Here is a 140,186-nt window from a genome sequence, read left to right on the forward strand (position 1 = left end):
ATAAAGGTATGAAACAGAGACTAACAGAAGTAGATTGGAGTTAAATAGAGAAAACATCTACAGAAAAAGGATGTCTGTTTTTAAAAAATGTAGTACTAGAGGCGCAAAACAATTACATCCAAAAAGTAGACAAATCAAAATCTAAAACAAAATTGCCCAAATTGCTTAATAGATCAATTAAAAATATATATTCAGTCAAAAAAGGCCCTTTACAGAGCGTTTAAAAGGGACCAAAAACAAAGTACACAGAAAGAGTACTTGGAACTGCAAACGCAAGTCAAAAAGGAAGTTAGAAAGGCTAAGAGAGAGATAAACATGAACGCTGCTAAGGGGGCTAAAACCAATTCCAAAATGTTTTTCCAATATTACAAGAGCAAGATAACATTCAAAGAGGAGGTTAAATGTCTAGAGATACAAACGGCAAAATCATAGATGAAGAAAAAAAAAAGCAAATATATTGAATGATTACTTTTCCTAAGTTTTTACAAAGGAGGATACGGGCAACATGCTCCTGTGACAAAGTGGTGCGTACAGGTGAGTGCAGTGCAGAGCGGATTAATAACACAGACAATAATTCACAGGTGCAAAGGTGTTTATTAATAATTATAATGTCCAGAGCCTTATGGCAATCACCTGTAAATAATAATAATGATGCACAGCGGCGTGTATCATTTCATTTGTAAAATCCCACAGGTTTGACCTGCAATCAAAATGTCCAGTTTAACACACCAACACAAAACACACACACAGTTCTTAATAATAGTGAATAAGTGCTTGTGGTGAATTACAGTTCCCTGTGAAAATGCAGGGGTGAAAGCGATGTCCGGGTTTATGCTGGCTTTCGCTACAGCTCCGGATCGTGCTACTGGTATTCTATTAAAAACAGACAACAGTTAACAAACACTAAGAGACACAAGACAAAACTCACGGTTCACAATACAGCAGCACAGACTCCTAACACTAACCATTTACCAAGGAACAGATCACTTACACTACGCCCCCTGTTATACCTTCACTCATGACCCCTAGGTTAACGATAGCATCCACTCCTCCAATCCTCGGATGCCAAGCTGTCTTCCATCCGAGTCATTCAGCTTAGGTGCCATAGCTAAGTCCCCTTCCTAAATGATTGACTTCCACCTACCCTAATGAATAAATTGTCATGCCATTTGATTAAGGGTTCCTCTGTTCCTTTTACATAGTGCCCTCACAGGTAAGGAAGGAGATCTAACATCAAGAATCATTTGATCTTTGCCACAGCCCCATATGTCAACCTGTTCCTATCTAGTTTTAAATAACTTTAGCATAACCGAGGCTGAAGAGTTAAAGGGACTAGGAGCTCTTAAAATAAACAAATCCCCTGGGCCGGATGTATCCTCCCAATAGTTCTCAACAGTTTCTTGACACAGGAGTTGTACCGACAGACTGGAGAATTGCAACCGTAATAATGATCTGCAAAAAGGGAAACAAAACAGAACCAGATAACTACAGACAAATAAGCCTGACTTCTATTATATGTAAACTTATGGAAACTACAATAAGAACCAAAATGGAAAATTACCTACATGGTAACAGTATCCTGGGAGACAGTCAGCATGGTTTTAGGAAAGGGAGATCGTGTCTAACTAATCTGCTTGATTTTTTTGAGGATGCAATATCTACAATGGATAATTGCAACGCATATGACATGGTTTATTTTGATTTCCAGAAAGCTTTTGACCAAGTCCTGCATAAAAGATTAATTCTCAAACTGAATGCAGTAGGGATTCAAGGAAATTCATGTACATGGATTAGGGAGTGGTTAACATGTAGAAAATAGAAAGTACTAATTACAGGAGAAACCTCAAAATGGAGCGAGGTAACCAGTGGTGTACCACAGGGATTAATATTAGGTCCTCTGCTCTTCCTAATATACATTAATGACTTAGATTCTGGTATAGTAAGTAAACTTGTTAAATTTGCAGATGACACAAAAATAGGAGGAGTGGGAAATACTGTTGTAGTAGCAAAGGCCATTCAAAATTATTTGGGCAGACACATGGCAAATGACATTTAATAGAGAAAAGTTTAGGTTACTGCACGCAAGCAATAAAAATGTGCATTATAAATATGATATGGGAAATACTGAAATTAAAGAAGAAATCTATGAAAAAGACCTATGAGTTTATGTTGACTAAGAAATGTCTTAGTCTAAGAAATTATTTAAAAGGCATTTCATATGCAGACAGGCTAAAATAATGTAATCTATTCAGTCTTGAACAAAGAAGACTACGCGACGACTTGATTCAAGCATTCAAAATTCTAAAAGGTATTGACAATGTCGACCTAAGGGACTTTTTCGACCTGAAAAAAAAAGCAAGGACCAGGGGTCACAAATGGAGATTAGACAAAGGGGCATTCAGAACAGAAAATGGGAGGCACTTTTTTACACAGAGAATTGTGAGGATCTGGAACCAACTCTGTTGTTGTTGAAGCTGACACCCTGGGATCCTTCAAGAAGCTGCTTGATGAGATTTTGGGATCAATCAGCTACTAACAACCAAAGATGGGCTGTATGGCCACCTCTGGTTTGTAAACTTTCTTAACTTCTTATGTTCTTAAGACTGCTAAAATGGTTACAGTATTCCTTTGAATTTAGGACGTACCATTTAAAACCATGTTTTTCTTATAACAATAGCCCTGCGTAAAGGTGCTTAATACAGGTTTGAATCCATTGCTGGGTAAGATAATTGTGGTGGCTGGTCGCGTTAGACAGGTGGTCACTTAATACAGTTAAATAAAAGCACAAATATCACTGGGAGGAATTTAAAGTGGTCATTTAGATCAGGTGGTCACTAAATAAAGGTGGTCATATGAGCAGGTTTGACTAATATAATCCAGCATTGCAGAAAGAAGTTTGTACTTTCTTTACCAATGATAGAAGCTATGAGTCATTGGAGCTGACAGGTTGTGCATGGTGACATACATAGCTAAGAAGAGAAACATGGATTGTATAATTAAATCTTCTAATTAGCAACAGGACCCAACACAAGAACTGTCACTGATTATATACTACGGTAACTTTCAGTATATCACATACACATTGAGAAAGGAGATGTGTGCTCCAGCCAAGTTTAACAATTTGGCACTAGCGGGATTCAATTCATACTTTCAAACATCATGACACCCTATACTCCAAGTAGAAGTTATTTTTACTAGTTAAGCCACTGAGGACCCCTAGAATAGATCATTTCTTTACAACTTCCATTTTCATTCTTGGCAATTATTTCAAATCTACTTACTCCACCCTTTGGCTGCTCATTCTTGCCATTTGAAGACACTGGCCAGGTTTCCATGCAGCTTAGAAAGGCCTCAGTCTCTCTCCACAGTCAGTATTTATATGATGTAGCAGCGCATACCACACACATTCCACATGCTATAGGAAGTGTGCATTAAAACATTGTATGACTTTAAGGGGTGGGTAAATAGCTTTCTCCTGCTAATAAGCCGTACAAACCAAAAACATGTCCGGAAGTCGTACATTATGCTTATGAGACTTCAGCAGTGAAATCCCGTTTGTGAAGTAACCACTCGCAACTTTCTACTGTAACTGAAGTCTGTGCCAAGCAATCCTAGGCTTTGTTGGCAAGCTTATTTGACCAAATAGGAAGAAAACAAAAAAACAAAAAAATATGTGACAAAGTACTGTTTATATAATATTATAACCACATTCTACTGGCGAGAGCATTGCACTGTTTATTATTTAAATAGACACTCCTGTATTTTAATATTAATTCGGTTGTTTGCATTTGGAACAAGAATTTCTCTGGCTAAAAAGTAAAATAGATTTTTCCATGGAAATTGCCCCAATGAAGACAATGAATAAAATGTAAGTAGTGGCATTCCCATATTTCAGGGCAAGAACTACCTCTTCTCATCAATTATTTTATTTAAAGATTCCATTCAATGTACAGAGGATATTTAGTATTTTCAGCAACAGAGCTTTGCCCTATGTCTGTTCTATCTATCTTTGTCATGGGTTGATACATACCACTCACTTCTAACTATGGTCTAGAATAAGAATAAAACTGTCATACACTTATTTGTTGCATTTATAGAACAGAACCTTGGCACGAACCAATTGTGCAAATAATACATTTTAATTGGTACTGGGAATGTACTGACTTCCTGTATAACTCAGCCTTTTACCATGAACTACTATCATCATTAATTTTTAAAACAATTTATTTAAACAATAGTATGTAAAATTACTTTACATGTAAATAACACAAGTTTGAATACAAATAGAATTAAAAAAAAAAAAAAAAACAATACAATGAACCTAAAAATTTATATGAATCAAAGTTTTATTTACTTGCATCCATGACAGTCAAATGGGTGGAAAATCCTTCCATTGTGCAGAAATATGTACAGTAACTATAGGGCTTCAGTTTAACTACGACTTATATCTTCTTAAATTCTTATGCAGTTACAACCTATTTCTTATGTCTGTATTTCTGAATGTATGTATGATTTTAAAGCATATCTGTACGGTCTATAATATAGATACATTATTCAGATGTGCCTACAACCAGCTATACTGTATTTGCTATAGCCACAAACAAACTGTGACATCTGTCCCTCTGTCTTTTTTTTTTTTTTTTACTGTTTTCTTTCAAACTCGAATTTAACAATACTGCCTGAACCAGTATTGTTAAATACCAGAATGCCATATTACAAAAAATACATCCTGTAGTCATTACTAAAATAACAGCCCTCATTGTATTACATGTATATGAGACTTTTTCTTTCCACCTTTTCTTTATCTCCTCCATCGTTCTTATAATAATGCCTACACTCTCGTTAGAACCTTGCTTTGCCATTGTGGGGAGACCTTTTTAGTGCTTCTAAGAACCTTTTTTATATGGATTCTATATTCTCTATTTGCAGACTTTCTTTTTTGTCATGTAAGCTATGAAACATGTATTGAAACTTGGAGTTTGCAAAATAATACGGTATTATAAACCGCAATTTACAAACTGACTTGATCAGAAGGGTTAAAAAATTAGCTCTTTGCAAAATGTTATTAAATGTTTCTTTGTCCTTGAAAACAATGTCGCCTTCTTGCTGCAGACAAGTCTTCTACATCACCTTGCCTTTTATATAGCCTACTGTCTGACAGCGGCAAATTAACACCTGCTTTTCAGAGTTCTTAAAATAATCAAGCTAATATGAGGCCCACAATTACCGGCAGCTTTAATAAATTAGACAGAATATTTAATAGACCTCATTTGCAAAATCCCCTCACGATTTTAGCGGTTTAATTCAGAAACGCCCCAGAATTACATATGCACCAAGGGCTAAAGCTCACAGAGACATTGCCTCCTCAAATCACGTCTTAATTGCGTGTTTATGCCATTGCGTGTGTTTTAAAAATCCCATCCAAGAATTCAGAACCCTCAGCACCCATTTTACATTGGTAAAACATGCACAATCCTTTTATAGATCTGGGCCTCTGTGTTTAGAGCACTTTACATAAATTGCACATAAAATACATTTTATAAATGTCCTCAGTAGTGGACATGAGGACGCAGTTGAAGGATTTTTTTTTTATGTGAATCAAAGTGTTTTGTAAGAGGCAGGGAACTGACAGCAGAGGAGATTTTAAACAGAATAATAGCTGGCAATTCAGATCTAGATCTGTCTGATCAGGATGATGCTGAAGCACTAAGTGAGGCAGAAGAAGAAGCAGAGAGTTCAAGTGAAGAAGCAGGAGATAATGACAGAGTAGAGCGTCATCCACTGTGCGCCAAAAGTGATACGTTTATTGTGTATGTTTTATTTGCCATTTGTTCTCGGATGTTTTTAATGTAATAATTATTTTAAATTTAAAAATGTGAAATTATGTTTTAAATTGAATTAATAAGTATCCCATAATATTTTAAAGTAAGTCTGAAGTCTCTGAAGCAAAGCAACACATTCATTTCCATGTATATATGGGTTTTAATTACTATATATAATTATAATTAGATTTTCTAATTTATTTTTAAAATTATTTTCCCTGTCACGATAGATTCAAACTTACCACAGCCACTTGATTTCCATGACACCTCCTTATCAAAAGCAGACTGGAGTCCAATTCAATATTTTGGACAGTACATTGATAGTAAAGTGTTTGAGGACATTACAAGTTACTCAAACCAATGTGAAAAGAAGTTCCCGGAAGATCTCTGAGTACATCACAAGCAGAAAAGAAGACATTGCAGTAGATTTGGAATGCCTTGGATATCCGCAGATCACAATGTATTGGGCCAAAGAAACAAGAGTACCAGTAATATATGATGCAGTGTCCAGAGACAGGAAGGCACTGAAAGTTACTAAGGACCTTAATGTGCAAAAGGAAGCAAAGTCAGACCTGTTATGGAAAGTCAGGCCATTTCTAGACAGTGTGCGCCGAGGCTGCCTCCACCAACAAGCAGATGCAAAGCTCTCCATTGATGAACAAATGCTTCCGTTCACAGACCGCTGTGCCTTCAAGCTGTTTGTGCCAAACAAGCCAAACCCAACAGGATTGAAGATATTTGCCCTTGCCTCACCAGTTGGTCTTGTATTAGATTTTGAGGTGTACCAGGGAAAGAATACCTTCATTGACACTGAATTAGGAATTGGAGCATCAGCAGTCCTGCATCTAGCTGAACATGTTCCCAGAGGTGCTCAGCTCTTTTTTGACAGGTACTTTTCTGTCCAGCTTTTGGATGCAGTGTTTGAGAAGGGCTAAGCAGCAAGTGGGACAATAAGGATCCAAAAAGAATGTTGGATGATTGACGACAAAATTCTGAAACAACGCGGAAGAGGAGCAACAGAGATGATGACCAGAAGAACCCCTGAAATTGTTGTCACAAAGTGGTATGACAACAAACCTGTGCTCATGGCCTCCACAGCATATGGAATATTATTTTACACTTTAAAATAAATATAAAGATAAATGTCTGAACACATAGCAGTTTACATTAGAAAAGTCAAAATATGAAGTTATTTCTCATTGTGGCTAATTGTTAAGTTAATCGCCTTTGTTCTGCAATGCGAGTCCCAATGTCCACTACAGTACACATGTAATTAATGTACAATAAAAATAATTAATTTATATATTTTTTCTTGGTTGTATGTTTATTTCACCCCTAAAACAAAGAAACTTTTATTTATTTATTTATTTATTTTTGCTGGGCCTCAAAGTGGCTTATTGCAAAAGTCTGCTTATGTCTCACAAAATGTTTATTTTTAATGTATTAATTTTGGAACATTCTGATATTTTGATAATCTTCACAATGTCCACAGAATACTACTAGTAATAGCATACAGTTTCCAAACTGACTTTTTTAAAATTTCTATTCACACAAACAGACATATGCTCACCCACATACACACCCACACTATATGAGACTCACACTGTTGTTTCAGGAATTGGAAAGTTCATTCGCTTGCATTTTTAATAGTAGTACGCTATTTAAAGTTCTCTTTTTTAAAAGTTTCTGCCTCTATAAAAATAAATTAGAAAAACAGTGGTGTCAAAGTGTTTTTTTTTTTTCACTGTGGTATTTCTTACTTAACCTCTAATATCAATCTACTACAGGTAGCAGGTTAATGATTACACAATGGTGTACCAGATGTATCTGGAGGTTAATAATGATCTAAAGGAGAGACAACTAGGGGCCTGGTTATGGAGTAGAGGTGAAAAGCAACAGTTCCCTCAACTCTAGAAATATATAACAAAGTAAACTTAAATTGGAATATTTGATTTGATTTATTGGCTGTTGTAAGTTCAATTTACTTTGCAATGCCTCTGAAACCACCAGGCAAAAAGCTGATGGCTGCTGACTGCAGGGGTGTTTATTTCTAACATGTATAATATTATATTTTCTCTCCATTGCCTATCGCTGTCTACACTGAAAACTGTGTGGGAACAGGATTTCGGATTCAACCTCACAGATGACGTTTGGAAATCCATTCTTGTCCGTGTGCATTCCTCTTCGGTTTGCGCTCAACATGGGCTCATTCAATTCAAAGTTTTACAATCAGGAGTTCTTTTTAAAGTGCCTTATTGCTCATGGTTCAGTCTTTGCTTTGAAATGCACTACCCAGCAGAGGGAACCTACAGGATCTGCTGAATTTATCCTGAAATTATGTGAATCATGACAATTTAACACAGGCGGAGGCCACTTAACTTGGTGTTTGATTTTGAAGGTGATTGGTTACATCTGAGCTAATTTAAATTGCATTACAAGGGGAGTTGACACTTATCCAACCAAGCTATTTCAGTTTATTTTTAATTAATTTCCTACAAATTTCTAGAATATTTTTTTTCACTTAGAAGTTGTGGGGTAGGATGTGTAGATAAATGAAAAAAAAAAAATAATGTATTTTAATTCCACTCTATAAGGCAACAAAAGGTGAACATTTTGAAAGGGGGTGTAGACTTTCTATAGGCACTGTATATGTATGCAATAAGGCCAGAAAGGCCACCCGTATACGTCGAATATACTGATATCTTGGGGCATCGTGAGGCACAAGACGAATTATTATTATTATTATTATTATTATTATTATTATTATTATTATTATTTTGCTAGCTTCCAGTTAATTTAACAGTCCTTCATCCAAATCGGCATGTCTACTTACTACTTTGGGATGGAATTTTTACAGGTAATTGGTCACTCAGTTTTATTGTTACAGCTGTACATCTATAACTGTAAAAGCAAGATGGTTACTATCTGATACTTTACATTTTGTGAGGCAGCACAGTGATTTTGAATATGTGACAAAACTCCAACTGTCCGTATCCATCCAATATACGGACAGATGGAACCTTGCTCAACCAATCACATTGTTTGTTTCATGTTCCATATAATTCTCTTATAATGGACTCCAAACCATCTATTTTTCAAGATGCAAAATCTTGGGCATTGAAAACTGAAAAACCTATGCATAGCAACAACAGTCAAAAACTAGCTTCATTCAATTTCCATTTTATATGCTACAACTTTAATAACTGACATACAATTACTGCTTGATATGGGTGCTTCAGCAACCTTAAAACCTTCCTCTGTTCTTTCTACAGCTTTGGGCTGTTGTGTTGCAGGGTATTTGAAGCTATTTATACACAGTCATGTTTTTGTTTTAATAGCAGTGCTGCAAGCAGTTGCAGACTAGGCTACCTGCAATGCATTGTGGGTATTGTGTACCTATGTGCTCTTTTGGATTACTCATCACTCAGATGAATGAACTATGTCAACAGTGCTGACAGATCCCAAATCATGCAGTACTGCATAACATGCTATTACTTTGATTATTTTGCTGCTTGATTGATGAAAAGCCATTCAATTTGATAACGATGGTAGTAATATGAGCACAGAAGAGGCACTTAGGCAACAAAGTCACTAAGAAACAGAATGTTCCACTGGGCATTAATCTCTGCAAATGGTTCCCCATTTAGCTTTTCAGCACTGAAAGCCAAGATCATTTAGTAGTCTTTTAGCAGTTTTTTTCTCATGCAGACAGTAAGCAGACTGCTCTACAGTGCATTTATTGAACCACCTATAAGGCATGTGTGGAAAATTGTCTCCGTGATATGTATCAGATTAGTGGCATTAAGAATTTGAGCATTATATGGTATGAGGAATTTATCAATATATGAATATTTTTAACCTCCACATATAGCCATTGACGTTCTTACCTTAAGTAGTCTAAATGCATTACATCATCACTTTGTGCCTTATCTGTCTAATGCGCATGCACAAAATATAGCAAACTTTTATTCTATTATACAATGTTAATCTATAGAAGTTTCTGAAGACTTTTCATTATAACCTTAAGCTTCATGAATCTTTCTGTGGTCTGCAACATATTCAGAAAATTTGCATTGAATTTTCAGTACAGCAAAATGTTGTTAAAACTTCAACTTCAGAATAACAAATATAATTCTGAATAAATTACACATAAACATGTTTTAAACATACTTGATTGACTATGTAGATTAAGCTGCCTAATGTGAAGTCTTATATCTGTGAAGTTGCCTACACATTAAAAAATGTATATTATGTTTAGTTTAATCTCAAGAAAGTTAATGAAGTCAACTTACTTTCAAAGGCTCTGTGCTTATATTATTATTATTATTATTATTATTATTATATTTATTATTATTATTATTATTATTATTATTATTATGTATTTATTTATTAGCAGATACCATCACCCAGGGTGACTTACAGCTGTAAACAAAAAATACATATCAACAATTAGAGTACAATTAAGAGCAAGATACAAAATGCAATGACTTCTGTCCTAATAAGAGCAAATACAAAACACGATTTGATATCGGGGCAGTTCAAGAGGAGATAATAGTGTTGATAGTTACATCAGGGTTAGATAGGAGTGCAAGTGAAATACAAAATACTAAAGATTGGGTTAAGTAGAGGATTAAATACAGTAAAATAGGAAGCAGATAAGTGCAAGTTAAAGTGCATTAAAGGCAGAGTGCTGTATTCTCCAGAAGGGAAGAGATCAGTTTTACAGGTGTTGTCTCAAGAGGTGTCTCTTGAGGAGGCACTTGAAGGTGGTCAGAGACTGGGCAGTCCCGACATCCATAGGAACGTTGTTCCACCAGGGTTACTCTGAGGTTTTTGGCTGAGGAGAAGGGAGATAGTGTGGTAGATTCCAGAGGAATGCAGATAGAGAGATCAGAGGAGGGGGAAGATGAGGAGGGGAAGAAAAGGAGGTCAGATTTTTTGAGTTTGAGTTTATGGTGATGTGAGTGCATCCAGGAGGAGATAGCAGACAGACAGGTAGAGATACAGGAGGGGATGGGGGGGTCAGAGGGCAGAAGGACAGGAAGATCTGTGCATCATCAGCATAGAAATGGTATGCGAAACCATACGGGGCCCAGGGAGAAGGTGTAGAGAGAGAACAGGAGAGGACCCAAGACTGCTCCTTGGGGGACTCCTGTTGAAAGTGGGCGAGGTGTGGAGGTTGAGCCATGCTAGGTTATCTGGAAGGAGGAGAACTGGGCCAGAGAGGTGCCAGAGATTCCCAGGTCAGTGAGAGAGGATAGGAGAATAGTATGATCAACAGTGTCAAAGACAGCAGAAAGATCAAGGAGAATTAGGAGAGAGGAGAGACAGGCAGCAGGGGCAAAGTTTAACGAGTTAGTGAGAGACAGGAGAGCAGTTTCTGAGGAGTGAGCAGAGTGGAAACCACATTGGTTAGACAGGAAAGCAGAGAGCTGACGGTGTACTGCCCGCTCTAGGGTTTTAGAGAGGAAGGGTAGGAGAGAGACAGGACGGTAGTTTTGCAGGGAGGTGGGGTTGAGGCTAGGTTTTTTGAGGAGGGGTTGATAGAGGCTTGTTTGAAGGCAGAGGGAAAGAGGCCAAAGAGGAGAGAGGTGTTGACAAGGGATGAGATGAAGGGGAGTAGAGCAGGAGCAGCAGCTTGAAAGAGATGAATGGGTAGGGGATCCAGGGTGCACGTGGTGGGTTTGTGGCCCTGGAGGAGGGTGGAGAGGCAACAGCCTAAGAGGGGAGAGAAGGAGGAGAAGGAGGGTGAGTTAGTAGGGGAGACAGACGGTATTGTGGTTGGATCAGGAGGGGGTGGAGTGAGGGACAGGAGTTAAAGAGTTTGCAGATATCAGAGATTTTCAAATATTCAAAGGGAAAATGGAATTGAATGAGTAAATGTTCTCTAATGCAGTCTTTAAGAATTCCAAAGGTTGAAAAATAAGGTGTTTCTATCCTTGGACCAGGCAAGAATGAATCATGCTGAGCACATTCTTGGATGCAATTTTCTCAGTTATAATATTTGTATTGCTGATCACACTCTGTTGTTTTTATAGTCAGAATAACAGCATTATTATAATGAAAGTCAGTCAAGTGCGGATGCAAAAAATATTTTTAGAAAAATTAATTAACTGTGCTCAAATCCCAGCAGGAGACGTAATAAGGAAGATATATACTGAAAATGTCTGGTTTGGACCCCAAAACCGCAAAATGCTCCTTTAAATATGTAAGTGAAGATTGATTGAGAACAATTTATGTAATGCATATCAAATATTTATAATAAGTGTTTCTTTCCTTGTAGGTACAGACACTGTGACATTTTCAAAATGTAGTTAAATGTTAATAAGCAGGCTAGATATGCAGTCAGGCTTCAATCGAAAAAATGATTGTGAGCAGCTGTAGACTATCTTGCAGGCTGTTGCTATGGTGGAGCTCAATTGGAAACATACAGTATCAGATAATATAACAATTATTATATACAAGTATATTATTATATTCAAGTTTTATAAAATAAAACCAGTATCCATGTAAAATTTCGGACTTTATATCCTTAATCACTATAAAATAATCACAACACCTGGGTAGTTTTGATGAGGATTTTTTTTTACTTCAGGGGTTCTTATTGTAATACCTCAAATAATGGGTAAAGCTTTCAATTAATTGTCTCTAATTAGTAGTACTTGGAAAACACATTTATATGTTTTTGCACAATGTATAAGTACACAATTTAAAAAAAGAGTCAGGGTTAAGTTTAGATTTAGAGTTAGGGATAGGGTTAGGGTTATATCGTGAATAATGACAATGTTATTCTGCACAGTTATAAGTACATTATAATTGTGCATAATAACATTGTAATTATGTGTAAGTACACATGTGTTTACTAAGTAACTAATATGTAAATACACAGTAATTAAAGACACAATACAAAGTATTACCAAATACTGTTTTATTTTGGGAGTCTGTGCTAAGGTGTTTTCTCTGTACTTAATTCACTTCCATGCAACCTTTTATACAACATATTAGACCCTACTCATTTAAAATGCAAATCATCATAGTCCATCATATCATCACTTTTGTTTATTTCCTTAATTTAATGAGGGGATCAAGCAAATCACATCTGTGAGAAGCACTTATTTTTAATCACTGGGAATAGTGTATTCTCTTCTTTAATAGAAGAGCTGCTGATAAACTGTTTATAACACCCCTCTCATCCAAGAGTCCACTCTTAAAGTGAGAGGCAGATTTGTGACTTGTGTTGATATTAATTGTAATAACGTTAATGGCAGGGTAGTTTTACTTACCGTTGGATTGGTGAACACTTTTGCAATGTACGGAGTAATCTTTTTCTGTAATCTTTTGAAATAATGAGGGTCTTTAACTCTGTATTAACCCAGCTGTATATGAGGTCCAACCTTCACACAAGTTAAGTCATAGTGGTTTCACCTAGATCAGTGGTTCTTAATCTGCGGTCCACGTACCACTGTTGGTCTGCCGGCTCCCTTCACGTGGTCCATGGAAAGGTAGCATAATTACGGAAAGGAAGCAGCATCATTGTTTATAGGTCCCATTGCAACCCCCAAAAATTGAGACCTAAAAAACTCAGCTACAGAAGCAAGAAGAAAATGCATACATGTAGAATATCTCCAAGTTAAAAATATAATTTTGGTGTCTAAAATGTATTCTTTACTAGGGAGTTTTCATGTATTATTCTCACGTGCGCTGAACACAGCAGCTTGTAAATTAAGAAGTAACACACGACAGGGCATGTGCATTGTATTGTATTAACATAGGGCTGTAGTTGGGTTGGAGGTTCGAAGCAAAGCCCTGGAGTATGTCATCCCGCCTATAAAATGGACACAATATATATTATCTAGCCTTCCTCTTTAGAGAAATAATAATTCCTCAAACAAGGTTCTGTTTGTTGTAAACATTAAACTGAGGGTTTTAAACATTTCCATTTGTTGTAATTAATTTAAATGAATGAAGCCTCCGTGCTGGTCTCAATCGCTCCGTAAACACAACTAACATAACCAGCAATGTTAACCGTATTCGTGGCCAAGTCATGTATTTTTGTTGATAATGAAAAGATTCAGAAAAGGAGGCAATGACAAAGTTCACTATCCATTACCACTGCTGACCTGGAGAAGCAAATACAAAAATATCTTTTGGCATTTTTAAATGCTTGATATTTATTAACTGCATGGTAAAAATTCTCAACAGCCAATAAGCGTGCAGCCTTGTGACAAAGTGAATAATAGTGTGCCGGTTCAGGTGATCAAAGAACAGACAGACAATTGCCATCCAGGTGAAAATGGTTTGTTTATTTTTATTCCTTAAGTCCAGTGCCTGACGGCGAAACAAACAGTAAATAATAATGCTGGTAAGTAATACAACGGCTTGCATTACTTACATTTATAATCCCTGGGCTGCTCCCGAAATAATAGCCCCATTATTGTATTCCAATATTAAACACAAAACACATACACAAGTCAGTTTAGTGCATGAATTAGTAATTATGGTACAATAATTTACTTAGTAGTTTACAGTGGTACAAGTGAAGTGCTGTCCCGGGTTTGTGCTGGCCTCTGGCGACAGCTTCGGAACATGTTAGCCATCTAGTGATTACAAACAACAACAGACAGAACAAAACAAATACCCACGATTATTCTCCACACAAATACAGGTCCTTCCAGGTTACTTATTAATAACCACAAACGAAGGAACAGATACATTGCCTTGCCCCCTTTTTATACCGTCACTGATGACCCCTTGGTAAATGATTGCAGCTGCTTTTTACGATCTGTGGCTGCCACATGATTAGCCCTCCAGGTCAATGAATTAGTGTACCGAAGCTCTGTCTCTTTTCTACATGACCGACTTCCTTTTAACCCTCGGAACGAAGTGTCAGTTCACGTAGTCAGAGAATTCTATTCCTGTTACTTACCTTGCAGATCGAGAGGGAGATTTATCACCAAGAATCATTGTCTTTCTGTCACATATCCCACCGCTCAGAGTGGAGCTGAAGGAACACTCAGCTGAATCTACCTTTCCTATTACTCCCCCCTCCCAGGAAAAATAATCCACATTTTGGTGGTCTTTCCCTGCACGATGTACTATGTGGTACATGAAGGGCTGCAGTGCCAGATATCACCAAGTTATCCAGGCATTGCTATCCTTCATTGTGTTTAACCACTTGAGTGGGGCGTGGTCTATGACAAGATCAAATGAACGTCCCAGCAGGTGGTATTGTAAGGAGTAGCCCATTTAATGGTCAAACGCTCCTTTTTCGACTACGGAGTAGTTGCGCTCCCATGGGAGCATATTTTTACTAATACACAGTACAATATCCGTGTCAACCTTTTTGGTACAAGACTGCACCCAAACCCACGTCTGACGCATCGGTGTGGAGGATGAATCTCTTGGTGAAATCTGGTGTGATGAGAGTAGTGGTCTCGCAGAGTCTTTGCTTAACAGTATCCAATGCCCTCTGACACTCTACTGACCATTTCATTAAATTTGGAGCACTCTTTTTGGTGAGTTTGACTAAAGGGTTAACCCAGTAGTGATCTCACCCGAGTCTTGGTTTTGGGGATCGCCGTGCTGTAATCCTAGTCAAATGCTCTCGCTAGGTGGAGCTGTAAATCACCACGTCATCAATATACACTGCTGCATATTCCTGTTCTCTCTCTAGAATTGCAGGTTAAGGGGATCTGCCAGTATCCATTTGTCAGGCCCAGAGTCGACATAAACTTCACCTTTCCCTGTCTGTCTAAAAGTTTTTTGACCCAAGGTATAGGGTATGCATTGAACTTGGCAATAGCGTTTACCTTCCAGAAGTCTACACAGAAGCAATTGGTGCCGTCTTTCTTGGCCATTATGACGATTGGACTGCACCACTCGCTCCTTGAAGGTTCAATCCCCCCAAGTTCGAACATGTCCCATACCTCTTTACGAACGCCACTTCATCGACTTTCTGTGGTCCAGTAAGGTCTCTCTTGTACTGTGACCCCTGGTGGAGAGATAATGTCATATTCAACTAAGTTAGTTCTGCCTGGCAAGTCAGAAAAAACATAACTGAACTCCTCAATAAACTTACGCAGCTCCCTTTGCTGATCTGGAACCAACTGTTCACCCATCAAAATGTTTTTAGTGCTTGGGGTCTTCCTTGCCTGCCAGGGCTTTAACAAATTTACATGATAAATTATACGTTAATTACAGCGATTGGACTGTCTAATTTCATAATTCACATTTCATATAGCCGGAATCACTTCATATGGCCCCTGCCATTTAGCACATAATTTAGATTCTGAGGAGGGAAGCAGCAGCATTACCTTGTCTCCGGGTCTAAAGGTTAAAATTAGTGCATTTTTATTGTAATGCTGCTGTTGTCGGTGCTGAGACAATTTGAGGTTGTCCTGGGCCAAACGACCGACCAAATAAGGTGATCTCTTAGTAGGAGCACATGCTTCACTACATTTTTGGATAAGCCTTTGTGCTCCTCCCACCCCTCTCTCAACAGATTGAGGATGCTGCAAGGCTGTCAGCCGTACAAGAACTCGAAGGGGGAGAACCCTGTCGAACTCTGCAAAAAAAGAGAGCCAAATCACATCTACTCACATGAAATGGAAATTATCATCATTTAGCTTTGACTGTGCTGGTACCTCATATATGTAATTTAACAGATTATTAATTCACATTCTGCTGTAAATATCCATTTAAAAATAAAACAATCTGATTTTTTTCCCCTCTTTGTAAATTTGTTTTAATGAAAAGTAAACTAGAACCGTTCTTTAAAACTCCAATTTTAAAATAACTTTGTTCACAGAAACAGGCCCACCCACACATTAAAACAAGGAAACGTAATTCTATGGTTATTCTTAATATAATAGTGATGATTTGTTTATGTGATTATTTTTCAGTCAGCTATACTGTTTATTGCGTGGTCCACCATAATAATAATAAAAAAAAATCAGGTGGTCCACAAACAAAAAAGTTTGCAACCACTGACCTAGATATTTATTAAAATATAAACAATATGAGCAATTTAAAATAATGTACCATATGAAAACCTATAATAGTGCTTTACATGGGATGTCTTTAATTTAGATGTCATAATCCTCTGTAGTTTTTATTTCAACCCAGTCTCACGAGAGAAATGTTAACAGAGTAATGTTTCTGCATTTCTGCTTTCTGGGGAAAAAAACGTTAGGTCGGTAACGTTTTCACATTCAACCACAGTGCTTCGCGGCAGCTTTTATCGAAATTCTCTTTTTATATTTATTTTCTGTGAACATTAGTTTATATATAATTTTGTTTGCTTTTACACCAATGAAATTGTTACAAAACAATGACTATTATTTAGTCCATTCGTTTTAATTCCGTAATTTAATTTAGTAGTGCTAAAATATACACTGCCTTTTTTCTTTATATATTTACCTGAACCCTCGCACTTTTAAACCAATTAAATTGTTACAAAAACAAATGACTATTCTATAGTCCATTCATTTTAATTTCATACATCTGTTGTAGGCTACTAGTGCTAAAATATACACTGCCTTTTCTCTTTATATATTTACCCGAAACCTCGCTTAATATAATTTTAGGAAATTAAAAGTCAGTAGCATTACCACATTTAAGCTAAGTATTCTGTGTCTATCTGTACAGCTTGAAATTTGAATGTGCCGCCCCTGGTTGCTCTGCGGTGCTCAGCCAATAGGCAGGGATGGGACTTTGAAAAGAATTATGGGAAATGTCGTTTTAAAACCTTGAAATATACCTTTGCTGCTATGACTCGATCCCACATATCCCACAATTCTTTTCAACATTTGCAACAGGGCACGAAGAAAGGTCTACATTGTAATAACTAGGTTCTTGGTTCTTGCTCTTACACGTTAAGTGTAATTGTATTGTTACCTCATGTAATTGCATGGTTATAACACCAGAAACAGACCGTTTATATGTAATTACACACGTATTCCTGCAGAAGTTACCATGTAAGAGTGTGAACCATCAGTAGTTATTACATTGTAATTACATAGTGACTATACTCATGTATTGAAAGCAAACTAGCAAACTAACTTCGAAAATCTAAGAAAAATCATGAAACAGTGAATGTAACCCCAAACACAATACCAAAAGAAGATTGAATAAAAATACGCAAAAAAAAAAGCATGATAAAATGTGAACATTTCTTAATGGTCCACCTGCCCCTGTACATATTTTATATTATATAAGAACATAAGAACATAAGAACATAAGAACATAAGAAAGTTTACAAACGAGAGGAGGCCATTCAGCCCATCTTGCTCGTTTGGTTGTTAGTAGCTTATTGATCCCAAAATCTCATCAAGCAGCTTCTTGAAGGATCCCAGGGTGTCAGCTTCAACAACATTACTGGGGAGTTGATTCCAGACCCTCACAATTCTCTGTGTAAAAAAGTGTCTCCTATTTTCTGTTCTGAATGCCCCTTTTTCTAAACTCCATTTGTGACCCCTGGTCCTTGTTTCTTTTTTCAGGCTGAAAAAGTCCCTTGGGTCGACACTGTCAATACCTTTTAGAATTTTGAATGCTTGAATTTGGTCGCCACGTAGTCTTCTTTGTTCAAGACTGAACAGATTCAATTCTTTTAGCCTGTCTGCATATGACATGCCTTTTAAGCCCGGAATAATTCTGGTCGCTCTTCTTTGCACTCTTTCTAGAGCAGCAATATCTTTTTTATAGTGAGGTGACCAGAACTGAACACAATATTCAAGATGAGGTCTTACTAGTGCATTGTACAGTTTTAACATTACTGCCCAGTTCTGAATCTTGTCTAGATCATTTTGAATGACCTTTGCTGCTGCAACAGTGTTTGCCACTCCTCCTACTTTTGTGTCGTCTGCAAATTTAACAAGTTTGCTTACTATACCAGAATCTAAATCATTAATGTAGATTAGGAATAGCAGAGGACCTAATACTGATCCCTGTGGTACACCGCTGGTTACCACACTCCATTCTGAGGTTTTTCCTCTAATCAGTACTTTCTGTTTTCTACATGTTAACCACTCCCTAATCCATGTACATGTGTTTCCTTGAATCCCAACTGCGTTCAGTTTGAGAATTAATCTTTTGTGCGGGACTTCGTCAAAAGCTTTCTGGAAATCTAAATAAACCATGTCATATGCTTTGCAATTATGTTGCATCCTCAAAAAAATCAAGCAAGTTAGTTAGGCACGATCTCCCTTTCCTAAAACCATGTTGACTGTCTCCCAGGACCCTGTTACCATATAGGTAATTTTCCATTTTGGATCTTATTATAGTTTCCATAAGTTTGCATATAATAGAAGTCAGGCTTACTGGTCTGTAGTTACCTGGTTCAGTTTTGTTTCCCTTTTTGTGGATCGGTATTACGTTTGCAATTTTCCAGTCTGTCGGTACCACCCCTGTGTCAAGAGACTGCTGCATGATCTTGGTTAGCGGTTTGTAAATTACTTCTTTCATTTCTTTGAGTACTACTGGGAGGATCTCATCTGGCCCAGGGGATTTGTTTATTTTAAGAGCTCCTAGTCCCTTTAACACTTCTGCCTCAGTTATGCTAAAGTTATTTAAAACTGGATAGGAACTGGATGACATGTGGGGCATGTTGTCAGTATCTTCCTTTGTAAAAACTTGTGAAAAGTAATCATTTAATATATTTGCTATTTTTTTTTTTTTCATCTACGATTTTGCCATTTGTATCTCTTAAACATTTAATCTCCTCTTTGAATGTTCTCTTGCTGTTGTAATATTGGAAAAACATTTTGGAATTGGTTTTAGCTCCCTTAGCAATGTTTATTTCTATTTCTCTCTTGGCCTTTCTAACTTCCTTTTTGACTTGCGTTTGCAGTTCTGTGTACTCTTTCTGCGTACTTTCTTTTTGGTCCTTTTTTAATGCTCTGTAAAGTGCCTTTTTTCGCTGAATATTTTTTTTAATTGATCTATTAAACCATTTTGGCAATTTAGTTTTACATTTAGATTTGTCTACTTTAGGGATGTAATTGTTTTGCGCCTCTAGTACTACATTTTTGAAGAACAACCATCCTTCTTCTGTGGATGTTTTCTCTATTTTACTCCAATCTACTTCTGTTAGTCTCTGTTTCATACCTTCATAGTTTGCTTTTCTAAAATTGTAAACCTTAGCTTTAGTCTTTACTTTTGGGGATTTAAAAAACACTTCAAATGAGACCATGTTGTGGTCTGAGTTTGCCAGTGGTTCTCTGACCTCTGTTTTAGTTATTCTATCTTCGTTATTTGAAAAGACTAAATCAAGGCATGCCTCCCCTCTAGTGGGTGCCTTCACAAATTGTGTTAGGAAGCAGTCATTTGTCATTTCCACCATTTCTATTTCATCCTTCGTGCTACCCACCGGGTTTTCCCATTTTATTTGGGGGAAGTTGAAATCCCCCATTAGTATGGCTTCTCCTTTGCTACACACATTTCTAATGTCATTGTATAACAGATTATTGTGCTCACCGTCTGAATCTGGCGGTCTATAGCATGCTCCTATTATTATGCCTTTTGAATTTTTGTCTGTTATTCTGACCCATATTGATTCGGTTTTATTTTCTTTGTCCAGGTTTAACACCTGGGCTTCAAGACTGTTTCTTATGTATAGCGCTACCCCTCCTCCTCTTCTGTCCTGCCTGTCTTTCCTATACAGTGTATACCCACAAATATTATATTCGTCCCCATCACTCTCAGATAACCACGTTTCTGTAACACCTATCACATCATAGTTACCTGTTAGTGCAGTAGCTTTAAGTTCTAGAATTTTGTTTCTGATACTTCTAGCATTTAGATAAATACATTTAATGGTTGTCTTACCTGAGTTGTTGTTCTTGTTTTGATGCGGTCTCCCTTCTGTTTTTTTGTTGATTTCTCCCCCCTTCCTTTCTAGTTTAAATGCTTCCGAACCTGCTCGAGGATCTTTTCTCCGAGTAGACTAGTTCCCTTGTTATTTAAATGCAGTCCATCCCGTCTATACAGATAGTCCTCGTTGTAGAATGTGGTCCAATGATCAAGATAGGTGAAGCCTTCCCGTGTGCACCATGTCTTCAGCCATGCGTTTTGATTAATTATTTCCAGCTGTCCATATGGTCCTTTGCAAGGTGCAGGTAGTATACCAGAAAATATAGCAGTTTTGGTTTTCTCTTTTAATTTCCTTCCTAGCTCTCTGAATTTGTTTTGCAGGGATTTTGGTCTGTCTCTTCCAATGTTGTTTGTACCGATGTGGACGACTACTACCGGGTCGTCTCCTGTTCGTTCTAGGAGCCTGTCCACGTTTTCAGTGATGTGCTTGACCGAGGCTCCCGGAAGGCAGCACACTGTTGTAGTAAGGGGGTCCAAACTGCGAATTGAACTTGCTTGTATGTATGTATGTATGTATGTATTGGTGCATGGGGTATGTTACTATTATTATTATTTAAATGTATGTATTTGGGCACTGTTGTTTTACGTCGGCAATGAAGGATTTTTTTCTTTCTATCTTTCTTTTTTAAATTTAGTAGTTTAGTAATTAATTTTACCCTGTTTTTCTCCCAGTTTGAAATGTCCAACTGTATTTAAGCTCAGCTCACCACTACCACCCCTGCGCTGACTCGGGAGCAGTGAAGACGAACACACGCTGTCCTTTGAAGCAGCCGACTGCTTCTTTTCACTCTGCAGGCCCGCCATGCAGCCAACCCAGAGCTACAGCATCTCTGAGACAACGCAGCTCTGCACAGGTTACAGGCAAGCCCGCAGGCGCCCAGTCAGTCTACAGGGGTCGCTGGTGCATGGTGGGCTGACCTAAGCCCTCCAACCCTGTGCGCCGGTGAGCCAATTGTGCACCGTCCCCTGGGAGCTCCTGTCCAGGTCGGCAGTGGAAGAGCCTAGACTCAAACCGGCGACGTCCAGGCTATAGGGTACATCCTGCACTCCACGCATAGCGTCTTTACTAGATGCACCACTCAGGAACCCCATTCAGCAGGGAAGGATTGATTGTATTCCCTGCTAAAACAGTTCATGTGCAGTCTGTGCCCGACTATGATTGAATGATTTCACAAGCAATCAAGCCAGAAACAGTTGCATAAGAGGCACAGATTTCTCACACTGGGTTGTTCGTTCAGAGGCTGAAAGTGAAAAACAGCAAAACTAAAAAGAGTAATAACAATTGCTACTCATGTTGGCTTAATACCGGCACGATACTAAGTGTTTGTTCAGTGTGTGTTTTTGTCTGTCTGTTTTGGCCAACGTGCCGTTTTGTTTGTAAAAGTGTTTTCGTTTTGTTCAATCCTTTTATTTATTACTAAAAACACGGAAGCAGCTCTTTCACACCCCAGTCCTGTGTATCTCTCTCCTGGTCTGACGTCACCCACAAGCTATCTTGCTATAGTTCCCATAAACAGAAATTAGCATGTGTTGGCATGCTGCCTTCAACAAATAGTGAACAAAGCTACCCTGACTGTCCCATTTAGAAAAAAAAAGGTTTAGCCTGGCAGTTGGTTGGGTCCACTCACATTTGCTCACATTCTACAAAACAAAGCACAGAAGGGATGCAAATACAACTTTTCATTATTTTCATCCTATATGAAAGTTTACATGCAGTTTTACCATGATTTAGTGCACTGTCAAGTGAACTTTTTCCTCTGTGTAGAGCAGCTGAACTGAATTTATAATAAAACATCCAGAATGTGTATTTTGGCAGGGAAGCTTTTATTTTAGCAAACAATACCTCTATTTCTATCACCCTACCTCTATGGACTGTTCCCGGAGACATAGTGCCTGTATAGTCCATTATTACTTAACATTGGCACATATTTTGGTACAAACAAGTATACCTATGTAGGTAACATACATACAGTATTTTTTTCAGGCTGAAACTGAATATAATTACATACTTTAAAATAAACACCACCTTAATAAACACCACCTTTAAAACACTAGAATGCCTGCAGGCAAATGTCTTATAGATTCTTAGAATGCTTGTCGCTGTTGTATCCCTTTCTGTAACAGCAATGCTGTTCTGCTGTGCCTGCTGATCCCTTAATGACAACAACACAGCACAGAAAATTCATTGGGCACCGGCAAGTTCAATTTTAGAAATATAAAAGATGAAAGATATATAAAGGTTTAATTAACTACACAAGTTGCTTTTTTGAATAATTATTCAATCCTATGTTGCGTACTGAAATGAAGTGGAGTCCCTGGGACCAAACCGTTTTCATAGCCATTTTTACATTTATATGCCTGTCCTATAAGATTCCATTTTGCAATCCAAACGTTTAATTTATATATAATGTAAATTATTGATTGTCATTCATTTCACTATTTAATGCCGTTATTTACAGTAATAACAGGTGGGTTTATGCAGTTTAAAACCCTTATAACACCAACTATTATTGTTACAGAGATTAAACTCTATGAAATTTCTATTTATTATGAGAATATTCCCAGTCGAAGTGCTTCAAGTATGTGTTCAATACATTCACGTAGAAATGTATTTGCCTGTTTTAATCAGTGTATTTTTTTTCCAGAGTAGATAAACACAAGTTAAGATGTTTTCTACAAAAGTGTATGTTGCCAGGTTAAGAGAAATGTAAGCTTGTCCAGGTAATAGGGAATGTCTATCTAGTGCTTGTTACCCAGTGTGACAGGATAGCTAAGTGGTGACGTCAGGCCAGAAGCAGAAAGAATGCAGCACTGCAGGGCAAAAGGAGCGGTGTGTGTCGTTTATTCAAACAACAAAAATAAATATTTAAACAAAAAGACACTGCTTACAGAGCAAAATAAAAGTTTTAAATAGAAACACAAACACAGATGGGCAGATTGCTGTCACTGTTCCTATTCTTTTTGTTTCTTTTAAAATCTCTCTCTCTCTCTCTCTCTCTCTCTCTCTCTCTCTCTCTCTCTCTCTCTACTCCCCTTTCCTCTCTCCCCTCTCACTCTCCTGTACTCTCTCTGAACACCCACCCGAAGTGCAGATTGCTGCAGGTTTATATACAGGTGACCATTAGCAACAAATTAATCACTTAATTAATTTGGGAAATGGCCACCTTCTGAAAAGGTTTTTTTCTGTTTTGTTTTTTTAATTTTTCCTGGTAGAGGTAGAGGTGCCTACCTCGCCTCTGCCAGAACACATTTTAAATAAAAACAAAACAATGCAGCTACGCAGTCATATTTAAATACAATAAATAAATACAAAAACAATAACCACAGCTTTCGCTGTCATTTAAATACATATGCACAAATCATAACACAAAAACAAAATTCGACACAGGGGCGGAGAGGGGGAGACCCCGTTCTAAAAATAAATAAACAAATGAATGTACAGGGCTCCTCGCCCTGTTACACCCAGGTTAAGGGAACATCCAGCTTTTCCAGGACTGGGGAAACATTTCCCTTGTAAAGTAAATGGTTTATCTCTAGTTGAAGGACCATTTTTATTTCTGAAAAAGAACCTGTAATAAACTCAGTCTGAAGAAGATGAAAAGACCTGTAGGTTTCTTTTGTGTTTGTTTAAGTGATCTATTTTATACAAATACTATCTCACTGTGATATAGTACTATCTGGATAAACAAACATCACAAATCTGCTCCAAAACACATTTACCGTAAAAAACAGTTTATAAGTCGCACTGGTTTATAACAGATCACGCTGAGTCCAAGCTATACAGGCACACCTTTAATTGAACAAACTAATTAACTACAGAAAATGTAATGGATAATAACATAACAGAACATGACTGATTGTTTTAAGATGCAAAGTGAAATGCTTTTATTCTAATGCTGTAGCCCCACAATAAATTGTATGAGAAAAAAATACGCCATGGCGGAAAAATAAAAATAAAAAGTGAAAGAACACAGTTGGATAAATCGATGGCAATATCAAAACAAACTACTAGAAACAGGAAGACACCCACCGAACACATCACTACATTCAACCAGGGGGAAAACCCCAGCAAGAATATAAAGGTATTTAAAATGCCAGTGTATTCAGATCAGTGTCTTTGGCAGATGATTTGCTGTCAGTGAATACTTATCTAACCAAGACATTTCAGTTTTTTTTTCATTAACTGTTGCTTCACAGTAAAAATGCACTTGTCTCTTCAAAGTGTTGAGTAAATCAAAGGAAAAAAATCTCATTTAAATGCATCAAGATTTCAGGTTATAACACAACAAACTGAAAACATCCAAGGGAGAGAAATACTTTTTATAGCCACTGTATAATATTCTCTCAAGCTTTTTTTTAGATTGTAAAAGAAATCTGGGATACGCACTTTTTTGTAAAACTTTTTTTTTTAACTGACCTACATCAGGAGTTGGAAATTTTCAGTACTTTGGAGGTTAAAATAAAACCTATGCACTGTTTATTGCAAGGGAAAACTTCAAAAGACATGCCTGTTCTGATTTTAGTTACCTAACTGTAGCTTGTTTAGAACAATGCTGGTCCAACATTAAGCAGTGTTATCTCTGACGAAATTCATACAGCAGTAAGACTGATTTGTACTAGACACCATAAATAAAATTGAACATTATTGTTATTGGGAGCCTCCCCTCTAATGACTCATCCGTTCCTCATATAAATATGAAATACACCATTTTTTTTTTCTATAATGTTGGAGCACCGTGTATTTTCAAGGAAAATTATTAAGAATAACTCAACCATCAATCCGATCTATATTTTAGCGGAATCTGTGTTAGACATGACAAGCCCTGAATTAAATTTAAATGTAAATTCTGCACTAGATTTACGATTGCATATTTAAGATGTAAATTCTGCACTAGATGTAATAAAAGTGCAATGCATTTAATGAATTGGAATTCAAGCCTACCTTTTTTAAACAAAAGCCAACATCGACTTTTGTCCCCCCCACCCCCTGGATCCGTCCATGCTCGTACTGTTGATTTTTTCCTATTTAGTCAAATAAATTTGCCAGGGCTACTTCTAGCGGATCTCAGATAATTAAAGATTACTTGGTACAGCCTTAGTTATAATAGAAAGTTGCTCAAGGTTACGTCACTGCCTGGCCACTGCAACCGAGAACTGAGACACGTTTTTGTTTTGTATAATAAGTTAGAGCAAGGGCGTAGTTGGATTGGCAGGGAGGGGAATCATGGTGGGTTGCAAATGAGCATGAACAGAGCAGAAAGAATCTTTCAGGTTTCAGGTATGATGCTACTACGTACTGCACACAGAGTGACTTTACAATACGATTGGAAAAGCATTAACGGACCCAAGGTGAAAATAAAGTCTGCAAAACTACATATTGAAAAATGATAAAAGAGACCTGCAAATTTGAATCCCAATGATAAGGTAAGAAAATTATTTTAAAGACTAGCAGTGATGTTTTGGGGGCTTTCCTTTCTCCTGAACTTCAAAATTCTATTAAAGTGAATTAAAGGAAATATTAAAGTTTGTTAAATAAAGCAGACACAGACTAATACGATGATATTGTATTGTGGCAAAGTGGTTGGTAGGGGGAACGGGTGTAGCGGTGATGCGGTGCAGGAGTGACAGGCAGACAACGATAATCCAGCGAAAAGTGCTTTATTGCTTTTCCAGGTCTGGTGACCGACAAAGAAAACAATCCCCGGCAATACATAACGATATGTAAAGCTCGGGGATAACAAAAACAGGGCACAGTCTCGAACAAAGATAAACAGACGGTCACCAGTCCTGGGTGAGTGCAGTCGTGAGGGTGGGTGGTGAAAACACGGATATGGTGGTGTGCAGGGGTGCTCCAGACAGTGCTGACCCTTTGCGACAGCTCTGGAGTAGTGCTTTAACTGTCTACAGTGAAACAAACACAGACAGTTAACAAACAAACATAACACGTATCAAAAACACTGTGAGTTCCACTCTCGCTCCTTCTCTCTCCAAGCGTTTTACCCAAACGAAGGAAAAGATCAGCGTTACCCTGGCCCCTATATGTACTCCTGCATGTCATCTAGGTAAAGGGTTGCAGCTGCCTTATTACTTGCAGCTGCCACTCATTTACTTTTCAAGTCAAAACGGTCCTACAACATAGTCTTGCTTCCTTCCAGGCTGACTGACTTCCCGGTCCCGGAAACGAACTGTCAAGCCAGCCCTTCCAGATACTTCTCCTCTCGTTCTTTAGCGCCCTCACAGGTCGGGAGGGAGATTTATCACCAAAACTAATTGTATTTCTGTCACATGTATACATAGAATCAAATTAGCTTGTTTATCCAGCTGATCTGTAATTACTATATAAGGTTAAAGCCAGTTTTTACATGAGTCAATTATTTGAAACAAAGAACTTGCACAGGCTTAAGCTTTCTAATTCACTGTCCCTTATGTGCTTGCAAATCTTTCAGTTTGTCTCTAATTAATCTCTGCATGATTCATTGAAAAATTATTATTTAGCATTCAGTAACCTGAAAGAAAAACTTTCTTTGCAAGAAGTGGGAGAATGTTTTGGAGCTGAATGATAACTAATATTAATGTAAAATGCATTTTGATAAAAAAATAATAATAAACAATATTTGAAGCCTCACTGCAAGTCCCACTTATGTTTATAAGGCTGGATTGGTTTGATGCCTTGACACAGAAAATCAGTTCTATGCCTACTATTTAGCAAGACTGATATCATGTGATGACACAGACTTGCAAACTGATGGCTTCATTTGTAAATTTAATTAATCTGCAATTGAAGTAGTAATACATATCTTGTAGCTAATGTCTAGGGATTTTGATTTTAGTTCATAAAGTGTGTGTTGTGAATAAAAAACAGTTTCTTAGTGTCTTCCTGATTAATGGAATTATGCATGATATTTCTCTTCCTGTAAAGATTCCTGCAGTAATACAAAGACATTTAATATGGTAACCAAATAATAAAAAATGTTTATTTGTAGTTGGTTAGTGTGTTTTCTTTCTAACCAATCTCTGACTGTCAAAAGAAAAGGATCATGGGTTTGAGTTAGGAATTCCCTGATTCTACCAATATTTACCTACCACTGTGCTCTTTTGAGAGGAGAGGTGGTAGATCGAGCCTATGTACACACATATGTTTGCACATATATTTCTGGAGCTAGGATGCTAGGATTCCATTCAAGCTCATACGAATGTATGTTTTGAATGTAAAGTAAGAGGCACACTAAAGGTTGGATTCTTCTGAACAGTTATGGACAGGGATTTGAAGCTCCTGGGTGTCCGCTATTCATTTACTAAATGATTTTTTTTTGTGTGTATCATTCAGATAATATTCCATCCTTGTGCCCCAGTGTAATTTGTTTTTAGAGATTCAAGTATGTTTTGTATGGATGTAACATTTCTAGACTTATTTGTTTCAGAGAAAAAAGCCTGTCAATTTTAAATTGCCTTGTATAGTTTTGATGTTATCATTCTGTTTCATGACTTAAATCCTCTAGCCTTCTCCCAGAAAGGGATCTTGTTGATCCTGGACAAAAAAAGAAAAAACTATTTGCAATAACATTTAAATGTACCTGTTGTAGGAGTCAATTTGCTTTTCTGGCTCGCTGCACATGCGCAACGAAAAGACAAAGAACAGAGAATGGAAAAATACCAGCAATTGACTTGTATTTTACTTGTACAAAGAGTGCAAGAGCAATGGAAGATTACGAAGTGTGGAATGTGTGCAAAACTGTTATAGTTAAATAAAAGATACACAGATGAAGTGCCGGCACTGAGTGATGCAACCCCTGTGGAGAATGTTCTCAAGGTTACTTACGCAAACTGTTAATATGCTAATAGTGTTATTGCGAATTTACTAACATAACTGCGTGCTGAATGTTGATTGGTGAAACATATCTCTTACTGCATAATTACCACTGATTGGTACTACAATATGTATAAAGCAGTCCCTTAAGGACATAACTATAGAGCAATTTACTACACAATTGGACGTGTGTGATTGTCTCTCCAGAGCTCTGCTATGCTCAATAAACAACTTTAACAATCTACTCTCAGATCTGATCGTTATGTTCCAGCTTTTCAGGACCTGTGTAGAAATTCAGCTGTATTTAGCGTAAAGTGTATTATGATAGTGGGGTTTAGATTATACAGTATATCAGTCAGAGTACCATGATTTAGATTAATGAAAGTGTACTGTACAAGTGCTATACTGTATACATTTTGTATATGGTTATGTGGCAGGGCAAAAGCCCTGCTTCTTTGAATAGTGTGTGTGGGAATGTAAGGTTAGCAGGACGTGGTTAATTTTGTTCCTTCCAACAATCATAGATGTGGCCATTCCCCAATTAGGTAATTGAGTGCTAATTGGAGAATGGCCACCTTATAAAGCGGAGCAGAAATCCTGTGTCTGTGTCTGTATGAAACTATGTTTTGTTTGTATCTGGTCAGGGAAGGTGACTGGCCAGCCTGACAACAGTGTTTGTGTACGTTTGTTTGTTTTGTTAAAATCTTTCTTTTGGCCCTTGTGCCCTGTTTATTAGTTCCTGTGTTTTGTGTTTGTTAAATAAATAAATGTACGCAGCAACGCTTCACTGCAGCTTGTGTCTCTGGGTCTCTTCATGGCGTTTGGGCCGTGACGCTATCCTGCCACAGGTTAGCATTTAATTGTGTCAGAATGAATGACATTCTCTGTAAACTCAAAAACATAAGTGCCATGTCCTTGTTACTTCAAGAGACTACATATCTCTGGTGAATATGTTTCAAAGTAACATGCTCCAACCAGATTCATTCACAGCACAATGATTTTTGATGGATAGCAGTATATTTTTGGTATTCAAATTTTTTTTACATTGTGAATTATCATAATAATACAGTGCCTATACAAAGTCTACACCACCTTGAACTTTTTTCACATTTTGTTGTGATTGTTGAAAAAACTATATATTAAAAATACAAAACTGAAATATCATAATTGTATAATTCTCCACCCCCCTGAGTTAATACTTGGTGGAAGCACCTTTGGCAGCAATTACAGCTATGAGTCTGATCGGATAGGTCTGTACCAACTTTGCACACCTAGATCTGGCAATATTTGACCATTCTTTACAAAACTGTTCAAGCTCTGTCAGTGTAGCTTTGGCTGTGTACTTTGGGTCACTGTCATGCTGAATGGTTAACTTCCGTCCCAGTTTCAGCTTTCTTGCAGAGGGCAGCAGGTTTTCCTCAAGGTCTTCTCTGTACTTTGCTCCATTCATTTTCTCTTCTATCCTGACAAGTGCCCCAGTCCCTGCTGATGAGAAACATCCCCATAACATGATGTTGCCACCACTATGGTTCACAGTAATGATGGTGTTATTTGGGTGATGTGCTGTGTTGGTTTTGCGCCAAACATAACGCTTTGCATTTAGGCCAAAAGTTCCATTTTACTTTCGTCAGACCACAAAACTTTTTGCCAGATGGCTACAGAATCTCCTGAGTGTTTTCTTTTGTATACTTCAAAGAGGATTTAAGGTGGGCTTTCTTGGGTAATGGTTTCCTTCCTGACATCCTGCCACACAGGCCAGATTTGTGGAGTGCTTGGGATATTGTTGTCACATGCACACTTTGACCAGTCTTGGCCATAAAAGCCTGTAGCTCTTGTAAAGTTGCCATTGGTAGCCTCTCTGATCAGTCTCCGTCTTGCTCGGTCATCCAGTTTGGAGGGATGGCCTGATCTAGGCAGGGTCTTGTTGGTTCCATACACCTTCCAGTTCTTAATAATCATCTTGACTATGCTCCAAGGGATATTCAAGGCCTTTGATATTTTTTTGATACCCATCCCCTGATCTATACCTTTCATTAACTTTGTCCCGGAGTTCTTTTGAAAGCTCCTTGGTGCTCATGGTTGAGTCTTCGCTTTGAAATGCACTACCCAGCAGAGGGAACCTACAGGAACTGCTGAGTTTACCCTGAAATCATGTGAATCATTACAGTTTAACACAGGTGGAGGCCACTTAACTTGGTGTGTGATTTTTGAAGGCGATTGGTTACACCTGAGCTAATTTAGGATTGGTTTGGTGGACACTTATCCAACCAAGCTATTTCAGTTTTGATTTTAATTAATTATCTACAAATTTCTAGAATATTTTTTTCACTTGGAAGTTGTGGTAGGATGTGTAGATAAATGAAAAAAAAAAAAAAAAAAACTTTAAATGCATTTTAATTCCAGGCTATAAGGCAACAAAAGGTGAACATTTTGAAAGGGGATGTAGACTTTCTATAGGCACTGTACATGCAAATGACCTTGAACAATGTACGTTTGCATGTATGCTGGGTATTATATTTTACTTACTAATTAATGTTGTTAATCGTCAGAGCCCTCTTTACTGCTGGTTGCTCTCTTGCACTAGAGGACACAGTTCCCAATGGGTTATGTCCCTTGCTATCATATTGCTTTTATGTAATTAAACTGTGCTAGCTAAATAAAGCATGATTAAGTACATTTCCTCCAAGCATGTGGGATATACTCAATTATTATCTCTGGTTTGGAAAGGTTTAGTTGAGTAAGTGTGAATTTAATTCCCTCTACTGGTGTCTGTTATCTCCTTACCTACAACATGTATTGCAGGCACAGTCGGGCTCAAACAACATGTATGCAGCCCACAGTCGGGCTTAAAGATATATACTATACACCACTACACATGTTATATATATATATATTAATATACATAAGTGTACGAATGCTTACTTCTCTCTGTCTGAGCACTTTGAAAATCTCATATTAATTGACAGTTACAACATGTAGCCCAATAAAAATACAAAGATACAAATTGCTGTTGAGGTAGCTTTTAATACCTTCCATTAACTCTAATTATTTTCACACTTTACAGGTTGCAATGGCTGTAGCATACCATCTTTTTAATTAGCATTTCACACCAGAAAAAAGGACCTACAGTTAGTTAGTTCCCTAAAGCTTGTGTAATTATATGAAAATGGCCTGTCCCAGGATATTACCACGTAAGATAAAAATATTTGCAAGGCTATTTCCATGTAATTACACTGTAGCTACTGTTTACATTCAGGAACCATGGGTGAATACAGGACTATTATGCCCTGTAATTCATAGTGCTACAAGAAATAACCTCTGAATCTTTGTCAGGGAAGAATTATAGCAATGAAGAGGCATTCATTATACAGATGCTTTCAACAAGTAACTTGCTTTGACCAGTGCTGATTTAGGAAGTGAAGTAGCCACAGGCTACATGGAAGAGTTAAATACAACCACTTCCACAATATGTAAACATGTATACATAATTCCATATTTTCCAAAAGGGTTAAACCACCTAAGAATCTGCCCCTTACAATGCCCCTTTTGTCAGTGACCACAGTTAGAGTACTACTACCATTTGTATTCAGTGACCATATGTGTGTATTGTGTGTCTATCTCTGGAAGAATTCCAGGATTAGACAATTAAAGAGTGTACAATAACTTTGTCCTTGATTATTTACTTGGAGGTTCTTGGTAGGGTCGGCTGGGCCAGGGTGGGACTAATTCAAGATGCCGGATCAGCACTTCAGTTGTTGATGCTTGAATGAAAGAGTATTTGTAAGAAGCATGCTCTGCCAAAATCTGCCAAGGTCGCGATGGGTCAGCACCCATAAATTACATTCTGGAATCTTAAGATGAATAGACACTGGAGAAATGCCAAATATATTCTAACTGTTCTGCGTGAATGATAAACAAAATAATTCATTAAAAAGCACTTCATCATACTTTAATCATTTTGCTGCTTTTTCTTTCTGTATTTAAAGAAGAATTTAAAATATGTTTCTTTACCAGTTAGCCATCATCAATAACACTCACACCACAAGGTTCGATAGCCACTAGGTAGAAGTCAACATGTGTAAAAAAAGGTATTTTATTTTTAAAGAAACATAAACGGGAGTACAATGACTGGGCAAAAAATCTGAGAATGACCCGAATGGCATATGGTCAGACCAGGAAGTAGACAGGCACAGTGTGATGAGTGAAGCTCGAGTTTAATTATAAATAACAAGATTTAACAACACAAAACACTAAACAAACAAAATGGCACATTGACCAAAATAAACAGACAAACAAAACCGGAGGCAGGAGCAGCGGGTAGTCTCCCCTGGTGGCGGAGGCAGGAGCAGCGGGTAGTTTCCCTCTATCACTGGGGATTGGTGTGGCTCTCCCTTGGTCATTGAGGACTGGTGAGGCTCTCCCTCGGTCACAGGGGACTGGTGCTTCTCTACCTCAGTCACTGGGGGCTGGAGGGGTTCTCCTACAGCCACAGGGAACTGCTGCGGTTCTCCATCAGTTGTGGGGAACCACTGCAGTTCTCCATCAGCCGCCGGGAACTGCTGTGCTTCTCCTTCGGCCGCGGGGAAGTGCTGCAGCTCTCTCTCAGTCTCTGCCATGGATGTGCATTCTGCCTGTGGAGCTAGACTCTGCATGGCCCCTCCCAAGGGGATTAGAAACTGTAGGGGCAACTGTAGGGGAATTCCCACATATTTGCAGCCAGGTGGTTGTACACCATGGCTGTGATGGCTGGGAGGGACGATGTTGGTCTTCTCAGGCTTCCCATTGCTCTCCATCTTTGGCCCACAGCAGGTTGATCGCCACTGGGATGGCATAATTCGAACTGAACAAAATAAACCAAATACACCCAGGGGCGGGGGTGACCCCATCACAGACCTTAGCAGTCCTGATGCATAGTCTGAGTGGAAACAACTTGTCTTAAAGGTTTCTGTGATATGGGTTATGAGGGGTGTGCCAATAATCTTTTTTTTTTTTTTTTTCCAAGATTTGTAGGCAAGTATCAAATGTATGTATTATGTGTTGTCTTTAAAAAAAAAAAAAAAAAAGCTACCCTCAGTACCAATCAATAGAAATTAACTTACGCATTGAGTGTTTTAAATGCCAAGTGAAAGTGAATTTTCATCTCATCCTGTGCGCTGATATTGCTACTACCGTACTGCCACACTGATACTGAAACTAGCAAATGCAATTGGTTTGTTACGTGAATGTGATCTTTCCCTAGCTGTAACGCAAGCTACTGTATGGAAACTGGGACATGTAGTTCTTTATTGACTTTAATCAAAGATAACACTTTGCCCAGGACTAGAATTCCACAATTCATTGCACAGATAACGCATTTCTAAAGAAACTAAGGAAAGTGAAAATAAAACCCCACTGATTTTATAACTAAAAGATAAAAGAAAGGTAAGACAAAAAACTGCTTATAAAATATAAATGAGTTTTAGTTAGCCTGATCATGACAGGTTCTATATTAAATAACACTGCCAACATAGTTTAAAAAACATAGCTATTACGATAGTATGGGAATCTCTACAACTTTAAAAGCTTGTTGGAAGGCTAACAGAATTTGGAAATAAGGTCTCTTGCTCTGTAAACTCTTCCCCATTTTAATCAACAAGGAACTGTTCCTGTTCAAATCATGGAAACTAAAAGGTATCACCCACTTATACCATATATTTGAATATGACTCATTATTACATTTTGCTCAACTAAAACAGAAATGTGATCTCCAGAGGTCACTTTTTGTGGAATGCTTTGTTTAAAGGATGCTTTAAAAATCACAATAACTATTAAATCACCTAAATTACATATTCTCCCCTACTAGAAAAAATTACTGATAATTTCACATACAAAAAATACTCTCTCTAAAACGTATAGCCTTCTAACCTCCTGGCTTCATTCCTACAGGGAAATGGGCAATTGATTTTGATAACAGTAAAGATACATTTTTCTGGAAAACAATATATGGTAACATTTTCTCAATTTCCTATAACTCAAAAATGTAGTTAATTCAATATAAAGTATTGCACAGAGTACACTGTACTAGACATAAACTGTATACAATGGGATTTAGTGACTCAGATATATGACCAACTCTACAGGTGGTAATATTGATAATTATATTATTAATATTACCAGTTCAGCAGGTTTGGAGATTGGTTAATGAGAGACTTGGTTTCCTCCTGGGCCTCAGCATCCCACTCACTCCCTCTCTCTGCCTAATTGGAGACCTTTCAGTCCTAGATACCTCTGTCAAATACACCAAACTTAAACTCCTTTCACTCTTTATTGCGAAAAAAATATTACTATTAAACTTGAAAGACAGGAATAAATTATCATTGACTCAGTGGCTTAATACCATGACAGATCATGCTACATTAGAAAGACTTAGTGCTTCAAAATCATGCTGAAATTTTTGGTGAAATATGGAAACCCTTTCTTAGCGCACTTGGGGATAGGTGAGCTAATGCCATTTCAATTCCTTTTATCATTCTGGCTTGAATATCAATATCTCTCTAAATAAGCATATTTCTTATTTCCTAATTGCTTATGCCTCAAAAGTATAGAAAATGGCTATTACTTCCCACAAACTTTGCTTTTGTGACCAGGACAGTGATATTTCAAAATATCACTATTTCCAATGGGAAAACAGGCAAATGTGTGTCTTTTCGTTCACACAAAGTCAGAAAAAAATGTATTTATGTATTATAAATGTATGTATTTATACTAAAGTAATACAAAAATGACTACCAAAGATTTAGAAGTGAGTAGTTTTTCGAGAAAAAAAAAAAAATCTCGAAAAACTACTCACTTCTAAATCTTTTGTAGTCATTTTTGTATTACTTTAATATAAATACATGTTAATTTGGATTCATATGTTGTTTTTTTCTGACTTTATGTGAACGAAAAGACACACATTTACCCGTTTTCCTATTGGAAATAGTGATATTTTGAAATATCACTGTCCTGGTCACAAAAGCAAAGTTTGTGGGGAATAATAGCCATTTTCTATACTTTTGAGGCATAAGCAATTAGGAAATAACACTTACTACCCAGGAACAAAAAATAAATAAATAAATAAATAATTGTTACACGGTGTAATCAAACTTAATATATACCTAATATGATATCTGTGCAATGTTGAATATTTGGACAATACATTTTATCCTTGTGATCTGTCCTGTTTGTTGGGTTTTTTTGTGTTGTTATCTTTCCTTCTCTCTTTTTGTAACAATGTACAGTAGTGTTTCTTGTTTTAAAAACAAAAAAAAACAAAATAAAAAAACATTGTTATTGATTCAAGAAATCAATAATCGTGTAAGCCAGGGAAACCAAGGGACCCCATTGTTTCATATTGGGTATTTAGCACATAGTATTTTATGTTGCACAAATCTCTCACACAGCTTATATCTAATTTTACTGCCATTCTCTTGCATACGTCTTCTGCGTTTGTGCCTATATAGGTCTAATGGCTCCAATGGCATGTCACATGATCACATCATTTGCAATATTTTTTAAATATATTTTGTATATATTACATTTCCATAAGAATAGTATCTGTCTGAAAACTTCCTCAAGCTTACAGAGGGTCATGGTGGCAAATATTGCCTGTGGTAAGTGTTTTGCAATGGATTTGCCTTCTTACAGTTGCTTTTACATAAGGACTCCACCTCACTTTCACATTGAGGAATAAGTACAAAAAATGGAGAGTGTGATCATTGAAAAGTTAATTGTTATAATATGCATGATAATTATTAAATATGTACTGTACATTTTTGTTTGTTAATTTCTTACATTTATTGCTATAACTCTCCAAACCTCTATATGGAACCTGTTGTGCATATTTACGTTGTATATCTAGAATTTATGTCACAACTGTCCTCGTCAATTACCATTAAAGAAAATACCCATTATTGCTCATAATGTAATTATTAACCATAAAAAAACACATTACCTCAATAAGAACTAACGGTTCTGGCTTAATTATCCATAGATTCATGATGAAAAGAGATTAACAATTAATATTATGTATGCTTAAGTATTTCAAATGAATCATACATGTGTATTTGTTATAAGACAAAAAGAAACCTAACAATCCAAATTATTATTACATTTATTCATATTCTCAAAGGAAGAAAAATAAAGGTTAGGCTTTATAGTTAAAAACATATGTATAAAGAAGAAACAAAATAAAACATTCAAGAAAAAGTAATGCATTGTTAAATGTTCATAATTAATACTTGATGTGCTCTCTGGTCATAGAGTTCTGCATTAGTGAAGCAGTCTTATTAGTTAATTTTGGTTGTCACACATTATATTTACATGCGCCAGCTTCCATGTGGCTAAGTATGCATGTACAATGTTCAGCGTCTAGTTGAATATATGCTCATTACGTATTGTGACAACATCAAAAGCATGGCTTCAGTTCAGTTACTTGTAAACACACAATATAAGTTTGATAAAGCGCAGTGCATTATCGCTGTGAAGGCTGTAGGCAAAAGCTTTCGTTGTTCTGGAGGGAGCCTATCTTCTCTGGGACAGCTTTGAAGATTACATCATTGTGTCTTTGTTGAAGAGCTTCAGTGTTTGATGAGTTGAGAGCGATGAGATGTTTTAAAGAAAGAGTGAATCCAGCAACTGAATCCAAAGAGCGTGAATTCAGAGCATCCAGAGAACGAAAATCCTTGTTTTAAGTTTAAATAACATGATGTATAGTTGTTCCGTTGTACTATAAACAAGTCTTTGTTGGTCCTTCCAATGGTTCACAGTATTTGATAGGCAGTTGCATGTCATACAAAAAGGGTGGGTTAGAAATGCAATGTATCCACCTATTTCATTATCAAAGGATTTTACATTTATCATTTAAACCTCCTATTCAATATAACTTTAGTTACATTCATTAGAGAAGCATACGAATTTCAGTTTCATTCTCTATACAAAATTATGATTACAAGCATATAAAACACATCAAAGGATAATATTCAAAAATAGTTATTAGTTTATAATATTCATTTAAAACACAACAAAGCTTTCAGGTTTATTGGGAAACTTACTTAAAATAACTATTAAACTTACATCTACCAGTTATGTAATTAAAAATGATTCTTAAAGCATTCTAACTAACTTTTAACTCACTAATGGTACAACTGGAAAATCACTATAGCTTCCCTTGATAAGTTTTATGACACCTTAGGAGGCCAGACAATCAGATAGCATTTTGGAAGGCAAGCTTCAAAGAGGTAACACAGTTTGTGGCCTGTACCTTATCTAATCATTAAGCTTTGAAGTAGATCTGGTTAAGAATGTTCTGGAATCGGTGTTAACAACCCAATCACCACAGCATGTCACACAACTAAATCTCTGGGAAATGCTTATATTAAAATTAATTTAACCATGAATTTCCTTGACAAACCCACAAAGGTAATGCATACCTTTCATTATATATGCTTACATACTATGAATAACAATAACAGTGAGATACACATATGATGAGTCTTGATAGTCACAAGAAAAGTTATTGGCAAAGAACAACTCTAAAAATGAACTCTAAAACTAAAAAGATGAGCTAACCTATTGAGATAAAAGAAGGGTTTGGTCTTTTTACTATAATCAATGTGACATGAATATTAGTGCTCAAAAATATAACACTTATTTATATGTATATGGGTGTACAGTGTTGTTTATATATAGCTTTTGCTCAAAAGAGCCAACTTTCCACTGTTTCAGTATGTTTAACATATCTATATGTATGTAACATTCACAATCAGGATTCAGTCAATCACTGCCAAAAATAACCATTTCGCAATTTGAGCATTTACAAAAGGATATTTCGGTCTTTGAGCAAATTATTTTGATCAAATTGCGAAATGTAAAATATTGTAAGGCAGGCGGAGAGAGGGAGCCAGCAAGTAAGGCAGGCTGGAGAGAGGGAGCCAGCAAGCTGATTGTTTGTCACCAACCAGGAAGTGGGCACCCGGGCCTGGTCAACGTGCTGTACTTTTCCACCGAGCGAGGCTACCTGCAGTCAGGCTGGGGCCATGACCACTTGCTTTTAGAAGGTTCTGTGGATCCCTGGGACTTTCTGGCCTATAACTTTCCAGCCAGGTGAGGTATCTAGCTCCGGATTTGCTGGAGCGGGCACTGCCTCCCTCCAGCTCCCCTATAAAAGGGAGTGGGAGCTGGATACCAGAGTCGGACTGAAAGAAGGAGAACAAAATGAAGAAAAGGAACTAAAGAGAGAAAGAACTAAAGAGAACAGCCGACTAGTAGAAGCATGATCTGTGGCTGACAGCAACCTTATTAAGCAATAATTGAAGTTAAAACAACTAAATAGTTTTTCCTTGAAACCTTATCTTGCATCCTTCTTGACACCGCCACAATATCAAACAAGTACAGAACAAAACACAAAAAAGAGATAGCTTTTTCATCTTTGTGTAAAGTGATAAAATCAAATTGCAAAATGGAAAATACCAAACAAGCAAAGAAAGAAACATAAAAGAAGAGACAGTTTCTTCGGTCTTCAGTCTAGTAAAGGATCTCTGGAGCACCTTTACAGTCGGAATGAATTTCAATTGTCCGAGTTCATTCCTAATTTGGACGAAGTACCCAAAAAAAACTAACTTTCTTTTCATACAGCAGCTTACTCTGAGGCTATGCAAGGCTTCATTTTTGTCAAACAAATAAGTGCTTCTGTGTGTGTAAGGGCGTTCAACGCAATTCTAAATACCACAGCGGAAAGCCTTGTAAAAAACAAATACAGTGAATTGTATGTTTCTAAATCTAAATTTTTTATTTTTGTATTCAAGTGAGCTTTCATTATGGTTTCTTTACACAGGGTGTGTATCTAATTTGATTGAACTACTTTAATTTTACCTGACACTTATTATCTAACCAATCAAAACAGAAGGGTTTTTTTTTGGTGTTAAAAAGCAGTCTCCATCTTTATTCCACAGTTGCGCCACTGTCTTATGTTAGTTCACCACTTCCTATGATTTATGAGATTATAAACATTAAATAAGCATACTTTCTTTTGCTTAAAAAACAGTGATTAGACAAACGCAGATTGACATTTTCAATTTAAACACTGTGTATTCAGTAGTCTTATAATATTAATAAAACAATACCTTTTTAATTGTTAGTTTTTTCCTCTAAAACTGTATTTTCTAATTAACAAGACGAGAACATTATTTCAAACTCACTTGAAGTTTAATGTTTGAGGTGACTACCCTCCTAAATTGTTTACCACAACCCCTTTGCAAATGAGTGCATGGTCTCAATTGGTTAACTTCCTGCATAAATATCAAATGCATAAATAATGAATCAATGACGTGTATCTCATAAATATAATTAAATGATTTTTTTTATTAATTCAATAAAAAAAAAGATTGTATTAAAAAGGTTTGTATTTCACTTGATGCCCATTTTAAACACCCCGCAAACTGCAATTCGCAGATTGAGTAGCATCTTCAAAATGTGTTTGGGAACTATGCATTTGCTCAAAGCACATTTCACAATTTGATTACATCACTTTACTCAAAGACCGAAGAAGCTGTCTCTTCTTTTTTGTTTCATTTCGTTGTTTGATATTTTGTAAATGCTCAAATTGTAAAATGGTTATTTTTGAATCCTGACTATCAGTTTAATATGTGTAAGGTATAAACCACGATGGGCATGCAGTTCCCATGATATATACCACGGCCCGAAGTGGTTTATACCGCTTATAACACGGCTACCTGTCATTTGTGGGAAACATAATTAAAATAATTAAAACACATTTAAATTAAGACAAAACCATAAACTTTTATTGTGTATACAACCACAGTGTAACATGGTCCCAAATTTAACTTAATTCAATTCATTGTTTATTAAAAATAAATTGCACACGTTAGTTTATTATGAATTTCTGCATTGAAAGTGCCATCTCACTAGAAATTGAAGGACTGTATACAAGTTGTGATGATGGGTGGAGCTTCAAATGACACTAAGGAAGCAAGGAGAGCAGCTGCGATGGAGACTGAAACCGGATCTTGAGGTGAGTTCGTAAACTTGTTGTATGCGGGGCACACATATTATAGTACGTTTTCAGCCTTTTGAATCTCAAAATATGTTTTTGTTAGTTGTCGGACACCCTCGCGTCCAAGTCGTGCCAGATTAAGTTGACGATGCTTTTTTAAGAGATTGCCTGACTGACAGGAATATATTGTTGCTGGTTTTAAACTCGCTGTCAGCAGAGATGTTAAAACGTATACTGTTAAAATATGTATTTAGTCTAGCTCAGCGTTATAAAACTGGAGTCTGAATACTGGTCCTCAGTTGAATTTCTTGCACTGGCATGTTGTTGAGATTTTCTGGACTTATTTCCATAAAATGAATGTCCATATTTTATTCTTTAAGTACATTAACCAGCCCATGCTGTAGTTTTTTTTTTTTTTTTTAATTTGTTTGTGATTTTTTTTCAATCTTTGTTTTCTTCTGTTTCATTTAGCTGTTCCTCATTTACTGTTATGTGTCTATTCTTGCTGGTGCACTTATTTATTATTATCATTGTCATTCAGATGGACTGCTGTCGTCACTCAGAAAGTTGGTGTTGTACCAGTTATGTGGATTTTCATCACAAAATATATTAAAGGAAATAAGTGAAATGCCACTTATTTTTGGCAGTTTGTCATGGAATTTAGAATGCAGTGGTGCATAGTGATTTTATTCAGTGTGATTCGGCTCATTATTATGCAAGCCATGGTATAAGCTATATATATATATATATATATATATATATATATATATATATATATATATATATATATATATATATATATACGCATGGTCATGTGATGCTGTTTAACCAATCAGAGGTGGTTATTTTTCCAAGCCGTGTTTTATATATATATATATATATATATATATATATATATATATATATATATATATATAAAAATACATATATTCTGAAATATACCTATATTTCTTGTATGATTTTACACAAGTGAAAAATGTGTTTGGAAACATATACAAACTGTAAAAAAATTCTCAAATATGTATTGTAATATAACATAGGAAAACATATTTTGTACTACATATATTTTCCAGTATATTGAAACATATATCAACATGTTTTCCCAATATATTGCAATATATTTAATTTCCATAAGGGTTCTTTTTTATTGTATTACACCTGTAACTAAATACAGTATACCTCCTAAAGCATGGGTGTTCTCGTAGTGTAAAGTAGAGACCCACTTGCTCTTAAATACCATTTTTTTCTTTACTGCTGGATTCTGAACTGTTTAAACAAACTAATAGTGAAAACAATTACTTAATTCAATGTACAATTTTGTTTTTATATTTTCAGATAAACTTTTTTCAGACGTAACATTTGCAGCCCAAAACAACACTACTGGCTAATGTGCAGTACATCCACTTGAAGATAGTTCTTTTGTGACTTTGATTTCTGGTGTGGCTGGAGGCTAGCACATTTCTCATTACCAAAGCTTATAGCATATATAGCATGCGTACAATTTTGATGCGGTCTGGCAGGTGTCAGAGGCAGCCTAAAAAGGCTAAAATGATTTAGCTCTCGACATTTGCTCTTATATTATATATAGGGGTCTATTTTAATGATGTAAACAGTGGAGGATCTTAATACCACCACCCTTTTAGCCTTTTTTAAAATTTTGTTTTTACATTTTTACATTGGTCTTCATAAATTAAAGATACTGACAGAGAGTAGTTTTACTGATGAACTGTTCTTTATATTGAGCTCATGAAAAGGAGGAATCTGGTGATCCAAAGTGCACGATAACCCCTGCAACAACAAAGAGTAGCTCAACTATTATTATGGCATGTTCAGTGGTCGCTTTGAATACCACCTGGCACTCACACAGACCAATCTCCCAATGGTACCAGCTAAGAGTGATTACCTTTAGTAACTGGTATGTCTCTTGGCCTGGGCTCTGTGTTTTGCTGTACATTGTCAGGTAAAGTATGTGCTTTGGGTGGATGATGTCATTCTGGATAAATGGTCAGCTAACTACTATTTATTTCTATATTGACCTGGAGATTAATTTGAGGCACAATTTATGCTTTTGTGCAGGTTTAAAGCACTGCATTCCTAGAAATCATGGCAGTAAAAAAGTGCTCTGAAGTCTGATATACATTCTTATTGATTGGTCTTTAAATGTATTTTACAGATCTCGGCCTTGACACTCTCTGAATTTAAAATTATCTGTGCTCAGGGTGTAATTTTAAGCAAAAGGTGGGTCATTTATCTCTCTAAAGTGCTGATGCCTTCATGAGAAGGGTGATATCAATAAACTAGAAAGAAAGATTGATATTGCAGGGATGGACTCATTTTGCACAGCAGTTTCACCCATTTCAGGTTTTAATATATGCATGATTAGCACCCGTGTATAGGTAACAAGCTCAGTTGTGTCCTGTTAAAGCTGGAATGGATCAAACTGCTATAAGAGTCTTATTTCCATCCCTGTATGGAGGCAGAAGTGTAGGTTAAGTCTTGCATCTCAGTGGTATTGCTGTACAACCCTAGAAGGGACTTATCTAATATTTGTATATATATATATATATATATATTTTCTGACGTGTTAATTTGTTTTTAGTGTAAAGGGTAGGAAATGTATTAGTAATGTACTTATACTGTATCAATAAAAAAAAACAATAAAGCAGACATTATTGTATCTGTTGCTAACCCCTGTATTGGCTTGTTATTTTTAAATGTAAGTATTTATTTTATGTGAACAATTGTTTATGGTTAAATGCAGATTAAATGAAAGTACAACAGTTCATATATTTCTAATCACATTGTTATACTCTGCATGTTATAAAACATGTCCCGGTCATGACACATGATACAAAAACAACTTAGGCATAACCTTTCTTTATTATTAAGATAAGCTGGTACCCAACCTGCTGAAAAAAAATGAAGACAGTGTATTCCAAATCATATACATTATCCTTGCTGAGATTAAATTAGTTCCCACCACTGTACAGTTTGCAAGTGTATTATTTGGACTGTGCCTGTGTGTTACGTCATAATTTGTGCTTCTCTGTTTTAGGAGGTGACTGTGTACCAGAGAGCAACTGTCAATACACTTGCCTGTCCCAGGATTTGCGAACAAAATCTCTTCAGCAGCTTCTAATTGCGCAGTGCGGCAATACAGACACATCAGCTTCTTTAACAAATGTAAGTGATCCATTTAGCAGATATTTATCAGATTATTATCTCATCATGAAAACAAAATCTTAGGTAAGCAATAATTCATGAAGCATTTAACAGCTGGTTGGTGTGTATTATTGTATGTTTATAATAACGCTAAATAATTCCTTAAAAGAAGCATTACCAAGCTAGACGGTTTCATCTCAGGACAACTGGAATCTTAAAAGCAGCTTGCCAAGTACTGCTGTAATTTGAAATTGGTTTTGAATTTATAATACACAGGAGAGTAGTAGACCAGAAAAGACAATAGATAAAGGCACTTTACCTGATTACATGACATAACAGCGAGTCCACGTCACTGCAGGGGCCATTACAACGACTGCCCATAACAGCATAGTGACTGCCTATAAAATCGCTGCTCTGTTTGCATTCTATCACTACAATAAACTAGACCTTATTTTTACTACCTTTACACGCAAGTGGTGTGTGTTTTTCTTACAACATATTGGGTTATTTAAAAATAAAAATAAAATAAACAGTTAAATACATCCAGTGTAACCATATCCATAAGGTTATCACTGAAATCACAAGTCCTAAATCAGGTGGGAATAAATGGGAATTACAGTACTACCTTCAGATTCATTAGATTTATAATTGGGGTTTATAAATATTTGATTCTGTATGGATCAGTCACAGGCGTTCATGTACAGTAGGAATGGTACTTCTATTTCTTTGTAGAAATTGAAGTTGCCCTTGTAAGATTTCTGTTGGCACATCATAGTTTAGCTTTTCATAGATCTCTCATTATACTACAGTGTAATATTGACAAGTTAATAAATACAAGGATGTGTTAGAAGAGAAATCAGTAATGACTTTGCAGGTTTTAGTTTGTTCAGCTCCATGCGGCATAACCATATTGCATCTAACAGATTGGAGTTGTCTTGCCTGAAGACATTGATTGAATTCATCTTGTATCATACGCTTAACTGGCTTGAGATCTGACAATTTGGCAGTGTGACAGTAATATACTGTAGAACACCATAGCAAATATAGATCAGCCTGTAGTGCATTTATTTCTTCCCTGACAGGGGTTAGGGACAGTAGATGGGAACTAGCCATCAGTCAGTATGTTTATATGGCCACCAATTTTACACTTTAGCATTCTGAATCTATTTACACTACATCTTTAAGATATGTCAACAGTATTCAAAATATGAAGAGGATAGGTTTCTTTTTTAAAAACATTAATGTGGAAAGAGCAATTTTTGAAGCGCTGCTTCAATGACGCGTGTGCTCTCGACCAGTAACAGCCAACATCTCTGTGACGACTGCATTGTTTTGATATGAGAGAGAGAGAGAGAGAGAGAGAGAGAGAGAGAGAGAGATTGTGGAAGTGCTGGATCCTTGCATTTGTAAATGCGTGTAAATGTTTACAAGGGCAGAGATTCAACACTACCACAGTATCGCGGTGCAGGTATATATATATATATATATATATATATATATATATATATATATATATATATATATATATATACACACACACACACACACACACACACACACACACACACACACACACACACTATCTATCTATCTATATATATATATATATATATATATATATATATATATATATATATATATATATATATATATATATATATACACACACACACACACACACACACATACAGTGTCTTTATAAAGTCTTCACACCCTTTCAAAATTTTCATCGTTTGTTGCCTTATAGACTGGAATTAAAATGCATTATTTTTTATTTTTTTTAAATATATCTACACATCCTACCCCACAACTTTCAAGTGAAAAAAAAAAATCTACAAATGTGTAGAAAATTAATTAAAAATTAAAACTGAAATAGCTTGGTTGGATAAGTGTCCACCCCCGTTGTAATAGCAATCCTAAATTAGCTCAGGTGTAACCAATTGCCTTCAAAATCACACACCAAATTAAATGACCTCCACCTGTGTTAAATTGTAGTGATTCACATGATTTCAAGATAAATTCAACAGTTCCTGTAGGTTCCCTCTTTTGGATAGTGCATTTCAAAGCAAAGACTCAACCATGAGCACCAAGGAGCTTTCAAAAGTACTCTGGGACAAAGTTGTTGAAAGGCACAGATCAGGGGATGGGTATAAAAAAAATATCAAAGGCCTTGAATATCCCTTGAAGCACGGTCAAGACGATTATTAAGAAGTGGAAGGTGTATGTAACCAACAAGACCCTGCCTAGATCAGGCCGTCCCTCCAAACTGGATGACCGAGCAAGACGGAGACTGATCAGAGAGGCTACCAACAGGCCAATGGCAACTTTGCAAGAGCTACAGGCTTTTATGGCCAAGACTGGTCAAAGTGTGCATGTGACAACAATATCCCAAGCACTCCACAAATCTGGCCTGTGTGGCAGGATGTCAAGAAGGAAGCCATTACCCAAGAAAGCCCACCTTGAATCCCGTTTGAAATATGCAAAAAAAAAAAAAAAAAACTCAGGAGATTCTGTAGCCATGTGGCAAAAAGTTTTGTGGTCTGTCAAAACTAAAATGGAACTTAATGGCCTAAATGCAAAGCGTTATGTTTGGCGCAAAACCAACACAGCACATCACCCAAACCTATCCCAACAGACTCACAGCTGTAATTGCTGCCAAAGGTGCTTCCAGCAAGTATTAACTCCAGGGGGTGGAGACTTATCCAATTATTGTCTTTCAGTTTTGTATTTTTAATATATGGTGTATAGATAAGTGGAAAAAAAATCCTCATTTAAATGCATGAAACTCTGAGGCACTGGCACAACAAAATGTGAAAAAAGTTAAAGGGGATTGTGACAGGATTGAAAGGAGTCCCTGTCGTAATTTGCCCTCCCGACCACCGGCAGCGCTGTGTAGGGTTGACCGTGATTGGATCAGGAGGCTGAACTCTGACCATACAGGAAGTTCCGGGTCTGGTGGCCATCTTGGCCCAAGGTAGAACCATGCGGCCGTCAGGTCCCATCATTGCAATCAGCTGTGCTGTTCTCGTTGATTGGCTGACGTGGGGCAGCGTTCTGATTGCAGGGGTGGGACTTGGCAGTATTTAAGCAATATGGTTTTGCCATTCGGTCTCCCTGGGCTGAACTGAAAACACATGCTGTGCTTGTTGCGTTGCTTTTATTCACTGCTGTTATTCACAGAAGCTTGAAAACCTTGGACACTGTGTTAGATTACCGGAGTGAGGAACCGAGGACTGGCCATTAATCTGTGGAAGGGAGCTAAGAAGCGGTGAGAGGAAACCCACTGCAGTAGCTCAAAGAAACCCAGTGCTTCCTTTGTTGTTATTTATTTTGTAACCGTGACATTTTTTGTTTTATTTCAAACCTGAGTTTACCATTGCTGGTATTCCAGGTGGTTTTCTTGTTTATTTTTTGCAATACTGGACTGTTCTATTTTTATTGTTTGGTAAAATAAAACCCTGCCCTGATACCATTGATGGTACAGGGCTCTAAGGACTAAACTCCATTTCCGGCTCCTGTGTGCTGTCATTTCTGGTCCTTCCCAAAAGCTCCACCCACTACCCTCCCACAGGGATGTAGACTTTCTACAGGCATTATATACACAGATTTCCTGAGGTTTCCCCCTAAAAAGTTAAAATATGTGAGTAGGGGGGTTTTCCTTACCCGAGTGCTGAGAGGTTTGTATTTAGTTCTGTGGCATGAGTGATCAGGTTGGAGAGGCTGGGCTCTCTCCCCCAGCGCAGTCAATATTTGGGGGATAGGCGGTAAAGTGCCACTGTGGAGCATGTTAATTATTTATTATTATTCATTCATGGTTTCACTGCCTCGTCTTTTTGGGAGGAGGTGGCTACAGCCAGTTTCTATCTGCGGCACTGGGATGCATTTAACTGTTCATGTTTTTCTAGCCGGCCTCATGCAGGACATAGCAGGTCAGCAGGTTGGAGGGATATTCTGGAACTGAGGCTATGTTGGCGGATGAGGTGACCCAAGGGAGGCACTCGAGAACAGACCCTTGAGGTCATGACAGGGTCATGACGTCACATGACGGGGTTTGCATCAGCACTGCTTCCATCATAGAAAACAGATTGCATGTGTCCAGATAGGTAAGAGGACTGCCATGAGAGACAGGTTCCAGAGATCCCAGCATACTTCTGAAGGCAGTTAAGAAGAATGCTATGATCTGTGGTAGTTAGGTCAAGGAGGACAAGGACAGATGGAGCAGCAGCAGCAGCATTAAGCAGAAGATAATTTCCAATCTGGAGCAGAGTAGTTTCGGTACTGGCCGGAAACCAGACTGCAGAGATTTTGCATAATGAAAGGAACAAGGTCAGAAGCACAGAGACGGATGAGATTTTGTTGCCAGGGGTCCAAGGGGCATGTGGCAGTAGTTGATTTCAGCAGTAGGCTGGAGACATCACTAATGGAGAGAGGAGATAAGGAAGAGAGAGCAGGAGGGGCAATCTGGGGGGAGTCAAGGTTGTCAATTACTATACTGGGTTTGTAGTAAGGGTGGTGTTGTAGAGAAACACCGCATCATCAACTGAAGATGGAAGAGCACCAGTCAGAGGGGAAGAAGAAACACATTCCAATGGTATTGTAGGATTTAGCAGTTTTTTGGGACGGAAGGAAATAACAGTATCAGTAGTAGCTGAAAGTGCGGGTAGATTAATATTGGCAGTGATTAAGAAATTGTCAGAAAGATATCCGTGATAGAGATTGGAGATATCAAGACCCCTGGTGATAACCAGATCGAGGGTGTGTCCACGGGTGTAACTGGGAACGTTGACAGATTGAGACAGTCCAAGACAGTCCAGGACTGTGACAAAGTCGGTCACTAGAGGGGAAGAAGGCAAATTGACATGGATGTTGAAATCACCTAGGAGTAGAATTTTGTCAGCTGAAGTGTAGATTAGGGAGAGGAATTGCGAGAACTAAAAGCAGAATTATTCTTTGGTGGATGATAGGGAGAGGGGAGCTTGATAGCAGACATTAGATGTAAAGGTGGGAATGAGACCTCTGGTAGCCATTGGGAGAGATTAGGGAAAAAGTCCTCACTCTAACTGCCACAGCTCAGACTGCCCTTGGACATGTGGCCCTTAGACGGCTGCTGCTTAGAGCGGCTAGTGTTCTATGACACTGTTAGCCAATTAATACTGTTCTGTAGGCCTAGAGCCGTATACTTAACACAAGTTTCTAATTAGCCTCCCAATTCAACACAGCCCAGCACACGAAAGAAATCTAAATTACAGTTTTTAAGTGCAGTCTTGTTACCTTAGCACTCAACGATTTAAACTATCAAATTGACTGTAATTCACCTATTGCGATGTTGTTTCGACTAGCAGCACTAAATACAGCCTTCTGTTGACTTTAATGTATATATATATATTAATTATATATATATATATATATATATATATATATATATATATATATATATATATATTAAGCAAATGATTTGCGTAAGTGTACTGGTAAATTAAAGCCTATACATCATTTATTTACACTTATGCGTTCTCTGAATTAATATTGAAAAAAAAACAAAAAAAAAAACGTCCTTTTCAAATCGTGTTATACATATTCACAGGGATGTAAGGGCTAAGTAAATGTCAGTCGCCATCTAGAGGGTTCTGTTTATTCTGGATGTTTGCTTTTTACTGCCATCACTAACCCCATCCATAGTAATTTCTGAATATTTTCATGTCATATTGTGAAGCATTGAACTTGTGTTTTTTTGGTAAGGCAATTTTGTTTGGCATAATTATTTACATACCAAGGTTTTCTCGTTCAGTTCCTCAAACTACCTCCAAACGTGGCTTCTCCTCCTTCCTTTGTTTAGAGATGCAACTTTTTTTTTTTATTTGTTATTATTTTCTTTTATTTATTTTTTGCGATTGTCTTTTTGAGGTTAGGTGTCTGTAACACAAAAATCCTGCCTCTCACTAGCTTTTAATAAGACTAGCGAGAACACCAAAAGTGCAATCTCCCGCTTTCTATGATGCTAGTACACACCTTTTAACCGTTTCAAGGACGGGGCCAAATATTTCGGACCCCATCCTTTCATGGTGCTCTCTGGTTTGCTTTTCAATAGCATCATTTAAAACGGTGCTGAAATGTGATCTGTGTGTACTGATAGGCTTAAAACAGTCACATGGACTGAAGGGAAGGCTCAATGAACTCAACCCTTATACAACTTGTGACTATTTGGAACAAAGGTGTGCAACTTTTATCATAGGCCGCATATCCAGAAAAGTAGTTTAACCTCATGTTTATAGCAGACTGCACATTGCTGAAGAATAATCTTAGTTTAATCCTTAACTGCTGTGTAGGCCATGGCCTGCGTGTCTGTCACGGCGCAAAGTTGTATTAAAAACAATTAAGTCAATCTATAGCTTTACAAACCTACTTCCAACCACCCAATTTAAGTAGCTTTTTTTTTTTAAATAGCTAAACTGTTACATATAAAATAGTTTATAGGTTTTTGTAATTTGCATTATGTTAAATATTCTTCTTAGATCTGGTGGTCAAACTTTACTGGGCATCTACTGTAGACAAAAGGCAATATAATAGCAGTGTTGTATTCAATCGGATAAGTTTGTTACTGTGTGTGACTGAGGGTTTGTGAATTAAGAGTGCGTATTTCTGTACTTTGTATATATTTTTGCTTTAAGGTACATATGCTTTTTTTTTTTTTTTAATAACATTTTTATTTTATTAAGACTTCAGCAGTTTAAACTTTTCAGGACCTAGCGTGACTCCCTAGACATCTGCGGGGGTGTTTCTAGCAACAGAACGTTGTGACAAAACAAGGAAAAAAGTGCGACATGCAAAGTATAACGGTAAAACTTGTTGTCCCTCACACAAATCTTGTTGTCCCGGGATTCAGCGATATGTAGGAGTTTAAGCATAATCCCACAAGAGCAAAAAGCTGTCTGAGTAAAACATTGCATAATTCTCATATGCAGTGTTTTATTAATGAGCTGTGAACTCTCAGCCTTTGGGCATTTCATTCTGATAACAGTGCATTGACTATACATGAGCTGCAGTTTTCAGAGACTGATATATAAAAAATAGCAAGGTAAACTGGAATTGGAATTTCGTGCAAAAATGATTCTACCCTGTCAGTGATTGAACTAGTTATATCAGTTTATACAACTACTGTATCTACATTTTGCTTATCTATATTCTGGAAACATTTAGATTGGGAATCAAATTGATGACATTAGAATCTGTTGGTAAACTGGATGGACTGTACACCGCAGTGTTCAATATTGATTTAGGAATTCAAACATGTAACTAAATGCAATTTCATTAAATGCATCAGTCTTACTAATAATAATACACAAATTTTAGAAAAAAATCTAAAAAGGACAAAATGCTAGAAAGATCTACTTGCCCCTCCCCATCGCACAAAACACACAACAAAGTAGAATATTACTTGTAGTATTTTGCTTTTATTTAACAGTGAACACAATCAATCAATTAGTAAAAGTAATTCAGTCCAAACATATTTGACAAAATTGAGCCCTTCTAATTTGTGTTCATGGCAAAACCCAAATAATTAGGGATGGGCACCATCGATATTTTGATATGATATTGATATCGTGCAATATCTATGATAATTTCCACATCGCAATATCAAAATGTCATGTACGCTCGCTAAAGATATAAACGCAGTGCAATCAATTTTTGTATTAATATACATACCAATCATGGTCAGTCTTATTGGCAGACACCACACACTATAGTATTATTTAACCATTTTATTCTATTGATTGGCGTTTAGGTGCCAAACACTATTTACATGCAGCATAAGCACCATTGGCCATCTGTTATGCATTATTTTGAGATCTCAAAATAATGCAAAATTAATTATGATACTGTATTTAATACTTTTAGAGGTGTTGTGGGTCAGCATTTATACGCAGAGCAGCTGAAGATTCAATTACTTCCGCACTGCCTAGAAAGTCTGTGTGCAATGAAATATAGAAATATTTCGGTTTTCAGGTGGCTGATGATGGAATAGCAAAACAATATAACAAGGCCTTGTTTTTCTCCATGGATATTGTGAAGTAAAGCAGCACTAAGTTAAAGTAAGTTATTGCTTTCTATATGTAAATCTCTGTTAACGTCTATATATGTTTGATATTGCAATTGTGTTTTTATATTTTTAAGTCTATTGGAAGACTTCGATATATTGAAATATAATTTTCATATCGTTGCTCGTCCCTAAAAAATAATAATAATAAAAGATTCAAACTACGTTAGACCTCATGCACCAAGAGAATTACAAAGAAAGATGTCTCTTATGGACACTCAAATGCTTGGTACCACCAGAAGTAAGCCAATTTGCAATAGCTCTGCTGAGGCTGTACTCCTCAAATTCAGGCCCCTCACTCTTAAGAAGTATCAAATGCTGCAAAATGATGACACGCTATTTTGCAGACACGGCACAAATGTACTCTTAATTACTCAGACGCAGAGTGTTTTTTTTTTTTTTTTTTTAAGTTAGTAAAATGATATTACGTACATATGTAACCTATTCAAAGATGTTTTTTTCAGTTGGTGGACACCCTCCCACCCACATTATGTCAGGTTAAAATGAAGATTAAACCAGACCTTGTGTACCAATCTGACTGCTTCAGATTCCTGCAGGCACTTAAAATCCAGATTGGTAATGCAGGCGTGGTGTTTGGCCTTGTCTTTGTCGGCTTTTCTGAAAGTTTTCATGACTGACAGAAAAACATTATTGCTGGTTGTAAACTATTAATTTTGTAAATATAAATGTTACCTTAAATTTGAAATACTTATTGGTGCTGTAGTTATTTGTCCTAAACAATAACAAAAATAATCTTACATTGACTTGAATACGTTTCACTTTACATTAATCACTTATTTTAATTTCCTTATTTTTACCACTATGAAACCAAATTGGTAAGCAATACTATTCTACATTGAAATAGTGTTTATTCTCATTATTTGTCAATCTTGTGATAGATAATTTTTTGATTTTTTCGGTTTGTCCATAAATGCAACACAGTGTCTCTTGCATTTTAAACTTCTGAGTTTAGTTTATGTTAAACTGAGTAGACATCTTTCACACTGTACATGTCTCCTTTGCATGTTGTATTTTGTTGTATTACTATGATTAATGTTGCATTCAATAAAAAAAATAAAGAAAGTGTGTGCCGTGTAAGTGGTTATTGGGAAAAGAAAACCCAAGACGGAGTTGTTCTCATTTCCAACTAATGAAGGGACCTACCCACAATTATAGCAGCACTGTGTCATTTCAATATACACCCCCAAAGTCTTAGATATAGCTCCAGCTGATTCTGAATGTTTGCAGAATGGACACATATCAAATAAACTAGCAAATTAGATTATGTTATGTCTTTGGTATTTGTAATTTCTTTATGATATTTTTGTTTATATAACTAAGTTTATGTAAATTGTACAGCGTGTTGAGATTATTTGAAAAGTGCTTTATAAATGGAATAAATTATTATTATTATTATTATTATTATTATTATTATTATTATTATTATTATTATTATTATTATTATTATTTAATTGTTCTATAATTTATCCTTTTGAGTTAGATGTACTTTTTAAAAGTCAAGTTAATTTGAACATTTTTATTTAATTAAAAAATAAATAGCTGAAATCAAATACAAGTGTATACACTTAGCCTGGACCAAATCAAAGCTTTGACCCACCCGCAAACACAACTTATAACTGTGAGATGTTTTATGAAAGGCGGCGGTGGCGAAAAAAAACAAAAACAAAAAAAAAATTGTGTACTTGGTAGTTTGTGATTAGCAGGTGGGTCAAACATATTCAGACAGGTATGTTCAAAACTTCTGGTCATTAATACAAAAAAATTAAATTGCCAATAAGTACTTGAAACAAAATACCTTCAAAAATATAGATTCAGAATATGTATTCAATTATAGAAATTACAAAAATCAAAAAGTCCTTTATAGAATAGTTAAAACTTCAGAACTACATTTCCCGTCCTCTTCCTGATGGGAAATGTAGTTCTGTTTTGGAAACAGAGCACAGTAGATTGCAATTTAATAGTGTAAAAAAGTGGTCATGATGTAAATAAATATATAAATAATACACATACCTTACTTAAACAGTTGTAGCAACATACAGCTACATGAAACACAACAAAATCAAGCTGATTTCCCCTTTAAGTGTAAAACAGTTGTCAGGATGTTAAAAAAACAAATTAAAACATTATTACACACCTTACTTAAACAGTTGTAGCAATACTACATTGGAACATGTAGCTGAATAAATCAAATATGTATGGCAAGCTATTTTTATATTTAATCCTTAATTTCTTATATAAGCAATTCAATTCTTGATATCAACAATTCATGCAAGCCATTTTAACATTTATGCCTTACTTTCTGATATCCATAATTCAATTGCTGATATCAATAATTGAATTGTTGATATCAACAACTCAATTCTTGATATCGGAATTGGTGCCCATATTTATATCAACAATTAAATTTTTGATATCAACAATTCAATTTGTTATATTGTTGATATAAAAATATGTGCACCTATTTCTGATATCAATAATTTATTGCTGATATCTTAAATTAAGGATTAAATGTTAAAACGGCTTGCCATAAATAAGCCCAATTTGCCTTTTAAGACAATCCACATTCTACATAAGGAGGCGATTCTTTAGTTTGGGAGTCAGCTTCTCATCACCAAGAAAGAAAAGCCTTTTGAATAAATTCAAAAGGTACTATAGATGCAATGCATAAATGTGACCAAATAAATTGGCAAGTCCTTTGGGCAGGGTCTTCAAATCCTCAATAACAATGTGACCCTCTAGAATGATTACAGGGTTCAAATTGCACGATGGGCACATTGACCGTGTCTTCTATATTTGTTTCCTGTTAAATACATAATATATTGCATAGATCAAAACTGTGTGACAAAAAAACTGCACACAACAACCAAATAAATATATACCATATGTAATAATATATGGTAATATACCATATATATATATATATTTTTTTTTTTTCTTCAACTAATACATACAAACACAGAAATTACTGAGAGGCATGACGAGAACTTGTGCTTACTTACCAAGCAAGTCTTTCAAATTCAGTTGCATCTTCCCCAAGGAGGACTGGAAGCCCTGAAACACTACTGTGCAGTTTGCAGTAACATTTGTCCTCCGGTGGGAGAAAAACAATGGAAAAGCATATAACTGTATAAGAAGCCAAAGAAATACAGACTGTGACTGAAGGTGAGAGAGAGAGAGAGAAGGGGAGGGGGTTCGGGAGTGTGCACATAAGCTTTTGACTTTAATTTTTTTTGACGAAGTTTAACGAATTAAGGCAAAACAATTCCAGGTGTTCACTTTCATTCCAATTCCAATAAAGCCTATTAATGGTAAAAAGGAAATGGAATTTTCTATTGATTTTAATGGAGGAATTGGAATTTAAAAAAAAAAAACAAGAATTGACCCCAAACCTGCCTTTGACACTTTGTTAATGTTTAAAGGTAAACAATTAACACCCCTACTTCCTTTGATATTATTATAATTATTTCATTTTTTTTTTTCAAAATGCACATTTAATTGTAGCAATTAATTGTAGGCAGTGGAAAGAAAAACACTGTGTCAAATAAATAATTCTGTATGCAGCTGTATATGTATGTATGTATGTATGTATGTATATGTTTATTAGTGCAATTGTATGTATGTACGTATGTATGTATGTATGTGTTTATTAGTGCAATTGTAATGCGACCTGTGATTCAGTGAACAGGGCTGGCCAAAGTTCTATTAAGTCACAGGAGGCTTGGTCTCTACTATTTTATTACGACGCAAGGAAAAGGCTTTGTCCATCATCTTTATCAGAATCAGATTCTTCTCTTTTTTATTAATTTCCTCTAAAAGCATTTTCCTCTCTGCCTCAAGGCTTGATTCATCCTCCCCTTGTGGGAGGTTTGGTAAGAAATTGACTTCTGAATGTTTTGGTTTTTTAAATATTTTTCTTGGAGGGCTCTCTCTCTCTCTCTCTCTATTGTATGTTTTCCACGTTTGCCACCATTAACTATCCCATCCATGCGTCTTGCTCTGCATAATTTTGCTCGATAATTTCCCATTTTAAATTTGAGGCTGTTCTTCCATCCATACCAGGCAGTTGAAGAGCCAGGCTCAGTAAGGCAGGGATGTTTGCAAATCAAAGTTTCAGACACATTTCCAAATTATGCATTATCTGGGTAAGCCTTGAAATTGTACATTGTAGCTGCAAGTTTCTCTAGTATATCATGTTTCATATCTCTAGAAATGGCCATGAAAAGTTCAGTCTTTGAGAGAGGCAAGATTGCCCTGCCAGAGCTTGTACTGTCTCTATAGGAAACACTGGGATGATGAATGGATATGGCCATTGGTTTCATCTCTCTGAAGAAGACTCACTCAGAATTTCTGTGTCAGATGTGTCAGCTGAAGACAAATCAGAAAAGGACCGCTGGGTAATCTTCAAAGTAGCTTTCTCTGGTAACTCTGCAATGTCAGTTAGAATACACAGTTTGTTATTGAAATCTACATCCTGGCAATGGAGTTGAAAATTTTAATTCAATTCCAGTTTTTCTTTCAGTATTTGGAGGAAAGGTTCTCTACTGAATCTGGTTATGGGTTATTGTTATTTTCCTGATGTCGTCTTGATTATCAATCACTCGGAACTTGATTGTTGATTCTCCTATAGCTGCTTGCTCTACAGGAAAGTAAAATCATGAAAAATATGAAATGTTCATTTTTTTTCTTTAAATCAGCACAAAATGTAGTGCTTTGGTGTCGCAAACAACTTGCCTTTCACTTTGTAAGGAGAGAGGGGAAAAACATCATTGAAATCAGAAATGCGCGTCACAGGGTACAATTATTGCTGCTGAGTTCATAGGATCATAGATATTCTGTGTACCAAGCAGCCAGCTCTCTGCAAACAAATAAAACTTCACTATTCGCTAGTAGTATCTGCACAATTTGTATGAAATCTGGAAGCCCAGAGCAAACACCAGCAGTAATCAACATGTCAGCAGTATAGTTGATACCATCAAGGCAAACACTGGAGGCAGTGAATACAGTGCTCTGGATGGTGAATCTGTGACAGAGAAATTGCTGAACAACCTCAGGTAATGCAGTGACCGTTACAGTTGTCACCTTGCCAACCTGCACTGATGGTTTGAAGAACAAAATGGAATCTAGGTGGTATGCTATTATCTTCTGGAGTTTCACAGCCAAGGTTAACAGGACATTTTTTTTAATTGTGTGTCACAAAACACTTTTTTTAAAGAATTTGTACATTGTCCACACATCTGGTAGAGGTCCAAAACTTTTCATCAAGTGAGGGTAGTGTTCGATGTAATGGTGCTTTGGCTGTAGTCTGAAGGCTGAAAACACTTATTGCAGCAAATGCCTATGATCTGAGATCTTGCAATCAAAGTAATGAATAATTTTGTCTGTGAAAACTGGGTGATACTGCCAGTTCAAGTATCTCTTTCAGATCCATTAATATTTCCAAGGTTTTGTCTTTTCTGGAACTTGGTGTGCAATAATTAATGGAAGAAGTCACAGCAATGTCCAGTTTTCATGGCCATTCCCTCCAATGGTACCTTTAGAAGTAAATTCATTGAGAATTGGTTGAGGTTGGTCAGTTTTGTCTGTGAACTTGTATGGGAATTGTTTAATTCCTTCTAAAAGGTCATGCAAAATGTCTGGTGGGAAACCTTTAACAACATGAAAGTATTCTAGGTTTTCACTCACAAATCAACACGCTTTTACTCCATATTCCTTTATCAACGCTGGCTCCTGCAGAATTTCCTGCACACGAAGATCATGTTCTTCCTTAATTCTTGTACGGAAAATATCTGATCTCACTTCTTTTTCCTGTATTTCATCTTTTTGTCATACAAAATTTACAAAAGCGGTCTACACTAAAACTTTCCATGAAACCTGCAAGCCCATAGGCTAGTTATCTGCTGATATGTACAAAACAGTGCCTCGAACAATTGTGCCCAGCTATTCAATGAAGACATTGAACAAGAGTTGCAAGGTCCAGAAGTAGAGATGACAACACTGAAGAATAGTCTAACTCTTAAGAGTTTGCTTTACATAAAAGAGCAAGCTGGATAGCATGCAGAGATGAGTGGTATTTTCTGTGAAGATTAGCAAGTACCCAGTAAAGTGCACATATATATTTTTTTTTTTCTAGATGTACCCAATGGATTTGCAATTTCAAAATCATCCACATATAGGCCAAGAGCAATTCGAAACTCATCCCTAGACAACAATGCATTCTCCTTAAAGCAGGACCCATCACAGTATGTCTTGTATCCAGTTGGCATGTCCTCCTCTGTTACTTGGGCTTTGTCTAAAACATCATTTTTGCTCAATAGCTTTTGGAGCATTGGGACATACACAATGGATTGCTTAGCTGTGTCTGTCAGAAACTCTACAGAAATTATAATTGGAAAATGTCTACAGCATACAATTCCCTTCTTTTCATAGTTGAAAGAGGTTCTCCTGTGGTTGTGGATTTGAACAGCATGTTGCTTTCTGTTATTGTTATGTGTTGAATTTCAGTATGTAAAAGGGGTTGAGACAGTAAATAAATGTTTTAAATAAATGAATCTTCCTGCAGAGCACTCTCAGACAAAGCATCTTTTTTGAAGTTGGCTACTGTTGTCTATGCCTTCTGTTTCTGTGATCACAATTCCAGGTCTAAAGTGTGTCAGACTGTGCAGTTCATGTTTTCTATCAATCAATCAATCTTTATTTTATATAGCACCTTTCATAGTGGACCACAATCAAAGTGCTTTACTAGATGCAGTAACAATAAGAAAATCCATAATACTTTAAATATAGAGAAATGCATGATACACAGTGAAAAAAAAAAAAAAGCAGAATACATTAAATACAGTGGAAAGTGCTTAATACATGATGTAGTAGTATAATACATGCAATAGTAGCAGCAACGCTAATAGCAGATATCAGGTATTTTGACAAAGGACTTAAAATTAAAATAATTATTATTGATATCTTTCTTATCCATTTTGCTAAAATAAAATGCATCGTGATTGTGTTTTCTTGCTTTAGTTTCATTAAATTACTCATTTTAAAATATATATTTAACAATTATGCCTTCATTTAGGTGAGTATACGGGAGTGACTTGGCTAAATAAATAAGTCAATCAAATTATTTTACTAATTTTAAATTAACCTAAAATGAATGCTTGAAGGTCTTCCCACATGTTCTGTCTGTTAAAATGGCCACGGCCTAATTCCAGCAACTTCAACCTTTGTCATAACCTAGTGGCATGCGCTATTTACTGTTTACAGATCAGTGGTCAGGACCTTGGTTGAAAAAATCTGAGACGGCATGTTCCCCCTGTTGTGGTTGTAAACTACATTTAGGGTGAGCGAACTGAGCGTGATCAGTTTTGTCAAAGCAGGTGTGTGGCAGTGCGTGCTGGACATCAATGCAGCAGTTTTGAAATCAATGTTGATTATCCTAATCATCAATCAGTCTCAAACCAAATTCATTTTTTAATAAAACGTTTTGTCTACTACACGTCTGATCCTAAAATATTTAAGCATTTCAACTGTCAGATGAGCGGGAGGGGAGAAAAAAAAATAACTGGAGCTGCGTGCGCAAGGCTGAGCTGGTAAGCTGCTTGTAGCAGGACGTCTGTTTAATTAAGTAAAGTGTACTCAAAGAAATAAAGTACATTTACTTTTTCAAAAGAAAATTAAGGAACACTTAAATTTAATTAGTTAAACCAACAGAATTATAAAATTGAGTCATCTTGGATAAATACATTTCCAAACTGTGAATCTGATACAGGAAAATACATGCTGACAGTTTCGCTTCCATTGCTGTCGGGTTGGATCTAAATTTATTGTATCCACATGTGATAATTCAACAATCCATCAATACATTTCGGCGTTGTTTTGCTAAAGAGATTAATAGAATGTTGTTTTAAAGATAGCATTTCTCCTTCAAGCTAAGCTTTGCATCACTGACTGACAAGTAACCAAGATCAATGCTGCTGTTTAGTGACGCGAGCTCCTAATGCAGCTCCTGGTATGAGGGTGGTATCAAGTATCTAAGTGCTCATTCATTCTTTTATCTTACTGTGTTAACAATTGTGGACTTCCTTAACTGCCCTCAATTAATTAAGGCTATAGGCATATGGTGTGTAATTTGGTTTCTGCCTCTCTAAATATCAACATAATTGCCTTTGATTCTTCATGGCCTGCAGCCCGGGATCATTTCGTGGCCCGGCATGAATTTAATTTTTTAGATAACATGGTAGGTGAAGTGGATTTATTGCTTTAATGAACTTAAAGCAGAAAAACTGCTCTTCCATTTTAAATGCATTTAGTAAAAAAAGACTTTTGATTAGATTTGTGTACCTCTCTTACTACATCAAACTGTTCTCCCTTTTAAATGTGATTAAAGCCACTGAATACTGGTTAATGATTATGCAGTTTATTTGTAAGGATACCATCCTCATTACTGCTGGTATTGGAAATTGCATTTCCTTCCCATTTATAGGGCTAACTGCTCCTTGTTGAATAGGAAATTGGGGCATATTGACCTGTGAACCAGGTTGCTCAATTAAATAAAAACCTGCACTGTATCACATTGATGTTGATGATAGGTGTTTTATTACTAATGTTGTCCACTTTGTTTTTGTCTTAGTTTTTTATCCAATCTGAGAAACTGTTTTTTTTTTTTTGTTGTTGTTTGGGAGACAGCTAATAGAAATCATTAGCAGTATCCATAATCTTAAAATGGAACTTTAGCAGACCTGAGGCCCTGCACATGAAAAGTGTTTTTTGTTTTGTTTATTTTTCTTTCATGTTTTGTTTTTGCATAAATGATTTGAGAGCCAAACGCTCTGCCTGAGACATGCAGCCAGCAAAGTTTGTTAACAGGAGGGGAGACTGGGGCAAGAAAAGGAAGGGGGAAAAGAACCAAAAGAAAGATAAAGAAAGGTCTGAACAGAGAGCAGACTGATGGCAAGGGAAGGGTTATTGAACCTTTCTTTAGTCATGTCAAATTCTGAAATTCTAAATCTGTCTCATAAAAATTTGAAGCAACAATGGGTTTCCGATTTTAAAAAGTGCTAAAGTGAGGAGTGTGTCAGCAGGACCTCCTTCATTAGTAGAGTAGTGTTATCCATATTCAGTTCTGTTTTTTCCAGTATTTTGTTTTTAAGTTTAAGTCCAATGACGCTTGCAAATGTGCCAAGCACACAGATACTGTATCACAGCGGATTGGGTTTTTGAGAGAATAGAGGTAGCAAAGCTCTTTGAGTTGGCATACTTGATGTTGGTTACCAGTAGAGTTATTCTAGGCTTATCTCTGTTTACTCTTGCATAGTTTTGTATTTTCTACTTCTCCCTTTCATTAACCATAGCATTTTATTTATTTTGTTTTTAGCAAAATGATCCACACCATGTGTGGCCATGAACAATGTATGAAATTCTGCTCGAAATAAAAATGTAATTCTGCTCATTGTGCTCGGACTGTTTGTTCCCTCTGTTGCAGTGAGCACCAGTGCAAACACTTGTATTCTCGACTTATCCATTTCTTTTCTATTAAGTGTCTTTAATCTTAGAAATAAGGTGTCTGGTATGTCACAACCTCTCAAACAGTATTTACGATAACATAGCTTGAATTTGCTAACTCTCTCTGCAGTCACATCACAAAGAAAACTTAAAATGTGTTTTCTCACTTTCAAAAGGGGGGCCTATCAAATACTTGGCTTCAAGCAGTACTGAACAAAATTATGTAACAAAAAAACACAGATTAAATAAACTATACACACTGCAGCTTGTGATTTCCATTACATGAGAGTAGATGTTAAATCCTTCATGCTGATTTGAACTTGGCTCTCGCCAAGATAAGCACCAACTAAGACGTAGCTTTGCAGTAAAGTAATGTGATCCATCTGCATCTTTGTGTTGTTTTTCATTTGATGATGTAGATATCCTTCTGTCTGGTGTTGATTGCTGAAGTGTAATGCTGGCTCCAGGGATCAGCTCATTTTGCATCCCCAGCACATCAGCAGACACAACGGTTGCGATGCTGGCTCCGGGGATCTACCACAATGCGGTCTCCCCAGTGCATCAGCATGACAACCATCTGGATTGAGCTAAGTAGGGTACATCTCTGGGGTCTTCAAGTGGGCACCTTCTATCCTCTGTGTTTCGTCAACTAAACCTCGACACCTCAAGAGGGCTGACAGTGATTCTGACGTCCCAGCATCACCCCCCTCCATCCCCCACTCAACTCAGCCCAGCTTACTTACCCGACATCAGCGTTGCTTTTTTCCTATTATGCTTGAGATCCCCAGCCAGAATCTTTCCGTCTCAACCACAGCCAGTTGCTGCTTTTTTCTGCTGCTTCAGATAAGTTCTTCGCTGTGCGACACAACTCTTCGCCACTGAACCCAACATTTCTGAGAAACCGCGTTGCAGAGTGTGCCACAAATCCTCGACAACCCACCACCACTGGGTAAACCTGGACTCTCCATCCTCGCTGTTCCGCTTCAGCAGCTTGTTGAGCATACCGGAAAGTTTCTTCCTCTCATACGCCTCATTCACAGCATCCTCCCATGGCACTATTAACTCTACCATATGAACAAGATGTGCTGATCCAGACCAAAAGACAATGTCTGGTCGAAGGTTAGTGGTGGCAATCTCAGCTGGAAAAATAAGCTGTTGACCAACATCTTCCTGCATTTTCCAGTCTCTAGCAGCTTCCAGTTTTCCTGGGCGAGGCTTGGTTAATCTGCCTTAATGTTGCGGGTGATAAACACAAAGGACATGAGGGATCCTCACCCACCCAAAGATTTAGGTTCTGTGGTGATGGGAGAACATCATATATTGATCTGATGAGGAAACTGATCCTGCTGTGTTCCATTGTCCAGAGATCTTGCCAGCCGATCTTGCGTTGTTCCACACTTCCATTCTCCCTGCTTGGCCTGGGAAACAGCCTTTACACACCTCATCCTCTCCTCCTGCTTTTCCATCTTGTTGACTACCAGCTTCCTCTGTTTCATGCTGAACTTACCCCACAATATCATCGATTCGAAGGGCAGCCTTAGCATCTTCGACAGCTTTCTTTGCCGCCCACTTTCTTCCAGTTTTCAAGCACAGTTGGCTAGCAGTGTAGCAGATGAAAAATCTCTGCTAATTGGCGGATTTCCACTTTTACATAGTTACCTGGGGCTACTGATGTGATCAATACAGATCTGGGGGGGGAGGGGGATTCTCGATGTTCTTTTTTTTAAGCTATGTAAGACATTTCGTACCCCATTGCAATGGTGCTTGCAGGTGGCTGCTTGGCAAGTTGCTATTTCATTGGTCCACAAATAAGTACAGTACTGTGAGTTAAACAGTTATGCTGCACTTCTACAGTTCACATTGCAGAAAATGGTGAAAATAATGGAACAGAAGGAAGGTGCCAGGAAAAAGTAAGATACATATGTATTTCTTTTCTGTTTCACTTGTGGAGCGAGCGAGCGTGGTGGGCGGGGCTGATCACGGACATTGTGTGCAAAGCCTGTAAACCCCCACTCTGCTGGATTAATCCATACATTAGTCATGTGTAGCTCACCTTCAAACCGTGAGCATCGGCTCCTCCTTTATTAGAAATACTTTTCTGTTAAAAATATTCTGACGGTACGCTTGCGTCTTATACAGCAATAGCTAAGTCTGCATTTTTTTTTTATTGGTCCGCATGCGTACCTGAAATGTACCAGTTATGTGAACCCTTGATTATGAAAGAGGTTGCAAGGTGTTGGAAAGCCATATTTTACGCAGAACACATGAAGACAAAATAAAAACTTGTCTCAGTAACTACAGCTTTTCTCTGTGGCCTGATGACAAGCATGGGGATCCAACGAATTATCAAATACACCCCATGTTTAAACAAGCCTATTTTGAAAAACAAGAGTGAAAAATCAAGGGGTCATTTTAAACTTTTTTTTAATTCAGAGTGTTAAGATTTGTTTTAAGTTATACACAGACTCTTTTTAAGTTTAAACATTTTTTTTTTTTTTAAACTTACATGACATATGCAATTAGTGTTTGTTTTTATTAGCACTATATTTTCTTACATTTTTTTCCTATGGTAACATTAAATGAAGTAGAAAATGTCAACTTTGTGCTTAAAATAAACATTTACAATATTAAATGCTTAGTATTGCAAATAGGCCCAAACGAGTGGAGGATTAGCTCAAGTTCAAGAGCTCTTTGCCTTGTGTGTGTCCACACTGAAAGTATTTTGTGTGGCAGCAGGTATTTAAGAAAAATAGATTTCACTTGAAACTATATATATATATATATATATATATATATATATATATATATATATATATATATATATATATATATATATACCTCAACTTTATTTGACTGAATACTTGCATCAAGTTTCACTGACCTTATTTTACCGTCCTGACTTGTCAAAAGAAACATTTACCTAATTTTACTGGCAGGTACTGTTTTTTTCACTCTCAAGAATTGGCATCTCTGGGTTTGTGATACCAGTTAAAGTTCACTTATTATTTGGTATACATTCTAATTTCAGGTGTATTCTGAATCTTAACTTCATTTAATTTTGGTTTCTGAGCAAAAAATCTAACATGGCAGTGGATCCCAGATTCCTGCCAGTTTTCAGCTTTTTTTTTTTTTTTTTTACTTCTCCTCACTTTCATCTCTGGGTATGGCTCAATGGTGTTTGATGAGGAATGGGGTAAAACCCAGTGATTAAATGCTGTTTTAAATATTGATGTGTCATTTTGTCAGGACACGGGGTTTCCTTTGGCCTGATCTGAATATCCCAATTGTGAAACGTGGGACTATCCAGGCTATCTTTAAAAGAGACCACGCCCAGCAGGATGAGCTGCAGTCCGAGATAATCTGGCAGAGAGACGAGTGGGACCACAGGAGGAGGGTGAAGGTGAAGAGGGAGCGAGGGTGGACCAGAAACTCCTGGGGAGGAATCAGTCTCGGGCCCCCTGACTGTGGTCCAAACGGAGGTAAGATATGTCTCCTCCGACAAAGAGTAGTATAAGCTAGGGAAGAGTTTTTTTCAAAGCTTTGTTTAAACATTTAAAAGCTATCCACGTGTTAAACATTTAGAATTTGTTCAACCAAAACATGATTCTTTTTTTTCACATGCCATTTGCTATGGTTTTTTTCTACTATGTTTGAGAGTGAATAACTTCACAAATTATAATTTTGTATATATTATATGTTAAAAACTGTTATTACAACCATATGAAATAATGTCCCTTTTAAAAATGGGAGCAGAAGTGGAGCCAATGTTGCCTGAGTATTAAACCTGGCATTTGTAGGTCACACCATGGCATGATCCGAGTTTTTTTAATGGCTTCCGATGGGAAGATGTTTTGTGATATGAGGAGAAAAAAAAGCAGGCTGGAGTGTTATTTAGAGGGCCTTTACACCAAATGTTGCATTGCCTCAAGTTTCACTACTCCTAGTATAAGATATTTATCATATTGTAGCATACAACAAAACAATGTACAGCTATGGCCAAAAGTTTTGTATCACCTAGAATTTTAGGATTGAGATATATATATATATATATATATATATATATATATATATATATATATATATATATATATATATATATATATATATAGTGCCGAGAAAAAGTTTGTGAACCCCTTAGGATTTTCTCATACTTCAAACCTAAAATGTTATTAGATCTTAATCTAAGTCCTAATAATAGATAAACATAACCTGATTAAACAAATGACACAAACACATGGTACTTTTTTAACATTTATTTATCCACAAATGATTCAACAGGCAGCAATGTTCTTTTTAGAGAGTAGTGGTTTCCTCCTGACTATCTTTTCATGAACACCATTGTTGTTCAGTCTTTGTCTGATAGGTGAGTCGTGAACGCTCACATTAGCCAAGGTGAGAGTGGCTTGCAGATCATTGGATATTACTCTAGGGTTCTTTGTGACTTCCTTGATGATTTTCCGGTTTGTTCTTGGAGAGATTTTGGTAGGACGACTGCTCCTGGGTAGAGTGACTGTGGTCTTGAACTTTCTCCATTTGTAGACTATCTGTCGGACAATGGATTGGTGGAGCCCCAAATCCTTAGAAATGGTGTTGCAACTCTTTCTAGACTGATGAGCATCAATAACTGTTTTTCTGAGGTCTTCATTTGATCATGGCATGATGTGTTTCCACACACCTGAATGGTGAAGACCAAAGTCACAAAGTTTCTGATCTTTATATAGAATGGGGCCTCCCAAACTCACCCCTGAAGATCTACCTAATTATTTAAACATCTGATCCCCTTAATTGAGCTGATAAAACCAGGGGTTCACTTACTTTTTCATATACCCTTAATCTTAATTACCCATTGTTGGTCTAATTCATACATCATTTTGTTTCAGAAGACATGGAATTGGTTAACATAAACCCTATTGAATATTTAAGGTGGTTATCATGGTAAAACTATGGAATTTCCATAATTATCATTGGGGTTTACAAACTTTTTCATGGCACTGTATACAGTCGCCACCACATACACTGTACAGGGTTATTTCGGGCAGCCATATATTTTGGGCAAACTCAGCTGTTTTGGATCTCGTTATGTGCCATTCACATAGATTTAAATAACAAACACACTACTTATACTGTAGTAATCGCTCTTACTAATCCACAAATCAGCTGTTTTCACCTTGGTACCTTGCCATTCAATCAATCAATCAATCTTTATTTTATATAGTGCCTTTCATAGTGGATCGCCATCACAAAGTGCTTTACAAGGTACAATAAAAAAAGCATAATACATTAAATAAAGTGAAAAACAGTGCATAATACATTAAATACAAGGCTAAGATGTGACAATTCAAAAACATTGTGGCTGTGTATGTCATATAGAATCATAAGAAGATACAGTGAAAGATCAGAAGTAGAAACACAACAGTATGTGTATGTCATATAGAATCATGAGAATAAAATTTTAAAAAAGGCAGCACTTTACTGTAGTAAGCTTGACAGATAGATCAGTGAGCTGCTGCACCTCATTACTGAGCGATTACTCCTGTACTGTACCTTGGCTATTTAATCCCTGTATGCAGTGTCGGGTTTATTTACTGTTTGAAAAAACAGCACTGGCTGCAACAGTAAAAAAAGCATGGCTGGAAATAGATAAGCGATGAGCATCAGCACGAAAATTCGTTATTAATAAAATGTCTCTATTAGATGCTGTGTGCTTGCTAAAGCATGCTTGGAACTCTGTCAGTCAGCAAACATTGCAACATTGCTTCAAAAACCTGGGGACAATGTGGAAATGGACCTCATTATAGATGGGGAAGGGGATGGGAGTACTCTGTAAATAATGCGTGTTTGTAAACTGTTTTTCTTGTTCACATCTGTTAGCCTTCTCTGTGTGTTTTGGTGTTTGTGTAACTACAGCTAAAAGAGTGTGTGAGTGCGTCACTGAGGGCGATGGGAGCAGATATGACACAAGCAGCCAGAGATAGGGAATGTTGGGCCAATCAGTTAGGAAAGGGGAGGGACTTGTGTGTGTGGAGGTGACAGACTGAAAGAGAGAAGCGGGATCTGGCAGCAGGAGAATTGAGAGAGAGTTGAGATGTTGAGTTTTTGAGTGAAAGCCATTGTTCACTAAAAGCTAAAAAAAATAATAAAGACAGCGTTTTCTTACTGCTTTGAACCACAAATGTTGTCTATCTCATTATACCCTGGAAACCCCACAGCTCAGCGCTACAATATGCAAAAAAATCCTGTTCGCCTGCGGGGCATATCAACTTCAACCTCCTTCTCGAGCTCCCATCCGTCACTCAGCAGTGAATGCACGCATCCACAAGGCAGACGGCTAGTCTGTCACAAGCAATACCCTGTATCTTTCTATATATAAACATCATTTAGATTTTTTCTTCAACATCATGTAATCAAAGAAACTAGAAAATGATGTTGCAAAAGCATACCAGAAGCAATCATAGAAGTACAGTATTTCATGTTAGATTTCAAAATGTCACAAAGCAGTATGGAATTCATTATGTTAACGTAACATTGTTCAGCCAGTTTAATTTGACTTTATAAAGCAAAATTAGTTAATTCTATCGAGCGATGCAAAACATGTGGCCATAGCTGTACAGTAGTATACAGTATATGCCTAGTATACATGTACATCCTTTAACTCTGTAATAACATTTTTTTTTAAATAAGAAGCTGTTGGTTTTAAAGCATTATTTAGATCTTGGTTCATTATGCTAAAATCAATTGAATTACAGTACGTTTGAAACAACAATATATTTAAAACCTATTCAAAATGGTTATGTCTTTCAACCACAGTTTATAGTAGCCTGACTGCATATAATAAACATATCTGCCAGGGATTTAAACAAAAAAGTGTCATGATAGATAGGTCAAGATAAACACAGTAAGTGCTTCTCAAGATATATCGAATCAGGTTTTAGTACTGGAAAAGGGCTACTAATGACATATGTTGTTTGTATGTGAAAAATCCTCTTTTAATATTTATCCAAGCCTTTATAAGCGCTTAAAAACAGAGCAAATGCAATAAGTAAATGACCATGATTCTGATAGCCTCTATATAACTTGTGCTCGGAATGTCCATCACATTTCTCAGATCTAGGGATGCAAAATATATATATATATATATATATATATATATATATATATATATATATATATATATATATATATATATATATATATATGCAATGCCTGTAGAAAGTCTACAGCCCATTGAACTTTTTTCACATTTTGTTGTTGTCAGTGCCTCAGAATTTCATGGATTTAAATGATGATTTTTTCCACTTATCTACACACCATTCTCCACAATGTTAAGGGAAAAAAAAAGTTTTTATTGAGAAAACAATTGTATATTAAAAATATAAAACTGAAAGATCATAATTAGCTAAGTCTCCACCCCCCTGAGTTAATACTTGGTGGAAGCACCTTTGGCAGCAATTACAGCTGTGAGTCGGTTGGGATAGGTCTCTACCAACTTTGCACACGTAGATTTGGCAATATTTGACCATTCTTCTTTACAAAACTGTTCAAGCTCTGTCAAGTTCCTTGGGGAGCGTTGATGGACAGCAATCTTCAAGTCATGCCACAAATTTTCAATCGGATTTAGGTTCTGTCTGGGCCACTCAAGGACGTTTACCTTTTTTTTTCCTTAGCCACTCCAGTGTAGCTTTGGCTGAGTGCTTTGGGTCGTTGCTGAAAGGTGAACTTCCGTCCCAGTTTCAGCTTTCTTGCAGTGGGCAGCAGGTTTTCTTCAAGGACTTCTCTGTACATTGCTCTTTTCCTTTTCCCTTCTATCCTGACAAGTACCCCAGTCCCTGTCGATGAGAAACATCCCCATAACATAATGCTGCCATCACCATGCTTCACAGTAGGGATGGTGTTCTTTGGGTGCCATACACCTTCCACTTCAAAATAATTGTCTTGATTATGCTCCAAGGGATATTCAAGGCCTTTGATATTTTTTTATACCCATGCCCTGATCTGTGCCTTTCAACAACTTTGTCCCGGAGTTCTTTTGAAAGCTCCTTGGTGGTCATGGTTGAGTCTTTGCTTTGAAATGCACTACCCAGCAGAGGAAACCTACAGGAACTGCTGAATTTATCCTGAAATCTTGTGAATCACTGCAATTTAACATAGGTGGAGGCCACTTAACTTGGTGTGTGATTTTGAAGGCGATTGGTTACTGATGCATGGACCACTTTTTAAGTGGTTTATTTTTAGTTTTGGAACTTTATTAGGGCATTTATATGGATTTGTGTTCCGGTACTTTATTTAGGGATATTTGTTTGTCCGTGACATCAGTCTGCAACAGTTTAAAAATATATATATAAATAATTAATTTATCTCCAGATTTTAAAAAGCTTTTGAACAAGAGTGAAATCCATTTGTAGAATTAATGAATAGTTTTCAAATTCTTGTTTTGTACACCCGAGTCATACAGGGAGTGCTTTGGGAGGGTTAAAGCAATTAACCAGGGAAAAAAGATCTAAACTGTGAGCAAGTGGAGTTCAGTGGTGTAGTTTTAACTTAGAACCTTCTGACCTCAGATATATCTTAAATGTATTCTTGGTTCAGATTAAATGGTGCATTGTTTTTTTACATGCAGAAAAAAGCTATAAAGAGAAACCACCAACATAAATATTAAATTAAGACTGTCTGTCGCCATTGGATTAATTTCATGTCCGCCATCTAAAAACGCAGATTAGCTTTCACATAGCAGACATTAAAAGATGTTCTGTTAGCTTTTTTTTTCACAAACCTATTTCAGGATCTAAAACTAATTGCAGGGGATGTAAACAGTGATAATAGACAATCGTATTGAATTGTAATTAGCTCTCTTAACGGATGTATACACTAAAATAAATGGGAAGTGTTCTATTAAAAGTCTAACCAGTTAATGTTTTTTGGTTACTGTGCCTCTCTGTGCTGCTGCCACCACAACCAGGTCAAGTTTCTAAAAAGCTGTGGAAAAGGACCATAACTCATAATTACTTTTTTTTTTTTCATTTTCTCCATGCTATGTAAAAAGAGAGGCTTTTTGGGGGAAAGTGTTTGGTACTGCTTACAAAAATAAGTAATTTACAAGTACAAGTACAAAAAGCTTACTTCTGCTGTATCAGTAAAACAGAACAATTCAGCACCAGTTGACTATACAGCTATATGCAAAAGTTTTGCATCACCCTATAGAATTAACATATTTTGCTTCATAAAGTCAAATGAAACCTGCTGAATAATGTTACGTTAACATATTGAATTACGTTCCGCTTAGCAGTTTTCCATATACTTAATGAAAAACTGCAAAGAATTGAAAAATGAAGCCTCTGTGCTGGTCTCAGTCATTCTGTAAACAGAGCTGAAATAATGTGTAATGTTAGCCTCGGTAGTGACCAAGCATTTAAAATGCCAGTCATGTATTTTTGTTGATAATGAAAAGATACAAAAAAGGAGGCAAAGACAAAGTTCACTATCCATGGATTATGATGGCTGACCTGGAGAAGCCAATACAAAAATACATTATTGGCATTTTTAATGCTTGGTCACTAACAGGCTATAATTACTGTTTATGCAGCAAAATTGAGTACTCTTGACCAGCCGAATTACGCACTGAAGCAGAGAAATATCGTAACAGACCATTTACATTTTCAAGACAAACTGTTTTTTATGTCAATTACCTCAACAGCAAATCAGTGTGCAGTATCCAAACATTCCGTTTTATATATAAAGATTATAGCTGAAGATTCACAGCTCCGACTGTACTGGTACCTCATGGATTATAAATTCACATAAATCAACTTCTGCTGTAGTTATCAATGTAAAACTAAGTGTCAGGATTTTGTTTTTGTTTTTTTTTCCCCATCTTGTCAAGTTCATGTTAATGAAAAATAAACCTGAACCATTCTTCATTGTAACATTCCAGTTGGTCTGCAATATTGCGACAGCTTTGGTATTTCTACCCATGAGGTAATGGTTACATTTCATACTTGATAGGGAACGTTGGTTCCATGAAACAGAAATATAACCATTAACTTTCAAGGTCACTGCGTCCATAATTGAGCAGTCTTGAAGTGAACATGATGACAATGCCTGTGTCAGCAGTCTTTTTATGCCCCCGGGGGCGGACGCAACTGCGTCACAGGCACCGCGAGCAGCTTTGAAGCATCTATTGAGGTCTATTTAAGGTTAAATACGCATGAAGTACAGTAATGGTTACATATCTATTTCAGAGAACCAGGGTTATGATAATAACCCAAAGTTATTTGTGAACTGTGCTTAGAAGTTTATATTTATTGTTTACAGTTATCGTTCTGACTAGTTTCTTGCTAGTTTTATTGATCTTTTAAATTGTGTTTCCCAGTGCGCTTGCTTTACAACAGTACTCAACATTTTGTTGTTGTTTTTTTAATTCTTTTGGAAATATCCCTTGAACCAAATAAGACTTTCTAAATGTTTTAGCTTTGTTTTAATAAAATATTGAAAATGTGCCAGTGTCTGTTTTTTTGTTTTGTTTTGTTTGGGTTTTTTTGACCTGCTATTTTAAATTGGAGCATATCATTGTCAACTTACATTTCACTTTGTTTTCATTGTTTTTTTCACAATACACACCCATGTCCTCATGGTATAGTACACAGGTGGCCAAACCGCGGTTTTCGGGCAGTTCAGTGAGGCTCCCGGTGAAATGCTGGGTGACAAACACTTTGCGTCTCGAATGAACTGAAGAAAGAATAACAAACAAAAGGGAAAATAAGACAGAAAAACTAAAATTAAATGCAAGTTTATTATTTTTGTTCTCTGTATACCTTCATATTTATTATTCTTTCTTTGCCCTTCTCTCTGCTGTTTTCCAGCCTGCATTCAGTCACTTGATGACCTTCGACACAGTGCGCTTGTGCATGCGTATTTCCATCATCTCGAGTGAAAGCTGGATGTGTGGTTGGAAGTCAATTTGATCATTTTGAATTAAGTGCTTGTTTGTTTCGTGGAGACAATGGCATAGCGGAAACCATCCGTGAGTAATAAATGAAAGTATGAGGCTTCAAGCCAGAATGGGAGAAAGCGTGTGCTTTCACTGAAAACAGTGTTAAACATCTGTGTCTCATCTGCAACAAATCACTTACACACTAGGCGAGCAACCTCAAACGTCTATGAAACAAATGACAACTTATTTTCATCTGAAACTTGAGGAGAAACAATCCAGGCGCTTTAAAAACACGCCTCAGCAGTCAGCAGGTGCTCCTTTCTGTGTTCTGTAAAGAAGCTGATGTAACGACTCAAGCGATTTCTGTTATGGCATTGAATATCGCCCGTGCCAAACTCCTTATTCAGTTTGATTAATCTTTTTATAAAATTGGAGTGGGTGCAAGACTAGATAATGCATGTTTAAATGTTGTATTGCAGGTCTGAAATATTTATGTATCTTCTATCTTGTCATGAAGAGGTACAGTAATCCCTTTCAAAACACTGTTCATGTGTCCTCCATAAAGCTCTCACAAGTATTTAATAAACACAGACCAGTCGATGAAAACTGAGCATTCAGATGGGAAGAGCTTGTGTTGTTTTTCCTAAACAAAATTAGTCGCTGTTTATTTCCAAATGAAATTAACTGAAAAATAAGGAAATCACATCTTATCACAAGGCAAGACTTTTTTTTTTTTTTTTTTTTTTTTCCACAGCAGCCTGAGAAACCAGAGGAGACTCCCTCCAGCTCCTTCAAGAGATCAACATGATTTATGTAATTTACACAAGTCACAGCATAATCAAGTCCCAATTAAACAACATAAATAGCATTAGGAAAAATCGTCTCCCATTTAAGCAGAAATCCCAATTTATCAGTAATCGATTAGGCAGGCGCCAACTGTAATGGAAAAACACCAGTGTTACATTTAAAGTTTTTTTAATAAACTAGATCTACAGTGCAATAAAAAATACACATAAACCATGTAAGGCTCTGCAATGCTCTATCACATGTTCTTGTTTATGTTGCTGCCATCAAGAAATAACTACTGCACAGAGTAAGTGCAAGATTTCATTTTAATTGCGACTCGGGTCATATGGTTGTAAAATAATAAGGTGCTGCTGCCATTCTGGATATATTTCACAAACCTTTAGTCTGTAATAGTTGGCTGTTGCATAGATAATGTTGAACAAACTCCAAAGACTTAACTAATGCCAGATTGCCATATTAACAAATCCCTTGACTTCTTTTACAGAAAACTGTGAAGATTTTGACTCTTGTGTGATTGAGGTAAGATCTGTCATTGTTTCTGGATATTTTAAAGCACTGCATATTTATATTGTGCTCAACATTTCATTTAAAAATGTCATGCAAGCAGCCAAGGTGGTGTCACTAATCTGATTTAGTCCTGTCTTTGACACTTTTGGGTGCTACAATACATTCAGTGCCTTATCAGAGTAAGCAAAGTCAGTATTTCAAATAGACACACCAGTGTTTAGTGACTTTGAAGAGGACAAGATGTGTAAAATAGAGGATTTTCATGGCAAGCTTTTCTTTTTTAAATCAATAGTACCTAGCTTGGAGTTAACTTTCTTCCCACATGACGTCTATTGCTTTGAGGAAAGCATCTGTAGTGGTAAGTAGTGTCGCTGTGATCTGATAAGATCAAGTGGAGATCATTTGAACTGTGATTCAACTCACTACAGTAAATACAGGCATAACATTAGAAGTAAATCCAGTGCAAAAAAAAATCTCAGGTTTGTAGTGAGTAAATTAAGATGACAAATGATTTTTGATTTTAAAAATAGTTTATATGAAAGAAGGGTATACGTCCTATTTAAACACATGAGCACGAGTTACAAACTAACTTTGGACAAGGCTTCAGTCCAGCTCAGTGCATGATATGATGTGTTTGTATCAGAAAGCATTGATATCATGGAGCCAATTTGAAAGAGATGAAAAGGCTGACATATTTTTGATATTTATACCTTTGTAAGCAATTGTTGACTCTCCTTCAACCTGACTGGTTTCTGTCCAATAATCGAGGTAGTCATTCTCTTTATTACACATGGCGAGCCTACTACATACTCCCTATGTGGGAAAAGGGGTGGTGCTCTCTGACCATATGGTCCGCCACGTGTTACATGCAGCAGGGCCACCCATCTTGTGTTTTAAAATACCTCCCCCTGTCTCAGGGTCAGCCACATGTAATGAGAGAATTCAAAACTTGGGCAGTACTGCATTAAAACAACTATAAAAGCGCATTCACACACAATTTAAACATAATGATTCTTAACTATAAAAGACACACCCATAATGTAAAACTTGTAATTAATAACATAATTAATACCTCATGCAGAAAGGCATCAAAACAGGTAAAGCAGTTATGTAGTGCAAAAAAAGAGCATGTACCACTAACACTTTTCTGCAGAGATTGTAAAGGATATTAAACTACTGAACCCTCCTTTGTAGGCAATTCCTTCCTCCTGATGATCATAATTGGACAGACAGCATGGTACCCTATGTCAGTGATAAGCAACAGCAATTAGAATCTTGTCAGGAGTTTAACTGGTTCAAATAAGACATTCAAGCTGACTAAAAATAACAGTCATTGTTTAACTTGGAAAATCTAATTAGATCTTTAAATCTTGTTTCCAAGAGCCTTGCAGCAATGCCACCCCATTTGCAAAGAACAGGTTAAAAAAAAAATGTGAAAAAGCTTATCACATTTATTGTTATTATTGGGTATAAAAAAAAAAAAAATTCCTGCAGGAAGGAATCCAAAGTAAAGTAATGCATGTCCAGTCACACCATAATAAATAAGTATCCTCCTGTCTCAGGGTTTCAGGTGACTTTATAATGTGCTGAAATGTTGTTATTGTGGGTTACAATGTCATCTGAAACCTTATAATTGCTTTAATTGCTTTATTCTATTGATATACACTGTATGCCAGTAAACACTGCATAATGCAATCTAACAATTGACCAAATTATTATTATTATTTTTTTCCATAAATTATTCGAAATGTATCTTGTGGCTAAAACAGCCAGTACATTTACATATGTAAAGACTACAAAGATTGTGATGTGTAAATCACATTTAATAATTTGTTTTCTAGTTCATGGTATATAGGATATTTATATTTATCATTCTGAATAAATCTTTTGACAAAGGCAGAAGTCAGAGATTTATAAAGCTGGCTCTCACAAAGTTAGCGCAAAATACAGTTTCTAAGGGGCTCCCGAGTGGCGCATCCAGTAAAAGCACCGTGTGGAGTACAGGATTCACCCTATAGTTTGGATGTTGCTGGTTCAAGTCCAGGCTATTCCTTTGCCGACTGAGGACGGGAGCTCCCAGGGGGCAGCCCACAATTGGCTGAGTGCTGCCCAGGGATATGGAGGCTTAGGTCGGCCAGGGTGTCCTCAGCTCACTGCGCACCAGCGACCCCTGTGGTCTGGCCAGGCGCCTGTGGGCTTGCCTGTAAGTTGCCCAGGGCTGTCCTCTGATGCTGTAGCTCTGGGTGGCTGTGTGGTGAGTCTGCAAAAAAGCGGGCGGCTAACGGCACACGCTTCAGAGGACAACATGTGTTCATCTTCACCCCTCCAGAGTCAGCGCAGGGGTGGTAGCAGTGAGCTGAGCTAAATAAAATAATTGGACACGACTAAATTGTGGAGAAAATAACAAAAAACTAATTGGCGACTACTAAATAAAAAAAAAAAAAAAAATACAGTTTCTGGTTCACCTGAGATGCACTAAGCCTAAATGAACTCTGTCACTAAGAAGGCCTAAAGCATTCCACCCTGCAGCTTACAAAAACAGCTTATTTCAAAATATAGTTGTCCGGTAGCCTTTGCACAGTTGTTCAAATTAAAGTTGTTCATGTACTCTGTGGGGATAACATTAATACAAGTATGGTTCTTATAAGAACCGCAGCAGCCTAAAATGATTGCTCTACCCTCTCTACATCGGCAGCCGTGTAAAGTCCCAATTATCCTGCATACCATTTCTGACAGATACAAACTGATTAGATTTCATGGCATTCACGGCATTGCTTTTGAGTTTTACTATGGATACTCTTGTGGCGTATCCCAGGGGCTGAGTTATGAATTTGTCATTAACTGTACACAGCCAGTTGTGTATTACAGTCTCTATGAACTAGTGCCTGAGTCAAGAGCAAGTGATAAATTGTATCCTCTTATCTACTGTAACAGAAGATTGCTTGTCTTAAAGCATGAACTGTAACAAATGTGATCAGTGGTTCACAGGCTTGTAGTGTATTTGGAAAACAAATTGCTTTGGGTCTTTCTTAAAAGGTATTCTTAATGATGAACTTGACTGAAGTTGAGTCTTCTCCAAAGAGGCTAACTATGGTGCAGTACCCATGCTCCATAAGGCCATTCCTGATTATGCAATGTTTGTGTATTTTAAGAAAATGTGCTGTATTGTCTGGGTCATTCCTTGATAAATCACCCATTTAAAACCCTTCCATCTACAATTTTACACCAAACTCAGTTTTTAACGTTGTTTCAAGCAAAAAAAAGAACATGTTTACATTTTTTGACTGATTAGGTCAAGGGGCCAAAAGTTATAGAGAGATCAAAATGTGGTTGATAGGCACACCCCAAACTTTAATCAGCTTTTTACTCAAAAATAATTCAGGCTACAGCCTTGTGGTAGGCAACCAAAGAAAGTTACACCTTAACAAAGTTTTTGACCTTGGGGTGAAATCCTCCCCCAAAAAATGTTTGACCCTTTCTGTGTTTCAACAGTTTCTCCGTCTTTTTGAGATCTTCAGTGTGTGTGCATAATAGGAAAATATGTTGTGCCTGTATGTTTGAGTAACAGTCTTCCATTTATGCAAAAATAGCACGGTAAAACCTTAAATGATAAGCCTTTAGAAATGATGCATAACTTGAATGTAGGCTGTGTCTAAAATTGGGGCAAATGGAGATGCTCCATGTGAGGAACAGATGCTATTGAAAGTGAGAGATTTTGGGGTTATTTTCTGAAAAATTCTATTACAGTTCTACCCTGTTATGACACAACCTTTTATAGTGCTGAATCAGTTATAACATAGTAAGGTTGTGGCTCCCATTTCCCCCATAATGCAATTTTGCACCCAAACGTTGGGTGAGCGTTCCAGATATACAGGATGAAGCATGGCAGACAGCAAAAAATGAAAATCTTTCTCTGATAAAATGAACTTGATGTGGCAGACAGAGTAAGAAAATGTGAAACTCAAGCAGCAGTTTCAAAAGATATACATGTTGCAGAATCTACATTGCGTGGATGGCTAAAAGACGAAGAAAAACTAAGAGCTTTTCTTGATAAGACTGACTCCAAAGAGGGCTGCACTAAAGAGTGAGACAAGCTGCTGTGTGAATGTGCTGCTGGGAGAGTGTGCTGCTGTGTGAATGTGCTGCTGTGAGAATGTGCTGCTGTGTGAATGTGCTGCTGTGAGAATGTGCTGCCGTGTGAATGTGCTGCTGGGAGAGTGTTCTGCTGGGAGAGTGTTCTGCTGGGAGAATGTGCTGCTGTGTGAATGTGCTGCTGGGAGAGTGTGCTGCTGTGTGAATGTGCTGCTGTGAGAATGTGCTGCTGTGTGAATGTGCTGCTGTGAGAATGTGCTGCCGTGTGAATGTGCTGCTGGGAGAGTGTTCTGCTGGGAGAGTGTTCTGCTGTGAGAATGTGCTGCTTTGTGAATGTGCTGCTGTAAGAATGTGCTGCTGTGAGAGTGTGCTGCTGTGTGAATGTGCTGCTGTGTGAATGTGCTGCTGTGTGAATGTGAATGTGCTGCTGTGTGAATGTGCTGCTGTGAGGGTGCAGGGCTGTTTGTTATTTTTGATGTGGCCCAGGCTAACAGAGGCTGGGAATAATCGATCCCAATAAATCGTGGATTTGGGTACCTGCAAATTGTGTGTTTCTCTTTCCTTCATTTTCCACCATATGCTACAATATTCATTTGGCTTGTGGGAGTTGTAAATCATTTCGGGAACAAAGATGCCAATATTAGTTGTGGCAGAACACAAATAATTACTAATTATGGACCCCGACAACTGCATTATATTATACTGTATTTTGTGTTATGAACACTTGAAGAGACATTTGGTAGATTTAACACTTTAATACCTCTATCTCCATTAAAAACTAAATTGGTAAAGTCATTATAGGTTTGCATGAGATAATACCTATCAAAAAAATATATAGATTCCCCATAATTTTACCGTGTCTGTTTGTGCAATCATACATTTATTTGTAAAAATTGTAACTGGAATGGGCAAAGGGAATTGCATGAAATAACCCAGAGTATTCATAAACCCCAAGACCAGGACATTCATTGCCACTTAAAAAGCCATGTAAAGAGCCACTTAACTGGTTTGTTTAATGGTGATACATCTGTACAATGCAGTTTCAGCTGGCTGTAGTTTATCTTCACCCACTGTAATCTTGGGGGGAAAGAAATGTGCCTTTTCACTACCTTTTAAAATGATGTGAATTGATATCATTTAAAATCTTACCTATAATTACAGTACAGCAACATTCTTGCCAGATCTTATTTTTTTGATGATTGTTATAGTGAAGTTTAAATCAAAGATATCTCCTTTTTGTCCTCCAGCAACCTGGCTTTGTATTCTTGTCTGTACTGTAATTTTATAATTGAAAATGTTATTCTTAATGGTCAGTTGAGAGAAGTTATCACTTCCTTACTTTAAAGAAGTCTGTGGTGTTCCTCAATGTGTTCTTTTATAATAGTAGTTATTTTTTAGTTTAACTGCTTTTTTTAAATTTTATTTGAACACATATTCCTAACATTTTGTTCAGAATAAATTGCCCAGTATGTCTTGGTAAAGATTGTGGTTTATTTGTTGATTTTAATCATAATGTATAATTTCAACTGCAGTCAGTAGGGCTGTGTTCAAAGGTTCGAAGGTTTGTTCGCTAGCCAGGAATTCGAAGGTAGTTCTGAGCCTTCAAAGGTTCGTCAAATGGTTTACACACACTGTCAGGTGTTTTATTTTTTTTTTGAGAATGTGTGAAAACTATAAATCACACATTAAGGGGGGGTGTTGTCAATATAGCTGCAGCGTAAATAATTGCGGATGCAAAATTGCATTGCGGATGTAAATAATTGCGGATGCCAGATTGCATTGCAGCCAGGCAAATATTTTGTTCTGCGCCCTATGTATTTATTTTTTAGCAATGCAAATTACTCAACACACTCAAATAAGCGGCTGCACCTGCAGAGTTAGGAGTACAGAGAGCAGTAGTCACTGTATGACGTTTGTGGAGCACGAAAATACAAAGCAAAATAAATGTCAGAGGAAGGGCAGCAAAGTCCTCTTGGCGCACTGAAAATAAAAGATTTCTGAAAAGAAGCTGAGAATCCTTACGGTTGAAGTAATTTGGAAAAGCCTCAGCCAACATCAGTTATGCTAGTGTCCTTAGGAAATAATATGTATTGGCCTGCCCTTTTTAGCATGACATCCATAAATTTGCCTCGCACTCTGGAAAAGGTAGATTGGGCTATTCCTCCAGACATTTCAACTGTGGTCTGAAAGGAACCAAAGGCTAAGTAGTGCAGTCCCTAGATTGACACAGGGGTCTACCTCACCCCCCCCTCAATTCAGCTATGAGGTCAAAGATGACCTGCGGAGTGAGACAATATTCTTTAGCGCCACATCCTCCAGCATCCCAAACAAAGAGACCCTGGGAATGAATATGCAGGGTCTTCTTTGTCTTGTCATTCTCCTCCAAATGTGTTCCTGTTTCACCTCAACAAGAGCCAAGTGTCACCGCATCAGGAAGTGTACCACAGAAGCCACCCTGAAGCCAATGACAGGCCTCAGGTGTGTGCTTTTATACAGCTCTTTGTTACTTGCTTCTACAATGGTTTGCACCTTGTAAGCAGAGGTGTAAAGTTTTTGAAAGATCACCAATTCCCTAAGTGCGGCAAAATCCTTACATCACATTATAATGTTTGCACTTGCTTAGTATCTACCTGCATGTTGTTGATGGAGATTTTAGTGATGGTTTTCTTGCGTGTAATTGGAAAATCACCAAACTGCTATCCAGTATATATTGGCTGTTCAAAGATACGCCAGCTAGGAGGGAAGATTATAGATTACAGGTAACTAGAAAATGTTCCGGTAGCAGAGAGCCCTTGACATTTGGCCTAATGTCGTTAAGTATGTGTCACAGAGACGGCCAAAGTGGGCAGCGTCAGAACCAGCAAAGGAATACACACAGACAGGACAGATGAAATGAAACAATGATGGCGCCTGCTTGCGCCGGTTTATTGCAAAATAAAAGGGTTGAACAAACAGAAACAGGACACGGCACACTACGCCAAAATAACAGAGACAAACAAAAACGGACTATACTTAACAAAACGGTGCACGGACAGAGACACTGACAAACACGGTGAGTTTTGAATACACAAGTATCGTGCTGGTCGCACCAGCACGCAATAGCAATTGTTGTAAACGATTTCTCCTCCTCTCTCTCCCGTTCTCCACTCACCGAACACCCAACCGCGAGTGGGTGAAAACATGCTGCTTTTATGCAGCTGTAGCAAGACTCGATTGTTAATCAGTCATTCAATTGGAGTCACGGTACAACTGCACGTGAATTAATAAAGTGCAATTCCCTGTGCTCACATATTATTACTTTTTACTTGCACGTGAAGTGCTGTGCAATCCTCGTGCCTAAATACAATTATACATTTCTAAACACACGTGAAACACAGACCGGTTTATATCCCATGTACCAATGACTATACACCAACATTTAACACATCACATGCAACATATAACAGAAAAATGCACACAGGGGCGGGCACTATGTCACAGTATGTTAAACTGGTGAACGAAAAGAAGGGTGCTGATCCAAAAACAAAATCCTTTGAAATAGCGATGTACAGTAACAACCTGGTTACTACTGAAATCTTGTTTTTTCTGTCTGTCGCTAAACAGATCACACCATTACTTACTGCCTACCAGATTGATAAACCTATGCTGCCTTTCCTTAGCGATGATAGGAAACATGTTACTAGAAGACTGAATCAAAGATTTGTTTGATGTGATGTTTCTAAAGAAGCCACAACGGCTGTTAAGCCTATGAAAGTGGATCTAGTGAAAAATAAACATTTCTGTGACCTCAGAAAGGTGGAAGTGGGCCTTGTGGGAGACAATGTTTTAAAAGGTATTTTAAAAAGTGTTAACAGCCAAAAAAGTCAGTGAAGTGCTTGAATTTAAAATGCATTGCGGAACTACGCTGGCTAAGATTGTGAATAAATTAATGGAGAAATTGCCAATCAAATATGCTCTTGTGAGAATCATGTCTGCCATAGATCTAAGGCTTATGTCCTCTGCTAGAGATAAGTGCTGCAAAAAATTTGAAGAAAATTTTGAAGATTTTAGTGGATGCCTAAAGAGTAAGTGTGACAGTATACTTCACCAGTTTGGAGAGTTTATGGAAGTGACAATGACTGAGTCTCCTGCAAGATTCAAAGACTATGAAATGAATGACAGAGTTGATGTCCTTCTGTATAAAAACATGGCCAATAACACTGTGTAACAATTTTTTGGCAAATGTGTGTCTTTTTGTTCACATAAAGTCAGAAAAAAACAACATATGAATCCAAATTAACATGTATTTATACTAAAGTAATACAAAAATGACTACAAAAGATTTAGAAGTGAGTAGTTTTTCGAGATTTATGATTATACTGTATTTGCAATTCAATATGTTAACGTAACATTCCACAGGTTTCATTCGACTTTATGAATCAAAATTAGTTACTCTTATTGGGTGATACAAAACGTTTGGCCATAGCTGTAGAATTGGAGACCTTGGTCTGATATGTGACCTGGCTGAGATTTTGGTCAAGCAGTCTGTTTTTCTGTTGTTTACAGTCTGTGGGTCAATATATCTACACATTTTTTAGCATTTAGCGGTAACACTTTTAAATGTAATGTAACAATTGCAATTTTTTTCAGATAGGGGGAAGGGAAGGCAGCGGCAAGCCATCCTAGGAGAGCACCCATCTTCCTATGGTGACAATGGGTATGGTGAGTTTCACATAAGCTCCTACTGTTTCCAACAAGCAATACAACTGCCTCTGGGAGCACTTCATGTGCCACATCCCACTTGCTCCCTTAGAGTATCAGAACTGTTAAAAAACAAGTATACCAGCAATATACACCTTCATTAATAATATACACCTTCCTTAATAATATACACCTTCCTTAATAATATTAGGTTTCGTACGGGTGCTTAAACACAGAATCTCCTCAGGGTTGGGGCTGCTCAAAAAGGAGGAATGTAAAAGTAAGAACTGAAAAGAAATAACAATTGCTACTAATTAAACCAGCACAAAACTTGTTTGTTTGTTTATTTTGGCCACTGTCCAGTTTTGTTTGTAAACCTCAGAGCGTCTGGAGTGCCCTGCGCTAAGGTCAGTATTGCAGTTGTCTCCAGTGCCACCAATACAGCATTGGGAGCTTTTAGGGATGGTTTTCGTGGGTGTAGTTGGTAAATTACCGAAGTGCCATCCAGTATTTTTTGGCTGTTCAAAGATACCGCAGCTAGGAGGGAAGATTATAGCGGTCACAAGTAGTGAACATTTTCCTTTGAAATTGTCAGCAGAGGTGAGTAGAAAATGTTCTGGTAGCAGAGAGCCCTTGACATTTGGCCTAATGTCATTAAGTATATTAAACTGGTGAACGAAAAGAAGTGTGCTGATCCAAAAACAAAATCCTTTGAAATAGCGATGTACAGTAACAACCTGGTTACTGCTGAAATCTTTATTTTTATGTCTGTTGCTAAACATATCACACCATTGCTTACTGCCTACCAGACTGATAAACCTATGGTGCCTCTCTTTAGCAATGATATGCAACATGTTACTAGAGGAATGAATCAAAGATTTGTTTGATGTGATGTTTCTAAAGAAGCCTCAATGGCTGTTAAGTCTATGAAAGTGGATCCAGTGAAAAAAGAACATTTCTGTGACCTCGGAAAGGTAGAAGTGGGCCTTGTGGGAGACAGTGTTTTAAAAGATGTGTTACAGCCAAAAAAGTCAGTGAACTTAAAGTGCTTGAATTTAAAATGCAATGCGGAACTACACTGACAATCAAATATGCTTTTGTGAGAATCATGTCTGCCATAGATCTAAGGCTTATGTCCTTTGCTAAAGATAAGTGCTGCAAAAATTTGATGACATTTTTAAGATCTTGGTGGATGTCAAAAGAGTAAGTGTGACGATATACTTCACCAGTTCAGAGAGTTTATGGAAGTGACAATGACTGCGTCTCCTGCAAGATTATGAAATGAATGGCATAGTTGATGCCCTTCTGTATGAACACATGGCCAATAATCCATATTTTACAGATCTGAGGGTTTTAGGTGATTAAGGAGCTTGAAGTTGAAAACCTGCAGGAGGAATCATTAGTATCGCAACGAATTATCCTCGATCACATTGAGTCAGTTTGTGGAATACTAAATGTGCAAATCACAATACAGCTTTGGCACTTTGCGTCTGGTGCTGGACAAAAGTAAAGGACACATCTTGAAGAAGGAAAGAAAAAAGGAGCAGCCATGTCAGAAATGAAAATGGGTGATGGATGTGATAGAGAATCTCAAAAAAGAAAAGGAGAATGGAAACAGACATTGCCGGTCTAGTAAAATGGGCTGTTGAATTTGCTAGGAAAGAAGAATCAACAGGACACTTGACATGAATGAATAAATCCAACAGCATGAGGAGAACTGCTAAAGAAAAAGAGCGAGACCTCTCTTCCCTTCAGGATAAAATTGATTAACTTCTGCAAACATAGCAAAATGTCAGGTAAGATTGTCAGTTTTTTTTTGTTTTTTTATCGAATATACAAGTCTGCACTTTTAGTTACAGCATTGAAATAACAAAATATGAGCCGTATTCATCATGGTTTCCTTTAGATGCCTGCAAGATATTTTTTTGTAAATTATAGAGGGTGCTAACCAAAATAAAATATAATTTTATAATCAGAGTTTTATAATAATAGTTATATTTGTTAACTGCGTATACAATTAAAAACATACATGCAAAAATAAATATGAGTAATTTAATACGCTCCTAATGGTTGTTTTGGCAGTTTTGTGACGATTTTGTGTGTCAAAGTGTTAATGTTGTTTCTTGGACGATATGACAGTTTATGAACAACTGATATTTTTTCTGTTGCTGCCATTATAGTTTTAGTTATTGTGATACAGCAGGGGTAACTGCAGTTGCAGTTTTGACTGAAAACGCTTGTGCATCGTAGCGTGACATTTATTTTTTGGTCCTGGAAATGTATAATGTGTGTGGTCATGGAAAGTGCATGAAAGTCAATGGTTTAACTTGGGAAAAATGGCGTACAAACCCTGTTGGAGGAGTACTGTGTCTTCTGTTATTCTTAAGGGAATACTTCTCTGTCTCAGATTTTACTTAGGTAGTGTTTTCATTCCTTTAGCAGGTTTTACCAGTATAGTTTTACTCACTAAGATCTGAGTGTCTCATTTTCAGTGAGGACCCAGGAGAATAACTCGGTCTAACTCCTCAAAATGTATATGCAATGTGTTCTGGAAGCCAAATGAAATGGTTTGGTAGTTAGGTGTTTATAAGCGCTGTTATTAAAATAAAGAACTAGAAGCTTACAGTTTGTGGTAAGGATGTGTTTGGAAAAGTTACTGGTAGAAGAAGTAATTATATTACCAGTTCTTGGCTAAATAAAAGATCACAGAACGAGGAGATTTTCGGGAACTTCAGAAATATAATTGTGAGCACAGGTCATGTTTGAAGGTGCTACAGGATCATTGTGACTGTTGAACAGACCTAGATTTAAACAGGTTTTTTTCATCCATCCTGGATTCGCTTGTCCAAATGCCAGTTCAGCCCGTCCTTGTTGCATTGCAGATTCACTGCTTGGGGCAGCTGATTGATGTTGTTTCACATTTCATCAACAGTTGTTGTTTGTCATCCCTCTAGTTTTAAAGAGAAAATGCATTCCCTTTATATATGAGTAAAGCCAAGCTATCTCTGAAGAATCAATCTAGATTTCATTAGAAATTTCCTCTAGCCCCTTCCTCTTCACCATTTGGCATTCCTATACATTTCTATTTAAATTGTAACCTTGTAAATTTCTTCATATTTCATATACTCCACCCCCAAAAAATTATGTAGGACAATTTGGTCAAGTCTTAACCCCCTTCAATCTAAATATCCCGGCGTCTTGAGCTTTAACAACCAAGAAATGCTCTCTTGTTTGTTGCTTCATAGTACTGACTATTAAGGAGCTATCAGACTTTCACACTTTGATGCAAGGTCAGGTGGCGTTGGCAGGAAATCCTTCTGTGTAAGGACTGTTAACATCCCTGCAATAGAAGTGCAAGTCTCAGTAAAACATATTAGAAATTAATACAAAGTTAAAAGGAATAACATTAGAATAAATCCCAGCCTGTTTGAGAAAAGCGGCTTTTCAATTTTCAGGAATGGTATTTGAGAGGCTTCTTTTATTTACAGTACATGCTAATTGTATTCTCTTGCTGACACTATTTATCATTATTTATACTAAGTAGGTGGGCCATTAGATTTGCTCATGTTCTTCGAAAGACAGCTATTCTCGACAACTATGTTCTGAACTGGATCCTACTTTTAATTCAGATGTGTTGTTTTAAAATGATTTGTATAGAAACTTCTTGAATGGTGAGGAACATGTGGAATAATTGTTGCATAGATAATTGTTCCACCATCGTGGAAAAATAGAATCAGTTTCACCAGTGACAACCGTATTGAAATGAACTCAAATAAACAGATGAGGTTTTTGAGCAACTTAGTGAACCATTAATGCTATATCTTAAGAATTGTTTAAAATTACACATTCATTGTTTGTTTTTTTGTTTGTTTGCTTGCTTTTTTATGACATTTGCAATCATTCTAAGTGGTTGATTTTTCAAGTACTCAAGTATGACGTATTCCCTTTTTGATATAAAGTAGTATGATCAGGTGCTTTGGCTGAGTTTCGGAGTAGTTCTTAATTTCTGGTTGACAGTTTCACCAGAGAGGGGTTAAATACAGGCAAGTTTCTGTACAGTAGCAACAGCCAGTGCATTTAATAGATAGTGTAGCTACTGTCTAGCAGTTAAGTAAATGGTGCTGGCTGTTATACAGGCGTTTTGGTGGTTCTACCCTGTGGCGCATGGCTATGGTAAAAGACAATCTAGCAACTTAAACTGAAGTGCTGTTCCTGAGCTTGGATGAAAACACCTTACTACATATATACTATATAAAAAAGTGAATAAATCACAGTATATAAGTTACTTCAAAAAACCACTCATAGCATTACAAATATCATAAAATGGTAAGATGAAATTATGCACCTTGTCAGCAAGAATGCCTTATAAAATATTTACTCAACTGGTGAAGGAAGGTGTCCTGCTTGGACCAAGCTCCTTGGCTTTGTAAATGAAAATAAAAAAGATATATTACTCTCAATACCACATTGTGTTCAATCAGTTCCCTAGGAAATTAATTAAACTGTTTGAATATAATGGGGCTAGTATTGTTCAGTGATATGAATTGTTATTACTTGTTGACAAAATAAACTATGAGTGAGTCAATTCGATTTACAAGTTCCACATGTGGTTTATCAGTGTCGGCAGAAAACTGGATGAACTTGAAAACAAGGTTCCTCATAACGTTGTTTTCACTTATTTAGATAAATGGTAGGTGTCTCAGTTGTGTTGCATCAGTAGGCTTTAATTTGGGGTTATCTGTAAAAAAAAAACAAAACAAACAAAAAAAACCTTGTAGGTTATTACTGCAATATTTCATCTGTGCCATTTGCAGGAATTCTTTTGTTTAAAACCTTTGCTCCTGAGAAGACTGAAGCAAAACAGTGTTTTAATCAAGTTTGCTAACCAAAAACTGTACTTTTGAAGTCAGGCTTGAAATGTGCAGTAGTGCCTTTTCAAAACTGTGGGTCTGATCACAGTCTAGGAACTCATCTGTTTATAGCCACAACTAATGGCTGCTTGTAACCAGGATCCTGTTAATCCTTACACAATAATTTAATGTATATAACAGATTGAAACAATTATAGGTTTAGATACACACTAGTATCTTACTGTATTGCCAAATATAGTGAGTGGTACTTTTTGTTGGAAGTGATTTATGAAAGACAAAGGGAAAGGCCACCATAGTACAGTGATGAAAACAAACTCTTGCCCTAGATGTTTTAAAACTTAAAATGATATATATCAGCCAAATTACATCGGCATCTGCAGGACCACAGATACACATCCAGCTGGAAACTAGATTTGGCTGAATCCTTAAAAATGAGATTTATTACTTTGTTTACCAGTGCATTCTAAAAATGTGAACACGGCAACAAAACATACATTTCATATTAATCACGTTAAGTCTTATATTGTTTGCATTTTGTATTTATCTATTTATTTATGTATATATTTGGCCATGTGGCAAAGTTAACTCTCCTTATCATGCTTCTTCTATATTGGCTTGACAATTATCACAGCTGAGTGCTGCCAATTACCACATCAATATACAAAAATAATCATAAAAATGATGACTGCAAATGACTACGTCAACATGCAATATTTCATGCAGCCATATCTTTTAGCATGAAATTATATCTCTGTAAATTAAAAAGCTCTGATAATGAAAACCAAACTACCCTAACTAAGGACGGCTTCCATTAAACAAATTCAATTGCAAAACTAAATATTTAGTGTTTGTGTCAGTATTAGTAAGTGATTGCATGGCATGTTTTCACTGTTTGGATACAAATAAATATAGACTGTCAACCTGGAAATTGCACTAAAAAGGAAAGTCTCACAATTGTCATTTTTGGTGTGTGCCCTGGAACAGGGGCATCGGAGCCAGTGGGGGCAAGAGGGGCCGTGGCCCTCGTACTTTTTGACAAAAGGGCCCCGCATATTTCTTCCCTTGATGTTGAATTTGGATTCTCACTCACACCTCACCACTGTCAAAATTGTGTATATAACCATTTTGGAAAGTAACCAAAAATAATAATTTCATATAAAATAAGCAAAAATTAAATTAATAAAATCCTTAGTTATTATTATTAGTAGTAATAATAGTTGTAGTAGTAGTTGTTGTTGTTGTTGCTGTTGTTGCAAACTTTAAGTAACCAGTAGACTTTAAATATATAACCTGCTTCAATATTTGACATAGTTGTTATATTGCATTAATTTATATGAAGAAATATTCTATTCAAATTACTTATTTATATTCTTTAAACATATCCTTACTTAATTAAGGACATATCCCCTTTTTTATGTCCAGAGACCAAAAGCTATCAAAATATAAATACTGGTTTCCTTAATCCTAAAGTCAAAGCAGCTTATCAAGTCTCCTCCAATTCCCTGCTATGCCATCAGTATAACTGATAGCATGGAGCTCTGGAGTTAATGGCCTGCAGAGGCAAAGGTATCTGGAAGGCATACTCAAGGTCAGCATGCTGTAATCCTCCACAAGCAGAAATGCTTACAGTGTAAAAAGCCCCTATGCAATTATCATTCATGTCCATCTCTGCAATCTTGATTAGCATTTATAGAGGGGGTCTTTGAGTGTCCTGGGAAACCCGAGCTGCCAAAGAAAAGCATGTGTGCACACTAGCTTCGAGAGAAGCCCTGGTCCATTGGGGTGATATTTTGCGTATTTTATTGCATTTGTGAAGGAGAGACTTGGAAGAAGACAAATAAAAAAGTACTAGAGATGGTCAGCTTCCTGCATAACACAGTGTGGTATTGACAGTTCAATCATGTAATGTGTTTGGTCTTATATTTACACACATTTTTATTTAGGGAATATCTTTTTAGTTGACACATTCCCTAACATTGTATAATGTTAGTTTAAAGACATAAATAACATCTGGATCAAGTGTAAGCCAAGGACATTTTTAAAAAAAAAAAATGTTTTGCTTGCAAAGACCAGTCCTACCCAATGTACTGTAGTCAATGAGCAGGATTCATTAGTGCATGCCCCCACATCTGCTCTTTCCTTGTTTTCAAAGTTCCTGCAGTTTCGACAAACGATTGATAATTGTCATGCTCGAATATTAATCCTTGCCTGACCAATTACCTTTTGTGCAAATCGCACAAAATGTCTCTTCATGAGTAGTGTGATCGATCTGTTTGCATAAAGTGCCCAGGTAGGGAATCTTGTCGGCTTTTAAGGAGTTTGCTCCATTTTGTGGGGAATGGGATAAGTTCTGCTGAGACATGCTATCTTAGTCCACGTGTTGCAAAAAAATCATAATAATCATCTATTATTGGTTAACTGTGCAGTTTCCTACGATGCCCCTAAATCTTAGAAAAGGCATATAAAATAGACAAAAGACCATTATGTTTGACAGTTCTTTGTATTCGCATGTATAGTGAAGAGTGGAGGTCATGCTTCTGACAGGAAGAATGTAGCTGTTCCAGAACAAGTAAATGAACCCTCTGACTTTTTTTTTTCACAGGGGAATGTTGTTTTCAAGTAAACTGTTTGATAATGGCCAGTTACTGTATGTTTCTTCTGAAGATCAGTTCATTAGTGTATCATGATTGCCCCCTTCTGGTACAACAGCAGATATCAAACTCAGACAAGATACAAAGCATGCTGCAGATAGAAGATACAGTACTGTTTTCTATTGGTTATAGACAGAAGTTCCCCCCCAGAAAAGTTGTAGTTTGTGCAGATCAGTAAAAAAATTGAAACTGCCCAATTAAAAAAAAAAAAAAAAAAAAAAAAAAAAAATCTGTATTTTAAGACAGTGTTTTTACTGTGGTGCCCTTTATTTATTTATTTATTTATTATTGACAAAAATGTACCATTCAGTCTAAGATGTACAATACACAATAAAACACATTTCTTCAGGAGCTGTGCTAGTCATACGGTGCCTGAAATATAATTAAAAGGTTTGCATGTGTATTCTAAATGAAGTTATTTTTTCCCAGGTGAAAAGTGTGTTTAACATGACCACAAAGGAGGGAAGAAAGAGATCAATCGGCACTCTCGCTGCTGTTGGAAATGGAAATGGTGCTGCAGATGAGAGAGGAAAGAAATCCTACCTCTTAATTATGTCTCTGAATGGTGTTTGATAAAAAAAAAAAAAGACATATACTGTGAAAATGTGCTTGTGCCTGAATAGCTTTTCAGCGTATGTTGCCTTTCACGGACTGAAGAATATATCTGAAATGTAGCAGTAAGATTGTAAACCGATTCATGCGCCTCTTCATTGTACCGTTGGAACCATTCAAGAAAGCTGGATATGCTCACATTCCCCCAGATTACAAAATTGAAAAATATGAAATGTTATATTTTTTTTAAAATGTCGGCTCAGTCTTACATATTGACTTTGCCGTCAGCGATACATAAATATTTTTTGTGCTAGTAGAATTTCAATCAAATTACCAAAATACAAAACACTTTAAAGAGCAATATATACTATATATACTAAATATTATGAACCCACTTGCTCCAGATAGGTAGCAGATTACTTCATTTGTTTTAATTCTGAGATGTGCACAAAATGCTGAATGGGTTCTGCAATTTAACAACATCAAATCTGTATTTTGTGCAACAGGTATTTCCAGTTAATGTGATAACTTGTGCATGTCCCAAGGCAAACAGTAGGAAAGTAAATGAGTTGTATTGAAAACATCTAACATCTTCCTCTACTTTTGAAATTAAGCCTTGCATGTTCTCTCTGTGTACTTGTTAGTTTAGCATATCTTTCATGAGGAAGTTAATCACAATGTTCTCAATTTCAGTTTTACAAGCGTAGTTCTGTTGTGTTACAACATGGCTTATTAGCATGTTCTTAAATACATAAGTATCTTGTCTCTCTTGGCTTTGCACTTGGAAAAGCAGCTGATAGAACTACAGCTCTGAGAAAAGTAAGACTTTTTTCAAACACTGGTATTATAAATAGATGTCAAGTGGGCACAATGAGTGTCAGATTTCCTCTGTTTTAGCTTTTTTGAGGATTTTTGTTTTAACTATTGATGCATTGTTTTGTTTTCTAGGCGAAGAACAGAGCTATTCAATATTTGTACTACTTTGAGAGGTACCAGAACCAGAAAGTAAAGCAATTAAAGTACGACCTTTGAGAGACCTCTTTGAGTTGCTTAGGTTATGGAAACACTAATACCAATGCTTTCCCTGTGGCCATGTGTGTTTACAGCATGAGAAGTTTGTGTAGATACAGTATTGAGCTTTTTCAACACAACAGACCTGTGTACAGTTCTAGGACAGATTAACTGCGGACTGTTATTGCCGTATATTCTGGCAAAGATAACTCCACTCAGAACAGCAGACCAGTAAATGTATCTAATATTATAATATGTATATCTATGCCCATTTTAGATTTGTTTTTCAACTTAAGACTCCAGTTGATTAGTCTTTCTGTAAAGTTACCTTACTGTATAGCTTGTTAAACATAACTTGAACCAAGAGATCTGCAAAACTGAGCACTATCTCACATGTTTACCTGGGGTGTGTTTGGGGGCGGGGTTTGTTTTTATAACCTTGTTTTCATATTTTTTAAATAGTTTATCATTATATTAATTCCAAATTCAAGAGAACAACCATCAGGATGAAGAAGCAATGCTGTATTTATTACTCTATAATTTTGTGCAATGGAAGTGAACAAGAATAAATTATTTTTTAATAAGATGTGAAATAGACCACTTAAGCATCCAATAGTTCGGGAGAATGTGGTTTTAAAACAAGCAGTTTTTCTGTCTAAATTTACACTAGCTTATATCCTTATTAGTTTCAGCTTTCTCCAAGCGTGATGTCAGTGCTTAATGCAACGCACATAAACAAGATTAGATACTGTGGGGTAGATGTAAGGATATGTGCAAAGTGATTTGTGGGTGCAAAACCCACATAATGCTGCCATGAATCGCATTTAGCCGCTGTAAAGTCTGATTTTACCGGCCGCTAAAAATGTGCCGTATGTAAAGAACGGTGTTCATCTCGTGTTCTGCATCCACTGTAAAATTTGCACTTTGCCATCATTAATCCATTACAATTATATTGAAATGCATTCAAATGAAGGATTTTGCCTTGCACTTAGGCAATTGCTGACCCTCCAAAAACTTTACACCTCTTATACAAGGTGCAAACCATTGTAAAAGCAAGTAACTAAGAACTGTATAAAAGCACACACCTGCAGAGACCTGTCATTGGCTTCAGGATGGCTGCTGTGTTATACTTCCTGATGCGGTAACACATGGCTCTTGTTGAGGAGAGGCAGGAACACTTTTGTAGGAGAAGGGCAAGATGAAGAAGACCCTGCATATTCAATCCCAGGGTCACTTTGTTTGGGATGTCAGAGGATGTGGTGCTAAAACGTTATCTCTCACTCCGCAGGTCATCTTTGACCTACCATATTCCTTCGAATTTAAGACGCCCTCAAATTTACCACCCACAATTTGAGGAAAAAATAAAACGTCAAATAAACATGCATTTACAAAGATACAACCACAGTTACGCTGTTGTATCGTACAAAACTGACAGAGCTTGTTTATTGTGCTGCACACTGTATAATACTCTCTGTCGCACACATACCACCAATCACTCCACAGCATCAAGCAACAGCATTGAACTGTGGTATTGCTTGGCATGTCGAAAAATACTTTGGTCTGATCAGCATTTCCGATCTGTCCAAGCTGATACTGTTTGTTAGAAATGCTGAAATTGTAAACATTTAAATTCCTCAAGAGGCTTGGATTCTATTTTCTCAGCAGTAAGTCATGTTGCTGCTTGTGTATTCGTGCAGACACTTTTGTTGCGTTTTCTCAGCAGTCAGTCGCATTGCTGTTTGTGTATACGGGTAGTCATATCTTTTGTTGGCAATTTTTTAATACACGCATCCCTATACTGTACTCGAATTTAAGGCACAGGCTATTTTTGAGAACCAAAAAATTGTTAAAAAAGCCTATCTTAAATTTGAAGGAATATGGTAACAGCTGAATTGAGGGATGAGCTAGAACCCATTGTTTGAACTACACAACAGTAAAGAAAGGAATGAAGTTGCTGCAGAGAAGCAGCAGTCCAGCTGGACAATAAAACTTTTGGGAGGGGGGTGGGGGTGGGGATCTACAGAAAAAAATCTGGAGAAAAAAGCATAGCTTAAATTCCCCTGAGCTCGGCAAAGCTTTCTGAGCAGGATAGATTGCTGGTAAAAGTCTTTGAAAAATGACAACAGGTTGGCCTTTGCAAAAGATTTTGGGATCAAGCTCTCTCAATGGTGATGGAATTCAGCTGCATATAAATGATTCAGGCTGTCTAAAAACAGCATCCAGCTTTATGATAAAAGCAGTCTTACTAAGCTGCTTGCAGCAAGATTTCATGTGTGAAATGTTGCCTCTGCATCTGTGTTCCCTAGGACCCTGCTGTAAACAAGAGGATCCTGTTGATAAAGCATGTAGTGCTACTTTAATGTTGGAGTCTGAATCGATGTTTACAGCATTATTAGAATGGTTCAGGCATGAATACAGTGCATATGCAGATTAGTTATTTTCTGTCCTGTGAAAAATGGTAGGGGTTAATATGCTGTTAGCAAATGTAGAGAACAAAGTTATGGAATCCTGTCGATTTTGTACTGTTACATAAAAACAATGTTGCTCTTTTTCACAATAAACAGTAGAGGTTTTTGACTGTTTCCCTTATATAATTTGTAAGACATTTTAAAAGGTTCAGTCAGTCTTCCTCGGTACTGCTGGTGCTCCTGTTGAAAACTGACAGCTTGAGTCACCATTGTGTTTGTTTGAGAAAAAAATTAAAATAAAATCAATCCCTATCCTACAGGAATAAATAAATACATAATTCAGCACCTTTGGTGGATTGTTTTTATGGGGCTGAACAGTCAAATGTTGAACATATTTTAAAAATAAATGAATAACTGTTAATGTTTTTTATACTGTACATGTGATTATGAGTAATTAGTGATGTCTAAATATTTTGCCTGCTGTTGGTCCTCTCATAAATGAAACAAAATCTAGTGAAGCTGTATTGTGTGCAGGTATTGCATATTGACAGCAATACAAAAGGAAACTTGATTCACTAGAGGCTGTTGGTTTTTTAACCTGAACAGACACTTCAGCTCACCTCGCACTCATAAGGATGGGCCGGTCCCATAATTTCTTTATTAATACCATAACATACAACTCAGTTTTACATTTCCATCGATACCAGTGTTTTGTCAACAAAAAAGAAATGCAGTTTAAATCAACTGTCCTCAGAATCACTTTAGTATAAAAAAGAATAGCATTTTACAGCTGTACTGAATTCACCAAGTTGAATGTTTCATCTTTCTACCTGCATAAAATGTGCACGGTACGTAAAATTACAGCAGGTCAAACGCATATTAACTTGTGACTGTGTTATTGTGATTTAATGTCACACAGTTATTACAATTTATAAGTCTATTTGGACCATTTCTCCAGGATATGGACTGCATTGACAGATAGCTGTCATTACTATGTGCAAACTAATTGTTATGCTAAGGTTTCTGGATCAACAAATCTGCTCAATATTACAAGAGCCTTATTCCAGGGATTGGCAAAGCAGGTAATTATTCTTTTGGGCACTGAGAATATGTATATATTTTTAATGTTATTAAAAAAAAAATTGCTTTAACTTGAATACCACATATTCTAGGTAATACATTACATATATAGTATGGAGAGAAATAAAAACTTGGGAACCTGGGCTAGATTCTTGAAATTGCTTTTAATCTATTTTTGGAATGTAAAAGTTACCAAACCTGAAAATCTTTGACAGACATTGGCATTTTGATTTCACAGATTCCTGTGGCTGAGGTGATTCGTTTATTTACATTGTAATATGTGTGTAAATGTGCAGCCCCTAGGATCTACACAGTCCAATGCATACAAGAGTGTTGACAAGTTGTTTGTTTCTTAGATTTTCAAATAACAATTTCCTGCTGTTTTCTGGTGTAGCCAAAATCCCCAAACGCACACATGAGGGTTTTAATTAACTTTGCAACATTAAGCTTGTTCCACTTGCATAATGATACACAAAGATAAAAAAAGGAACAATCAATTTATATAACCATGCAAAAACCCATAAACAAAAGAACCAAGCGAAGAATAAACAGCTGCTTGTGGTGGAGTTTCAGAATGTGTGCGGGCCGCTGCCAATCATCAGAGGACGAGATCCCAGACACGAAGCTGTACTGTCCAATGTGGTGGTGGTGGGGGGGGTATTTTGACAGAAATTAAAAGCATTTGATCATTTTAATTGGTGTATGTTTTTAATAATAAGTTGGATTAAAAACATAAGAGTTCTCACTGGAACCGGATCCTTGATATTTGAATCTGGTTCGTCGGTTCCAAAGGAGGAACCGGTTTGCTCATCTGTAAATGAAACTACATGCCAGTACTCCTACAGTACCACGCGTAAAGCTATATTCCAGTTAATTACCCCTCATGTTCTGTTGTTGTGCACAAGCTTTTATTGAACAGCAATGATATATGGGGGGGTGGGAGTGGATTAAAATGTATGTAGGCGTTTGATTAATTTTGTGTGGCCAATTAATCGATTGCTATTTGGAGGCTTAACTGACAATCCTAGTGCACATGTATGGGATAATTAGGTCATGTTGCATTTAAACGACAGTGATTTATAGAGCGCTAAAATGGATACAGTGTATTTACGGATGGGGTGAAAGACTTTTCAATGACTCTAGTGTAGGCTTTCCAGTTGTTTCCCACAGCTGCACTGGTATGAGTCATCAAAGAGTGATGGTGATGAGGACTGGGATCAGTAATTGGTTCCAACATTAAAATCAGGTTGCATTTTAGTCTAGAGAAATGTAGCATAAAATATCATGCTTGAAATGTTTTTTTTGTTTGTTTTTTGCTGACTGAATATGGATTAAAAAAGCTTACCTATTATACTATATATATTATATATATATATTATATATATATATTATCTATAATATATACATCCTGGTAAGCTTTTTTAATCCATATTCAGTCAGGATATTGGGGGATATTGTTCACAGCTGCTGTGAGCTATGTCATTAGAGACCTACAAATGTCCCCTGGAAAATTGATTAATACTGTAACAATGCTGCTTATTTTGCCAAGGTATTCTGAAGCAGTCAGCAGAACTAAATGATAAATGATCTATTTCATGACTTGCAGCAAGATTTAAAAATAGTAAGTATAATGCGGTGGCAGTTTTTTTTTTTTTTTTTTTTTTTTATTCTTGCGGTTTGTGGTACTGTATATGTCTCTCTCTCTCTCTCTCTCTCTCTCTCTCTCTCTCTCTCTCTATATATATATATATATATATATATATATATATATGTTATATTAAACTCCTGTTAAATTCAAAATCTAAATCATCTGAAAATATTGAATAAAAAAAGCTGCATTCAAAATGTACTGCTTAAAGCAGCTTTGCCTACTCTAGTTTGGAGCAAGGCTCTCTTTAGAGTCATCACAGTGGTAAAAATAGTGACACAAGGTTTCATGTAAGTCACTTCTTTCAAAAACTCAGTAAGGATTCATATACGGGTGGTAAAACAGCATCATATAGTAATATATTTTTTATAGAACTTTACATTCACTACAGAGTTCATGGAATTAATACTCCAAAATACTACATAATCCTGTTTAAGAGTAGAGTATACTATTTGTATCTTAGAGTATATGCATTGTACATTAGGAGCACTCACTATGGCACCTCTATAACACTTTGCTGAAGGATTTTAAATATACCTGTAAAAGAATAACTTTTCTAGCATGAGCTGAAAAGATCTGTATAATCCATATTAGGAGAACTAGTATAAAGTATTTTTTTTAAAAAAAAAAATATATATATATATATATATATATATATATATATATATATATATATATATATATATATATATTTTTTTTTTTAACAACATATGTTGTACACTTTGGTCATAGGTCAGAAATTATTTTAGATTGTTATATACTTAAAAAAAAAATACCTATAGCAATATGTTTCCCATGACGTATTATTTACATGTCAAATTGGTAAAACACAATGCTGTCTGAAATATCACTTTTCAAATTCAGTTCAAAACTGTATTATGTAATTCACTTGATCTAGTTTGGTAGGACAATCATCTGGTAAAAAGTTACCATTTTCCAAGGACATTTAATTTAAATGATTTAATGACAAAGACTACTGACTGTGGGATATGTATTTTTATTACCGTCAATTTGAAAAAGTTTAGACAATTCTTCCCTGAACAGAAAGCCTGGAAAACACAGCATATTGGAGTCTTCTTCTGAGTAGTTCTTTACAGGCCCAGTCACTCATGAGAAGCTTGAGATCAGACTCCCAGGTGAGTGAAAGTGCAGTCTGAGTCTCATCTTTACAAACCACTTTTATCATGAAAAAAACTAAAAGATAAAAACTTTTTGGAAACTCTTAGGTGGGTGGGTGGAGGATGGTGGGTGGGTGGGGGTGGGGTGGGGGGGAATCTAGATGGTACCCCTCCCAGACTTACTGACTAAGATAGCTGACACATTGGGGTCATGTGACTTCAGTGCTCTGATGACAAACCATTTGAGATACTGACTTTATATCCAGTACCCAGTTGTATTCTGTGTTTCTATAGTTTATGTTGGATTGTGGGTATCAAAGAAGATTTAATTTTATTTTTACAGAGCAGTCAATCTTATATGCCATTCCACTTACATGCCCCTCGGATGCTTTAGTTTTGTTCACAAAAACCTCTTTCTGTTTATGTTAGATTTTTATCATGATTTTGTCATAGTTAATAGCAGAACTAGTGTAAGATTAATATTACTGTTTATCCTTATGTTTTATGCATTTCATCAGTGACTTCTTATTATTTTATTTTAATAATGTATTACAGAGAAAATGTTGTAATTACAGTTGTCTATAATTCATGTGCTGTCAATAGAAATTAGGTTGACTCAATGTATGATTAGTCATCTTGCTTTTCTCTTGTACTGGGTTATGTACTCCATTTTGTTAGAAAGTTATGTAATAGAACTTAAAATGGGAAAAGTCATTCAAATAATAAGCAAACTTTAATTGACAACAAGAATTGTTGTGAAACTTTTAGCATTGGGGCATGGTTTACTTTTTTAGTGTGGCTGCTAGAATAAGAAAGTAAGCAGGCATGAGAAATAGTTGGTAGTTTACTGTGACATGGATCGAATGATTATGGTGTTAGATCTCCTTCCCGACCTGTGAGGGCACCATGTAAAAGGAACGGAGTACCCTTAACTAAATGGCATGACAATTTATTCTTTAGGGTAGGTGGAAGTCAGTCATTTAGGAAGGGGACTGAGATACAGCACCTAAGCTGAATGACTCAGACTGGAGGATTGGAGGAGTGGATGCACTCGTTAACCTAGGGGTCATGAGCGAGGGTATAATAGGGGCAAAGTGAAAGTGAAATTTTCCTTTGTAAATGGTTAGATACAATCTAAAAGGAGACTGTGTTAATTGTTGAAACTTGTGAGTGTTCATCTTGTGTTTGTTAGTGTTTGTTGTAACTGTTGTCTGTCTTAACTAGACTACCACTAACACGACCAGGAGCTGTAGCGCAAGCCAGCATCAACCCGGACATCACTTTCACCCCTGCTTTTCACGGAGAACTGTATTACACCACTAGCAGTTATTCACTGTCACTGAAAACAGTGTTTGTGTTCAGTGTTTAGTATGGGTGTACGTATAAAACTGGACTTTTGGGTTACGGGTCAAACCCGGGGCTTACAATTACCGAGTGATACACGCCTCTGTATCACTCCAACATTATTATTTACAGGTGTTTGCCATGACTCGATTGCTAAATCAATCATTCAATTGGAGTCGCGGTACAACTGCACGTGAATTAATAAAGTGCAATTCCCTGTGCTCACATATTATTCCGTTTACTTGCACGTGAAGTGCTGTACAATCCTCGTGCCTAAATACAATTATACATTTTTAAACACACGTGAAACACAGACCCGTTTATATCCCGTGTACCAATGCCTATACACCAACATTTAACACACCACACGCAACATATAACAGAAAATACACACAGGGGCGGGCACTTTGTCACACTCACATATACAAAATGCATATAAGGGTATACTCAAGACTAGGACTGATTTGGAGTTTTCCCTATATTGTACTAACAGTCTGCTGGTTTGAGAAGCGGTCCAGTGTTGAAGTAATAAAACAGCTGTACTGTAGAAGGAATGATGCTTGGGGGAGAAAGTGTATCATAAAGTAACGCTAATATAATAAATGTGCTAAAACATCACTTCTCAGCTAGAAATCATGGCATCCAAACATCCAAGAGGCAGGGTGTGTGATTGGGTATAATCAAGGTAAATCACATACATACAAAAAAAAAAGTTCAGATTTCCATACGTTTCTGGAGATAACACCCACTATGCATCTATCTCCCATTGAAAAGAATTACTGGTCTAATTTTAATAACCCGCCACAAGTCCATAATTTGTGCTTGCTGTATTGACAGCATATATTTGCATTTGTATACCAAGAGGTAAATCTGCATCTTCTCATGCCCATTCCTGTATAACCCAATAACATGTATTTCAGTAAACCTAGCTGCTTGTGATATCCAAAGATGCACATATTCTTAAAAAACAGACCCCCCCTGGCAGTATGTTTAATGCATGCAAATATATGCTAAATATTGTTGCTCTAGGTTATCTTTCCTCCCAGGCTGCCTAGCCACAGACACTAATTGTATATTAAAAAAAAAAAAAAAAAAAGCATACAGCAGCTTTGTTTCTATCACAATGCAGAAGACCTTTATTACTTAAATAATAATAATAATAATAATAATAATAATAATAATAATAATAATAATAATAATAATAATAAGAATAATAATAAGAATAATAATAATAATTGTAGTGTTGGATTGCTGCCACCTGGTGGTGCTGTAGTTCAAATGTGGGTATTGTGACTTTTTTGAGATGATGCTTAAAAACCAAAAACATTTGCTATATATCTTCCCAACAGGACCAGAGGCCACATATGTGGTCATTTCATTTTTGCTACAGTACTAAATAAAATCTTCTGAATTTAGATTACCCTGTAAAGCAGATGTACAGTATAATAAGCAATCTTGTTGATTTTGATATACCCAGTATTCAATTCAGAATTCCCACGATACAGTATAATTTATTGCAGAAGTGTCTTTTAAAAAACTCAATCTGATTTGTGTACATTTTTATTTTGCATCGTCTTTGACAAATAAATAATTTTGTAGTGCACTGTTTTTTTTTTTAGGATGCACTCATCCCTAACAGCAATAAAGCAAGTTACACTACCTCATACAGTAGCCACAAAATGGAACGACACAGGTCTGCTATAATAACATTCTGCTGGTACTCCCATCTATCCCGCAGTGGCTGAGCTATGTGACTGAGCAACTAACTCTCAGGGCAGTGAAGCCCACAGGGGGAAACAGCTTGTCACAGGCCTGAAAAATCTCTGTGGCTGGCACTGCCTCAAGGAGACAAGGAAGTATTGTTACCTTCTAGGTAGAGACCAAACCCACAACCTTTCCAAACATACTGCCCTTAAATAGCGAAAGCAAGCGATGACTTTCGACACATCCTTTAAAAGACACTGTCTGAATGATATTCTGAAGTCTTGGACATTATGAGTAATTATGAGGAAAACAATTAGAATTCAAGTAGCCAAACGGTTCAGCTAATCCCATTGAGGAAAGCCTTCTTCGTAAATGTGATGTACAGTATTCATTAGTCAAAATCTTTGTCCGTTTGACTTTGTTCTAGTTTTACCTGAGAATGTAAGATGTGGTGTTCTGGAGGAACAGACTTATTATTGTGTAAATAACACCATTGCAAGGTACTGTACATGGCAGATGAATGCACAGAGTTGAAATAGTATTCTCATTATAAGTTTGATTAACCTCTCTGGTATGCAAGTTATGTTGGGGTGGTTTCACACCCGTGCAGTACAGGAGAAGCATTGATTGCTAGAGCTTTTTTTCTCTTTTTCTTTCTGTTGAATTTGTGTTCTATGAGGACTAAGTTATGAACAAGTTTAATTTTAAGAAGGTTTAAAATGTTTAAAAATGGCATATTAATGCTTAAATTAATATATTTTACATATATAATATATATATATAGATATATATTATATATATATATATATATATACACACACACACACACACACACACACACCCCTCACTATAACTAACCTGTTGGGGTCCAAGCCTTTTGTTTGTTGTATCGAGGGGTTCGTTATACTGAAAGGACAATCAAAATGAATGATAAACTGTTGGAATAAGTTAATGAGATGATATTGTATCTGCTCGTCTCATGTATGCAGTATTCTGCCTTTGCTTTATCCAGTTCAGTTCAGTTACTTAACTATACCCTTAATTGAACTGATAATTTGCTTAATTAGACCTTTTTACTTGTTTTCAGCTCTTAAACAGTTGTAGAGTTCAAATTAGTTATAATATTTTATAAGTAACTTGAACTGTATAATTGTTTAAGAGCTGAAAACAAGTAAAAAGATCTAATTAAGCAAATTATTAGTTCAACTGAGGGTCCAGTTAAGTCATTGAGAAAACATCATGTAAAAAAACTAATGTGCCTTGTACTTACTGCTTATTGTACTTTTTTTTTTTTTTTATGTTATCGTGTAGTAGTTATTCTGTTTTGCAGTCTTTTTAAAATATTCCAAAAATCTACAGTAAGTCTGGCCAAATGTAAGTTCCTTAACTGGTTTGATGCTTTTATTAAGTGTGCAGTAAGAGAGCTGAGTAAGGCTGAAGAGGACCTTTGAAAAACATCTTTGTGTAAAATGTGGGAAAAGGTTTTTGATAAAAACACCATTGAAATGACACCTTGTAAAGCAAAACGAATTACGCTATATATATATATATATTATATATATAATATATATATATATATTATATATATGCCTACAGATTTTCATTTACCTTCTCTTCATGGCTTATTTTCAAATGCCAACTTAGTGTCAAACACAGCAAGTCTCGTGGAGTAGTTGCTAGGAGGTGCAAACCAGTGTTATTAGCTACGCTGTTCTACTCAACAGTACTAGCACAGTTGCACCCAGTGTCTGATTGAGTGTTTGAAGTCATAGACGAAGTTACATGTTCATCAATAAGTACTCTGAAGTTAAAACACAACCAAGTAAATAAAATGTCAATGTACAGTATCTGTTGTTGTAGCCTAGGCACACACAACATGGTTGCCATGAACAGTTTCTATTCCAACAGTGACCACATGCAGTGGTATCCCTTTGTAATGAATGCAATTATGTATGAACTAATGTATGGTTTCCTATTGAACTTCAATCTGATTTATTTAAAGTAAACATCTATCCATGATCCATTCCAAACACCTCCATGTTTTCTTTAACTAAGGGATAAATAGCTTACCTGTAGATCAGACTAAAGTCACTTTATTTTAAATATGAAGTTATGTAAAACCCTGTTGTGTTAGCACAGCAGCATATTTTTTAGTTTAAAAGCCATAATTCCATTTTTTTTTTTGTTCACTGTTCATTACAGCATGCTTAGAATGCATGCTTTGTGCAATTCAGCTCAAATCACAGTATAATAAAGTTAAATAAACATTTCTGAGACCTATTTATTATACATTCAAAACAGTAATTAGAGAAGCAATGATTTAAGACAGCATTGATCTAAATCTAGGAAAAAGAGTACCCATAATAAACTTAAATACCAAAGTCTGTACTGTATAGCAAATTAGCAATATATATAAACTGTAGTTTTGTATTCCTGTCACACAGACGGCCGAAGTAGGCGGCGTCAGAACCAGGAAGAGGAATGAAATCCACAACAGACAGGATGAAATGAAATGATGAAGACGCATGTTGGCGCCGGTTTATTACAAAATAAAAGGTTTAAACAAACACAAACACAGGACACGGCACTCTACGCCAAAATAAATAGACAAACAAAAACAGACTAAACTTAACAAAACGGTGCACGGACAGACACTGACAAACACGGTGAGTTATAAATAAACAAGTATCGTGCTGGTCCCACCAGCACGCAATAGCAATTGATATATTTAAGTTTCTCCTTCTCTTGCTCCCGTTCTCCACTCACCGAACACCCCAACCGCGAGTATGTGACAACGTGCATCAATATATACTGTTGTGCTGGGATTCAATTACCAATTAATTATTCACTTGAATCCCAGCACGTGAATTAATAAAGTGCAATTCCCCGTGCTCACATATTACAACATTTTACTTGCACGTGAAGTGCTGTGCAATCCTCGTGCCTAAATACACATACACATTTTTAAACACTCGTGTTAAACAGACCCGTTTATATCCCGTGTACCAATGTCTATACACCAACATTTAAACACACCACACGCAACACATAACATACACAGGGGCGGGCACTTTGTCACAATTCCATAGAAATGTTGTACAATTAACAAACTAACAGTCAGGTTAGCAGCTTGTAGCAGGTGCTACTGATTTTACTATACTTAAGCACAACTGATCTGCACAATTAACAGGTGTGATAGATTTCAAGATCACAAACTTGTTGATTAATTGGTTATGCTTACCTTTTAAAAGCAGTGTGTTCCTTCATTATGCGATAATATACATTTACCCCTGTAGCTGTCTTCGTGCTTCTCTGTTCAGCGTTTGGTGAATTAGAGTAGGTTGGTTACATTCCACCTCTGCTCAGTGTGATTCTTTTACTTGGAGAATTATTTTTAATTGTGGTTCTATTTTAGTTCCCGTATCTATAGGGCGGGCCATCAGATGATTTGAGCGTGGACTCGCCTGAGGTAATTTTATTTGTTTAGGGGTATGTGTAGGGTGGGTTTAGGTATTTTAGAGATTGCTGCTCACCCGAGGTATTGTGACTTCTAATTGTATAGTAATACAATTGTGGAGTTTGTGAGGGGGGGTACACTCCCGATTTGCCTGGACAGTGATAGTCACAGGGTGTTTTGCTTTGGGTGGTGCACTGCGCTAAGCAAGTTATATTGTGTTATTTTTGGTTGATTTATGCATTTGGTTGTAATTGTTTTTAACTTGTGTTTGATTTAGTTGGGGGTTGTTCCCATTTTATAAATAAATTCTATTTCAAACTGTACCGACCCTTGTACTTTCATTTATTTGAAGGGTTCTTGTGTGGGGTTTTGTTCTCAAATTTTATTCTTAGGAGTTTCCCTCTCCTATGTACTAAAATGGGGTGGCGTAGTCCAGTATATCCATTGGGTGGTGCTCCAGTTTTATTTGGAATGGGTTTGCTGGGTTTTCTGTCAGTGCCCAGTTCAATGTGTTTTGAATTGTTTTCTTCTGCTTCATGTGGATAATAGCCTCATCTGACTAGCGGGTGCAGGGCTGTTGGGACAGCAGACAATCTGGCAACCTGGCTGATCCCTATTCTAAAAAAGAACTGCCCAAACATCCACACCTTCAAGAGTTGGCAACAAGCACCCTTCCAAGTGGCATACTGGAGGCATTATGAGTCACATTGTTGATTCATCTAGCACTAAATGCATGAAAGCTTATTTGGATTAGTCTCTTAGCATGTCATACAAATACTGTCAGCCATATAGAAGGTTTTAGGAATATTCTTTGTATAATGTAGCTCTTGTATTTCTTAGATAACCAAGACTTTTCTTATCTTCTATACAAATTTTATATACCTCTAAATAAATATATCTTCAGCATAATGAGAGGGACAGGTTGGTAATGCTAATAGGAGTTGAATTAAATGTATTTTAAGGTCTGATATATCACTCCTTTAAGATCATTAAAATTTAAATGGAATGATAAAAAAAGAAATAAGCTATTTAGGGAGCGGTATAAAGGATACTCTGTGCTGTGGTTATTCAATGAACCCTGTTTCTATAGCAAGGGCAATATAAGGAACATAAGTGTTTAATCCTAAATGAAACAGCTGAATTCTTAGAAACACTTTCATTTAATCAAGTTCCACATCTGCTCAGCAACACAGCGTAATTTGAATGCAAGATTCCAAAATGGAATGCAGCAAAATGCAATATAGCGTTGAATAGTAAAAAGTTATTCAACACTAGATCTTTCAACACTTCCAAAGTAGATGCCTTTGCAAATTTTATTATCAATGAGCCAGAAGACCAGGATTACTTTTCTAGACCTATTTATAGATACATAAAATACAATCTGGATTGAAAAAATGGCAATAAGTTTTGTGTGCCAAGTAGTAATCTAGCAATAAGTATTTTAGGCTACAAATAATGAAACCCTACATTTGGTGGATAATTGGTAAGATGTTTAAAAGACTGAATGTGGGGTAGGTTTAAAATCTCTGTATATAGAGAAAAGAATAACCTTGTAGATGCGTGAATGTGTTTTATACATTAATACCATGTTTTCAATAAGAAATACATTGTGTAGCCTGCCCTTCTGATAAGGGCAGGTTTGCACTAGCCTGTATTGCAAAGCAACCTATACCCATTTTTGTTCAGTATACAGTAGTACTTTCTTTTAGACATACATTGGAAATTCTGATTCAGAAAGGTGTGTTCAACTCTGGACCTTGGGAGCTATTGATCCAACCAAGGTCTAAATATTCATTTGAAATCTACAATGCTTTATAATGCACCTAGTCATAGGTGGTGATACTTAGTCATTCAAGCAGTCTGTTGTATTGACTTGAATTTAATTACATTAAAAAAAATGTAATTATTTATACATTTATGTTGTAAAGAAAAGGTACCGCAGATTTGAAAATGAAATTTAGACTCATGTGTAGGTGCTGTGCGTTTTCAGACTTCAATTTATTTTGACTATTTCAATTTTAGATTCTTTTAATTTCTTTATATTGTGATATTCTTTGAAAAACAAAAAAGTAACATTTATTTAAAGAATAAGAATGACATTGACAAAGCGCAGCTGTTCAGCCTGTTGTAAACAGGCCCAAATCACTTCCTATTATTTTTTTCTCCTTTGTGATGCTGTTTGGAACAGAGAATGATCAATGCTGACACATATTTGCCCCCCCAAGACTCTTTCTGAAATTATGCTTAGTGGCAATAGTCGCTGTAGTTAAATACAGTGACTGTGTACAGTTGGCTGCTAGCTAACAGAGGGCCACTCTATGTTTTTTCACTGTACATTTTACTCATAGCAATCCAAAGGTTTTCAATCGGACAGTGGACCCGTTCGCTGATTTTCTGCAAAGTTTCCAATTGTGACACACTGATGAAATGGACATGCATGTACTGTATGGTAGAAACACTATTTGGAACAAAAAGAAACAGCAATAAACCAAAAAACCATTGTAATGAATTACACATGTTTTATCCAAAGGACGTCTGTAGCACTTTCAATTACATTCAGTTTATAAATCGGTTTCATTGTGGGGAAGAGTGGCACCCTAACAAATAAACCATAAGCCAATGTAAATATCAAAAAGCCATTTATGTAATTTGCCATGCAGTCATTTCTATGCCCTGATTAATGCCAGGGGTTATTGTAAAGGTGGGTGTATGTACTGTAGATAAGGCTGCACATATGTCACACTTTAGTTTTGTGTAGTCAAATTCTTTCGACAGATAGTTCAGTTCTTTTAATAAACATCAATTTCTATGAAAATAACACAGTGTAGTAGTAACGGCCAGTTTTATTCTCAAAATCTATCCTACTATTCTATTGCAAATAAGGAAGGACACTGAAAAAATGCAAATAAAAACCAAAGAATACAAGCATGTATGTACTGGTATATGCTGGGTAATAAACAATCCAAAACATGTACGTTTTTGGTGTGAAAATACTTAACAATCCTTTGAGAAACAAATATGTATGTTTTATTTTAAAAATTAAATCAGGTGTACTTTTCAATAGCTGGACCGTAAATTGCTTCTATGGTCCATATTCAATAAAAGAAAGCACGTGGAATTAAAATATAAAACAAAACTGTTCACTTATTAAATAGTTTGTTGCTTCTTATATCATCTCTCACCTATGTTTTCATTAAACCTTTACTGAATGGTAACTAAGAGCAATAGACTTCCATTACCAAGAACCATAGACTTGCATATTCTTGTCTTTTAAGTGGATCCAGTATTGCTGTGTTGTTTTTGGTGCCCGATGCCTTTAAGAGGATTTCCATCTGCAAGTAGACATCACTGCATGGATTGTATAGAGCAGGGTAGCGATATAGGAAAACACCTGAAGACAGATGCAATAACACGTTTCATATTAAAACATTTAAAAAAAAAAAAAAAAAAAAAAAAAAAGTCTTTTCATCCTCATTCAAAATTTAGTGGAATATTTAATGACGCAGTTCAACAAACTAGCAACTGGATTCTTAGGTAAATGCCCTAAATGCAGAAACACTGGATTCTTTCCAATACTTTCTTGTCCTGTCCTCCGGTTGACTAGTGTGAAGGAATTCCAACTTTTAAATAATACAGTCCAGTCACAAATTAGTTTTTTTATTTTTCCCCTGAATGGAGTACCACATTTATTCCTAACCTAAACATTTGTATTGATACACTAGAGAAATACAGCTACCAAATACTTGTATTTTTCCCCTGTACTAACAAAATGTACTTTATACTAAATTTGTACTAAAAAAACTGATGAATTCTTTAACTCAAGGTTCATTGCCCCTTTAATTCAGGACCCAGAAATTAGTTTTTCTAGCGCTTACGTGCACTTTTAATAAACAGAAAGAAACAAAACAAACACCTAGCTCTTTCTCGAGCTCTAACTACTACACACAGGAACCTCACTAACACAGGACAGCTAAGCTGTTTACCTGTAACACCCAATGACAAAACAGTACACGCCAAAAAAAAGACTTTTTCACACTACCTTTTTGTTTTTGTTGAAATCACCATCAACGAGCTCCTCACACACCAGCAGCCCTGAACAGCCTGGCTGCTTTCTTTAAATACCCTGCACCTGGCTCTAATTTACAATGACAGCCAGGTGCAGGGGATAATTAACAATTAAACAATTGCCAATTAGCAAATCAACAGAACTAACTTTAAACAAAACGTACTTTTCCACCTGTTTTAGACAGGGAAGAATCTGTCTCTCTCCCTGCTACTTCACAATAAATATACTAAAATTAGTTTCTTTGTAAATCAAGTTTTTTAGATTACCCAACTTGATATTCTATAGTGTTTATCAGCATATTCATTTAGTGGAATACTTACTACTGCAGCTATGTCTTCCTGGTAGGACTGGAAAAGAATATCATCTCCTAAATTGACTTGACCCAAAACTGATGTAACATAGGCTAGTGCAACTGAAGCACTCAGGGAAAAGAAAGCTGCAAGCGCGTGGTAAGCCATGTCCTTAAAAAAGAGCACAGAACAGTGAGTCAAAAAAAACATTAAATACATCAGAACAAGTAAAGGCACAGGTAACTTTTGGACTTTTGAGTAGTTTACTACATTTGATTATTATTTTTTTAAAACATAATAATCTTTTAAGTATTCTGCTCCCCAAAATTAAGCAATGAAATACAGTAGAGGCCAATTCTTACCAACAAAAACATTTAAAACAACAGAATATGAATAGCAAATGGCAATCCGCCCCACAAAAGATGTATGTAATTTTGCCACTATTTCTGGATTTATAACAATAATAATTCTTCATCATTTCATTGGCATAACTTACCAGTGTTGCCCACATATAGCTATTCCGGATCACACCAATGATGAAGAGCAGCAGCCAGAGGAATGTAAATACGAAGCAGAACACCGACACAAACATCACCCACCCCTGAGGATTCATCATATACACATTTGTTGATGCCACAAGGATCCAAACAAGCCCACCAAAAACCTGTAAGACATTAAAAACCTTAGTATATGTGTATACATAAAGTGTTGCCTCTTATTAAAGCAGCTGTATAATACAGTGCCTAACAAAATAATAGCACACTCAAAATATGGGCCTAAGATTCAGTCAGGAAACATGTCATGGATTTATTAAAGCTTAGATTACATAACATTACACCATTGTACATATTTTCTCACTACATTCTTTGATGTTTGGCCTCGCCTTTTGAGGTACCCCTGCCCATAAATTAGCTTGCAGATAAGCTGACCATAGGGAACTGGGACGCCATGGGCAAGGGGGCAGGATAGATGCCCTCCCCGTTAGATGAAGCCAAAAAGCTGGTCAGGAGGTGAACGCTTGCAAAGCAGGGGCATAATGGATTGAGGTAAGATATACTGGAAATCCCTTCCTTGCCGATCATTGGACATATCGTTTATTGAATGACAAATAAGATACTAGCTGTTCAACTGAAATGATTTGTTCTGAGTTTTGGAAGCACATAAAATACGCTTGATGTTTACATGATTTGATCTAAAGTTAATAGTTTCACCATTTTGGCAACATTTTATCTAATATAGGTTTTAAATGCACATTTATGTGTTCAAAATTCTCCATGCCACTTCCATAAATTCCAAACTGCCTTCCAGTGAGGCACTATTAAATTAATCTATAAAGCTACATGTACTCCCTCTAGGTGTGTGCACAGATCTGAAGTCTGACCTCTGGGTTGTAGCCATAGTATCAAATCAAACACATTTTAATGATACATGTACATATGCTAATTGCAAATTGCATTAGATGCACACACTTTTTTGTTAATATAAAGGTCATTATTAAAGTTTAGCTTTTCTATGTATTATGCCATCTCAGTTTTTCAGTGCATTCTACTGGGATTCCTAAGGGTCCTTTTATATGACCTGCTTCTGTAAACGGCATCACAAATTATTTTCAAATTAAAATTACAAGATTTTCTACATTCTCCCACTAAATTTTAAACACCAAATGTGAGTCATGTTTGACTAGATTAAGAAAATACTAGGTTCATTTGAATAGCTCTTCTCATTTGCATCATGGATAGTAAGAGTTACTTGCAATGCTATAATCAAAGCTAAAGTTACTGTGTATTGCCCTCGATAGCATAATAATAAAACAAAATAAAATAGCATGTTTAAAAGTTTAAGGGAAATGACTATGTAGACTATCCAGTAGTGTTTTAATGATGGGTGAGCCTAAAAATACAGCATTTCATCATGAAGAGTTGCCTTTAGGGAGTTGATTTAAGGAGTGTCTTGCTATGGTAACAGTTGTTCACTGTATTCTCTAGTACTCATTACGAAATGTACAAGCTTCAGTGTAATCTGCTTCCCTGACATGAAGTCAGGAGAGAATGTGGGGTTTATATTGAGCAGATGCACTCCCCTGTCACACTCTCAATTTAATAGGTTAGTATTTTAATCGAATGCATGCCTTACAGTTCCAGGAAGTTACCCAGATAAACTGTTTTTCTTATTAATTATCCTCCCCTGTTGTGTAAATGCCCATTTGACTGTTAGGGTTATACTTCTTTTGTGGGTGAATGGTATATGTCAGACGCAGACAGCTACAGCTTCACGATTTGCTGTATAAAGGATGCATTGTGTCGCAGCCCTTTTTACAGTGCTCCAGTCATCTGTACTTTAAATACATACTGCATTTGTATAAATGTGCTGAGTTTATACCTCCTACAAGAGTTTTAAAAAATAATTGACGTTGTTGGTACATCTGTCCTCTCAACCAACAAAGAATTCAAAAGGGAGAATTTTATATACTGTATTATTTAGAGAGATTCATGTTCTTAATGGCAAAATAAAAGTTAGGTGTCAGAAACCATCCTGAATGAAAAAAAAGGCAGTATTTCATATTAATTTAATCATTTAATCCCTTCTGCTGTGTGAATTATTGAAATGATTATTTTTGGTATCACTTTTTTGATATTCTTCTTGTATAACTCTTCTTTGTTTAATAGAATCTACAGGTGAATTTCCATATCTCTGAGATTAACTTTTATTATTAAATATTGCAAACTTTGGCATGCTTTATTTAATTCAAATATATTTATGCACACTTGTAATTTCCAGTTCCTAATGAATTCCTATAAATCACTTATCAAATAAAATAAACAGATAACATGCATATATTCTATGGTATAGTTTGAAAAATAAATCAGAATCGAATATCGGAGATCTTCAACATCAATGTATGCTGCTAAAGATTCAGTTTCAAATCAATGTCTATTCATGAATAATTCCACACTTATTAACACCTACTAACAGCATGCTTTACATTTACTCTGTGCATATTCAATTGACTCAAATCAGATTATCAGCACAACAGCAATATATATGAACTAATTCTTAACACAGCACAAGCTTTCAAGACTGCAAATGTCCTATCATCAGATGAAAGTGGATGAGAAAGAAAAAAGACCATCTAAGTAATTGCTTTAATTCCTGTGCCTATACCTAAGCAACACAAATTTTGTGAGGATTTGTTGTTTTTGTATTTCTGCAGTCAAATAGCATATTGTTTATCATATTAAATCCACCATATGAATTGTTCTGACAAGTCAATCAAAAGTTGCATGAGTTTTCCTGGTAAATCTCTGTAAATGTATAAATAAGTATGGGAAAATCATGGTAAACAGATTTGTTACAATAGTAAACATTTTCAGTTTAAGGATCAGGTTAAGCCTGCTTCGTAGAGCCCCATAACCAGTAATATTTATATTATTGGTACTTACCTGTTTCATTTGCAACCTGCCACCTGGTGGCTACAGTATTTGTTGTATTGCTTTATATGGGTGTGGAATCCAAATGTTCTTTACAGAAACCAGACAACCCAAAACCCTTCCAAGACCTCCCTTTACAAACACGGCAAACATGCAAGAAAATACCGCATCCCCAGGAGAAAATAAACAATGTTGCGAAACCCAGGAAAGTGCAATCACATGAGACATACACTGTACTATCTCTGCTTTAGAGCTTGAAAGTGCTTAAGAGAAGGAGGTGTTCGCAATGGCTCCACCATATAAGCAGAAATACTCACCAGTTTGGGAAACTGAGGAGGCTTTCAAATGTGAATTCATTGACGTCTAGTTGCAGACACCTTAGTCTTTATAAATGTTTTTAAAACTACAGTATTACATCAAATATTATCAATCTGCTATATTTGAATTAAACATATGTTCAATCAGCTGGCCAAATGAGCAGTGTCAAAGATCTCCGATACTCGATTTTAACTTCTGCGTGGTTTGCTGAAGAATGTAATGGCATGGTAACCATTACAAAATTTTAAAAAAAAACTGAAATATGGGTAGTTTTATTACAATACTAATGTACTTATTGATGCTATAACCTCTGGTCATAATCTCAACAATAAATCAGTTAAGGTTTTTTTCAGGTTTTATTTTTGATGTCTATTCATGTTTTACTAAAATATATTGTCTTTAACCCAGGATTTGCATATCACAGGAAAGCAGAAGTGAGTAAACTCCTTATGAGAAGTGGGTAAACACTTTATTGCCCAAATTAAAAGCGGGTAAACACAGTTTACCTGCGCATACCCTTGACTACACCACTGCCAAGGGCTCTGGTACTTATTAGCAACAAAAACTTGCCCTGCATAAAATAAAATAAAAAACAGAAAAACTGGATTATAAGACGGCTTTATCATCTTGTAAGTCCCTTCTCATTATGTTAAATGCCCTCATCTGAGGTATTTAATGAGACAAGACGAGCCTTATCAGGTGGTAAAACCCTCTTTTTCGTGTTCTATTGCTTAAATAACTATTTGGTTAGGCTTAATCATTCATTGATAAATGTACAGGTTTTCAAATATTGAATGTATTTTTTCCCCCGCCATACCAAACCTATGGTGAGTGCTTGCTAAAGGCAAATCAGCATCATGTGCTGCTTCTGTTTTTACAAAAAAAAAAGTTGAACCATACATTATATTAACAAGCCTGCTGTCTACACTTGTTTTTTTTTTAATAAAAAAATGTATGTTGTTACTGTAACATCCCAAAAGAAACAAACTTATGAAGGGTTATTACAGTAAATAAATAAATACAAAATAAGTAACTCAAATTCAGATATTCACAAGAAATACTACTTACAAGTTCTGGGATGATGAGTAATTCAGGAAAAGTTTTAAATACACTGAGCCCACTGGGTAGGTTGCTCATTGGTTGGGCTGTTGTTGCCATCTCCTCTGCTTACTGTATTTGATGCCACCAAAATGTGAAGTGAACAGTTTGAAAAACAAGCCTTCCTTTTAAAGGAATATTAAAACTTGACAAACTAGCTTCTCAAGCTTTCCACAATTAACACACCCAGTAAAGCTAAAGACAGGGACCTGGATGTTTACTGTCTGCAATGAATCTTGGTTTCTTTAAGATGGCAGTGGTTAGGGGGATTGTTCTGTTTTTTGACAGCACGCATTTCAATTCTTTTGTTCTTTTGTTATTGTTTTTTAAAGCTATTGAACCAAGAACTGGAGGAATGTACAGGAGCTGGTAGGAGAGCATTCTCTTTGTCAAGTTCTGCTTGGATTTTGACGGACAACCACATTTTTAAGAGTAAAATATAACCATGAAACTTACATTTCTCTTCATCTAGCTACAACATTTAAAGTGTATGGTTTGTTTTCTGTGAGCAAACAAATTGAGTTTGGAGGGACGGCCTGATCTAGGCAGGGTCTTGGTGGTGCCATACACCTTCCACTTCTTAATAACCATCTTGACCATGCTCCAAGGGATATTCAAGGCCTTTGATATTTTTTCATACCCATCCCCTGATCTGTGCCTTTCAACAACGTTGTCCCGTAGTTCTTTTGAAAGTTCCTTGGTGCTCATGGTTGAGTCTCTGCTTTGAAATGCACTACCCAGCAGAGAGAACTTACAGGAACTGCTGAATATATCCTGAAATCATGTGAATCACTACAATTTAACACAGGTGGAGGCCACTTAACTTGGTGTGTGATTTAAGGAAATTGGTTACACCTAAGTTAATTTAGGATTGCTATTACAAGGAGGGTGTACACTTATCCAACCAACCTATTTCAGTTTTTATTTTCAATTAATTTTCTACAAATTTCTAGAATTTTTTTTTTCACTTCGTGGGGTGGGATGTGTAGATAAAAAAAAAAAAAAAAAAAATTAATTACAGGCTATAAGGCAACAAAAGGTGAAAATTTTGGAAGGGGGTGTAGACTTTCTATAGGCACTGATATATATATATATATATATATATATATATATATATATATATATATATATATATATACACACACACACAGGTCATGTGATCTTGTCCAGCCAAATCAGTGCACGTGAATTTATCCAAGCTCTCTCTACCTCTCGCGAGAGAGACTCTAGCTCTATATAATATATATGAATATAGAGGAGCACCTAATTTAAGTGCTGTGATTGGCCGGACGGATAGATTACATATAATACAGTATAATTGTCTTACCCCACGGCTATGACATCATAGACCAACTTACTTACCTGATCTATTAATATTACTGTGCCTTAATAGTAACTATTATTTAAACAGTGTTTCTGTAGGTAAAAATGTCAACATACAACTGAAACAGCATTTAAATCACTCAACAATCAGTTTTTTTCATCTCTGTTACTAAGAATTACAGAAAAAATTGGCAAATATACTGTGGTATTTATTTAGGCAGAGAACAGAACAAAGAAAACTCTGAGGCAAGCTATAACACTATTCAAAATCTATGTGAGAAATCAACAAGTCTCACTCAGCATGTAATATATTGTGTATGCAGCAGCTGCATCTACTTATTAAATTAAATAGCGCCTTATAAAATTGACTAGCGAACATGCAATATTTAAACTCGACACAACAGATACAACTCATCACTACCCTCTGATTTCAGAAACAAAACTAAAAAACAAAAACAAAACTAAAATCTCTGCCGACACAACCGTTGGTCTTTTAAACAAGGTTTGGTTCAGTATAAAATTCTATTGTGCTCGCTGCGGACGGGAAGGACTGCAGCACTGTGCAAACTGACACGGAAGTCGTTTAGTCCACATATCATCTAATGCTGGTTTACAATCTAGGAAAATTACACCAGCTACAAGCATCGGTGTGAAAACAACCTCATAAATTATTTGTCAGCTTCTCGAAAACTGCAAAGCCTGAATAGGATAATTTCTTACAAAAAAAACCACCACCACTCAGAAGACCCTCCCTTGAGTGCCAATGCAGTGCAGTGTTTGGCTGTTCCTTGAATCCTCCCTCAGAAGTGGAAAATCAGTCTGCTTTCAATTCACAAATGTCATTTCATCTAAAAAAAATTTTTACTATAAATGGCAATGTTCAATGTAATGTTCATGGCAAATAAAAAAAGTACAAAATGTTCCAATGACAGTCTTCAGGGACTATTTTTTCTTAGTGGAAGGATACACATTTATTTATTTATTTTTTCCATTTTATAAGCGAAATAACCTACTCCAGGGTGTGCGGCAAGACAATTCTTATCATACTTCCTGGATAGTTGAAGGACTCACCACACACCCAGGGCATGTGGTAAGAATTATCTTACCGCACACCCTGTCATGGGTTATTTCTTATATACCCCACCACCAGCCTGTCTCTTGGCATATACAATTATGTATAAGCACAAAAACTATGTACAAAAATAGATTTAAAACCATCAACTTCCAAAATACACTATTTTACTCATATGCAATACATTATTCAGTGATCCAGGACAGGTACAGTTAAGCAATTAAAACCTCAGTTTTGTAGTGTCTGCTTCCCTATCCATAGACTTAGCATTGGCCATGCCCCCGCTCTGAACTCTGTTGCCCCTGCTGTACAACCTGGGCTCAGATTTTAAGTGTTTTATTTTCTCTACAAACTCCTGTCTCCCCCCACAAATAACTGTTTATTCATTGTTTTTAGATGAAGACAAACCAATCTGTTTTCAAAAGTCAATACATGTTTTCAGTAATGGAATGGGGTTCTCTCCATTACAGTACCTTAACAAAAAGGCTGTAAAAAATTTAAGAACCAATTTAATATAAAACTGCCGGTCAGAATAAGAGGTCATTATTTTCAACATCTATTGAAAAATGTTTGGCAGCACAGTAGATGGTCAAGACACATGTGAGAAAAGCATCAATGAAATGGCTACAGAACAGTATCAAAGAATTGTGGAATACCAAAATCAATAATCAAACTGTACTGGAACACAAGGGGCAGAAATGACCAGAGTAACCAAAATAAATCCAACAACCAAGAAATTAAAAACAGGCATAATGGTGCACATACCTGTACATAGGCACCTGAACACAGAAGAGTTTCATGCATTTGAAATAGACAAGTGTTTTTTTTGTAAAGAATTATTGTATATTATAATGTACACTGCCTCAAGAGGATACAGCAAGGAATTATGTTTGCAAGTTGTATACTGTAGGTGCAAATAATTTATTGGGTACATGAGAGCAGTCAGATGTTCAATTTAGAAGTTAAGGACACTATTGGAATAAAGACTTGTACTAGAGACTGCATATCCCTTTTATACTTGACTCAGTTACCTCAACTATTTAGTTACATTGCTCTCCTTTTATATATTAAGGAAAGCAGAACAAGCATGGTTTAGGCTCTCAAAGTATATTCTTGTAACTATGGACACCAACTACAGTGTTATAGAAGGGTAGCACTGTTACTGCAGTGAAGATCTCATAGCCATACCCTTCTTTGCAACTAGCAATCCAAGTGTCTAAAACAAGAATGTTGGGCTTCAAACTTACACACAATTACATTTTTAGGAAATACATTTATTGTTTGACAAACCACACACATTATAATACACACATTTTGAACACAACAAATGCATCAGTATGACATTTAAAGCCTTTAAATCAACACTTCAAATTACAAATATGTGCTCATTAACAATTTAAAATATGGCAATAAAGCCAGTTGTCTACTTTGCAATGCTGCTGTAGAAAAAGACAAATCAAACTAAAGGGTGGCCCCTCTCAAGACAGGTCGTGTACCCCTGTTAAAATGTTGCCTTCCGACAACCCAAAATGGTTAATCTACAGGACTTGTTTTGATGTGGTCTTATTGTTCATGTTTAGAGAAAAAAAAAAAAAAAAAAAAAAAAAAAAGAAAAAACTTAAATCCCTGTGCACACTACTATACATAAATTCTGTAATACAATTTCAAATACAGAAAGATAATGTATACAGTACACAGACAGCTGGTGGAAGCATCTTCCATGTTATATTGAATTTGGTTCACAATAAGACTTTGGTTTGAATTAGATCAATGGAGGAGCCATCATACTGTTATAAACTCTAGCTCCAAGTGTGTAAACAAACCTTGAATTAATGCAAGCCCTTATGAGTAAAAACAAAAAACCCTTTAAGTGTGAAATCCCCCCCCCCCCCCCCCACTTGTACTTATGAAGCTTTCCATCTGAACGCAGAAAACATGACGTGGATCACATAGAGCAGGGTGGCAATGTAGGAAAATACCTGCAAGAAAGATTTAAAATCATCATTAACAAAAGTGGGAATATCGGGAACATTACAGAAATCATACTGCCAAAGTGATTTCATGCAATTGTCATTCAATTCTCAAAATAGAATCGTGACAAAGTCATTCAACAAACTTTGCTTCAAATCATTGAAGGGCCGTGTATCCCTGCAGGACCACTTCACAAATCTGCAGACTCCTCACAGCACCATCCTGGATCTCCGTGGCAACAGTTCGAACAGGGAATATTTTTTTTTTCATCCCCTATTAATGCGATTACTAAAAATCCATCCATGTGGGAACCCGATTAATTTGTACTAACATATCAATTTCTACCAACAATGGAGTGGTGTACTTACTACTGCAGCGATGTCCTCTTGGTAAGACTTAAAGTTAAACGAATCATCCTGCAACGCTATCGTAGCAAAGGACTGTGCAACGGAAGCACTCAGGTAAAATAAAGCTGCAACTCCATGATAAGCCACATCCTAAAAAAGAGCGATGTCAAATATTTAACACGAACTCAGCACACACATCCACTTAAAAAAAAAAAATCACATTATAAAATTATACAATGAAAACAGTCCAGTAAGACTGAACAGTTCTCTGCTATGTAAAATACACATCCAACTTTACTCAGTACCAGGAGTCCTGATCTGCACCATGAGAGTTTGTGGGGCCAATCATTTGTCGCATCGTAGTTAAATCTATTAATATACCAAGTTGCGTATGGGAGGATTTCATTTTGCTTAGACTTCTAGTTGTAGCAGTTATTTCAAGATGTTCTAGGGCAATGTGGCTTGTAGCTATCATATTCCATGTAGTTAGCATTATAATGGATGTTACAAGTTGTGTTATATTTTATAACACTGTAAATAAACATAGTTCTTTGTTAATGCTGTATATAACCACTACACTGAAGGGCTTTAAAACTAGACTTCTGTGTTTGTTTTCAACATTTAGGGAAGGTAATGCATTATATAATAGTGACATTAGGATTTGGAATTTTAAAGTGTTAGATTTGGAACAATAGTACAATGGGAAAAGACGTCCATATTGCAATATTAAATTTGCAATTTTTTGCTAACTGACAGAGATTGCATGCTGTTGGTGCTCTTCAGATTTTCCTTCGTATATTTGTACAGCAACTTGGAATTTATCCATGCTTTTTGCATGCTTACTGTACTATGCATTTACTGTGCTTTTACAGTAGCTCCTGAGAATCACTTGCACGTGCTTTACTACACTTTGCAATGCTTACACCATGCTTCGCTACAGTAAACACCCTTGAAAATGAGATGCATCATAGGTTTAATGGGTTCTCATCCTACTTTAATCCACACATTAAAATGTTTGTTTTACTTACAACCGAAGCCCACGCAGGACTGCTCTGATTCACTCCGATCATGAAGAGTAGAAACCAGAGAAATGTGAAGACAAAGCAGAACACAGACACAAACATCACCCATCCTTGAGGGTTTTCAAGAAGCACCTTTGTTGATGCCACCAAAATCCATACTAGTCCACCGAAAACCTAGAAGACATGAAATACAGGATTAAAGGTGGACAAAAATAAGACACGACCATCCTCCTGCTTTGGTCAACCGCTACTAACATTTCTGTTCTGTTGCAACACCCTGTAAATAGATTTCACTGGGGATTACAAAGTTGCTCTTTGATTCATTCTAAATTCTACAGATGTCAGCACAACCTCTTTTCATGGATTTCCTAAACATGGCACTTTTGGCACTTCTGAATTAAAAAGGTGGAGGACAATGGCACTAGTTACAGTCAGTTAGTGGGAAAATCCATGCTAGAGGTAACTTGAACACACCTGCCATTTAGGCCTGGGCTTAAAGCCAAAAATGTAAAGCTGTAATGAATGGCTGTTTAATTGAATTATTTTTAAAAGCAATTAAATCTACTGTGGGAGTAGATGTGTCCACCTACAAAAACACATGTAATCCCACTGAAATGAGCCCCTTTGCTGGTTATTGCTACATAAGCTGATCAAGGGTACTGGAACTAGGGATGTGGCAGCACTCCCTGGCTTTGTATTTCCATCATATACAGTGGTTACAGTTTTGTTCAATGGCTTTCAGAACCCCCACTTTAAAAATTGTTCCAGTGCCACTGAAGCTAATCTTTGATGCCTACTTTGTAGAGCTAGCAGCATTACATTGACATATTTGACTGTGGGTTGCCATGAAACGAGTCAATAAAATAGTTAATGGCAGGGCGAGACATGGAGGCAACAAAAAGACAAATATAAAGTTTGCTCCAGCCAAGGTATTATTGAATTGTAATATTTCTCCCCCATTACTGTAACCTTTAGACTGTCACAACTATTTTCTTGTACTTTTGGGGCCCATGTTTTTGTCATAAGATATTTTCTTCAAAATTGAACTGTAAACATTGTGAATTAAAATAGCTTATAAAGTTAATGTTTTTTTAAAATCAGTTAGTGGTCAGAAATGTACATTGTTTGCATCTGACAGACTACAATTAAAATGTTATAAAATAACGACAATGCAGTGGTACTACGTCTTATTCCTGGTCATTAAATGGAGCGACTCAGAGATCACTAGGAAGCTAGATTGGTCCATTCGTCCTGGCTGAAGCGCTATCATATCGTACTACAACAGATCCACTTGACTGTGCTAAAGCTACTTACACCATCACAACGTTGCACAATGACGGGGTGATACGTGTTGCAGACAATGGGACTACAGAGCAACCTGATCTTTTTTTTTTTTTGTTTGCTTGTTTAGCCCTCTAACAAAAATAGTTATCAATTGCATATAACCAGAGAGGACTTGTAGCTATGTATCTCGCTTGCCTATGCGTTAGAAACTTATATCAATGTATGTCTTTGTAACTACGCTAGAAGTAATCAGGGCATCAACGGCTAAAAATATCTAGTGTGACAGGTTAAGACTTATTGTGTATACTTTCTAAAATCAATAATGTAAAGAAATAAAAACCCACAACAACACACACACACCAGAGTATACAATGTTTTTGCACTGCAACATCTGTAAGGGTAAATCCTTGGGTAAAGGCTTTTTCCATATAATAATAACAAAAACAAAAAAAAAAAAAAAAAAACCCACCACACACACCCAAGCACCATTATACCACGAAGATAAACTCATTCCTGCTAGTCAAGAAGTTACTTACAAGTTCCGGGATAAAGAATATATCAGGCAGAGTTGTAAATACTCCGAGTCCACTTGGCAAGGCGCTTGTTCCCTGAGTTGACGATTTCATGTCCTCTGCTCAAGATAATCACTTTAACGCCAACAAATCCTCAAGTTAACGGGTTAGAAACAGGTGCTCCTATTTAAAGCATGTAGAACCACGCCCTCTAAATCAATCACCTGTGAGAATTCAATATTGGCTTTAACAACGGTTTCATAGCATACTGCAATGTAGCTACCACTCTTTCTTGAATTGTTTGTTTTCTAACTAAACGACGCTTTTTTGTTTAGGTATCCACGCAGGGTTAAAAGACTAGTTGTTACTTAAGACCAAACAGAAACATAGCAATACCATGGTACTGTATTTAGCTTTCCCCGTGGCGATTTTTAAACAATGGAAAATGAGGGGTTTGATAAGGTGTAGACCTCTTGTTAAACATTATTAACCCCTGCAACCAATCACGTTCATGCAATTGTAGGTTAATCATAAGTCAATTTAACAATGAATCAAGTTTTTCACATTCCAATAAAGCGATTTTTCTTCACATTTTAGAAGGAAAAAAAGTTCACTGCTGGAAACAACGTTATCAAGAATATATTGCCATAGATAGTATTTTGTGTATTCTTCAAACAACGTATGGGTTACATGGCTAGGGCTAGGCTACACATCGCCACTGTACAGAATACGAACAAGCAGAAATGCTACCTGTTGAAAGTAAAAGATTTCAACAATTCATCGTGTTAAGCTATACATTTACAGGTGTAGTGTTATTTTCAGGCAACCATTAAAACGTGGAACACAATTTGTTGTCTGTTTCCAGTTTAAGTTTTCAAAAAGATTATGTATAATTAACTTGAGCACTTGCTTTACATTTTTCTACAAACCTTAATTATGACTATAGCAAGTGATTGCACCTATACCAAAACCTGACATTACACGGGTCAAGTTTTGGTACTAGTACCACTTTCTGGCCCTACACCGATAAATGGATGTATTATCCAGCTCACAGGTCCATTTATAAAATAACCATGGCGGTGTTAGTTAATGCATATAGCAGCTATTGTTTGAGTTGATGGGCGTATCCAAGACTGACCAACCCATTTCAATGGTGTGTTTGATCCCCCATAATTATTCATTCGCGCGAGTTATGTTTTTTTTTCTTTCTTTCTGTTAAATGCATTAACTAAGTTTTTTTTTTTTTTTAAAGCTATATGCATTAGCTAACACGGCATTGGTTATTTTATATTTGACCTGTAAGTTGAAAATGCACACATTTACCGAATTCCCTTTGTTATTTTATACATTGACCGGTAAGTTGGTAAATGTAAACATTTCAAGGTTAATGTAAAGGTTTACCGATGTAACCATACAGACATCTCTGCAGTGAACTGATCCATTATAAAATAATATTTATAATATATTTTTTTTAAATTAAACTTTTAACATAGCCCCACCTCTGGCCACAGGCTGCAGGTAAATTGAAAATGTTATCATATTACGCGGTTGGCTTATCAGTCCCCCTTTTTTCCTGTTGTAAACATAGCCATTGCTTGTACCTTGCATTTAGCCAGTCGTCCCTAAGATCCACTTAAACAAGTCAGGAAGTCTAACTAATGCATCCTCCTCAAAACAAGGCTTTTACCTACAATATATTTAGGGTAATGGCAGCAGACTTTTTTTGTGTTTGATACAGTAATGATTTAATATTTTATTTTTACTTTTGCTGATACCGTATGCTTTATATATATATTTACATACGACTAGCCAACATATATATATATATATATATATATATATATATAGAGAGAGAGAGAGAGAGAGAGAGAGAGAGAGAGAGAGAGAGAGAGAGAGAGAGAGGGAGTCAAAGAGCCAGCAAAACGAAAAACCTTTTGCTTTTGGAAAGTGCTTAAATCTGCAATGCTTAAATCTTCACAAAGGTGCTGACCAAGATAAGGTAATGTCTACAAAGAAAGTGGTTGTCTCTCTCAATCTATGCCAACCAGCTGCGAATGTTCCAACAAACCTTTATTTTTATGATTCAGGACTGCAGAGAGAACTTGGTCGCACACCTTGGGGTTTTTCTTATTGATACACACTACTCAAGTTTTCCAAGATTCAATTCACCACCTGATGAAAAGTAAAAGTTGAAATGCGTTGTGGATGTAGATCTGAAATGTTTTGATATTATTATTATTATTATTATTATTATTATTATTATTATTTATTATTATTATTATTATTGTTTGTTCAACAAAAATAAATCACATGAATTGAATCTTGACATTTTTCTGCAATTTCAGGGGGAAGATTCGTTTGGTTTAATGTTCAAGTTATTGACCCTCTGGAGCATTTTTCAGAAAACTTTAATGATTACAGTTTAATCTTTAACTGTTTCCCTTGGGAAGATTGAGGCACTTCAGAAACAGTTATGGAACTACAAACACCGAAGTTACAGCACTAGTGGGTTGGAAAGAGCAGTGTGTACAGTGGCCAGAAATAACCAACATTTTTTTGATGTTGTTAGCAGTGCCCATATCCTGTGTCAGAGTATAGGTGTTTATGCAAGTCTCATGCTGTCAGAGATTCTCTCCTTTCTTTTAAGTTGTGTTTGATTTACTGTTGTGTCAAATATTAATGATGCATACAAATAAAACACAGTCAATATGTTCATTTGCAATTTTATTTGGTCAGTTCTGAGAGGCCATCAACAACTTGTTGGATGTTGTTGCGCTGTTTTGGGCGATCGAGCTGGCTCATGACATCCAGTTCACCAACTATATTTACTAACGTGGAGGGCAGACACGCGTTGTATTTGGACATAGCTAGGATCAAAAAAGGACGGGAATTAATTCAGTTAGACATTTAAGCAGCAAGGGTATTCTCAAACAGCTGCATTAATACTATAAAAAGGGCATAATGCAGTTCATGGTAAGTGGTTTTATACAAAACTGTAAACCCACAAGAGATATACAACATGACAGACCAGACACAGCAAAAAACAATAATAAAAAAGCCGCCAGCATTATCATTAAGGTGAACTACACCACTGCTAACCATAAAATCGCCTATCAGCAACTACTTTCTACCCTCTTGGAATCCACAGTAACAAGACCTGCTCCCTTGCAATATTTATAGTTAAGAATAAACACGCTCATGAACATTTACACATGAAATGTGTGTTTCCATGTGAAACTGGGCGTGGATTTTCCTGTGTGTTTTGTCATTTACACGAGCAAATGACATTTACCCTATCCCTCTCTTTGGCCATTTTTTTCGGCCATAAACCTGATTTACACGAGTAATTCTCCCAGACGTGCATGCGCATCGCCATTTCACATGCAAATTGACCTGCATGGAAACCCCAAGTTAGTTACAAAGTACTACAATTAAGGAAAATGTTATTGTAATTTATATTATTATAGAAACCGAAAGTTGATGTGTTTGAGTGGTGTTTATTTTTAATAACCAATTTAGCAAAACAATTATAAAAATTACAAAACACAACTGAAGTATACAAAAAAATAAAACCTGAAAAAAATCAAGTCCTAATTATGCCATAATCGTGTTAAGTTTTTTTTTCACCTGAACTGTTAGAAAATGTTTTGCCTTTTCCCACTCAACATTTATTTCATTTCTTAAATTCTCTCATTTGAAATACCAGCTACTTAATTGGTACTTGAAAGCACCATTCAAGTAACCTATTTCATGAATGATCTATCTAGTAAAAATTCCTTTGAGGCTGCTCCTTCAAAGGAAAAACAAATACACTGAATAAACAATGAAGTAAGAGGGGAGGAGGTTTGTTTACATGAAACTACACACATTTTGGGCAAGCCTTAAGAATAACCAATTGGGTGACAACTACCTGTTAAAGCTAACTGAAAACCAATAAGAGTTCTTCACCATTCTTTTGTCATCTGCAATTTGAAAGTTCTATTAACTACATTCATGGGGTTTCCAAGTAGGGCAATTTGCTTGTGAAATGGCGATGCACGTGCACATTTGGGAGAATTACTTGGGTAAATGAGGTTTGTGTCCGAAAAAAAAACGCCAAAGAGAGGGATAGGGCGAATCTCATTTACACATGTAAATGATGAAAATCACGAGAAAATCTTTTTGCTTGTTGTTTTTGCATTGCCTCTGAACAAGGGAGTTCACAGATTTGTAAATACACCAATGAACTGTGGTTTTATGCATCCGAAACACATTACCAGCTACCCTGTACTCAGCTGAAGACGCAAGCCTATAGAGAGCAATTGCCACTCTTTTTTTTCCACTTTCACAGAAGGCCGTACATAATTCCTTCTTGGCTGCATATCTTCCTTTACTAGTTCCACTATAATGATGAATGTTGCCCTGGTGACATGAAAGGACTCTATCCACTGCGGATCTGAGAAAGAGTGATGCAGCACAACCTCTTCCCACCAGCAAGATGGACAAGTATGTGTCCAAACTGTCCTTTCGCTAGCCATTGACATTAAATAACAAGGCATAAGGATTTGCTGGTAGAGGATGTTTGGAGGTTCAAGTGCCTGATACAAATGGAAAACATCCATTGCTCCCAAGCTATACAGCCTTGGGAGCATACATAGAGGATGTGTGCCACAGAGCTTTAGAATCCTACATTTCCACCGGTTTTCAGCCATCGTGATCTGCAATACCTGTGTTGGTCAGTTTCATTTTATACTTCCCAGTTAATTTATAATAAATGAGTTGTAAGATAAATTAGTTGAAACCAGATTCAATACTAAAGACATGCCACCCCGCCAGCGACTACTTATATGCTTAAATGGTTACAGCTTCTGGAATAACTCCATAAACTATACTGCTTGTGTATATACATTTGCTATGTTATAAGTAGATCTATTTACAAAAAAAAGAACAGTTATAATACGCAGTACCATACAAGGTAAAGAAAGCTCTCCATTTGCATGATATACTGTCCGGTATTCTGTTAATGTTTACCTTCCTGGAGGTTGCTTCACCTCAGCAATATCTTTGGAGTCAAAGCATGTCAGCCCTTGGGGAAGCAACTGTTTGGCAGGGAAAAAGTGCTGAAGGGGGCTATTTCACTTAGTATTTTGAGCATACTGATATTAATTGCAGCAGATAGAAACCTTACATTAAACAGACAAAGCAAATGACCTAACTGACTGTTCCCTAGCTGTAGGCCACATGGATTCAGCAGGGCTGGAATAGCGCTGGGTACTTTACACTTTGTATTGGGTTCCATTTAGGAGCAGTTGACTGGTAATTGACAGCCAATTCAGCAAACATCAACTCCAGATGAATAGCCAGTTTCTGTTCTATATTTCCTCGCCCACATCCTAGACTAATATAGCTGAAATCTATTTTTGTAGATTATGAATATCCTGAATGAAAGCTACACAGTTAAATAAAAGTGTAATAAGAGGCATTGGTGAAGACAGTAAAATGAATATTGATTATATAACAGTGACCTATTCTAGAGTAGATGTTCTTTTAGGCAGCCTCCTGCTAATTGTAAGCTTCTTTGTTTAGTGGGTTGTATGTATTGTCCTACCTGGACTATTGTTCACCCTGCACTGCATGTAATTCAAGCAAATGAAGGTTAATGGTATAGGTTAATAGTTACTGTAGGACACAGATAGGAATCCATATATGCACTATCCAAAAATCACCTTGACTGTGACCTTTGTCATCTCTAAGGTGAAATGTAAAACTAGCTTATAACTCCTTACAGTGCACATAGGATTATGGTTACTATACAACACATTTAGGAACCCATATATACTCTATTAAAAAATTAACTTGATCATGACCTTTGACCTCTCTTTAAGGTTAAATGTACAATAAATCCTTACAGTGTGAAGGTAGGGTCATGGTTACTATGGTGTTTAAAGTTATAAAGCATCGTGAAATAATGAACTAATGCTGTATTTTGAATTGAAACTGTTCCATAAAACTGATCTGTTGCTGACACTTGTACTGCAATGCTAGAGCTTGCCAAAATTTCCAACTGGTACTGAGATTGAAAGCCGTAAAACTGCCTGGCAGTTTTCATTATTATTATTATTATTATTATTATTATTATTATTATTATTATTATTATTATTATTATTTATTTTCTTAGCCGATGCTGAACGGATCTCTGAACAGGTGTGTCTTGAGGAGGCGCTGGAAGGTGGTCAGAGACTGAGCAGTCCTGATATCCGTGGGTAGGTCGTTCCATCACTGACGGACAAGGGTGGAGAAGGACCAACTATAAAATTCAAATAATACGGGTAAGAAAGCACAACACTGAGTGTAAAATATATGCTGTTAAAATCTTTTAGAAAGTAAAACAAGTAAACCGAGTATAGTGTTAAACTAGATTAGCCTGATTGATTCATGTACACTGTAAGACATTTCTTTTCAAACAAGCACAGTAATGTGTTACAATATGTTGTAGTCCTTAATTTTAAACACTGTTCATTTTAGAATTTTATAGTGTTTCATATTTTGAAAATCACTACTTCCAAATTTAATAAAATTAGTTCAGCGGATAAAAACATGTCTGCAAATTATATTTTTGCAACTTCTACCAAATGCATTGTAATGATGAAATAAACAAACATCAATGAACTCCCTTTTGATCAGCTTCTAGCGCATTTGTGTTTTATGTGTTATCTTTGCTGTGACTTTTTTTATAAGTAATATGCACTGGGATTCACTTACTTAAACTAAGAGAATGGAAGAAACTACAGTAAAAGTAAACTTCAGCAAAGAGATCAGGGTGGCAATCTGAAAGATGTTTCAATAAATTGGTGACACTTCCTCTTTTTTCACTTTAAAACACTTTTGACATTTTGACTGTCCACCTTCAACCAGATTGCCATTGTCATTTGGCTGAAATCCATTCAGCATTCGCCATTACAATTTAATTTTCCTGGAACACGCAGGGTAGTAGGTCACTTCCACTAAGCGGAAATTAGTAAGCTTAGTTCATTACCATATTGTTTTTAAAGCACACAATTACAGAGTTGTGTTTTAAAAGCTCACAAAGTAAAAAAAAAACACTATAGAAAAACCGCAATACTTTGATATTTTTATTTTACACCCGATATTCGGTATCGTAGGATTTTAGTATCATGATAGACCATAGGTATCGATATACCGCAAAACACTAGTAGGGAGAAATAATATTCTGGAGGTAGTAGGGTGCAGAAAGATCGAGACAGCGATAGGGAGGAACAAGAGTTTTGAATTGGATTTGAACGGCGATAGGGAGCCAGTGGAGGGAGCGGAGCAGCAGAGTAGCTTAGGAGAAATGAGAAAGGAAAAGACAAGGCAAGCAGCAGAGTTTTGGGTGAGCTGTAGTGGACAGATAGTGGATGCAGGGAGGCAGGCCAGGAGGCAGTTGCAGTAGTCAAGGTGGGACAGTACTATGTCCTGAACTAGGAGCAGTCATTGAGGAAGGGGTGAATTCTGTGTATGTTGCTGAGTTAAAAGCAACAGGAGCATGCCAGAGTATAGATGTGCTGAGAGTAGGAGAGGGAGGGGTTGAGGGTGACACTGAAGTTCTTGGTGAATGAGGAGGGAGAGAGGGTGATAGATTAAAGAGGAATAGAGATAGAGAGATCAACAGTGGGGGAGGAAGAGAGGGGAGAAAAGGTCTGATTTGGAGACTGAGTTTAAGATGATGCAAGTGCATCCAGGAGGAGATGGCCGAGAGACAAGTAAAGGAAGATCTGGGCATCATCAGCATATAAATTATATGAGAAGCCATGGGAAGAGATGAGGGGACCCAGGGAGCGAGTGTAGAGAGAAAACAGGAGGGGTCCTAGGACTGAGCTTTCGGGGATGCCTGTAGAAAGAGAGCAAGAGGCAGAGGGTGAGCCACGCCAGGACACCAGGTATGTGCGATCGAAGAGGTAGTAGGAGAACCAGGCAAGAGCAGTTCTGGAGAGTACCAGGTCAGTGAGGGAGGACTGGAGAATAGAGTGGTCAACTGTATCAAAGCAGCAGAGAAGTCAAGGAGAATTATTACAGAGGAGAGGAAGGCAGCATAGGCAAAGAGTAGAGAGTTAAGGACTGAGAGAAGAGTAGTTTCACTGGAGTGTGCTGGGCGAAAACCGGATTGGAGGGGGTTGAGCAGAGAATGTTGACAGGAAAGCAGAGAGCTGGCGATGTCTGCTCGCTCAAGGGTTTTAGAAAGGGGACACAGGATGGTAGTTCCGGAGGGATGAGGAATAAAGCAAGGGTTTTTTAAAAGCAGTAGGGAAGGAGCCAGAGAGTAGAGAGTTGTTGAGAAGAGGGAATGAAAGGGAGTAGAGCGGGGGCAGTAGCCTGGAAAAGGTGAGTGGGGTCCAGAGCACACGTGGCAGGTTTGTGGCCCTGGAGCAGGGAGCAAAGTTCAGAGTCCGAGAGGGGCGAGAATGAGGAGAAAGAGGATAAATTACAAAGGGCTTGCAGAGAGAGCAGAGGACAGGGGGTGGGTGAGGAAGGAGGCGAGGTATTGGAGAGTTTGCGTATGTCAGAGATTTTGACGGAGAAGTAGGCAAAGTCAAAAGGGACAAGGTTGAGAAATGTTTATGGGGAATGTTGGTAGAAGACTGAATGATAGAGTGGAAGTAGGAGTGTCTGGCAGAGGTGAGAATAGGAGAGGGAAGAGAGGAGCGAGCGATAGAGATCCAAGGCAGCAGGGCAGTTTTGTTATCTTCCATTTCTTTTCAGCAAAGCGCAATCCAGAATGAACTATCACAGTCCTTAAAAATATCTTTTACCTTGTTCCGGTTGTAGCGATTCAATTTCTTGCTTTTCTATTTCTGTAATTTCAGTAATATTTTCTTAGAGGTACCAGTGTGTTGTTTATTTTATTAAATTTTTTTTCCTCCGTTTTGATTTTTGAAGCTTGAAATTAGAAGTGGTGTTCCATGTATGTGAGACAGCTGAACACAAGAGGTACTGGGATTTTGGCAAATACTGCTCTGTGATTTGTGGATTTCTACTATGTGATTTATAACACTAAAGCAAGAGAGATGTACCTCACTAAAGAGAGATCTGTCTGACTTCATTCTGGGAGTGCTCATTGGTTGTTAGTAGTAACACTTTATTTAGTTTTAGCCTTGCAGCATAAACACTCCTCTTCCAGACTTTTTTTTTTGTTGAAAAACACATAGTTACAATATACAAGCAGCCGCATTTTTGTTCTTCCACTGTAATGCATACAAAGTGGGTTGAAACAGGTGGTTGATATGTATGAGTCAGTTACTGTACTCTGGGCAAGTCATTCAGATACTCAGGTGCAGGACAGTGATAACTATTATTCTAATGCCCTACAATTAGTTGGTACCATTAGTTGTCCCTACTTTTATACTGTATATGAACTATTTCTGGGTCAAATATGGTGAAAGGTTAAATGTCAGCAGCAAAAACAGCTGCCATCCGTAAAATGGATAATCTTTTTATTAACTCATTTATTTATTTATTTATTTATTTTAGTTACTCTTGCCTGCTGTCTATAAGCCTAATGTGACAGGAAATTTCTGAGTGGTGACGTCAGGCCAGATGCCGGAAGAACAACAGACAAGTAGTGCAGTGAAAAGATGTGTGGTGTGCCATTTTATTTTTAACACAAAAATAAATAAAATATTTCAACAAAAAACACTTGCTCACAGAGCACAGAATAAATAATTGAACAAAACAAATCACAAACACAAAATAAACACCAAACCCAGGACAGGCTGGGCAATCGCCTTCATTAGTTTAGTTTTAAATATCTCTCTCCTCACGCTCTCCGGTTCTCCACTTCTGAACACCCACCCAGAGTGCAGAGAGCTGCAGCTTTATATACAGTGGCCAAGGGGTTTAACTAGCTAGTAATTATTATATTGCCCCTCGGCCACAATCTGCACGAGTTTATTAATTAATCCTGGCAGAGGACTAGTTTACTAACCTCGCCTCTGTCAGAACACGTTTCAAAATAAAACAATAACAAACCACACAGCTTTCGTCGTCATTTTTATAAATACATAATAAATAAATACAAAAACAATAACCATGACTTTTGCCGTCAAATACAATAAATAATAAATAAACAAACACAAAATAACAAGGGGCAGAGGGGGAGACCCTGTTCTAAAAATAACCACTGTACAGCGCTGCTCGCCCTGTTACACCATAGAACATTAACATCATAGATGAGACATACTACTGCCACTGTTTATATAATTCAAATGGGCTTTTGTGTATCAGATAACTGTATATAAATGAATCCATAATCCGACAGTTTAAGTGAATTGCAGTACAGAGTCTGTTTGGATATCTTAAAGGAATATATCATGTATTGTTTTTTAAACACCCAGCATACATATCCTTTAATGTTTGTTTAATTTATTTATTGTGTACCCTTGTAACTTTTTACCTTTGTAAAAGTATAGCAAAGTGTTTTTTAGCATGATGCATAGATAAGCACTGAAAAGAATAGTAGGACATTGTAAAGCATGTTAATAAACAAGGCAAACTGTGATAAATGCATAGTATAACCATGGTATAACTGCAAAAATACCATTCACTTAATACTTTCACTTGTTATTAACCCCCTTTCCTGAAAGGAAAATACACAGATTACAATAAATAAAACTACTTACGACAACTTATGAGACCATCATTTAAATATGAGTTGCTTATTTTTTGTTTTGTAACTTTAATTTATTGGATGCAATCCAGACCTGGTGATCTGAAACAGTATGTTTTTGCATGTTCAGGTATTCAATTGTAAATCACAGCCTTGCAATTTCTTTCCTTTTAAGATAAAAGTGTGGGTCCATGAACACACCGTACTGCATGACCCCCGCAAGCAAATCTCTAGAGACGAGTTATGTATGCCATGTGACTGTTCATTATGAGGATGCAGTGTGGTCCAACGGTTAAAGTCCAGGGCTTCTAACTAGAAAGTTGCTGGTTCAAATCCCACCTCTGCCACTCACTGACTCACTTTGTGACCCTGAGCAAGTCAGTTAACCTCCTTGTGCTCTGTCCTGTGGGTGAGATGTTAAATCAATTTAATTGCCTTTGCATATGATGCACAGTTCATAGCCTACCTCTATAAAGCACTTTGTGGTGGCGGACATTGTTGTTATGGAATGTTTTTTGAGTTTGCATGTTATCACTTACAAACATACTGCAGTCAAGGGTGGGGTGGGGGGTTCTTTTGTTAAAATGCTACCATTGTTTTGAAGGCTTGTGTGGCAGAGCAAAGCTCTGCCCTTTTAAATTGGCAGGGATGGGGTTAATTTCCCCTACCTGCCTGGGTTTATTATGTTCAGGTGGCTGGGGTTGATTAGTTGATTAGGTTAATTAACGATCAATCAGCTCCCAGCCACCTGCCATAAAAGGAGGCCTCTGCTTCTCATTTGGGAGGAGGGAGTTGAGGAAGCAAGTTGGTAGTTTTTGGTTTGTGTGTATTTTTGAGATTTGTGAATCCAGTGAAGGCATTGCCCAGCCTGGAAACCTTTATTTTGTACATTTTGCTTTTTTGTCTATCTTTTTGTGTTTAAATCCCTTTATTTTGCCATTGTGCACTTTTATTTTGTGTTATTCATAATAAAATTAGATTTTTTTGAACTGCAGACTGTGTCTGGGCCTCTATCCACTCACCAGCCTGCCATAGCTTGTTTAAATAGTCATTTAAGAGTTGCCTTATTAGTCACCAGAAAACACCTGGTTTCAGCCTTATGGTGATTAAGTTTAAAGGTGCGACTTAAGGTGTGATAGTGATTACAAAATTTTGTGACACCTCCAGTTTATTTCCCATTTCACCTTATTGTTAGCTGTCTAAAGGGTGGTTGGGTGTGGTAGCTATTGTTTTATAATATGGTTGTTTTTTTGTCAGCCTCAAAAGACCAGGTGTAAAGGGGGAAAGCCATTTCTCATTCTTTTCTTACTTTTTCATGGTTATCTCCATTTCTTTAGTAGGATTGGTTTAACTCTCAGGGAAAGCTCCAGGGGGGTTAAATGGGAAGGGGATATTAAGAAATATGTTGCTGTTTAGGATCTGTCCTTTGCTTTCTCCTGCTCAATAGCACACATTCACATTACACACTGTGGGGGAAAAAAAAAAAATGGTTTTAGCTAGGAATTACAGCTGAAGGAACAAGTTTCAGCCAGTGAGCAGTAAAAAAAAAAAAAAAAAAAAAAAAAACACTGGTTCATAAAATCTAAAGGAATGTGAACGAACAGTATGTACTGTAGATTGAATGTTCGTTTTACCTCGGGCCTCATTCTTTGGCAACCAGATGCCAACAGATTAAAAAGACTGATATACATTTTTCATTTAGGATTAACAATAAATCACCTCCAGGTCCCCTCTTTCATGAACCTTCGTTCAGTAGTAATTTGTGCTTGAATGGTTAGAAAGCATGGCAAACAGCGATCCAAGCAGAAACATCAAATAGAAAACTATACAGAACACATTTGAGGATACTAAAGGAAATTAGTACATTTCAAACAGGGTCATGTACTCTTAACAGAAAAGCCCTGTTGGCTGAGGATTTGTGTGGAAAGGCAAGGTGGTGTTATGGAGATAGTATATGTCATTAATTGACACCCACACAGGATAAGACCAAAATCCAGAGGAAAAACAAGGCAAAAGCAAAGCATATAGGTTCACAGAATTGTGTCAAATGCCATAAGCTGGTAGGACAGTCTTGGGAGGGATAAAATGCAGCACAGGCCTGTAAAATTGGCTTTCGCAGGCTTGTACTATATGAAAACTCTTAAGACACTGTCGGTCCAGGAAAGATAACCACTCACAACTGTTTCATTTGTACATCTGCCTATATTTATTCACTGTTCACTGTTACACACTAAAAGCATGAATTTAGTTATCCTGGACAGACTTTCTATGTCTTTGTTAATTATAAACTGGGCCAAATCCGAGTGTTGGCCATTGGACTGCATGTTGTGTGATTGGTTGTTATGTTCTGTTAGGCACACTGGACCTGCAGGCAGTCCTAGTAGCCTTCATCCTAGCCCGCAAAAGGACACTCACCTGCAGAACAGCACCTGCGAGGGAAAATAACTGTATTATTATTATTATTATTAGCAGACACCTTTATCCAAGGCAACTTACAGAGACTAGGGTGTGTGAACTATGCATCAGTTGCAGTCACTTACAAACAACATCTCACCTGAATGACAGATCACAAGGAGGTTAAGCGACTTGCTCAGGGTCACAGAATAAGTCAGTGGCTTAGGTGGGATTTGAACTGGGGACGTACTGGTTGGCTGAGGGCCAATAACAATGTATCTGTTCATGTTCATCTGTTCAACTCCACCAGACAGATGTTTATCCACTTTTTTATAACATCATCACTCTTCCCTTATGGATATTAACACCCAAGTCTCTTCATCGCTCCAATGGACATAAGTGGAGAGTGGATACAGGTTTTAGTCAGACATAACTCAAAGAAAATGCATGGAAGTTTATTTGACAGTTGTGTGGAAAGCTATTTGCAAGTGCATTCTGAAGTACAGTACAGTAGCTGTAACCACCTGAATTCACAAGCCCACAATACAGTCTATAGTTTTAAACAGAAATTTAGTAAATACAATCTCTATGATACTTTACAAATGCATTTAGATCCATGTATGACATGCATTATGCAAAGTTTTAGGGAAGACAGTGAAAAAAAGTGGGGTTATCTGCAACATCAATCTGATAAAGGAAATACTGCAAAAAAAACATGAACTTTCCTCCATTATCTTTGGACCATGGTAATTTACATATTCCCATGTGGCTTTAGTTATGGCACTTGAGTGAGCTAATTAACATTTTCAGGAGAAACTTTTGTTTCCATGTTAAGTGGGCATTGATTTTACAAGCATTTCCTTGATTCTCACTGGTAAATGAAGCATTTTCACGAGTTTTCCCTGCCAACATGCACACGCATTGCCAATTCACTTGAGACAAACCACTCATGCAAACTGGCCCAATGTGAACACCTGCAGTCCACTAAATGCATGCTGGATCTCCCATGGTAAAATTTGATATTACTTTTGTCGTGTAGCAGCAGTATTGTGCTAATAAAATTAATAAAATGCTAACTGAGGATTTAACCTGTAAGGTACACAATGAAGCAGAAAAATATATAATCAAATGTCTACGTCAGTGTGTACCTGAATATGTGTGCAGACTAAAGAAAAGTTAACTAGACAATGTGTGTTGCCCAGCTTGGTCTTATGATCCCCCTATTAATAGATAAGGTTCATTATTTCAGAATACAATGCAAACGTCTCCAGTCTCCTATAAAAAACACACTGCATTAAGGGGATTGTTCCTTATTTAATATAAATGTATATTCAGTGGTCAAGATTTTTTTTTATGCTGTGTATAACTGTAAACACAAGTTTACTATGCAAAATAACATAGAATGTGTAGTTTGTAGTACATATACTTGGGGGAAAAAACAAACAAACAAACAAACAATTACAGGATGATTTTGAAACACAGTAAGTGTAAAAAACAATCTTAAATAAAAAAAAAAAATCATATTCTGAGTTTCTAAAATGCATGCAAGAAATAAAGCAGAGTGGTCACAAAAGAAAACACATAGACATTACTAAATATATTTATTTTTGTCATTTATGGAGTCCTTGTCCTGAAGGCAAATTGTTGTTCCCATTACACCTTTCTTATTGCACTTGCTGTGGATGGAAAATGAGCAGAATACTTTCAAGAGCCATTGTGGCAAAGTGGCTGCTGATTGTGAACAGGTGCAGAGATGATGTAGGGCAAGAACAAACACGGATAGGAAACTGTAATCCGTTTGGAAAAGGGGGTCTTTTATTTACTCCCGGTCTGGTGACCAAACAATAAATCTCTGGCAATACAAACCAATGTGTAATGTGTAATGCACGGAGGGTAAAACAAGGGATTGCAGCCCAAATAATAAATACACGCTATCTGCCCCACAGTTATACTGAACACGGTCACCAGTCCGGGTGTGTGCAGCAGTGCTCATGGTGGGTGATAACAATTTATTAGTGACTGTAGTGAAGTGCTGTTTCGACTTTGTCCAAGGCGACAGCTCTGGAAACGTATCAGCCGTTTGGTAATTCACAAACAAAAGACAATTACTAACAAGCACAAACAAAACACTCACAAATATCTCTATTAACAGTGGTTACTGTGTCTCTCACAGTCCTTCAAGTTCAAGTGCAAACCAAGCAAAGAATTTGATTGCGATTCTCCGACCCCTTTTATGCCGTCACACATGACCCCTTGGTAAAACGAGTGCAGCTATCTCTACAATCTGCAGCTGCTACCTTGTTTTTCTTCCAGGTCAATACCTTCCTGCAACACAGTCTCACCTTCAGACTGACCGACTTCCCGACCCTGTAAACGAACTGTCGGGCCAGCCTGTCCAAAGGACCCTACTTTCGTTGCTTTGTGCCCTCACAGGTCGGGAGGGAGATTTACAATCAAGGTTCATTATATTTCTGTCACAGCCATATAGATATATATATATATATATATATATATATATATATATATATATATATGTGTGTGTGTGTGTGTGTGTGTGTGTGTGTGTGTGTGTGTGTGTGTGTGTATATATATATATATATATATATGTATGTATGTATGTGTGTGTGTGTGTGTGTGTGTGTGTGTGTGTGTGTGTGTGTGTGTATATATATATATATATATATATATATATATATATATATATATATATATATATATATATATAAATTTTTTTGTAACATAGAATCTCCCTGAACAAGAAAAGGAAGTGAAGAAGTTACACAATGTGCTGCAACACTTTGGGCTCCTAACCTATAAAATGACACTTCAGTTTCACAAATGGAAATGCAGTGTATTTAAATTACATTGCAAAAACAGGAACTCCAGTCATTTTGAAAATATGTGCATGTGTAAATACTTTAGATGTAGTGAACATGTACCGTGTGTTAGTGGTTTAGATTCTGTCCTGTGAATTTATAACCTTATTAGGAAGGTATTGAACCTATGTAGCAAAAGAAACCATGGAAGGCTCAAAAAGGATTCTAGTTAGCAGTGTGTAAGGTGTTTAAACAAGACCGTGAAAGAAAAGGATTTGAAAAAGGGAGATGCTTATTTTATTTATTGCAGAATAAATGTTAGGGATTTCGTTTTTATAATGAATGACTCAGACGTTAAAAGAACACAAACTCCCTTATGGGAGTTACTTTTTTTTATTTTTTACCTACTTTGTAAAATACACTGTACCTCAAGTTTGAGATCACTATAATAACAATCTAACTGCTGGTAAAGTGTTAAATAACAGAATAAGGCCAGTTAATGTTTCTACAGGTACACTGGGAAAGAAAACCCTTGGGCCCTTCTCTCATCAAAAAGCACTGTGTTTTAAGCCTGAAAACTGAAACTTAAGACAATAATTCAGTCACTACAAACACACATTTTATATATATATATATATATATATATATATATATATATATATATATATATATATATATATATATATATACACACACACACACACACACACACACACACACATATATATGTACTTTCTATAGGCTTTCTATATATATATTGAAACAATTTAAAACTATAAGAAGAAATGTATTTTATTTGAACTACATCACTTTTTGTTAATGCTAGTTCATTTGGTGGGAAACACCACTCACCGACACAGTGATCAACCATACGCAAAGCTCTACTGATGCCTTGCTAAAATAAGTTGTAAAAAAAGCTGTTATTCTCTCAAAATCAGCAACAGATTTAACTTGAATAGCATCAATAATCTCCCAAACAAGAGCACTGTGTAGGCCCCGGGATTCAGCATTGAATAGTAATGTAAATACAGGCTTTTGGATACAGTATGTATAATGAAGCCACATCTGGTGTTAAACGATGGTATTTAGATGAACCAGGAACATAGCTGAATTGTATTCAAATAAAGCAAGCAGTACACAATATAAAAGCGTGGACCAAACGGTCTGCATTAACTACCCACTAGCAACACCAACTGTATGTGTTTCTTGTGCAGTTCAAGATGTAAACTGTGGCAACACCTGTTGTTTAGAATCCCTGTAAAAGGTATCAGGTTGAATTATGCAACCTTCAGCCTGGTGCTTTCTGCCCTGACAGATAAAATACAGCTTCCAAGTATTTATTTATGGATTCATTTATTGTATTTATATAGCGCTTTTTCATACAAAATTATCACAAAGCACTGTACAGTACATTGCAAAAAGCATTTATATTTTACACAACGCATTTGTATTACGTTCCCCAGCCATGTTACACACACAAACGGCTACATATTAAATGGCATATTTAAACAGTATATAAAAAAAATGTTAAAGCGGCAAATTAAAAAAAAAAGTTATATTAAAACCCACTAAGATCAAGCTGTTTTATAAAAGTATATTTTTTGTCTTTGCCTGAAAAAGCCCTTCTTCCCGTGTTAGTTTTGTTGACCCTGGGAATAACCAGTAGCCCCTCATCCTGTGGTCTAAGAGTGCGATTTGGATGCTATGGGGTCAGTAACTCCTGTATATAACTAGGTGCTAATCCATTTAGGGTTAAAAAAAACACAACACTAAAGCAAGCTTCAAATGTTTTTTCTTTTTTTTTTTTGTTATATTCCCCTTACTATTGTATGGCGATTGCAAATCATTGTGACTGGTACTCTTAGTTGCTCCAATATTGAGTTATTATCATTGTTTTCTAATTCTGCCTGTATCTGCACACTATGGATGTATATGAGCAAAAACAGCAACATGGAAATACTGTATCAGTCTGCAGATTCATAAAATAGTCTTTATACAGCCATGTATAATTAAGTAGAAGCTCAACTTGAGATGCGTGTTTGGATCATGTAAGAAAAGGCACTATTGACAAGCATCTTGAGAGTGCAGTACACAAAAACAAGAAAATCAAACTTGAAGTTCAGGCTAAACAACTACAGAACAGGCAGGTCCCAATCACATGATTGTTTAAACAGAGCACGGAAAGTGGAGAAACACGTAATGTCAACATGTTTGAATGCCTTCAGTGCTGTAAACATACCGATACAACGGCTAGCCAATGAAATATAACAAAGTTTTGTAATGAACTGTGGAACCATACCTAACAGTGACACACTCGGACGAGTGCATCTCCCTAAGGTGTCTTTTATAAAACAAAACACGAAAGCTGATTTCAGCTTGACGAAGAATTTAGTATGTTTTCTTGATTCATCATCTGCTGTAAAAACACTATTGCTTGCTGATAAAGCCAGGACATGTTTTTTTATATTTTACAATACAATTAAACATCAGCCAAGTTCATCTGAACATTAATCAATTATCTAAGTTTGTACAAAGCCATTACCATCACAGGTACTTGAGAATGAACTTGTAAAAACTGTTTTGGAATTTCTGTCCATTTCAAAGTAAAACATATATTTCCTTGGCATAGCAGTGTTATTCTTGTAACAAGGTCAGTGTTCTAAAGATAGGGGATGCAGGTAATTCTGGAGTAAAACCTGGCCAGGAGTGTATTTTTTCTCTTCTAAAACTAAAAGAAAACTGCTGTGGTCTCTTTTGGTTGGGTATGAATGCAAGCACAATATTTTAATTATGGAATACTTACGTTAATTTCTGTTTGTTGACTATGAGAGTCTATTCAATTGATCTAGACCGTCGTAGATCTAAATACTGATATTGTTCAAATAACTTGTTTCAGATGATCACACGATCTACAGAGTGCCACCTTTGGGGAGAAATATAGCATCTGGCTACCTACAATGAAAGATTTCTAAATGTTTTTTGTCATACGTGGTTGGTTTCACAGACCCTGATTAGCACTTCTCTTTGACTACCGTACTTTAGAGATTGACGATATTCAAATACTAGAACTTTCTTCTGTACCATATAAAATAATAAATATAACCTAATTCTGTATGAATGACAATGAATTAACAGAAACACACACATATACTATAAAGGTTTATTTAAAGAGTAAGTAGCGGGTCCCTGATACAAAGTATAACAGATCCTTATCAATATGGTCAGTGGAACCTACGTTACAATCGCTATTTGGCCACTGCCCCATAAATCCCAATGTAACTCTATTGACAACAATCAGCATATCACACACACCAAATCTCAGTTTTACAATGCTTTATTCATTCACTTCAGAATCCGACCAAAAACCCATACAATGTACAGTGTAATCAATTCCACCTTCAGTACAATAGCTCCCCCTACAGACTGTCAGGTTAAGTACAGTTCA

The 140,186-nt window shown here is 36.6% G+C and overlaps 3 protein-coding genes and 1 long non-coding RNA gene across 4 annotated transcripts; 2 read left to right on the top strand and 2 right to left on the bottom strand.

Annotated features, from left to right (window-relative positions):
• Window positions 1-40,508: 40,508 nt before the first annotated feature.
• On the top strand, window positions 40,509-46,909 carry LOC121315288. The gene is made up of 3 exons (XR_005950231.1): window positions 40,509-40,546; window positions 43,584-43,711; window positions 46,871-46,909. It is a non-coding gene; the product is annotated as an uncharacterized LOC121315288 (long non-coding RNA).
• Window positions 46,910-56,098: 9,189 nt separating this feature from the next.
• LOC121316390 (28S ribosomal protein S5, mitochondrial-like) lies at window positions 56,099-91,968 on the top strand. The gene is made up of 9 exons (XM_041251469.1): window positions 56,099-56,225; window positions 60,618-60,761; window positions 64,553-64,780; window positions 73,520-73,554; window positions 90,266-90,354; window positions 91,159-91,207; window positions 91,337-91,393; window positions 91,627-91,630; window positions 91,862-91,968. The coding sequence occupies exons 1-9, from the start codon at window positions 56,099-56,101 to the stop codon at window positions 91,966-91,968; spliced, it is 840 nt and encodes a 279-aa protein (XP_041107403.1).
• A 14,695-nt stretch (window positions 91,969-106,663) lies between these two features.
• Window positions 106,664-113,464, bottom strand: LOC121315788 (myelin and lymphocyte protein-like). Its single transcript, XM_041250198.1, has 4 exons — window positions 113,329-113,464; window positions 109,011-109,178; window positions 108,545-108,685; window positions 106,664-107,549 (listed from the first exon to the last, which is right to left on the bottom strand). Exons 1-4 carry the CDS (start codon window positions 113,416-113,418, stop codon window positions 107,475-107,477), a joined length of 474 nt encoding a protein of 157 aa, XP_041106132.1. The 5' UTR covers window positions 113,419-113,464; the 3' UTR covers window positions 106,664-107,474.
• Window positions 113,465-116,766: 3,302 nt separating this feature from the next.
• On the bottom strand, window positions 116,767-121,083 carry LOC121315789 (myelin and lymphocyte protein-like). Its single transcript, XM_041250199.1, has 4 exons — window positions 120,914-121,083; window positions 119,100-119,267; window positions 118,093-118,221; window positions 116,767-117,732 (listed from the first exon to the last, which is right to left on the bottom strand). The coding sequence occupies exons 1-4, from the start codon at window positions 121,001-121,003 to the stop codon at window positions 117,658-117,660; spliced, it is 462 nt and encodes a 153-aa protein (XP_041106133.1). The 5' UTR covers window positions 121,004-121,083; the 3' UTR covers window positions 116,767-117,657.
• Window positions 121,084-140,186: the final 19,103 nt, after the last annotated feature.

This window comes from Polyodon spathula, chromosome 5, assembly GCF_017654505.1.
Source record: "Polyodon spathula isolate WHYD16114869_AA chromosome 5, ASM1765450v1, whole genome shotgun sequence".
Classification (NCBI taxonomy): domain Eukaryota; kingdom Metazoa; phylum Chordata; class Actinopteri; order Acipenseriformes; family Polyodontidae; genus Polyodon; species Polyodon spathula.

What these genes read in the sequence shown, in the direction of transcription:
- LOC121315788 (XM_041250198.1), bottom strand. Translation starts at nt 113,418, where the DNA reads ATGGCAACAACAGCCCAACCAATGAGCAACCTACCCAGTGGGCTCAGT. An exon ending in TACTCATCATCCCAGAACTT is followed by an intron (nt 109,179 to 113,328) that starts GTAAGTAGTATT and finishes AATGTCTTACAG; the next exon opens with GTTTTTGGTGGGCTTGTTTG. An exon ending in AGGAAGACATAGCTGCAGTA is followed by an intron (nt 107,550 to 108,544) that starts GTAAGTATTCCA and finishes ATCTGTCTTCAG; the next exon opens with GTGTTTTCCTATATCGCTAC.
- LOC121315789 (XM_041250199.1), bottom strand. Translation starts at nt 121,003, where the DNA reads ATGAAATCGTCAACTCAGGGAACAAGCGCCTTGCCAAGTGGACTCGGA. An exon ending in GTCCTGCGTGGGCTTCGGTT is followed by an intron (nt 118,222 to 119,099) that starts GTAAGTAAAACA and finishes GCTCTTTTTTAG; the next exon opens with GATGTGGCTTATCATGGAGT. An exon ending in AAGAGGACATCGCTGCAGTA is followed by an intron (nt 117,733 to 118,092) that starts GTAAGTACACCA and finishes TCTTTCTTGCAG; the next exon opens with GTATTTTCCTACATTGCCAC.
- LOC121316390 (XM_041251469.1), top strand. Translation starts at nt 56,099, where the DNA reads ATGAATGGATATGGCCATTGGTTTCATCTCTCTGAAGAAGACTCACTC. An exon ending in CTTCAAAGTAGCTTTCTCTG is followed by an intron (nt 56,226 to 60,617) that starts GTAACTCTGCAA and finishes AAATGATTTGAG; the next exon opens with AGCCAAACGCTCTGCCTGAG. An exon ending in GAACTACAGCTCTGAGAAAA is followed by an intron (nt 91,208 to 91,336) that starts GTAAGACTTTTT and finishes TTTGTTTTCTAG; the next exon opens with GCGAAGAACAGAGCTATTCA.